Genomic DNA, 144,179 nt, shown 5'->3' on the forward strand with positions numbered 1-144,179 from the left:
ATCTGGAAATTGATCTACCATTTAACTCAGCTATTCCACTCCTAGGGATATACCCTACGAATACAAGAATACAATACAAAAACCCCTTCCTCTTACCTATATTTATTGCAGCACTATTCACAATAGCCAGGCTCTGGAAACAACCAAGATGCCCTTCAACAGACGAATGGCTAAAGAAACTGGTATATATACACAATGGTATATGCAGCCGTCAGGAGAGATAAAGTCATGAAATTTTCTTATATATGGATGTACATGGAGTCTATCATGCTGAGTGAAATAAGTCAGAGGTAGAGAGAGAGAGACGCAAAATAGTCTCACTCATCTATGGGTTTTAAGAAAAATAAAAGTCATTTTTGCAACAATCCTTAGAGACAATGAGAGGAGGGCTGGAACTTTCAGCTCACTTCATGAAGCTCACCACAAAGAGTGGTGTGTGCAATTAGAGAAATAACTACACTGAGAACTACCATAATTGTGTGAATAAATTAGGGAACTGGAAAGCCTGTCTAGAGTACAGGTGGGGTGGGGTGGGATGGAGGGAGATTTGGGACACTGGTAGTGGGAATGTTGCACTGGTGAAGGGGGGTGTTCTTTACATGACTGAAACCTAATCACAATTATATTTGTAATCAAGATATATAAATAATAAAAAAGATAAAAAAGAAAAAAATATTATAACTCAGATTTCTCTATACTCAGATTCTGTATACTTATATCATCAATAATTGTCATGTAAAAATCCATTTAATTCATTGTACATGTTTATCTATTAATTTTGTTTTATTTCTTTTTACATTTTTATTGAACTCATTGTGATTTACAAAGTTCTTAACAATTAGGTTTTAGACATACAATATTTCAGGACTAATCTCAATATAAGTGACACTATTCTGAATTTATTCTTTTTACCAAGAGTGAGTCTTAAGGACAGAAATAGGAATAAGTTCTACGCACTGCTGGGGTAGCACAGCTCCCCACACCCCACAAAAATTCAGAGAGAGAAATAGAGATAAAACTTCAGAATTCTGAAAGGAATCTATTTCCTATCTTGACTGAAAGTATTTTGAGAAAAGTAAAGGTAAAAATATTTAAGAATTTATCAAACATATATACAATATCAATAAAAACCAAAACCACTAATTACAGAAGATGGATTAAACAACAGTGATAGAACAGAACTCCTAGAACCACAATGAAAAACTCTCTCCTAGCCTTCACCCTATAACCTACACAAATAACAATATCTCCAGCTACAGAGGTGGGATGTCACCACCCACAACTGAGTGGAAATTTTCCTGGCACCATAAGAAGACCTTGGGGTGTGCAAATGAGTGAGCATGGAACCTGTAGTTGTTCCCATGACAGTATGTTTCAAGGGCAGAGAAACCCTGTATGATTTAGGCCAAGGAAATTCCTGCTGTAATTTCCCCAATATTTACTGTGCCTATGCAATAAAAGAAGAAGAAGAAATACAACCCCCCCCTTTTTTTTAAGAAGATGCTGATCTGGCTTTTTTTTCCCCTTTTTTCATAGCTGATGGTTTTGTTTTTTGGTTTATTCTGCGTTAATTCTTTTTGTAATCTTGTTAATACTCCCTTATTGTTTTTTGTTTCTGTTTTGTTTTGCCTTACTGCCTTTTTTTCATTTTTCCCCTTCCTTTTTCTAAATGGATATTTAAAACAACTAGACGAACTCCTCCTAGTTTCTCTCTTTTTTGTTTGCCTTTTTTTTCTTCTTGCCCCTTTGGTACCCAGGCTAAACAGTCAAACATTCATTTGGTGGAAATAAAAACTGATCAGACATGAATATCAATTCCAAAGTCAATGACAACAGAATTGATACCCAATCTACCACAAGCTGTACAAGGGTGGAACAGTTGCACTAGCATTATGGGGGTAAAGGAGAAAGACTTGGGATGCATGCTGGGAACAGGGTGGAGGAAGGACAAAACTGGTGGTGGGAATGCCCCTCACTCATTGTCACTATGTGCCTCAAATATTACTGTAAGAGAATTTAATTCACTTTGACCACAATAAAAATTAAAAAAATGCTTCTCTTAACTCACCTTTAACACATACAAGATACACATATACAGGCACTTTCACAATAAAAATAGCTATTAACCATTCTGTTAGAATTCCCAGTTTCATTCTGCAGGACTTTAATTGTCTCAAATAATTTGCTGTGACCACGGGTTTAGTTTTTGCATACCCTAGAATTTAGTTTGATTTGAACTTTAAAATTTTAACTTAAAATGACTCAGTATGTACTTATCTTATTACATAGGGGTTTTTACATTACATTTTCAGACTGAAGATTTATCATTATATAAAGAGATAAAAATTTCTTTTTTAAAAGTTTATCTTTATTTAAGCACCAGATAAAAATGTCTTAAAGTAACAAATACATTTTTCCTATTCATTCCATCATTTCTCATTCTGTTATCACTGTCTGAGCTCAGACCTTCATCAGCTCTTCATTGGCTCTTAAAAATTATTTTCTGAAAATACAGGTTTTTCCCTCCAAATAACTATCTGAATTTGTTATCCTGTTCCAAACTGCTTTGTGTTTTCTTTACTTTCATGTACTTCTTTCTTCCTCTTTTTATTTTTTGATTTGGGGGTCCCATCCAGGGTTGAATCAGGAACTAGTCTTGGCACTGCAGAGATCAAATACCATATGAAGTGGTTTCTGGGATCAAACCAGTTCGACTACATGCAAGGCAAACACCCTACCCCCTGAACTATCCCTGTATTCCCATTTCTATGTATTTCTTATCATTTTTTAATTGTTCTGAGGCTTGGCAACCTCTTTCCCACTCACATATTATTAATTATATATCAGTACTTAAAGTACTAAATCACTCTCATGATCCTATTTAAATTCTAATTCTATAAATCAGACACAATTTTTACCACTTAATATTAATCTCACTTCAGCTTCTGAAATATTTTGAGCCTCTATTATTGTTCATATCTCAATCTTGCAAAGTACATATCGTCGATATCCAAAACATCCAGTATAATTCTTCCTTAGTTCATAACAGAGGCACAATAACTGTTGAATTAAATTTTAGCTCAACCCACAGAACTGTCATAAGTACCTGCGAATGCCAAGAGACCTATACAAGAGCTAATTGTATTAATTCATTGTAACACATCAACATTTTCTCATTTTTAAATTCAGTTATGTCATATCACTTGACAATTGCTTAAACTCTCACATGCTAAGTACTACTTAGTGTAGCAGGGTTGTTAATTGCCACCCACATTTATCTCAATCTTTGGCTCATTTTTTGCTTCATATGGGAAAAGAATTTTTCTGATATCCAGATGAAAGAAAATTAGTGTGTCCACTGAGGTGAGTAATGATTTAAGATAAAGGACAAGTCAATTCCTGGGGAGCTGTAAAATTCCATTGCTACAGTCCATTTCCAAATAAAACATTTTAGAAATATAAATGGAAATTAGCTCAATAGGCTCCAAAATGTTATCACAATTTTTGCATTTAGATAAAACATGTAAACAGGAGAGCAAATTTACACGTTAAATTTCACTTTTTTTTCAAAATTAACCATAATTGAAGTTTAGAACAAAAAATGCATCTTTTAATTCCATAATCCAACTCTTTTGTTATAGTTTGGGTTTATTTGGGGGGTCACACTGGGGCTACTCCTGGGCTCAGAAATCACTCCTGATAGGCTCAGACACTGTATGGAATGGCCTGGATCAAACCCGAACCCAGTCAGCCTAATGCAAGGCAGTCACCCTACCTGCTGTGTTATCACTCCAGCCCCAATTCAACTTTTAAGTTAAGTCTTTTTTTTTTTTACTTTATAAATCAAAGATGCAATATTTAAATGTCCTAAACAAATTCTGTTAAAATTTGCCCATTCAATTGGGTTTTGGTTTTGTTCTTGTTTTTTTGTTTGTTTGTTTGTTTTATTTTGTTTTTTTTGAGTCACACCCAGCTGTGGCACTCAGTATTTACTCCTGGTTCTACGCTCAGAAGTCGTTCCTGGCAGGCTCAAGGGTCCATATGGAATGCTGGGATTTGAGCCATCATCTATCCTGGATCAGCTGCTTGCAAGGCAAACACACCCTACCATGGTGCTATCTCTCCGGCCCCATGCCCATTTAATTTTTTAAAAATAGCATGTGTCATGTGTCATATGGATACAACCAGTCCCCAGGAGATTGGACAGTGTTAGTTCAACCCGAAACCCCAGATCCCCAACATAGAAATGATACAGCTCCGGGCAATACCACCAGGAACTAAGCTCCATTGGGAGATTTATAACACTACTCTGGCACCAACTTGTGCCAGTTTTGATATGACAATGAGGAAAGGAAAACTTGACCTAAGACCAGGATGTCCTATCACATCACCTAACACTAAATGGAAATCAGAAGAGATATCGTCCTTTGAACTGTGAAAAATAAGAGCACCAACAATAGTAAACTGACTTTGACAATCGTGACTGAACAGAGCCTACCTTGGGACTAATAAGGAAAACCTTACTTTAGGCTTTAGTCAAGGACACATAAACAACAACAACAAGATGTCTTATTGCAGAGGTCCAATTTGGACAACAGAGACTGAGCAGAACCTTTGGATCCATAATATCCTAGGCTTCGGCTTAGGGACTGAACGAAAACAGGGAACAAGTGTTACAGAAGACTGAACACCACAACAATGAATAGGAACCTCTAGAACCTAGAGACTCTATCCTAGACCCTGACCTATAACCTGCGCAAATACCAAGATCGCTAGCTACAGTGGCTTGATTTTCTCTTACACAACTGAGAGGAAACTTTCCTGGCATCACAAAAGAAGCCTTTGGGATGGGGTAATTAGTATATATGGAGCCAGGGGTTGATCCCATGATGGTATGCTTCAAGGATGGAGAAACCCTGAATCTCTTAGGCCACTGGAATTCCCTTTCTTCCCCAATGCTTACTGTGCCTATGCAAAAAAAAAAAAAAAAAGTGGGGGGGGAACGCCAAACCCTACACTCCAGCACACATACTTTTTCTTGTTTTGTTTTTGACTTTATTTTCCATCTCTTTTTTCTTCCACTTTTCTCTTTCTTTTTCACTCTTGTGGTTATTATTTAGAGATTTATTTTTATTTTTATTTGCAGGGTCTATTTTTTTCTTTTTTTCCATTTTTCTTTTCTTTTTTTCTCTCTCTCTTCTTTCTTTTTTTGGTAGTTGTCACCAAATTTTTTTCTCCTACTTTTCCTATCCTTTTTATCTCCAATGACGGTGGAATGGATGCTCAATCTACAACAAGCTGTAAAGTGGAGACCAGTTGCACTAGCATTCTGGGGGGTAGAGGAGGGAGCTATGGGATGCATACTGGGAACAGGGGCGGAGGGAGGACAGCACTGGTGGTGGGAATGCCCCTCATTCATTGTCACTATGTACCATAAATGATGCAGTGAAAGATTTTTAATGCACTTTGGTCACAATAAAAATTAAAAAATATATATTACCAATTTACTTTAAAAAGCTTAAATTTATACAGCTAAATTGATTAACTTGTATTTTTAATTTATTTAAATAAGAACGTATGTATTTATAATATTTTATCAAATAAATAAGAATAATATAAGTTAAGGACATTTTTCATTAACTAATACATTTATATTAAGAACAAAACCTAGTCTATAAAGAGAGAAAAGGAGAGAAAGAGAGAAGTAGATTATTTTAAGAAATTATCACATATGGCTGTGGGACTGGCAAGTTTAAACTCTGTTAGGAATGGTTGGCCAGCTGGAGACTCAGACATGAGCTTCAAGTGTTGAGTCTAAAAATTTAGGATAGGCAGGCAGATTGGGAATTTAACTGAAGCAGGGTTTCTAAATTTTAGTCCTAACATAGATTTCTTCTTCCCAAAATCTCTTATTTTGCTTTTAAGACCTTAAGTTAATGGGATAAGGCCCAATAACATTACCAAGGCTAATACTTTACTCACAATCACTTGATAACAGAAAACAATAACATTTTTAAATATGTTCACAGCAACATCTACATTAGTGTTTAACCACTGACAACCATACCATTAAGCTAATAAGCTACTATTAACACACATATTAAACTCTACACAGTCAATTGATATTTATTGATCACTTTATAAGGGCCCAGTATTATTCCAGATACAGATTCTTACCTTCAAGGCTATCCAATATTATGTGGAATGGAAGACAGAAGAGTAAATCAACAATTACAGAATTGTGTAAGATCATTATGCAAAGGTGTTAATATGGTTAATATGGCTAAGTTATTCAATTTAGTTACAGGAATTTTTTAGAAGGTAATTAAACTAAGGAAGATTAAATATCATTGGATGAATTGTTACCTTTCTTTTAATGAGGTAGACAGGAGACAAAATGTGCAAAAGTAATTTGTGTGTGTGGAAATGGTGGCAGATATGAAAGTACATTTGATTTGCCTGAAGAAAAGAATGCAGGTGCTACCAAAGCAGAAAATTAAATTGGTCAGATGTAAAATATAGAGAATTTTATGTTCCATGACATTTGAATAATATTCTTAAAGGCATGAGAATTTATCTTATAATAGCTGATAAAGAAATCAGCACACCATAAAAATAACTTCTGGACAATGATAGAGAGGAATATAGTAATGGTAATGTGGAATTGGTATAGCAATATTGTGGACAGGTTAAAAGCAAATAAACTAATTAAATAAAACAGTGAGAGATAGCTGAAAACTTATGATTGTAGAAGTGGGGTGAAAAGAAGCAGCGAGATTATTTTAGAAAATAGGAAAAAATAGGATTTAGTGACTAATTGATGGAGAATCAAGATGGAAGCACACCTAATTTCAGGCTTAGAGTTTACATGAATATGAACAAAATGAGACAGAACTATATAAGCTAAAGATGTAAAACATGATAAAAAGTTAAAGTGATTTTTAAAAACAAATATTCTGGCTGCAGCTGTTATATCATTCTATATGAAGAGAAAAATAAGAAAGTAAAACTTTAAGGCACTGAACAATTGTTACTTAAAATTGGAACTTAAATATTTTACTAACAAACAACTTTCATAATCTGATAAAAGTATTTTACCTTTTCATAAAATTTGTTTAAAGGCTACAAAATACTGAATAAATTAGTGAGAAATAGGGTAAGTGTTAGCTCACCTCCTAGACTTGGAAACAAAATTTTCAAGTAAATTTAAAATTGCTGATTAAGCAGTAAAAACAGACCTGGGTTTGATCCCGACATTTCATATGGTCCCCAAGCCAGAAGTGAAATGATTTCTGAGAGCATTGCCAGGAGTAACCCCTGAACATCACTGGGTGTGGCCCAAAAACCAAATAAATAATAAAAATTATTATTTATTTTATTATTTATAATAATAAATAAATGAAAAAGAATACCCAGTAAAGATGAATAGCTGGTCTTTCTGATATATATATATATGTGTGTGTGTGTATGTACAGCTGATATTTATACATACTCCTGAAGTATATAAATAAAACTATTAAAATTAAAAATTCTAATTAATCTCCAAAATATACAAGGCACTGACAGAACTTTACAAGAAAAAAACATCTAATCCCATCAAAAAATGGGGAGAAGAAATGGACAGACACTTTGACAAAGAAAAAATACATATGGCCAAAAGACACATGAAAAAATGCTCCACATCACTAATCATCAGGGAGATGCAAATCAAAACAACTATGAGGTACCACCTCACACCCCAGAGATTGGCACACATCACAAAGAATGAGAACAAGCAGTGTTGGCTGGGATGTGGACAGAAAGGAACTCTTATCCACTGCTGGTGGGAATGCCATCTAGTTCAACCTTTATGGAAAGCAATATGGAGATTCCTCCAAAAATTGGAAATCGTGCTCAAATACGACCCTGTTTTACCACTCCAAGAAATATACCCTAGGAACACAAAAATACAATACAAAAATCCCTTCCTTACACCTATATTCATTGCAGCACTATTTACCATAGCAAGACTCTGGAAACAGCCAAGATGCCCTTCAACAGACAAATGGCTAAAGAAACTGTGGTACATATACACAATGGAATATTATGCAGCTGTCAGGAGAAATGAAGTCATGAAATTTTCCTATACATGGATGTACATGGAATCTATTATGCTGAGTGAAATAAATCAGAGAGAGAGAGAGAGAGAGAGAGAGAGAGAGAGAGAGAGAGAGAGACGCAGAATGGTCTCACTCATCTATTGGTTTTAAGAAAAATGAAAGACATTCTTGCAATAATAATTTTCAGGCACAAAAGAGAAAAGAGCTGGAACTTTCAGCTCACCTCATGAAGCTCACCGCAAACAGGGATGTTTAGTTAGAGAAATAACTACGTTTTGAACTCTCCTAATAATGAGAATGTATGAGGAAAATAGAAAGCCTGTTTAGAGTACAGGCGGGGGTTGGGTGGGAAGGAGGGAGAATTGGGAAATTGGTGATGGGAATGTTGCACTGGTGATGGGTGGTGTTCTTTACATGACTGAAACCTAAATACAATCATGTATGTAATAAAGTTGGTTAAATAAAAAATGAATAATAAAAAATTCTAATTAAGACTTTTTGATTATATATACTTCGCTGTACAATTTGGCTTCTGAAGTAGAAACCTATTTTTAGTCTGTTCCATAACCATCTTTTTTTTTTTTTTGACTAAACTGCTTCAGGAAACTATCACTTCTCTTTTTCTAGTAATGCAACATAGTACCTGTAATGTTCTTTAAAACTCATCCTTTAGTAGGATAGGAGAGATAGTACAAGGAATAAGGCACTTGTTCTGCATGACACAGATCTAAGTTTGGTTCTCAGCATTTTCTGAGCTCTACCAGTATAATCGAACAACAACAATCTCTAGCCTCAGTAGAAAACAACACAAGATAAAATCAATGAATGGAACAAATATCCTGATGATATTCTATGAGACTTTGAGTGAATTGAGCCTGTGAATCAAATTATACTCAAAAGTCAGTGTATCTGGGGCCAGCGAGGTTGTGCTAGAGGTAAGGTGTCTGCCTTGCAAGTGTTAGCCGAGGAAGGACCACGGTTAGATCCCCCAGTGTCCCATATGGTCCCCCCAAGCCAGGGGCAATTTCTGAGTGCTTAGCCAGGAGTAACCCCTGAGCATCAAATGGGTGTGGCCCAAAAAAATAAACAAACAAAAAAAGTCAGTGTATCATATTGTTTTTAGTTATAAAAGTATTAAATGCTAGCTGTTTCTTATTTCATTAAACTTTAACTCTTTATTACAGATGTTAATCATGAGATATGTAGGAAATATACCCCGAGTCCTAAATTGTTCATTATATCAAAATTTTGTACATGGACTTCTGATGTTAAAAATTAAAATTAACTGATGGACTGGAGAGAATGTGCAGTGGTAGGGCATTTGCATTGCAAGCAACTGACCCAGGAAAGACCTCTCTTTGATTCTTGGCATCCCATATGGTCCCCAGAACCAGGAGTGATTTCTGAGTGCATAGCCAAGAGTAACCCCTGAGTGTCAATGGGTGTGGCCCAAAAACAAACAAAAATAAATAAAATTAACTAAGATACCAAATTGTATAAAAACATCAGACTCCAATTAAATGATAAAAGCTGGTGTTCAAGTTCATCAAAAGCAATAAATAATGCTCATAATATGTGCCATCCTATCTCCAAACACTTGGAATGGAACCCTCCAGAGTCTGCCTTCTGTTTGCTCCATATTCCCTGCCAACAGATAAATCACTCCTGGCAAACAACCCAAGTCTTAGCTGGCAATATACTCTAGTAGCTGCCTACCTCTAGAATTGCACTCATGCAAGCCAGTTCTATCATCTCACCTTGCTCACTCCCACTAAGTAGGAAGAGCCTGGTGCTCCTGCTGTAGGCCCAGTCTTTCTGCTGACTCCCAAGTCATTAGATTGAAACTTGGATCTGTTCCTACTGGTCCATTCAAGAAGGCAGCAAAGGCACATAGATATCAGAAGGGACATAAATAATAGCCATATATTGTGATTGAAAAACTGGATAACTGTTCCTACCATCTAGAAATCAAAATTACATCCCAAGCAAACAAGGAACATAAAGAATTATGGAAAAATGAAGGAATAAAAGTTTCTTCAACAACAGAAGACAAAAATCCAGATAAGTCATTAGGTTTATCAAAACTCTTAATCCTGCCTGAGGATCACCTCAAAACAACATTCTTCTTGATGTTTACTAAAATTAAAAAGTAATGGAGGGACCGGAGCGATAGTACAGTGGTAGAGCATTTGCATTGCACACAGTGACACAGGATGGACCTCAGTCGATTCCCAGTGTACCATATGGTCCCCAAGCCAAGAGCAATTTCTGAGCACACAGCCAGGAGTAACCCCTGAGCATCACCAGGTGTGGCCCAAAAACAAACAAAATGAATCAGAGATTCATTGAACTATAAGATCTATTCATGAAAAATGTTAAAAATCATTGAATTGAAGCTAAAGAACAAAGTAGTCAGTCTCAAAAAAGGAAGAAGTTGAAAACCAAATCAATGATCTTGAAAAAAAAGCACAAGACAGAAAAAGAAAGAAAAGAATACATAAAATAAAACTTTTTAATAATAAAAATTTAAAGTATTTCATAGACAACTCAAGAGGAGCAACCCAAAATCTTAGGAACAACCTTGAAGAATAAAGAGAAATCGAAGAAAAACTGATTAAGAAGATAATTTACTGAGAAATATCCCCAGTGTGAGGAGAAACAGCTGCATAGATACAGGTGGTAGAGAGAGTGCCTAAGACCTCCCCAGCAATCCTCTCAATTTAAAGAAAAATCAGTATTTCTCAAATTTTCTTTAAACTTAAATGTAACAGCATCAAGGCATGTTAATTAAAATAGCAAGAACAAAAGAAAGACTACTTAAAGCAGCAAGAAACTGATGCAAAACTTCAAATATAATAGAAATAACAAAAGTCATATCAGCTCTTTCAAATAAAACTCCATTAGCAAGAAAAGAATGGAATGATATATTGAAAATGCTTAATGAAAAGAACCTTCAACCAAGAGTCCTCTATCTTTGTAAGACTGTCACTCAGATTTGAGCAAGGAATAACAACATTCTCAAACAGCAGCTGAAGGCATTTTTTTCCATTTAAGCTGACTTGACAAGGAATACTGAAAAGTCTCTTATCTAAAAACAAAGGGTAAATCATAAAAATTACATAGATCTTTCTATAAGTATCTGATTTATTCATTCACAACAATAATCTCTCTGTGTCTATTGACTGATCTCCCCTATCAAAAGACACAGAGTGGTTGGATGGAACAGAACATAAAATCTAATATCCTACAAGAAACAAAAAACGATAGTACATGTAAAGCAAATGCTCAAAGTAAAAGAATGAGATAAAAAATCATATAATCTAATTGTAGACTAAAAAATATTAGGAACAGCCATACTTGTATCAGATAGAATAGCATTTTAGCTATGTCCAAAAATGAACATTGGAACAGGTTAGGCAATTAATAGATGTTGTTACTCTATAAACATATATACACCAAATGAAGGGATAGCAAAGTTTATTAAGCAATTAACAGACTAAAAGATTATACTTATGGCAACACAACTGTAGAAGGTGATTTTAACATACCACTTTAGTAATTGAATAAATTAACAAGATAAAAAATCAGTAAGAAAATTCTAAGTGAGGAACTGGAAAAAAGTAAGATTCAGTGACACAGATAGAACCCTACACCCTCAAAATAAATACAAATTCTTCTCCAGTGCCCATAAAACATTCTCCAAGATATACCATATTCTGAGGAACGTCAAATATCATCTCAGTTGTCATCAAAGTGTTTAAATATATATTAAAATATATTATCTCAGACCATAATGTCATGAATTTATAGAAATTAACTATTAAGAGAGCATAGAGAAAAATACAATATTTAGACAGTAAATAACATACAATTAAATAAGTACTATATCGGAACAAAAAAAAAGAAGAAATTACCTATATACTCAAGTATAAGCCGAATTTTCGGAATAAAATTTGTGCCAAAAAAAACAAACTCAGCTTATATTCGGGTTATACAGCATATTTGATACAGTGCGTGTGCACCAATCAAATGCACGTAGTCTCCAATCATCTTCTGCCATCTACTGGAGAGGGTGGTGCTTCAACTCAATCCACAAGTCGCTCCTGTCCTGAAGAGGTAGGCGATTGAACTGAACTTTATGCCACTGAACTATTTAAACCACAATATTCCATGCTTTGTATGAGACCGACAGCAGTGAAGATGATATTTGCAAACTCAGTGATGACAATTTCTATGCTGATACCCTCACATCAGATACAGTTGTAGCTCTGTTTGGACATACAGATGATGTGGAAGAGGAATCCAGTTTTGAAGGATTTTAACCTTTGTGATTTAGCTTGATTACCTGTTCAGCTATGGTTTTCTGAACTTTATTTATTTAAAGTTTTAAAGTTATTGTTACTAGTTTACAGTTTTTCTTTAACAATAAATATTGAAAAACATTTAACCTTCTGATTCCTTAATTATTGATTTTGTTTTGGGTATATATTTTTATTTTTGAAATTTGCCAGAAATTTCCACCTTGGTTTATATACTCAGTCAATAAGTTTTTCCAATTTTTAGGGTAAAATTAGGGAGGTAGGCTTATACTTGGGTCTGTTTATATTCGAGTATATATGGTAAAATATTTCTCAAAACTAGTGAGAATGAAGACAAAAAGTCTCAAAAGCTATTAAGAAACAAATAAAAGCAACACAAAGGGTCAATAGAATCAGGAGATAATTTTAAAAAAAATAAACAAAAACAAATATTAGTTAGACTTATGAAGAAAAAGAGAGATAATGTCCAAACAAATTGAACTAGAGATAAATTTGGAGAAATTACAACGTGCACCTCAGAAATACAAATGATAATAAAATGTTATTGCTAGCATCTCTGATCTTAGCTGGGGAACCCAGATGAAGCATATGTACTCGTAGACATAAAACCTCCCACGACTGAATCATGAAGAAACAGAAAATTGAAGACTAATCATGAGTAAGAAAACTGAAATATTAAAATAAGTCCCCCAAGAAAAAAAGCCTGATCCAAATAACTTCACTAGTCAGTTTTACCAAATCTTCAAAAAAAAAAAAACTTTATAGTCAATCTCTTCAAGACATTCAAGAAGCAGAAATTTCTCCTACCAGCTTTTATGAAACCAATATCATTTTGATTCTAAAAGTAGAAAAACTACTTAAAAAAGGAAAATTATATATATGATCAAGCCTTAGTGATTCCAGGTATAAATTTATGGCTCAATATTCATAAATTAGTCAATATAATGCACATAAAATAAAGATAAAAACCACATGATCATATTGCTTTTCTTCTAAGCTTGTGTTCCTTTGAACACTTATCTCCTGCTTTTTTGTTCATGGAAAAGCCCATGTCCCTTTTTAACACATTCTCTTTCTCTCTCCCTCTCTCTTTCTCTAATTATCTCCCTACACTGTACCCCCTTTAACTTTATCCATTCACAGATTTTTAAATTCCTTTAAATAAAAATTATTTTTCTTCACTAAAAATTAGTACCATGTTACTATACATAGAGAATATTTCTGATGAAAGTCAACATCTATAAATGATAAAATTCCTCAACAAAATTGGGATAGAAAAAAAATGGAATAGAAATTTCCTTAATATAGTAAAAATTATATAAACAAATGCACAGTCAATATTATACAGAATAATAAAAAAAACTGATAGCCTGAGATCAAAAACAAGGCAAGGCTGTCTTCTGTAATTATTATTCTTCAATATAGTCTTGGGAGTACCTACAGTAGGCAATAAAGTAGGCAACAAAAGAAATCAAAGGGATCCAAATGTAAAATAAGTCAACTATATAATTTTCAGATGCCAAAATATTAGAAAGAGTTTTCTCTTTAAAAATATTTAAAAATGGGGCCAGAGAGAAAGCATGGAGGTAAGATGTTTGCCTTTCATGCAGAAGGCCCTTGGTTCAAATCCCGGCATCCCATATGGCCCCTTGAGCCTGCCAGGAGTGATTTCTGAGTGTAGAACAGGAGTAATCCCTGAGCACTGCCAGGTGTGACCCCCCAAAAAAAATTTTAAAAATAAACCAGGAAAACAAAGACAGACTACAAAATCAATATACAATAATCTACTGAATTTTTATATGCAAAAAAGGGAAATAATAGACTAAAAGGGAAAATATATAAATGACTACTCCTTTTCAAAGAATGCCTCAAATATTAGATACCTGTAAATCAACAAAGGATGTAAAAGTTTATACCATGAAAACAGTTATTTATTTAAAAAATAAATGTAAGAGTACACCAGAAGATGAAAAAATATTTCACATTCATAAATTAAATAATTAACACTACCCAAATGGCTATTTTGATACACAAAGTATATACATATTTAATGTAATTCCCATCAAAATTTCAATGACATTTTCCAAAAAGAAGAAAAATACTATTAAAAATTTTGGATTTTGGTCCATACCCAGTGATGCTCAGGAGTTATTCCTGGCTATGCACTCAGAAATCACCCCTGGTTTGGGGGACCATATGGGATGCCAGGGATTGAACCGTAGTCCGTCCTAGGTTAACACGTGCAAGGCAGATACCCTACCGCTTGTGCCACTACTCCAGCAACAAATACTATTAAAATTTATATGAAATTGCAAAAGCCCACATATAACCAAAGCCATTCTGGGGAAAATATGTTTAGATATACGGTATTCCTTGACTTAATTTAAACTGTAAAGCTATAGTAATGAGGAATTGAAGAGAGAGAATAACAGGTAAGGTGTTCCCCTGCCTGCACATCGGTAACCCAAGTTAAATTCCCAGGATCCCATAAAATTCTTTGACTTACCAGGACCTGAATGCAGAGCCTGATGTAAGCCCTGATGAGTACTGCTGACTATAGCTTCAACATGGAAAAAACCCAACAACTATAGCAATCAAAATAGAATGATATTAGAATATTACAGGTTCTTGGATCAATAGTTTAGATCTGAAAAGTCAATTATAAACTCAATTATATGGATAGTTAATCTATGACAAAAGAGGAAGGTATGGGGCCAGAGAGATGGCATAGAGGTAAGGCATTTGCCTTGCATGCCGAAGGATGGTGGTTGGAATCCCAGCATCCCATATGGTCCCCCAAGTCTGCCAAGAGTGATTTCTGAGTGGAGATCCAGGAGTACCCCCCCCAAAAAAAGAAAAAAGAGGAAAGTACATGAAGTGAAGCAAGGAAAGCCTTTTCAACAAATGATGCTGAAAAACTCCAATATCTGGACTTCACAAATGTTTTATATTATTTATTCCTCTTATAAAAATAACAAAACAAAATTTAAAAAGTAGGAGTAGATGAAGTTAAAAAGAATTTTCCATAGCAAAGAAACAAGCCGAAATAAGAGATTATATCAATGAGAGAAGAAAATTGCACAAAATAATCAAATAAATGATTATTATTCAAATTACATAAAGCACTCACAGAGCCCTGCTACAATAAAGTAAGACAATAAAAATAAAAAACATGGTTAGATGAACAGACATTTCTTCAAAGAAGACATAATGATGACCTTGAGCATATAAAACATTTTATCACATATTTCAAATAATGCAAATCAAAACAACAATGAAATTCATCTCACACAAATGAGAACGGCATACATTAAAAATACTGAAAACAATGAGGTTTGGCAAGAATATAATGAAAATGGAACATTTGTTTGTTATTGGTTAGGAATGTTGTCTGCTGCAGCCTCTGTGAAAAACTGTAGAAAGACTTCTCAAAAATAATATGGGGTCGGCGAGGTGGCTCTAGAGGTAAGGTGTCTGCCTTGCAAGCACTAGCAAAGGAAGGACCGCGGTTCGATCCTCCGGTGTCCCATATGGTCCTCCCAAGCCAGGGGCAATTTCTGAGCGCTTAGAGTAACCCCTGAGCATCAAACGGGTGTGGCCCCAAAAAAAACAAACAAAAAATAATAATAATAAAACTCAGATACACCCCAGCAATTCCATTTCTGGCTCTATACCCCAAACACAAAACTATTAATTGAAATAAGGATATTTTTACCTTTTTTCATTTCAGCACTTAGTACAGTAGTACAGATACAAAACTAAACAAAACATCAAATAACATTTATACAGTAGTTGTAATATATACACATGCACCCACCCATACACACACAGAATACTATTGAGCCACATTAAAAAATAAAATCATAAAGTGCAATAACTTGAACATAATTAGAGGGATTATATTGAGTGAAATAAGCCAGAGGAGGAAGGGCAAATACTAGATGAACTCATTCATCTGTGATAATAATACAAGGAAACAAATCAAAGGTATAGACAATAGTAGTTGTTGATACTTAAGTATAAATTAATAATAAATACTAGGCAATGAATTACAGACTAAATAATACCAGTTTGAGGGAAAAGGATGTGATGAATGATAAGTTATACTGGAAATAACATAAGGACATTTATTAATAGAGGGTCCTGAGCACACTACACATTGGTGGTAATAAAGTGAGTTGACTGTACCAACAACATAATTTCCAATCAACACAGTGGTGGATAGTTGGGGGAGGATGAGATTCTAGTGAGAAGTTGACAAAAGGATAGTCACTTTGGTCATGGTGATGAGCAGTACCTTTATATATAAGTACTATAAACTTAAAAGCAATTGTAATCATATTGCCTAAAGCATATCATAAAATTAAAATATTATGTATAGAGCATATATTTAAAGTATAATAAAATAAATAACCTTACGAAGCTATACCCAGGAAACTAAAAATTTTTGTTTTTTTATTGTAAAGTAAAAGACCTACAGAACTTTTTATCAATTTTAGTTTTTAAATTGGAAAAATAGGAGTAAGTAAATTTTGGGGGTGTAAATATATATTGAAATTTAATTTCATAAAATAATATTCATAAACTTGACTAACAGGCTGTCAAACTGTAAATCACAATGACTGAAAAAATCTTAAAATGTAAACATGCTCAATGCCAAGAAGATTATAAGTAAAATACTCAAATACTTCTCAAGCAATTAGAATGTAAACATTTCTAAAAGTCAAGAGTACTACAGATCTCTCCCCTAAAAGATTGCTCCAATGGCTAATTCATGAGTTACTAAAGTAAAAACAAATGCAAGTCAGAGACAGGATAGATAATGTCCAAAAGTATATTAAATTGTGTCTATGAATGCGTAGCTCAAAAATAAAATAGACTGTAAGTACAACTTAGTTTTAGTATTATTATTTCATATATTATTGCTTATATAAAAATTCAAAATGGGAACTAGAGCAATAGCACAAAAAGCCTTGCAGGTGGCTGACTTGTGTTCAATCCCTGGCATCTCATATGATCCCCCACTCCTGTGAAAAGAAATTTCTGGGTGCAAAGCCAAAAATAACCCCTTGTGCCGCTGGGAGTGCCCCCCACAAAATTAAAAATCCATAATGTCTCTGAGTTCATATTATGGAGTTATGAATAAACAGTCATAGAACAAAGTCTAATTTTTAACAATAATTGTGTTTTAGTATTTATTGTGAATGTTATAAAAAAATTATTTAGGCAGAAGAAATAACACAATGGCCTAAGTTTATGGAGAGGGCCCAGGTTTCATCCCAGGAACCATATGGTCTCTCGGATCTCTAGGATTGACAATCAGCATTACAGGGTACATATAGCTCATAACTAATAAACAAAATGTAAAACAAAAACATGGAGTATCACTGAGTGTGGCCTAAAAAAAAACAAACAAAAAACTTTTTTACCACCTAAACTATAATATCTAATTTTCAAAGTTTTAATAAAATGAAATAAATACATTCCCAAGTTAATTTTCAATAAGCAATTTTCCATTTAATGTTTTAAACTATATACTTAGAGAAGGCTAATATTTAATTCACTAGTTTTTATTTAATTAAAAAATGTAATAGTTTAGTAAACTCCTAAGATGTTAATCATTTCTTTAGGTTTGCATTCTAAACCATTTTTAACTATTTCACAAGAATTTCTCTCATTCTGATTTCATTAGACTAAGGAATAAGCATTACTTGTATGTTTGTAGAAGTTCCATTAAAATAAGTTTCTTGTGGGGAAATGACACAATCTTCAAAATATCTAGACTATAATAATATGGAAGGGACAAAGGATGGCTCAGGCAAATGGTATGAATTTCAAATATACCTTGTCAATGAAATAGTAAGACTCAATAGGGAGCCTAGCAACTTTGGGGAGGGAAGTGGACACTGGCAATGATTTTGTGTAGAAACAGTGTATACCTAAAACTCAACTATAAATAATCTTATAAATTATTTTATTAAGATGACTTAAAAATAAATTAAAATATATGTTAAGGGCTGGAGCACATACATGTACAGCGGGCATGGCACTTGTGTACATAGTCGACCCCCAGCTTAAATATTCATTAACACACATAGTTTTCTGGTCCTGCCAGGAGTGAACACTGAACACAGAGCTTAGAGTAAACCCTGAATACATGGTGTGACTTTCCCTAACAAAAAATAATATTAAGAAATTAATTAGTAAGGAGGGCTAGAGAGATAGTAAGCAAGTAAGACACATTATTTTTTTATTTTAATAACTTTTTGACCAAAGTGGATTACAAATCTTTCACAGTAATATTTTAGGTACATAATGACTTTGAATCAGGGGTATTCCCACCACCAATGTTGTTCTCCCTCCACCCCTGATCCTAATATGCATCTCATATCCCCCTCCTTTGTCCCCAGTACTGCTAGTATAAGTGGTCCCCTCTGTGTTTATCTTGTTGTAAATTAAGTATCGATTCTGGCTTTGGATTTGATGTTTAAGTCTGATCATTTTTTATTTCTACTCAATGTTCATATGACTGTTTGTTCTTGGTACCCTCCATTATATCCCTCTCAAATTACGAGACAGAACAAGATAGTTCAAGTTATGTGGTTCTGTTTGAAAGAAAGAGAAATAAAAGGGAGGGCAAAAATCAAACAAGCATAAAACAGGAGGAGTCCTTCTGGAGGCTATAAATATCAATTTAGGAGAAGGAATAAAGACATAACAACAATACAAAAAAAAAAAAAACCCGAAAAGCACCACAGCAATAAGGATAACAACCAAACAATAACCATGATCCTAAAATAAAAACAAAATAAAGCAAAAAAAAAAACCCAAACAACAATAAAAAAATTTTAATTGTGCTTTTTTTTTCTTTTGCATAGGCACAGTAAATATTGGAGAGATTAGAATGGGAATTCCTTTGGCCTAAGAGATACAGGGTTTCTCCCTCTTGAAGTATACTGTCATGGGAATAACTACAGGCTCCGTACATGCTATTATGTACATGCTATATGGTACTTTCTTTGCACATAGCTGGGTTTAATCTCTGGCACCATCTATGATCCCCAGGGTACTTCAAGGAGTGAGCACTGAGCACAAAGTTGGAAGTAAGTCCAGGAGTGAGCACTATTTTGTTTTTATTTTGGTTTGAGGTTAGCAGTTCCAACCTGACAGTGGCAGGGATTTTAAACTTCCTGATCTCATAGATATTTCTTTAGTTCTCAGGATCCCTATGATCTCTTATCACACTCATTTCCTTCAACTGATACGGCTATGGAGCCATCTTTATTCCTCACAAATATTAAAATGTCTGCAAAAACCTGAACCTCGTTATCAGGAATGAAGTTGAACATTAAGAAGAGAATAAAATTGGAAATAAGAGTGTAACTGAAAGTGTTTCAGCACCCTGACATGCTCAGTCCTGATCTTGCTATACCTACATTTTTAAACTAATTAAGTGTACATTTTGAGATACTACTTTATATTAAAATTGTTCTGGTCAGCATTTTGTATATAAATATTACCTAAAATATTAGGAATGCTTTTCTTAAAATCTGGGACTACTATCAATTTTATTTGGCAAACTTACAAGTATAGACTATGAACCCAATAAAGATGGACTTTAAAGTTAGCAAAGACTAATAAATCTATATTCAAATTAATACAACAAATAAAAGAATCACTGTCTCAGAAGTATACATTTAAAAATAATGAATCTTGGATTATATAAACAAGACTTTCATTTAGAAAAAGGAATTTATCAAGATTAAGTGACTTCTAAAGTAATTAAGTTGGAGCTAAAACATAACCTTTCTGATGCTCAGTTTACTTCTCTCTCTTTTAGATTAATTGAATTACCAAGATGTCTATGGCTTAAAAGTTTGCTGCAATGAGCAATTCATTCAGTGAGCAGACATTTATTTGACCTAACTTATACAGGTGATTTTCAAGAATAGGTGACCTATCAAGTGTTAAAATATTAATTCATATATTCCAAACCTGATTTGGAATTCATATAAAATTTATATGAAATTATATAGATACTTAAATCTCAGCATCTTCATAAAGATGGATTACTTTTAATCATCAGTAAGTGCCCACAATTCTATAAAGTAAAAATTATAAATTTATATACAGAAAAAACAAATTAAAAAGATAATAATTGTCCTTTAAAAGTATATAATTAGCTAGTTCATTTGTTACTTATATCTATTGACAAAAAAGCAAAATTTAAAGATTAAATAAAATCAAACAAAAATCTCTAATAGCAAAGAAAACTATCGTTTAAAAAAAGAAAAGAATGAGAAAATATGAAAATCATATACCTGACAAGGGACCAAAATCCAAAATATATAAAGAACTCATAAATCCTAACAATAACAACAAAAAGACCTCATCAAAAACTATGGAGAAGAGTTAAACAAATATTTACCATAAAATATATTCAGATGGACAAAAGCAATAAAATTAATAAATTAATAAATTTTATTAATAAATTAATAAAAATTAATCACCACTACTTAATATGAATGCAAGTAAAAATGAGAAAAAAATGCTCACATTAGTGAGAACGATTTATATTAAGGATGAAAGAAACAATGAAGGATGTAAGTAGGAACTCTTGGTGAAAATGAAATTAGTTCAGTCTATAGAAAATAATATAGAAATTTTTCAAAAATAATAAAATATGAAACTATATGATCAAGCAACTCCCCTCATTGGTATCTGTCCATAGAACACAAAAACACCAATTCAAAAAGATTAACACCAAATGCAGTGCTATTTACAAAAGCCAAAACTTATAAGCAAATCAACTTCACAGTAACAGTTGAGCAGATGAAAAGGTGCTTGATACACAACAGAATACTATTAAAGCTATTAGTAAAGATGAAAATTTGCCTTTTAATTCAACATGCAAGAAAGATTTCATGATAAGTAAAATAACTTAGAATAAAGACGCATTTTCTGAATCATGAGTAATATATATAATAAACAAAGAAAAAAGCAGAGCGAAGAAAGATGGAGTGTTCAATAAGATGAGCTGCATAACACATCCATACTACATCAGTGTCTGGAAAAAATCCTCAAAGAAAGTGCACAGGTTACAATAGAACACTGGTATAAACTCAATAGAAACAATATAAGAAACGTTGGTGTCCCAGAGACCCAGGAATATAACCACAATGAAGAATCAAAGACAACAACATCAGTACTGAGAAATTCTCAGAATTAAAGCGTGCATGCATATTCTAGATATGTAAAGAGTACCAGCTAAAAGAGATCCAAAGAAAATCACACCCAAGCACATAATAGTCACAAGGAAGAAAACCCAGATAGAGAATACTGAAAGCAGCACAATCAAAAAGGAAAATTATATGCAAAAATGTATCCTTGAGATTTACAGATTATATGTCAAAAACAACCCTCAAGGCCCAAAGGCAGTGATAGGACATAGTGAAAAAAAAAACCCACAATGAAATGAATGTTTCACCATGTATACTTTACTAAATCAGACTTTCATTTGGATTTGAAGGAAGGATAAACACTTTCATAGATAAACAACTCAGAAAATTTACAGACTAAAAACCAACCAAAAGAAGAGCTGAAAGGTCTACTCTAAGCCAAAGAAGACCCAACAAACACACCAAAATCCTAAAATAAGATGACAATGAATCCCATGACAACCATCTCTCTCAGTGTCAGTGGACTAAAAGCACTATTTAAGAGACATAGAGTGGCAAAATAGATCAAAATGTTCAATTCAACATTTTTCTACCTGCAAGAAATACATTTGAATAGTCAGAGCAAACACAGACTCAAAGTCAAAGGTTGGAATACAATTCTTCAAGCAAACAACTCCCTTAAAAAGGCTGCAGTGGTCATGATAATATCAGGAAATGCAGTCTCCATCCTACAGGCATGATGGCTGGATTCTATCAGGACTACTGTGGTAAAGGGTCAGCCTCCCCCTAAAAGGGGGCTTACAGTCCTGGTAGACACTGCTGAAAAAAGACCAGTTGTGCCTAAGGTTAGCACTCGGCAGGATAACAATCATGAACTTACTAAACATTTATATATTATGAGTATTAACAATGCCGAGTACATGATAAAAACAAACTGTGTTCCTTTGTCCCTTGCATTAAAACAGGAATTACTGAAACATAACTTACTTACTCTAATCTGATAGAATAATCTACAATAATATTTTCCCAAAGCTGGTAGAATCAGTAATAACATCTTTAGTCAGTTATTTATTATTTTGTAGGCTGTGGGTGTGTTTAGTCTTTTAATTACATTTGTCTTTTCTTCACAATAGCTCTTTGGTATAATATTGAATCGACAATGGGGTTGTAATTTGTCTATTAATAGTTGACTAGCAAGAATGCTAGTGTTAGAGAAAATGAAGTAATGAATTTTGTGTATACATGGTTGAACATGGAGAGTATTATGAGTCAGAGGGAGAGTTATAAACAAAGAATAATCTCATGATTGCTTGTATATAAGGATCATAAAAGACAGCTATCCAGATATATTAGAGATTAGTATTAGACAGACAATTCCATGGTAGGAACTTGCCACAAATATTGGAAAGTGCAGTTAAATTAGAAAAAAGTCTAATAAGAAAGGGACATTCATGACACCCCTTCATTTGCAGTAGTTCAAAACACAATGTCCAAAATAAAAGAGAGGAGAAAGGGAGAGAATGGAAGAATGGAGAGAGAGAAAAAGGAAAAATATCTGCCCCAGGGGTAGGCAGGAGAGTGTAGGTGGGAAAGAATAGGTCATCAGAGAGTATGAGAGGAAAACTTAACATTGTTGGCAGGAAATACTCACTGGTAATGGTTTATATATATATAAACTATTCAAATATATATATATATTGTATGACTGTAACTCAATCATGAACAACTTTTTAGTGAAAAACTGTTTTTGAACAACCTTGTATCATAGTGTTTAAATTTAAAAATATATTTTAAATACCTAAGAAAGTTAATATTTCCAAGGAAAGGAACAGAGATTTGAAAGGGTCCAATGAACTATGGCATAAAGATATTGGCATTTTGGTGGTTCTTAACCACACAGTAATATTGCACCTATAAAACATAACATTTATACTTTTGAAAAGCAATGTTAACTAACTAAATAATAAATTTTAAAATGTCAGCAATTGGTGGTCTGTTCTTGTAAAATCAGAAAAATCCTTGGAGAAACAATGACCATTTTTAAAAAGCATTATTTCTGTATTTTACTCTGTAGAAGAATCACTCACACTGACCAAGAGCTTTTTATTTAGTCAGCAACTATAAATCAAAATGATATAATTGATATTGAACACTTTTTCTTTGAAATAAACTATAAAAGTATTTGATACAATTTAGGTTTCTTTTAGAAATACTTGTTTTCAATTGTTTTAGAGTTCTCAAAATAAAATGAAACATTGGCAACATCTGTTACAAAATTAATAATTAAGATCTACACAATTACTTCATCCCTGAATCATTACTTAATTTTTTAACATCCATAAACACTGAAGAGCCCATCATCCTTTGTCAGCAATTAGGAGATGGAAGTTTTGTTTTGTTTTGTTTTGTTTTGTTTTTGGGTCTCACTCGGCAGTGCTCAGGGGTTACTCCTGGCTCTACGCTAAGAAATCGCTCCTGGCAGGCTCAGGGGACCATATGGGAAACCAGGATTCCAATCACTGACCTTCTGCATGAGAGGCAAACGCCTTACCTCCATGCTATCTCTCTGGCCCCAGGAGATGGAAGTTTTGGATGGGAGATTTATATTGTTTCTGTAATCTAATACTTGAGAGTAGAAAAGCCCAGTGAGAGGAAAGGGAGAGGGCTACAATCTGTCAATTTAAAACTTAAATCATAGATTAAATTTTGATCTCAAATAAATACTTGTTATAGCCTTTGGCTTACTAGATCTTCTAAAAAAAAAAAAGCCCCTTATTGATACAAATATTATGTCGCAAACAAAGCATTGGACTCCCACAAATTGGGACGGTTAACAGAAGATATTCGGTCTTCTGTTAAATTTGTTTGCCAAAATTACCCCTGAATCTCCACAAAGATGATCCTTAAAGACTCTTGTGTTGGGCCTGAGTGGTAGCACAGCGGTAGTGTTTGCCATGCATGCGGTTGATCCAGGACGGATGTGGATTCAATCCTTCAATCCTCAGCATCCCATATGGCACCCCGAGCCAGGAGCGATTTCTGAGCAGAGTAAGGAGTAACCTCAGAGCGCCACCGAGTGGCCAAAAAAACAAACAAGCAAACAAACAAAAAAGATAATTGTATTAATGTTGGAGTTAGGTCTAGTAGCTTTGTAAAAAGTAAAAAAAAAAAAAAAAAAGTACTTTTAATTATGAAATGTGAAATTCTGTCTAAAAGACTAAGTGGTATCACTATTGTAGGAAATCTTGAAGATTTCACAGTAAAGGTGGGTGAAAAGGGGAGTAATAATAAGCATAATAAAGGAGGTGATATTAAGCATATATGTAATTACTTCCTCGGGAAGACTCAGAAGACTCTACTTTTGAAATCAGTATCATATCATATCATATCATATCAATAAAGCAATCTGAGTTATTGGAAGGAAAAGGCAAACCTGCTATATTAAATCAGTATAGATCGTTTAAATAGTTTCAATTTTGTCATTTGTACTCATCTTTCAGGGTTTTTGCTGTGTTTCCTTTTTCAAAGTTTTGGGCATATAAATAATTTATATCTAGCTTTATGTTTGCACAGACTTTATGAGCATATTTTAATCTTCTCTCTCCTCAAAAACAAATATATTCATTCTTTGATAGAACATAGATGATAGTATTTAGGTAGGAAGAACTGGCTGGTCTTTCTCCTTCTTGACACTCTTGTCAGAGTATTTTGGTAACGGGTTAGAAGGATCATTACAAAATATAAAAATAGTATTTAGTCTTAAACATTAATTTCTGAACCTAATATAAATGGTACTATCCTGAGGTAAAAATCTTCCTTAGATGGCTTAGGTTGAACTAAGTGAAATTTCAGTCTCACAGGTCAAAACAGTCAAATAGCAGTATATTTTTTATTATGTAGTCTACTACATAATCAAGCTTCCATCTCTTCAAGGCCAGTCTGTCCTAAAACCTGTGTGAATGCATCAAAAGAGAACTACATAGTTCTCTTGGCTGGCAACTAACTTGCCCTTCTACTATCCTGATTTTTATCAAAGCTATTCAGTCAAATTAGAACATGAAAGCAGAGTTTTATAAAAAATAAAGTGAATATATTTGTAAAAGAAACTATTGAACATATGCTGGCTAAATATAAATAGAGACACTCAGAGAAATAAAAAATTGGGTTATTGATTGGGGCACTGTATTGGGGAGCTATTTATCCAGTGACTGAAAACTCTCTTCTTAAGTGACTAGAAATGAATTGATCAGTTTTTATATAGAAAGCTATGTAGGAAATATTCAGAATTTCTTGGAATAAACATCAGTCAAAGCCACACTTCAATTAAATTTTTTGTTTTTGTTTGTTTGTTTTTTGGTCCAAACCTGGTGATGCTCACAGGTTACTCTTGGCTCTGTGCTCTGAAACTGCTCCTGGCTGGGGAGACCATATGGGACGCAGAGAGATTGAACCGAGATCCATCCTAGGTCAGCCACGTGCAAGGCAAACACCCTACTGCTGCACCACAGCTCTGCCTCCAATGAATTTTTGTTTGTTTTTTGGGCCACACTCAATGATGCTCAGGGATTACTCCTGGCTATGCGCTCAGAAATCACTCCTGGCTTGGGGACCATATGGGACTCTGGGAGATCGAACCACATTCCGTCCTAGATTAGCACATATAAGGCAGATGCCCTACCGCTTACACCACCACTCTGGCCCCCAATAAAATAATTTTTAATTTTCTATTCATAAAAGTTTTAAGATGTAATCAAATGTTAATTTCACAATTTTATCAATCACTTCTCATAAGTGTCTTTTCATTTATTGTTCCAAATTTTCTACAAACAGCAACTCCCATACATAACTAATTATAGCAAAACAGAAGCAAGAAGAATTCAATGTATCTGACCCTATTTCATACCAATAATGTTTGTTAGTTACAGTATCCAAGCTATATTTTGGATATCATATGATATTTTGAAATGTTCATTCCATTTCCTCCAGAAGAAATACTTCAAAATGGGAAACCAGTGCAGAGAGAGCAAGAGAAAGGTGCCTGCCTTCACATTTGGTCAGCCCCAAGCACTGCTAGGAGTAAGTGAACACAGTAGTGTATACCCAAGTCCAAAAACCAAAAACAAAAAAAAATATGTACAACAAAATCCTTGTAAGATAGGCCAAGATATTAAAAATGTCAGGTTCTTGTTGCTTTTTATGCATATACTTATAATTTATCTTTTGAGAAGAAAATATTCCATATTAATTATATCCAACAACAAAAGCTGTCATATCCTTTAACAAGTGGCCAATAAAGCCTAACCTCAGAAATATTCCATATTTCCATATGGGTTACCAAAATGTTGAGGTTAAGAAAGATAGTAAATATTGAGGCCAGAGAGATAGCATGGAGGTAAGATGTTTGCCTTTTATGCAGAAGGTTATTGGTTTGAATTCTGGCATCCCATATGGTCCCTCGAGCCTGCCAGGAGTGATTTCTGAGTGTGGAGTCAGAAGTAACCCCTGAGCGCTGCCAGGTGTGACCCAAAACCAAAAAAAAAAAAAAAAAAAAAAAAAGAAGATAGTAAATACTAACATGAGAAATAAATGTAATGCGTTGAATCAATAAAACATAGTAAGTAAAATTATAATCAATGATAAAATATTGCTTTTAGAAATTTTTGTAAATGCATGTCTCGCACTAGTGAATAACTGAATTTAATTCCTAGCACAGAAATAAATATATAAATAAATATATAAATGTTCTGTATAGAATAATATTATAGTTGTTCTTTGTTCACTCACTGTAAACAAATATGTACAATAATAACAATCTTTTGTTTTTTGGGCCACACCCAGTTATGCTCATGGGTTACTCCTGGCTATGCACTCAGAAATCACTCCTGGCTTGGAGGACCATATGGGATGCCAGGGGACTGAACTGAGGTTCGTCCTAAGCTAGTGTGGGCAAGGCAGATGCCTTAACACTTGCGCCACTGCTCCTACCCCAACAATAATAATTCATATGTGATTATTTTATTAACATAAATTTATATTTAGTAAGTACTTATTCTATACCAAACACTACACTAAATATTTTATAAAGCTGACCCCAAATTACTATGAATTATTGTTACTCCAATTTTACAGAAGATAAGAGGTTATATAACTTGCCCAAGTTTATAAACAGCAGTGCTACAATTTAAATTTACCATATTTTCCAGGTATAAGACAACTGGGTTATAAGATGACCCCCTACTTTTCCTGTTAAAATATAGGGTTTGGGCTATATTCACTGAATAAGACTACCTCTCTATTATTGCACACCAAATGAAAATTTAAAAATGTAAGAAAGAAAGAGTAGAACCCCCAAAGGTTAACAGCATATGTTTACTAAGCTAGACTTTGGAGTGCCAACAATCATTTTACATTTGTCATTTGTAGTGAGTGACTATGATTTTTTAATTGTGATCTACATTAAAAGCAGTAAGAGGGAGGCTCCTCCAAGCAGCTAGCTGGGATGCAATGATTAATAGGACAGCTAGAGGGAGACACAGCGCCTGCTCTGTGTCCCATAAAAGCTGAACAAAGGACTGAGCACAGGAAAGCCACATACCAGCTATGACTCACACTCAGCAGCTGGATGGGATGCAGAGCTCAGTAACTCAGCTCCTTTGTGAGCCCTGAAAGATTAAACAGGACTAGCAGAGGACTGAGCAATGATTCCTGGCAGCTGGATGGAATGCAGCGGTAAGAGGGGGGATGGATCACTAGTCCCTGAAGCTGGAGTAAGTTTCAGCATGCCGTATGCCGGTATATAAGACGACCTCCAAGTTTTAAGAATTTTTTCATAGGTTAAAAAGTCATTTTATATGCTGGAAAAATATGTTCTATCAAATTCTCTTTTCTTTCTAAAGCATAAAAAACTCCTTTAAATTTTTTGAAAATTTAAGATATAAATATTTAATATGTCTAACAATGCTCAAATTAACACCCTGTTAATACACATTTTAAAAAAATATTTTCATTCTTTTATTAGTTTTTTGGCCACAGCCTGTGTTGCTCAGGTGTTATTCCTGGCTCTATACTCAGGAATCTCTCCTGGTAGTGCTCTGGAACCATATGGAATGCTGGAGACAGAAACTGGGTTAGTCACGTGCAAGGCAAATGTCCTACCTCTGTACTACTACTTTGGTCTCCAATATATACCATTTTTAATTTAGCTCCCTAAATTTCACTTGAGTTCAAAGACATAAATATTAAAACACTATTTTAGTTGACAGCAACATTTCCATGTTTCATATATAGCAGTTGCCAATAACCAACATAATGATACATTTTACAGGATAAGTAAAAATCTATCAGTGTGGAAATTTCCTGCTAGGACTTCTGTGGCATTAGAATTTGACATTAAAATTACCTTTCAAATCAAAAAACCTAGATTTTAGATACACAAGACTAAGTTCTTTCCTACGTTCTCTCAAATAATAATACTCATTTTACAGCTACTCAGTTGTATTTTTATACTCTTGTTAGTGGATTAAATCACATTCATTTCATTAAAATATTTAATTATTCAGTTGCTCATACAATAAAGTCTCATGTTTATTAATGTAAAATATAAAATGACTTTCAAAATACCTTTAGATAATAAAAACACAACCAATAATTGTCTATATATCACAAAAAATTAAGCACTTTAGAACCATTTTATTAACTATTTTTTATTTTCTCTTAAAAATATATGAGTCTGTAATAATTACTATTTCTCTCTATATCTCAGACCTTACTCATGTGAGTATATATACTCTTTTCATCCCTTTTTCTATCATCTCCCAGCTTTTTACCATTATTTTTTCTTTTTTTGTTTGTTTGTTTTAGTTTTTGAGCTATATCCAGCATCACTCAGGAGTTACTCCTGGCTCTGCACTCAGAAATCACAGCTGAAAGACTCAGGGCACCAAGTAAGATCCTGGGGTTCAAACTTGGGTTGGCACATGCAAGCCAAAGGCCCTACCCACTGTGCTATCACTCTGGGCTCAGCAGCTTTTTATCATTTTTATCTTTAACGATTTACATGGTTTTTATATTGGTGTTAAAATAAGTTTGTTCAATAAATAAACTTTATAGCCTATACTACACTTTCACAGAATCCTTTTAGAGATTGTGACAATATGCTAAGTCCACTGTCTTACAAGTTACTTATTTTACATATTATTTTACTGAGATAACATAGTTAGAATTTGTTTATATACTTTAGAGGTATATTGTTATCACACCATATCCAATACTAAAGTGCAAATATCTTTCCATTACAGTCAAATGGAACATTCTAACTAAACAAACCATAGTAACTGAGGGTTTTCTGTTAAGTCAGAGGAGCTGAACAATGGCTATGATACCATGGAACATAATCACTGAATTGTAGTTCCTTAAAATAACAGTGGTTTTTAATTTATTATTTAGTGATTTTGGCTTATTTCTTTAAATAACTTCATTTTTTTTTCTTTCCCGCCCCCCCAAATAACTTCATTTTTTAAAAAAGCCATATAATTCAGGCCTTCCACTAAAAATACTTAGAATTTGTCCAACGCCAGACTTAGAAATACTTACAATTTGTCCAACACCAAAAAAGTCTAGAGACAGAAAACTCTGGAACCTTGAGGTCAGATGGGCTCAGGTGTCTCCGCAAGAATATAGTCCAAGAGCTGAACAGATGACAAATAGTGGGAGATAGATGTGACTCTAGGAATTGAAATGAAATGTAATAGGTAAGCTCGAGTGAAGAGAGGTGGTACAGATGGTGATATCCAGTGATAATCTGTTTGCCCTCCCATCTTATATAATTGTGCTTAGAGGCAGCATTTGGATAAAGAATATTCAGATTCTAGAGACAGTAACTATAAACTGTGAGCAAGGTCAGGGCAGGACACGGCAAAGCTGAAATAATGTTTATTCTGACAGTCACAAAATTTCCCAGAAATCTCCTAAAATCACCTTGCTGTTTACTCCTTGTACCAGTCTCCATACTCTGGGAATTTATTAGCTAAAAATATCCATTTATTTTGGTTCTAATTTTAGCTCTTTCCCTCAATTCATAAGCCTCTGAGTATTTTTCAAATTATTTTATGGATAACTATTTTGAATAGAACTTAATTATTTTTAAATAAATTTTTGTGACCAAAGTGAATTACAAATATTTCACAGTAATAATTAAGGTACATAGTGATAATAAATTAGGGCCATTCCAATGACCAGTGTTGTCCTCACTCCCCTTGTTCCCAGCATGCACCCCATATCTCGCTCATTTGCTCCCCAGACTACTAGTAAATGCTCTCCTCTGTGTATAGCTTGTTGTAGATTGGGTATTGATTCTGTTGTCATTGACTTTCAGTTTGGTGTTTGAGTCTTATCATTTTTTATTTTCACTCAATGTTCATATAACTGTTTGGTACTGGTACTCTCCTTTAACCCCCCCCCCTCAATTCATGTGGCAGAAGAAGATGATTCAAGTTATGTGGTTCTGTTGGGGGGAGAAAACTGTGAGGATTCTGTCTAGAGGTTATAAATATCAATTTAAAAGAAGAAAGATAAAAAGGAAGAAAAAAAAAACCCAGCAACTACAAAAAAAGCACCCAGCTACTAAAACCACCACCATCATATAATAAGCAAGAGAATGAAAGAAATTTAAAAAATAAAAATAATTTGAAAAGATAAGAAAGAAAGAAAGAAAGAAAGAAAGAAAGAAAGAAAGAAAGAAAGAAAGAAGGAAGGAAGGAAGGAAGGAAGGAAGGAAGGAAGGAAGGAAGGAAGGAAGGAAGGAAGGAAGGAAGGAAGGAAGGAAGGAAGGAAGGAAGGAAGAAGAAGAAGAAAGAAGAAAAGAAAGAAAGAAAGAAAGAAAGAAAGAAAGAAAGAAAGAAAGAAAGAAAGAAAGAAAGAAAGAAAGAAAGAAAGAAAGAAAGAAAGAAAGAAAGAAAGAAAGAAAGAAAGAGAAATAGAAAAAAGAAGAAAAATAAGAAGAAAAACAAAAAATCGAAGGAAGGAGGGCTGATGTGGCAAGGATTTGTGCCTCGTTTTCTTTTCTTCTCTTTCTCTTTCTTTCTTTCTCTCTCTCTTTTTTTTTGCATATGCACAGTAAATATTGGGGAAATTAGAAATTGAATTTCCTTGGCCTAAGAGATACAAGGTTTCTCTGCCCTGGAAGCAGACTGCCATGAGAACAATTATAGATACACACTTGGTGGGAATGCGGAGAGAAAAGATCTCTCTCATTCACTGCTGGTGGGAATGCTGTCTAGTCCACCCTTTATGGAAAACAATATGAAGATTCCTCAAAAAACTGGAAATTGAATTTCCATATGATCCAGCTATTCCACTCCTAGAGATATACCCTAAGAACACAAAAATACAATTTAAAAATCCCTTGCTCATACCTATATTTATTGCAGCACTATTTACAATAGTCAGACTCTGGAAACAACCAAAATGCCCTTCAACAGATGAATGGCTAAAGAAAATGTGGTACATATATACAATGGAATATTATGCAGCCATCAGGAAAGATGAAGTCAAGAAATTTTCCTATACATAGATGTACATGGAATCTTTTATGCTGAGTGAAATAAGTCAGGGGTAGAAATATAGATACAAATAGTCTCACTCATCTATGGGTTTTGAGAAAGATTAAAGATATTACAGCAATATTGCCAGAGACAATCAAATTAAGGGCTAAGAGGACTGGATGGACTGGCTCACAATTTGAAGCTCACCACAAAGAATGGTGAACGCTGTTAGGGAAATAACTACACTAACAGCTAGCATGACAATGTTAAAGAATGAGAGAAGTAGAATACCTGTTGTGAATACAGGCAGGGGTGGAGGAAAAGGAGGCATTGGTGGTGGGAATGTTGCATTGGTAAAGGAGGGTATTATGTTTATGACTGAAACTTAATTATGAACTTGCCTGTGATCATAGTGTTTAAATAAAGATTTATATATTTAAAAAATTAAAATAAAATGATAATCAAAAATCTTCCCCAAAACAAAAGCCCAGCCCAGGTGCCTTCACTAAATAATTCTTTCAAGCCTTTCAAGATGATCTACACCAGTACTTTTCAGGCTCTTCCAGGAAATTAAAGAATAATAAATACCCCCAAATTTTTTTACAAGCCTAACATCACCCTGATACCAAAAGAAGACAGGGACACTGCAAAAAAGAAAAGTACAAACCAAAATCCCTGTTTAAGTCAGATGCAAATATCCTCAACAAAATAGAATCCAATGCTTTATCAATAAGTTCACACACTATGACCCAGTAAGTTTTCTTCCACAGGTGCAAGAATGAATTAACATACACAAATCAATCAATGTAAAACACCATGTCAACAAAAGAAATTATAAAAATCATATAATTATATCCATAATTGTAGAGAAAGCATTCAATAAGGTCCAACACCCACTCATGATAAACACTCTCAATAAATGGGAATGGAAGGAACTTTTCTCCATATAGTCAAGGCCATCTACCACAAGCCCTGGCAAATATTATACTCAATGCAGATTAACTAAATGTCATTCCTCTAAAATATATTACAAGACCAGGCTGCTTCCTCTCACCACTTCTATTAAGCATAGTACTCAAAATACTTGCTATAGCAATTAGGCAAGAAAAAGATATCAAGGACATCCAGATAGGAAAGGAAGAAGTTAAGCTCTCACTGTTTGCAGATGACATAATACTATACCCTATGACCTTAAAGCTTCTAGAAACAATAAAGAGATGAACTCTTTAAATAAGTATGTGAGAAAAAAACCTCAAGTTTTTTTTAAGTATAAAGAAAATATAACAATCAAAGCAGGTCTTCCATTTGAAACCTAAACACAAGCAAAAGTGAAGAAATAATAAAACCAGATCAAAAATCAACAAAATAGAAACAAAGAAAACAATACTAAGAATTAATGATACCAGAAATTTATTTTTTCAAAAATAAACAAGATAGACAAACCATTGGCAAGATTCACAAGGAAAAAAAAAAGAAAAAATAAATCAGATTAGAAATGAAAGGGTGTTATGTTACTGATCCTACCCTAATCAATTATTGTACCCCATCCTAGGGTGTGACCTGTACAGAATCAGTGAGCTGGAAGATGAGATACAGAACTCCAAATAGCAGAAGATATTGGGAAAAACCTCAAAGCAAATGGTCAGACATGGAAAAAATACTCAAGGAATGTGAGCAGATGAAAATTGAAGTTTTTGATAAATTCAACAGAAATAACATAAGAATCATTGGAGTCCCAGTGACCCAGGAAGAAAATCCCCAGGAAGAATCAACAGTTAAGGACATCATTACTGAGAAACCCCCAGAGCTAAAGACAGCATACAATCAAATCCTGCATGCCCAAAGAGTACCAGCTAAAAGAGACCTGAAGAAATGCACCCCAAGTCACATCCTAGTCATGATGATGAATCCCACAGATAGGGATAGAATACTGAAAGCAGCAAGGTCAAAAAGGGAAATTACATTCAAAGGAGCATCCTTAAGATTTACAGCAGACCTGTCACAAGAAACCCTCGAGGCCAGAAGGCAGTGGTGAGATATAGTGACAAAACTCAATGAAATGAATACTTCACCTAGAATACTACACCCAGCCAGACTCATTTTCAGGTTTGAAGGAATTATACATGACTTCACGGATAAACAACAGCTCAGAAACTTTACAGACTCAAAACCAGCCCCAAAAGAAAAGCTGAAAAATCTACTTTAAGGAAAGAAACACAATAGATACATGAAACTTCTACACAAAGATGAAACTAAATCCCATGACAATTATCTCTCAACATCACTGGACTAAATGCAGCTGTTAAGAGTCACAGAGTGCCTCTTTAATCAAAAAGATAAATCCAAAGGTCTGCTGCCTACAAGAAACACATCTGAATAATCAGAACAAGCATTGACTCAAAATCAAAGGCTGGAGGAAAATCATCCAAGCAAACAACACCCTTAAAAAAGCTGAAGTTGCCATATTAGTATCAGATGAAATAAACTTTAGACTCAGAAAAGTTATAAGGGACAAAGATGGTCATTTTGAACTAATCAGAGAATATGTATAACAAGAAGAAATCACATTCCTAAATATATATGCACTCAATGATGGACCTGAAAATTATTTATACAACTCTTGACAAACCTTAAAGAAAATATCAATACCAGCACAATAATAGTGGGATCTTAACACTGTCCTGACACCTCTTAATAGATCAACCAGGTTGTAACCCAACAAGAATGTATTAACTCTGAAAAGAGAAATGAAAGAAAGTGGACTAGTAGATATATACAGGAAACTGTATCCCATCCCCAGAAAACTGGATACACATTCTTCTCCAATGCACATGAATCATTCTCCAGGACAGACCAAATGCTGTCCCATGAAACTTACCTAAGAAGATATAAATTATAGAAACTACCTTAACAGACCATAAGGCACACAAATTAGATTCACAAGTTCACAAATTAGATGTGAACTACACACACACACACACACACACACACACACACACACACACACACATACACACACACACACCACAGAAGAAAAACTTTAACACCTGGAAACTAAATAGTTCACCACTGAACAACCAGTGGGTCAGAGATTAAATCAAAAAAGGAAATAAAATAGTTTCTGGAACAAATGGCAATGAAGATACAAATTGTCAGAATTTATGGAACACAACAAAAGCAGTACTAAGAGGAAAATGTATAACCTTACAAGCACACATCAGAAAGGAAGAAGGGGCCTATACAAAAAGTTAATGACACAGCTTTCAGAAATAGAAAATGGCCAACAAAAGAAACCAAAAATAGGTAGGCAGAAGGAAATAACAAAGCTTAGACAGAAATCAATGGAATGGAAATCCAAAAAACAATCTGAAAGATCTACGAAAGCAAAAGTTGGTTCTTTGAAAAAATAAACAAGATCTATAAACCACTAGCAAAACACAAAGAAATGGAGAAAGAAATCTAATACACCAGATTAGGAATGAAAAGGAGGAGATCACCACAAATATTACAGGGATTCAAAGGGTATTCAGAGACTACTTAAGAGAAACTCTATGCCACGAAACATGAAAACTTGGAGGAAATAGATAAATTCTTGGACTCTTATAATCTTCCATGATTAAACCAGGATGATACTGCATATCTAAACAGACACATCACTACTGAGGAATTTAAAACGGTCATCAAGAGTCTTCCCAAACACAAAAGGCCAGGCCCAGATGGATTCACTAACAAATTCTTTCAAACCTTTCAAGAGGAACTACTAGCAATCCTTGGCAGACTCTTTCATGAAATTAAAGAATCAGGAACACTTCCAAACGGTTTTTACGAAACTCACATCACCTTGATACCAAAACCAGACAAAGATGCTGTAAAAAAAGAAAACTACAGACCAATAGCCCTGATGAACACAGATTCAAAGATCTTCAATAACATTCTGACAAATAGGCACCAACGCCTCATCAAAGTCATTCACCACGACCAATTAGGTTTCATCCCAGAAATGCAAGGATGGTTTAACATCCATAAATCAATCAACATAATACACCATATCAACAAAAATAAAAATAAAAACCATATGATCATATAAATAGATGCAGAGAAAGCATTTGATGAGGTCCAAAACCCATTTTTGATAAAAAAAAAAAACATAAAAATTAAAAAAAAAAAACTTTCAGCAAGATGAGAAAAAAAGGAACCTTTCTCAATATAGTTAAAGCCACCTACCACAAGCCAATGGCAAATATTGTCAATGGAGATCAATTAAAAGCCTTTCTTCTAAAATCCTGTACAAGACAAGTCTGCCCTCTCTCACCGCTCCTATTCAACATAGTGCTGGAAGTTCATAACATAGCAATTAGGCAAGAAAAAGATATAAAGGGCATCCAGATAGGAAAGGAAGAAGTCAAGCTCTCACTGTTTTCAGATGACATGATACTATATTTAGAAAATCCTAAAGACTCTACCCAAAAATTTCTAGAAACAATAGACTCAAGTAGCAAAGTGGCAGGATACAAAATTAACACAAAAAATCAATGACTTTCTTATACACCAATAATAATAGTGAAGAATGGATATCAAAAAAATCTCACTTACATTAGTGCCACACAAACTCAAATATTTTGGAGTCAAGTTAACTAAAGATGTGAAGAACTTATACAAATAAAACTACACAACCCTACTTCAAGAAATAAAAGAAGACACGTGGAAATGGAGACATATACCCTGCTCATGGATTGGGAGGATTAAGATTAATAAAATGGCAATATCCCCCAAGGCATTTACAGATTTAATGCAATCCTCCTAAGGATACCCATGACATTCTTCAAAGACGTGGATCAAACACTCCTGAAATTCATCTGGACCAATAAACACCCAAGATTAGCTAGAGCAATCCTTAGGAAAAGGAATAGAGGAGGTATGATAATGACTATTAATAACTAAAGACAACTAATATTTAAGTAGATTTATTGGCAGGGATATTAATGTTATTCATAAGAGAGATACTAGTAGATTCACATTAAAGTATAAACAAAAGTATAAAATTGTAGCAAAACTCGTCCAGGGAAGCATAATAGCTCAGTCACCAATTACTTTGGTCAATTCACTTAATTGCTGGAGTCCTTAATTTTACTTAATTTCTAGAGTCCTCAGAGGAAAAAGGGAAAATGGATGTAAGGAAAGATGTAAGGCAGGAGGAGAGGGAGGGAGAGAAAAATGAAGGGGAAATTAAATTACCTAAAAGAATCTCAGATTTAAACTGTAAATGAAGCTTTCAGAGTTCCTATTTTACACAAATTTTGGCAACAGCATGTTCTATACCACAGATAAGTGAAATTTACTGATAGTTGTCCTTCTCCTCCTCCCTTCACTTAACGTGATATCCTCCAGTTCCATCCAGGTTGAAGTAAACTATGTGATTTCATTATCTTTGTCGAGGCACATCCAGCAGTACTCAGGGGTTATTCCTGGTTCTGCACTCAGGAGTCACTGCTGGTGGGCTTGGGGACCATAGGGCATGCTGGGGATCAAATTTTAATTGGCCACATAGAATGCAAGCATCCTCCTTGCTGTATATTTCTACCGTCCATTTTTCTTCTTGTGGCTACATAATATATGTCTTAGTGTAGGCACTCAATCAGTTAAAAACTAGTTCATTTCCTAGAAAACCTACATAATGTATGCCAAATAGTATCCTTTATAGTGGCATAAGCTTTAACTGAGAAAGGGAAAAAAGGAAAGGAAAGAGAAAGCAAAGAACATATTAGTACCCATAAAATATTTTTAATTATAATCTCATCCTTTAGTGAGAGACTACTTATCTATTAGAAATAATTCAAATGTAATTTAGAGGTCAAGTTCCTCCCTCTCAACACTAATTCCCCATCCTCTCCTTCACCATAATTATATGTGCACTCATATATATGAATGAGTACTTGTTTGATACTTCTCATATAAGATCTTGTCTTTTGACTCCCTGGTTTCTTTCTAGCAATTGAAAATATCACTTTGGGCTAGAGCAATAGCACAGCAGTAGGACATTTGCCTTGCACGTGGCTGACCCAGGTTGAACCTGGGTTCAATCCCCAGTGTCCCTTATCGTCCCCCGAGCCAGGAGCGATTTCTGAGCACAGAGCCAGGAGTAAGTAATGCTTGAGAGTCACTGGGTGTGACCCAAAAACAACAACAACAACAACAACAACAACAAAATACACCCAAAACCTTAATGAAAATTAAATAAAATTAAATATTTTTTAAATGAAGGGGTCAGTTCAATTTTTCTTTTCTTTTCTTTTCTTTTTTTTTGTTTTCTTGTGGGCATTGAACCCATACCTGATAATATTCTGTGGAATAGAACTACCAGTTCTATTATTAGGTTGATGGTCCAGTGTTTCTCAAGAGACCACATTATATCAGTAATCAAACCCAGTCTTTCTGCATATACTTATCCCACTGATCTATTCCTCTGGACTAAGTTAACTTTTTAAATATTATAAGTATATAATGCAGAAGGAAATAACAATCATAGTTAATTCAAAACATTGGAGAAAATCAAGTGGGTAAAACTAAAGAAAGAAAATTGCTTTAAAATCTATCATTTCTTGAATTATTACTATAAGATTTCCACTGTTCATTTCAAATATAAACTTATATAATTTTCCTATACCCTAACTTCATACTTTTTCATTCTTCGTGTTTTATAAGTAAGCATATTTCATTGTTCACATTTTGTAATTAAGCAAAAGAAGGATTAAAAAAAGAAAAGTAAATTGTCAACATTCCAGAGCTAGTAATGTGTAGACCAGATATTTAAAACCAAACATCAGAGGCTGAGCTCTTAATCTCTACACATTTTCTTCCCTTTATTCCTTATTACATATGCTCCCTTCCTTTGGGGTAGTTGAACAAGATAACAGATACTTTTTGCTTCTATACAATATTGGATCAAGTATGCAGAAGAACCAAAGTAATGCTTTGTAAGAGAAAAATAACTTGACAAAAATGCTGCAGACATGTTTTAGTATCTATTCCTGAGCAGATGGTGTGCTTCTGAGAAACATCAGGATATATGAAAGAAAACATTTAGGCAACCAATATTTATGTGGGTGCAGATTTCTGGCAACAGCAGATGCCTGTTGCTTCCTGACATCTGCCATATTCCATTCTAAGTACCAGACAAAAAGCAACAACAACAACAACAAAATATACAGCTGACAAAGTTGCTTAGATATATTTGCATATAGAACTGACAGATCCTGTAAATCATCGTGTAACTCAGATACTGAAGTTAACGTCTCAGATTCTATGGAAGTTTTTGAAAAACCTGAAACCAACAGGACTGTTAGTAATTCTATGTTTGACACCTGAATGCTAGTTATCCATGCATAAATATCTCTTCTTTATCATAAAATCAGAACTTAAGCTTCTTTAATATACAACTTATTCAGTAATAACCTTCTGATTGATGTGCAATTTAAATAGGAATGAAATGCTTGACAAAGAACAGACACTTTATAAAAGCTAGTTAAATAATTAAGCCAAACCAAATATTGGTATAGTTAATGTCAAGATTAACTTAATGAGTTAATTTGAAAAATGTTTGGCAGTAAGATTAGCATTTAAATCAGTCAATATTTAATAACATATTATTAGATGGGTGAGCCTCATCCAATCAGCTGCAGTCCTGAATAGATGAAAAAAAGTAATCTCCCTGAACAAGAAGAAGAATTCTCTAGCAGACAATCTTCAGATTTCGTCTGTACTGTTGTCTATGTAGATCACTAGTTTTCTGGCCTATTCACATAATCTCTATAACACATAACCTCCATAATTACATAAATTATATACATCCCAACTACATGTGTGTATGTGTGTGCATGTATATACACATATACATAACTACTGTTTATCTAGAGATTGATGACTAATATATTTAATGTTACTTAATTGTCTTAGGTAACAGAAAAAAATTGATTTTGGATTTAGGGAGCTGACCTTGCCCGCTAACCTATGATGGAAGCTGCCACCACCGCTGCTGCTGATTTGCTCTCGGTGGCCCCTTTCCTCCCACTTTCCTTTCTGTGGACTGTTGCTCACACTGATTTGGCTTTTCAGTTCCCAATTCTTATCCAGAATAATCATTTTCAACTGTTATTGTCAAAATAGTCCTTCTCTACCTTAACTATGCTTCTCTCCCTCGTCATTTATATTGTCTTTGGGTATTATTCTCATGCTATGGATCCTTTTTATATATTCTGAAGATGATTGCAAAGACTCATTTTACTCAGCATAATACTTTCCACGGATATCCACATATAAGCAAATTTAATGACTTTATTTTTTAGCTACATAGTATTCCATATATAGATGTACCATAGTTTATTTATACAACCTGTCTTTACGTCACAAAAGAAGATATAGAAGCCAGAGCAATAAAGCAAGAAACAAGACATTTGACTTTATGCAGCAGACTGGGGGTTGATCTCCAGCAACATATATGGCCCCCCAAGCTCTTCAGGAGTGATCCCTGTGTGCAGTAAAAAGTAAGCCCTTAGAACTTCCAGTTATGGCTTCAAACCCAATAAAATAAAATTGTTTAAATAGGTATAGATAAGACAAATAAAATATCATGATTATGCCCCAATTACCCTTACATATAGACATTGAAATTTGAATTTATATAATTTTCACATCACTAAATATTTATTTTATATTTTAACCACTTAAACATGTAAAAATCATCCTCAGTTCAGGAGCCATCAAAAGCAGCCTGGAGGCTATAGTTTGCTAATCTTGGTTTAGACTGATAATTCTTAACTATTGTTTTCTGCAACTAGGAACTACAAACTTTCTCTTGATAGATCTGACTTGAAATTGAAAGTTACCACTTGAAATGTATATGTTATAATATAATGATGATTCAATCTTTTAAAATGAAAGAAAAAGTTAGGCATTATTTTGACTGTTATGAACTAGACAATAGCATGGTATACTATATATGTTGTTACATATATATGCACTTGCTTACTAGTAGCCTATTAAAAATTACTATGAGTTAACTTCAGTTAGTTATGAAAAAATAAAACAGATCTTATATGAGAATTTTTATCCATTTTTAGACTTTTCAGATTTACCAAAATTTTATGTTAAATCCTGCAAATAATCTCACAGACATCATGTACCATCAAACTTCAAATATACCGTGATTTTATTCCATCTGATTTGCTATAATTTTAGTTAACTAATATATTTAACATAAGTCACTCACACTGGATTTTAAAATTATTGTCCATGTTTTTTTTACCAGACTATGAGTATTTTAGGTATTAAAAATGAATGAATGGCTTGCTACTGGTAATTAATTGCTTCTATCCTTCCTTTTAATAAAGAAGATTTTATTTGTCTTTAATATTATTACTATCATTTGCTGATGATTGTTTAATTGCCCTTTTTATAATAATCTTATATTTATACCAGAAGTATTTTATGTCTATACTCTTTTACTGAGGTAATTTAAGATAAATATGAAATATGATCCTGATATGAGTCATTCACACATCAATTTTTCAAACAATTATGTAAATTTTACTTTTGGAGAGAGGGTGAGAAGAGGAGGAGGGAAAGGTTGGCAGGGAAGCTTTATTTTTATCTCTAGATCATTATTCTACAAGTAAATGATCAAAAGGTATATGAGTCATTGTATAGTCATATATGCATACATAGTAGTCACGTATACATGTGAGATATGTACTTTACTGATAACAAATATATATCTGTTTAAATTAACACCTTTTGGTTCAGAACCCATAGACATTAATGTCTAGAAGTTCTTGTTTCTTTTCCACCAAAAGCTAGAGTTTTTTGTTGTTGTTGTTGTTGTTGTTTTGTTTTGTTTTGTTTTTTTTGGAGGTATGTTTGTTTTCTTTTGGGGTCACACCCGTTTGATGCTCAGGGGTTACTCCTGGCTAAGCGCTCAGAAATTGCCCCTGGCTTGGGGGGACCATATGGGACGTCGGGGGATCGAACCGCAGTCCTTTTTGGCTAGCGCTTGCAAGGCAGACACTTTACCTCTAAAAGCTAGAGTTTTTTAATTATTTTTGTTAAGACTTACTCAGCTCTACTTTAAAGTATACCTATTTTAACTTACACAAATTAAGACACATCATGTCTAAGACAAGATGTGAGAAAGAAGGCATCTTGCCAACTTAAGATAACTCTTCTAAGTATTCGTTCTTTATGTGTTTAGTTTGTACAAACATGCAAGTATAAAATGGAGCTCGGGGATGGTGATTGAGACCTTCATGTCTTAAAATCCAGATCTCAGTGATATATAAAAAAAATTTCCCTGGAAAAATATTAGGACCATGATCTGTACTTGATAGTTTCAGAGATTCTGTTGTTCTAATTAACCTCACCAGCACTTAATCAAGAAAAATCTGATTCCAATGACTATTTTAGTAAGGGCAGCATTAGGTAATTTAGGTAAGAACAAAATTTAAACAAGAGAAAAAGGAATGTTAATTACTTTAGAGAAATGTCTAAGTTCCCTCTTCGTTGAATGTTCAATGGTTATTTGTTCTAATTACTCTTTAGTGAGTATTTATTGTGCACATTTGCAAGCTGCTCATTAGAATTGCTGAATCATGGATAGGACTGAAAACTATAAATAAATTTACCAGATATATAAAATCCTGAAGATTTGTTCTTTCTCAATTACTGCTTAAGGTTGTCAATGAATCTAAAGATGCAATTCAGCCAAACCTCAACCTATTGATATCTACTCAGAATTTAACCCGAAAGTTTTACACAGATTGACCCAGTTTACAAAGCTGATGGTAGCAGAATTTCTTCTGACACTATAGCAGGTCTTGAGAAAATCATGTCAAGCTGTGATGTCTAGTTATCTTTTTAGAAAATCTTTTTATGTAAGAAAAAGAAGCTGTTTTAATAACTGCTGAAATGTTTGAAAAGAGAACCTCTTGGGTTTAAACCGTGTTTTGTTTCATTTTGGAGTTTTTATTTTTGAGTTTGTTCATTGGTTTTGTTTTGTTTGAGAAAGTAACATTCTGTTACTCCCTTCCCCCCCCCCAAAAAAAAACACAATGTTTACCCAAATTTTCTCTTTCATCTCTGGTCTAGCTTATATAAATCAACATAATTCAGTCCCCTCTCTTACAACCTATACAGATCTTTTCAGCAAATTATAGCTGAATTTCTTCCCCTTCCGTGTTCTTTCTGAATCAGCTTCTATATTCAACAGTCCACACCAACGCCCTTCTTTTCCAAAGCATTATTGTATCTACCAATCATATCTCGTTTTATGCTAGTTTTGCTTTTGTTCAACTATTCTTTTTTCCATAATTATCAGTAAAATTCTAGAATATCTTAGAATATACATTATTCCTCGCAAACAACAAAAAGTCCATTCAGATGCTTGCTACTTTTAAGGCATAACAACAGTACAGCAAAGACAGAGCATTCAGGATTCCTAGAAGAAAAAATCAATCAATAGTCTTTCACTTTTAGACTTATCTTTAACATAATGAAACAGTTAAGACCTTAGTTCTCTGTCTCTATCTTCTGTTTTAAAGTTCATTAACCTTATATCCTTTTATTTTGGTCTTTCATCACATAATTTTCTTCAATTCTTTCTTTTCTTTTTCTTTTGACTTTTGTAAAGGTACTTCTCTGGACATGGGTATACAAATAACTGTTGAATGAGAAAACTTTTTTCCTAACTAGAAAAACAAATTTAGAAGTTTTTGTGCTTTTCAGATACGTAACATTTTGCCATCCTTAGCCATCTACTCATGCAGTGAGTATAAATTCTACCAGACTTGCAGAACAAAGAATCCCTAGGTGGAAGGTTAGCACATTGTTATTTATTTTTCTCTGTTCTACTCCAAGGTAAGTTACTTGCTCATCAGACAGTAAAGTCTTTAAGTGAAAGATCAGTACAGGGTTGGAGTACAGTTTTGCCAAATAGTAACCTCGACACAATCCATATGCAGTAATGCTGCAACATAATAATAATAATAATAATAATAATAATAATAATAATAATAATAATAAAATACTTGGATTACTCATTAAACCTGTAGCAGACTTATCCTTAGCTTAGCTACTAAATTCTTACAAAAAGAATTTAAGAGAGATAACACAGTGGGTAGGGAGCTACCTTGCACGTGGCAAAATGAATTGTTTAATTAATTAATTTCTAAAAATTAAAAAGAAAAAAGAAAAAACTTTTTCTCAAAAATAACAAAAATACAAACAAAGACTAAAAATAGGGTCCTACTATTTTCTTCACTGGCTAACTAGAATTCCAGCTGATCTACTAGTGAGTTAAACAAATACAATTAAATCATAATTATTTTCAGTGTAAGGTATTTTTAAATAAGCTATTTAAAATAAATTGGGTTTTTTGTTGTTTCTTTTTTGTCCCCCCATTCACAATACAGACCAGGCAAAGGGCCTGGGTTGAGGTGTATATAGGGTGCATTTATTGTATCTCCTCTTTCTATAGTCAGTGTAAAGAACACAGCCTGTGGTAAGCATTGGGAGGCCTTGTCTTTTCTTTCTTTTATATATATATATATATATATATATATATATATATATATATATAAACCTTCATCAGTACACCATTCCTATCACCAATATCCCAAGTGTCCTTCCTCCCCACCCCACACTGGCCTGTACTCTAGACAGGCTTTCTGGGTGTTTTTTGTTTTTTGTTTGTTTTTTTGTTTTGTTTTTTTGTTTTTGTTTTTGCTTTTTGCTTTTTGGGCCATACCCTGTGACACTCAGGGATTACTCCTGGTTATGAGCTCAGAAATTGCTCCTGACTCAGGGGACTATATGAGATGCTGGGCCATCTGTCCTAGGTTAGTGCATGCAAGGCAAATGCCCTACTGCTTGCACCATTACTTCGGCCTCAAATAAATTTATATTTTAATTATTATAAAACTTTTCTATAAACATATCAGTGCACAACCATATACGCCCATTTTCGGCGTATTAGACTCTTATCCCAGTTTATTACTTTTCTCTTCTTCAAACAAAACCACATAACTTGAACTATCTAGTCCAGCCTCCCCTTTAGAGGGGGAAATAATGGAGGCACCAAGACCAAACAGGTGCAAGACTACTAAGTAATAAACTAGGTACAGAGGGGACCACATTTTCTAGCAGCCCCGCGGGTGAGGGAGGAGGATATTGGAGGTAGGACGAAAAGGAAGGTGTAGGGAGGACAAATTGGTGTTGGGAATCCCCTGATTTTATGTAAATATGTACCTAAAATATTATTGTCAACAATATGTAAGCCACTATGTTCAAAATAAAAATTATATTTAAAAAAACTCCCTTTTGGCCTGAGTTCAGCAAGAGTGATTGTAAGCAGAGGCCAGAGTTTGAACTTAAACAGTGCCAATTTAAATAAAGCTGAGGTACATGAACCCACCTGCAGCAGCATTTTGGCTATGGGCACAATTTGAGGGGAAAACGACCTCATTTGAATTGAGTTGAGGTGTGTCAGAACAGCCCCTGCCGATATTTCTTATGGTCAAGGAGCTGCACCACAACACATAATAACAGTAACACACAGCAAAGGTAAAAATGAGAAAGCTACACAGAACACCACCATATCTTGTGACAGAAGCTGCTAGTTCTGTAGACCCAACCAACACCAGCCAGCTACATAACCTCTGATCAGGACTTTAGAGAGGAAATGTTAAAGATGTTCAAAGAAATTAAAGAAGCCATAGATAAGACTCAAGAGGATATAACAGTAGAAATAAGAAAAAATTACACAAAAATATCAGTACTGAAAAATTTGGTGGGTGAAATGAAAACCTCACTGGAAAGACCCACCAGCATAGTAACAGTCACTGAGTACAGAATCAGTGAACTAGAAAATGAGCTGCATAGCACCACAACACCATACCACAGAAGAAGCTAGAAAAATCCTCAAAGAAAGAAAATAGATGACAATAGAACTCTGAGATAAACTCAGGAGGAACAACATAAAAATCACTGGAGTCAAAGAGATCCAGGAAGAAAATCTCCATTAAGAATAAACAGTCAAGGAATTCCCAGAACTAAAGACTGCATATAAGCACATCAGATGCCCACTAAAAGAGACCCAAAGAAAAGCATCCCAAGGCACAACTAGTCACAATGATGAAAACCACAGATAGGGATAGAATACTAAAACAGCAATATCTAAAATGGAAATTGCATACAAAAAATCATCTTTAATATTTACAGCAGATTTATCATAAGCAACTCTCAAGGTCCAAAGAAAGTATTGACATATAGTGACAAACTTAATTAAATAAATGCTTCACCCAGGATAATTCACCCAGACAGACTTTCATTCAGATTTGAAGTAAGAATACACAACTTCATAATCAACAGCTTAGATACTTTACAGATTCAAATCAACCTTTAAAAAAATGAGCTGAAGATCTACTTTAAGGCAAGACAGAACCAACTTGACAAAACTAAGCTCCTGCAAAAAAAAAAAAAAAAAAAAAAAAAGACACTAAATCCCATGTCAATAATCTCTCTAAACATCAGTGGACTAAATGTGCCAAGTAAGTGATACAGAGTGGAAAATGGATCAAAATATTGTATCTAACATTTTTCTCCTGCAAGAAACACATCTGAATAGTCAGATCAAACACAGAATCAAAGTCAAAGTTTGCAATACAATTCTTCAAGTAAATAACTTCCTTAAAATGAGTGAAGTGGCCATACTATATCAGACAACGTAGACTTTAAGCTTTAAAAGGTTATAAGAGGCAGATATAGATATTTCTTAATAATCAAGGAATATATACAACAGTAATAAGTCACACTCTTAAAATATATGTATCCAATGAGGGGCCAGCAAAATAGTTAAAACAATTGCTGATAGATTTAAAGAAAGACATCAATAACAACACAATAATAATGGGAGACATCAGCACTTCCCTGTCACTCTCCGATAGGTCAAGAAGGCTAAAATTAACAAGTATATAATGACTCTGGAGGGAAATAATGAATGAGAGTGGCTTTATAGACACACACACACACACACACACACACACACACACATATATATGGCTATCCATTCGCAGATGGCTCACTTATGTGGGATATCAATATCTAACACAAATAGATTGTCAAAACAACAACAAAAATAATTCCTAGATTCAGTAAAAGCTACCATGATAATAAGAGAGAAGGGAGGAAGGAGCAATAAGTAAGGGAGTCTTTGGGGGGATGGATGGCACCGGACCTTGGTTGTGTGTGTGGTGAATCTTATCCCAAAGTGTATGTTTAAAGCTTTACTTTTGAAATTCTATGATTTTATTAACCATGCGGTGTAAATTAAAAACTACATATATTGGGGCTGGAGCAATAGCACAGCAGTAGGGCATTTGCTTTGCACAAGGCTGACCCAGGATGGACCTGGGTTCAATCCCCGGCGTCCCATATGGCCCCCTGAGCCAAGTGCTATTTATGAGCGCATAGCCAGGAGTAACCCCTGAGTGTCACAGGGTGTGTTCCTCCCCAAAATAAACTGCATATATGTTTGTAATTCAAACATCATTATGTTAATATATTATTCTTGATAAATGTGAAAACATAGTTATATGATTGCTAATATAGAGAGATAAAGGAGAGACACGGGAAGGAGAGAGAAAAGAACAGGGAAATGGGGAACTTCAGACAGATGATTAGGTAAGACAGCATTTGATCACTTAGGCAGAAATACTTATAATGGTAAATAAATGCCTAAATACTAAATAGTTGATGCAATTAGTCATTAACACTCAACAAACTATTTTGCTTTGCTTCCAGGTTTACAAAATTCTGACTAAATTTCATTTCATGGAGGATCTATCAATACTCAATATGAGTTTCTAGTTTAGTAGTACTTTTATTTTTTCACTAATATCTCTAATATTTTCCCACTAATATCCATTTCTAAACTCTAGCAAGTCTGATTAGAGTTATCAGTCTGCCAAGCCTATCTTGAATTTCTACTCTTGAACTAAGAATCCCAACTGCAATGACTACATTATGTAACTGCCACGTTGCGGATTTCTGAGAACTAAGCAATTTTCTCTCTGTGACTTCTGTGACACATCTCATTCCTAAACACTACCAACTTGAACTGAAACTAGAGAGTTTTATTTAAAGAATCTGTAATATTAATCTATACTTACCAGCAATGTTGTAAGATAGGAAAGAAATGCCATTTAATGATTTAATTTTAAAAAGCACATGGACTTAGAGATACTTGTAGCACTTGAACTGATTCATTGTAGAAGAGAACAGAGAATGGTATGTGTTACTTGTGTTAAATATAAAAGTTTATTCTTCCCAATCTATTTTTAATGTTATTTATTAAATATATAATTTTTGAACCACATTCAGCAGTTCTCAGAATTTACTCCTGGCTAAATACTCAGGGATCTCTCCTGGATAGTCTCTGGGAACTATGCAATGGGCAAGCCCTCTCCACTGTGCTATACCTCTGGCCACCATAACCAACTCCTATTTATAAACAAAGTATGACATGGAAAACTATACTAGATGAGAAGAGCACTATAGAAAACCACTGACAATGGGCAACAATGTATGTCTCTAGAAATGCCATGAAAGAAATATATGGATTGGGTATAAATATGCCAGCATTATCTTCTCTTCCCTATATCTGTGCCATGTTTACTCTGAGATCTCCTCATAACTAACTGGTCTAGATTGTACTGAACTAAGTAAACTCTGTTGGAAAAAGCAACTTAGTATGACTGAGCTAGTTAATCAAAAACAATGAGAAGTTAACTGATTTACATATAAATATCTAAAATTATTCGTTTAAAAATATTTCATTTAAAAAAGGAAAAAAGCAATAAAGACACAAATATTTTAAACTGTGTCTGTGCTAGATCACAGTTCCCCATCCCCAAATCCTTTCTTAGTTAGCAGGAGGTTTTTTTTTTTTTTTTTTTAGCAAAGAGTAGTGATCAGATAACTACAATGATCTTATAGCACCCTCAGGTGGTTATATATTATACTGACAACATTTATATTCTTTTTTTATTAATATCTTTATTTAAACACCTTGATTACAAATATGATTGTAGATGGGTTTCAGTCATGTAAAGAACACCCCCTTCACCACTGCAACATTCTCATCACCAATGTCCCAAGTCTTCCTCCTCCCCACCCCATCCCCGCCTGTATATGAGACAGACTTTTTACATCTCTCATTCATTTACAGTGTTATAATAGTTCTCAATGTAGTTATTTCTCTAACTGCACTCATCACTCTTTGTGTTGAGCTTCATGTTGTGAGCTGGACCTTCCAGCTCTCCTCTCTTTTTGTCTCTGAGAATTACTGCAAAAATGACTATTCTGTGTCTATCACTCTCCCTCTGACTTATTTCACTCAGCATAATAGATTCCATGTACATCCATGTATATGAAAATTTCATTACTTCATCTCCTGACAGCTACATAATATTTCATTGTGTATATGTACCAAAGTTTCTTTAGCCATTCATCTTGGTTGTTTCAAGAGTCTGAAGCATTGATCTATGATAGGAAAAATAAAAGAATGAAATGGAATAATTTCAAACCAGGGTTGGTTGTAAAACTAAGACATAGCAACCCTTAATAAAAAGTTTCAATCAGATTGATTTAGTTCTTCAATAATCAAGCTGTATTTTTGGCTGATGACGCCATGTTTCTTATTTTGTATTCCTCGTTCTCTCTTGAATCAACTCAGGGTGACTTTGAAGAGAACTCTAATTAGAACAAAGCTAACTACCTTAGATAGTAGCAAGGATGTAATCTAAACAAACATCTTGCACCATTTACTTATGAATAATATCAAGAAAACCCATCCTAGAAATAGTTCCAAGTTATATGACTTTATTACCATAATAATATTTCTAAAATAAAATAAGTAACGTTTGTTTACAAACTATATATATAAGGAGTAGTAGAAATAATATTACATAAATAGTGTGGAATAGTAAAAATTATATTGATAAATAGTATGAAACCATAGATTATTTTATTTTATTTTGCCCATTATTGGAGTATTGGGTACCACTCTCAGTTCTGTACTTTGGAATTGCTCCCAGCAGTGTTCAGAATCCAAATCTAGGCCTTCCATATAAAATGTATGTTCTCAGAAATTTGAGCTAATCTCCCTAGCACATATAACATAGGTTATATAGTATCTGAAAAAATTATTCACTTTTTCATATGTGTTTATTTGTTTTTAAAATGGCAAAGTACAAAGAAGCGAAGCTATTAGTTCTTTTTAATATACTAAAAAGTAAAAGTTGTGGCTTCATAAGCAATTAACCAAGATTCTTTTGAGTCAAAACTACAATTTTACTCAAGCCCATTTAAACCACAGAGAATTTTTAGAGGAATAAAGGGTATTAATTATCAGAGTATAAATTTATCTGAAGTATTACTGTTTTACTATTCTTCATGATACTTGTCTCACATCTTGAACCACAGCTGATAATGAAGTTTGTTAAAATTGTTTACATTAGTCAAGTCATAGTTGCCTCCTTAGCGCAGTCTCATACATTAGTCAAGTCAGAAAAGGTTGCCTACAAATAATTCTTATAAAGTCACAGAATGTTTTTCTAATTTTTTTTTCAAATTGTTACTACAAATTTCTGAGTCCGGAGTCTTTATCTTTCATGTGATACCATTAGCAACCTTACCAGTTACTTTGAATTATTTTGAGTCCAATAAAACTAGACCCTGACCTATAACCCACGCAAATATCAAGATCACTAGCTACAGTGATTTTCTCACACACTACCAGGAGGAAACTTTCCTGGCATCACAAAAAAAGCCTTTGGGGATGGGGTAATGAGTATATATGGAGCCAGGGGTTGATCCCATGATGGTATGCTTCAAGGATGGAGAAACCCTGAATCTCTTAGGCCACGAGAATTCCCTCTCTTCCCCAATGCTTACTGTGCCTATGCAAAAAAAAAAAAGTGGGGAGAATGCCAAACCCTGCCACTTCAGCACCCATACTTTTTCTTATGTTGTTTTGATTTATTATTTTTTGACTTTATTTTCCTTCTCTTTTTTCTCCCACTTTTCTCTTTCTTTTTCACTCTTGTGGTTATTATTTAGAGATTTATTTTTATTTTTATTTGCGGGGTTTATTTTTTTCTTTTTTCTTCCATTTTTCTTTTCTTTCTTTTTTTTCTCTCTCTCTTCTTTCTTTTTTTGGTAGTTGTCACTAAATTTTTTTCTCCCTTTTTTCTTATCCTTTTTATCTCCAATGACGGTGGAATGGATGCTCAATCTACAACAAGCTGTAAAGTGGAGACCAGTTCCACTAGCATTCTGGGGGGTAAAGGAGGGAGATATGGGATGCATACTAGAAAAAGGAGCGGAGGGAGGACAGCACTGGTGGTGGGAATGCCCCTCATTCATTGTCACTATGTACCATAAATGATTCAGTGAAAATTTTGTAATGCACTTTGGTCACAATAAAAATTAAAAAAATAAAGAATCCAATAAAACTATGATGAAATGTGTCACTTCTGCCTCTGCTGTATGTAGCTACCTTGTTTCAAGTATGTTTTTGTATTCTTTGCTAAATCCATATGCGTGCACACTCAGCAGAGACATAAGGGGGTCTACTAATCAATCTATAGTTTACCTACAATGACATAGCATCCTTCCTATATTGCTGTTTTTCTGTGTCTCTACTTCCTTAGTATACTATCCTTAGATGAATGCATATGTCTCTTACATCTCTTACTCTCTTCTATTCTCTAATTTCTCTTTACCTGTAATGAACTTCCACTTCTCATTCCCTTCAAGGGGGAAAGGGGACCTAGGAGGAAAAAGTATCCACATATTATCCACATAGAATCTCTCACCATTGTGCTGTAGCTGTCCTTCTAATCTTCCAATGTACAGCCCTCCAGGATTAGCTGTTCTCAGCTTTGTATCTCCAGAATACAGAGTATTTATTAAAAATATGTATACGTGTTTATTAGAAATTTAATTTGAAACAACAGATATATACAATATATAAATGTGCTATCTAGATACCCAAGATCTGTCTTTTATGCCTGTCCTCTTTTGTCACCGCATATTCACTTATTAACCTGGAAAATTGTTTAGAAATACAGTTAACATTAAATATCACACCAGTAAAAAAAATTAAGCAAAAAATTGTGGGGAAAAGTGATTTCTTACTGTATCTACCTTGACAAGCTAATTTTGTCCAATTGGTTTTTCAAAATGGAAAGCAAAATATGATCCCCTTTCTTCCTTCCCCTCTTCCTCTAGTTCTCCATATAAAAGCTAGAGTTATAAACCTCTTAATGTAAAAAGATATTTATCACAGCAGAATATGAATTTAAATACACCTGTGATTATAAAAGGCCCAATAATCTGCTGTGGGAGTGATATTTGAGAAAGGACATCTTGCTCTTTGGCACTTTACTACTGTGACTATCTCCACTTAAAGCAAGAACTAATCAAACAAACCCCAGTCCAATTTTGATTACACATGCTTCAAGTTTATATTTTATGTCACTGCTATATATAATAAATGTTGCTCTTGATGAGCACTTCTTTTTCTTTAAAAGAAGGAACTTTCTCCTAGTTTCATGACCAACCCCTTCAATTTAAGATGTTCAAGATACAAGAAGCTAGAGGTTATTTTGGTGTTAAAATTAAAAATGAAGAAAATGAGATCTGAGAGAGAGACAGTGTAAGACAGGGGGGAGAGGAGAGGAGAGGAGAGGAGAGGAGAGGAGAGGAGAGGAGAGGAGAGGAGAGGAGAGGAGAGGAGAGGAGAGGAGAGGAGAGGAGAACAGCTTGTCTTGTATGTAGCTGAGCAGGTTCTGACAGGAGTCCCCGAGCTCTGCCAGGAGTATTCCCTGAGCAGTGAGCTAAATGTAAGTCATAAATCACAAAACCTAGTGTGGGCCAAAAAACAAAATAATAATAATAATAATTAGAAAAATGAGTATGATACCCTAATGATAAATGATTCACAATGTGAGATTCTTCAACTAATGGCCACTGTCTGACATGGGGCTTCTCAATCCCTCCACAGATGTTAGGATTCTTAACAAGCAAACTTTAATATATCATATTTTATTTACCAGTATATCTTTGTCATTGCTTTTCAGTAGCAACCTTTTTCCTATTAAAAGCCATTCTCTCAGTTAAAGGTTAATACAAATCAGTCACTGATTAGCATTTTTCTAAAGTGTCAGTTTTTCATGGATTTTTCACAAAATTCACAGGCATGCACTTTATTCTAGATGGATCTTTGGTTCACAGTGAAGGGTAAATAGATCTCAAATGAAGTTATTGCTAAGGAATGCAAAAACCTACCAGCAATTAGTTTGAGTTCAAGAAGACTCCAGCAAATGAGCCATATTTAAATAGTAACGAATTGAAAATTGAAATGAAACAAATCCACATTATTGCAAAGTTAGAATCAGACTTTCAGTAAATAATATACTTCAACAATTTTGCCTATACGACGCTATTAAGACTTAAACCAGAAACCATTTCCAGCCCCTTTACCACTATATGAATGGCAACGGATTATTTACCAATGAATTTTCTGGATCTGTTCGCCTCAGTCTCTAAAATGAGGCTACAATCAGGTGCTGCACTTAAGGTCTCAAGTCAGTAAAATGGAAAAGCAAACCGGCTTACAATTAACTTGAAAAGTGATTACCCAAAAGCATATTGTCTTTAGTTTACAAGGCTATACACTCTTATAGGCACTTAATTTTGAAAAACTAGAGAGATCAACTAAAGGAATTAAAAGAGAAAGAAATTAAGTATATATGCCTTTATATGTAAATATATACATACATACATACATACATACATACATACATACATACATGCATACATCAGATGTAGGCAAGAAAGTTATTCGTGTTTCCAAACAACTATATAACGACGAACTAGGACAAGGACGTAAAAGACAAGAAATCTACCAGAGCACCCATTTTACTGTGTCAGTAGTACCTGAGACACAGTTAGTAAAAGTAGCTATGTAATTTTAAGAGGGTGGGTGTTGTGTGCAAGGGTACATCTCACACTGGCAATGACATTTTAGAAAACCTCAGTAAATATGAGAATGAACTATTGATCGTCCATTCATTCATATATTATCCCATATTAGAGATCAGACCATAGAAACTCCATCTATTTTCTTTTTGTTTTAATTTAATGACATCTTTATTTAAACACCGTGAATTATAAACATGACTCTAGTTGGATTTCATTCACAAAAAGAACAGCCCTCCCTTGCACTAATGCAACATTCCCATCACCAATGTCCCCCATCTCCCTCCTCCCATAACCCCTGCCTATATCTGTGCCAAGCATTCTACTTCTCTCACTCATTAACATTATCATGATAATTATATTAGCGTAGTTATTTCCCTAATTGCACCACAACTCCGTTAAATTAGCGTAGTTATTCTCCTAATTGCACCACAACTCTTTGTGGTGAGCTATGAGTGAGAATTTTCTGGTTCCAGTTCCGGAAATCCCGCTCAAACCTCTGGGCTTCCGTCGTCTCGTTTAAAACATCGCGAGAACGTCGCGAGACTCGGACGCGCAACAGCTGCTGCTGCGAGAAGACCCGAGAACACTTCCGGGAGGCAGCTCGGAGAGGAAAGACGTGCCTTGGGCCCTTCCGGTGTCTCCCGGCGGCTCCGCCTTAGCCTCGGGCCCGCGGGGCTGGAGCGCTGAGTCCTGGGAGAGAGGCGCTAGGCTGGCTGGCTGGCTGGCGTCCCAGGCGGGGCCTCTGGGGCCGCTAGGCTCTCGCCATGGACCGAGATCTCCTCCGGCAGTCTCTGAACTACCACGGGCCGTCTTTGCTCGCTCTGCTCCGCAGCGAACAGCAGGACAACCCGCACTTCCGGAGCCTCCTGGGCTCGTTGGAGCCGGCGCGCGGCCCGCCGCTGGAGCAGCAACAGGGCAGGTAACTTGGGCTGCGACCCCCCCGGGCATGAAAAATGGGCGCAGGAGCTATCGGGTGGGTGAGGATCGCAGAGAGGCTGCAGTCCAGATTTTAGTGAGTATGGGGGCTTAAATGCAGTTATCTTTCTTGATAACTTTCTGGAATCATTTTTTTTGAATACAACTTAAATGACTGCGGCTTTCACTTTAGGGGTGATGGGGACACCAGCCATTGCCTAGGGTTTGTCTATTCCTGGTTTTGCACCCAGGATTTACTCCAGGCGGTGCATTGTGTGTGGGGGAGGCATATGGGATGCTGGGGGATCGAACCTGGATGGGTCCACAGCATGCACCAAGAGCCCCACCTGGTTAAAACTCACTTGCAAGGATTTGTAAGGCCCCCATGGAGTGTTGAAAACTGACAGCAAGAATTTTGGCTGTATTCTAAAGACACGAATGAACCAAAAGAAAAAAAAAATTTTTTTATCAATTTTGTTTCTTTTTAAAGAAAGGATAAGAGAGCTGACAACACTGAAATCCAGACATTTATTTCCAAGAAAGCAGACCTGCTCTTTGCTCTTTCCTGGAAATCAGATACGCCTGCAGTTTCTGAAATTAGTGAAGATTGTGAAGGTGAGTTTGGCCTTGAACATTCTTTAGAAGTGGTTTGGCTTAACATTTCTGTCGAAGCAGTAATTTTGTTCATTTTGTTTTTTTCCAGATCATTATGCAGTCATGCCACCTTTAGAGCAGTTCATGGAGATACCGAGTATGGATCGGAGAGAATTGTTTTTTCGAGATATTGAGCGTGGTGATATCGTAATTGGAAGGATCACTTCCATTCGGGAATTTGGGTTTTTCATGGTGTTGATTTGCTTAGGCAGTGGCATTGTGAGAGACATATCCCACTTAGAAATCACAGTAAGTTTTTTAATTGCACTGGTATCTCAATGCAAGAATTTTCTTTGCACCCAGTTGTGGTTAAATATACAATAAGAGGTTAAAAAATGAGATGTAAACGTATGGTTTAAAAGAATTATTAAAGATTAGGGGTTATATAGATTCCTCCTACATTTCTTTTTTTTGGTTTTTGGGCCACACCCGGTGACACTCAGGGGTCACTCCTGACTGTGCTCGAAAAATCGTTCCAGGCTTGGGGAACCATATGGGATGCTGGGGATCAAACCTAGATCCATCCTGGATCAGCTGTGTGAAAGGCAAACGCCCTACCACTGCGCTATCGCTCCTGCACCTCATCCTACTTTTCTAATTTGGTGTGGGGGGTGGGCTTTTTTAAGTGCTCAGAAATCAGCAGATACACTTTAATTGATATTCTAAGCTTTTCTTTAGTCAGTGTGTTCTTGATTATTTAATACTTAGTATTAAAAGACTTGTATCATGCCATTATATTTGGTATTAAGTAATGTGTAGTATGGTCAATATAGAATCTAGTTAGTTCTATTTATGAACATGAAGCATATAATAAAATACTTTGCCCAAGATAGAAAGTTCTGTATGTGAAATACAATGTATCAACAAAAAAAGGTTTGATATTTGTTGCATATCAAGGCAGATAGACTAAAAAGGAGGAAAACTAAAAGATAAATAAATTGGCTAACAAGCATAAGTTTTGGAAAATTCTCCTTTCATATTTATTATTACTCATTCTCTGAACAAAATTTAGTCTTTTTTAACAAGTACGAAATGTTTTGTTTTCTATCCCATAATTTCATTTGGTTCCTAAAATGAATTGCAAATTCTATGAGATTGCAGTTTTTGAACTGAACTAGAAAACTTAATTTATTGAACTTTAGGCCCAGAATTGATCTCTAAAATCCTTTTTTTTTACCTTTAAAGGATAATAGTTGCTTTTTAGGTTTGGTTGGTATTGGGGCCACACCCTTAGGTGCTCTGGGCTTACATTTCACTCTGCTTAAGTCTGGCTCCTAACTACATGTGGGAGTTGAACTGGGGTCTGCCTGCTGCATACAGATCAAACACCATAACTCCTTTACTATCTCTCCAACCCACAAGTTGTGTTTTTAATGTTTATGTTAACTCTTAGGTGCTCACACTGGGCAAATAGGATAAAAGACAGCATTTTTCATCATAAGTTGGAATTTCTTGTGTTCTATTTATTGAATAGCCAGTGCCTGGAATCAAACTGGGGTTTGGCCAAATGCAGGCAAGCCTCATAATCCCTATACTGTCTCCCATGTCCAAACTTCTTTTGTTTTAAAGTGCTTCTCTTTACAGGCTCTCTGTCCATTAAGAGATGTGCCTTCTCACAGTAAACATGGGGATCCTTTATCATATTATCAGACTGGTGACATCATTCGAGGTGATTAACTTTATGTATATTATGTAAAAGTAATGGTTGTCCTTTTTTATTAATTCAAAAACTAAAAATTAATAATATTTAGAAGACTTATTTGCATTTTCTTGTTAATTAGTTTTACTTTTTCTTTCAGCTGGAATCAAGGATATTGACAGATACCATGAAAAGCTTACAGTGTCTCTGTATAATTCATCTCTCCCACCCCACCTATCCTCTACCAAATTAGGTGTTATTAGTTCTGAGGAACTTCCTTTGCACTACAGGTAATGTGTTTACAACCTTTCAATAGTGAGAAAATATGTTGGGCACTATAAAAAAAGATTTTGCCAATATTTGCCGCAGACAAGTTTGACTTTTATGTTATTTTGAAATATATTTTGAAACCTTTAAATTAACCTTCTAGGGCCAGCAAGATAGCATGGAGGTAAAGCATTTGCCTTCCGTGCAGAAGGATGGTGGTTTGAATCCCGGCATCCTATGTGGTCCCCCAAGCCTGCCAGGGGCGATTTCTGAGCGTAGAGCCAAGAGTAACCCCTGAGCACTGCCGGCTGTGACCCAAAAACCAAAAAGAAAAAAAAAATCTTCTAATTAAGGTTTAATTTAATTAACCCTTAATTTCTTGAGATTTGGGAAAGGGAACAGTCATAATGGTGCCACATGTTTGATTGTAAAATATGGTATAAGTATTTAAACCCCAGAATAATAATGTTAATTCAGTATGAGAAATGAAAAACTCTTATCATGGTCATAATTTTTATGTATTGTTTTGTTTTAAGGAGAAGTATGGAGTTAAATAGCAATTCTTTGGAGTCCTATGAAAATATGATGGAGAATTCCTTAGGATTTGTTAACCCAGGAGTAGTTGAATTTCTTCTGGATAAACTAGGAATAGATGAATCTAATCCACCATCTTTAATGAGAGGCCTGCAAAGGTATAGTAAATCAATATTCTCTTAGGTAATTGTGTAAATGGTGCTGGGTTCAAAAGCTACATAAATGGACTTATTTGACCTTACTACATTTGAGACACCTATGTGCCAAAGATTGAATATGAAATAATCTGGAATGTGAAGTTTTTGTTAGTGACTGAAATCGTGTACCATGTGACCAAGTAGAGAAACATGCAAAGAGGCTGGCAGGATAGGACAGGAAGTAGAACTCTTGCCTGTATTCAGTTTCTGGCATCTCAGGAGTCTACCAATCAGGTCCATAATCCCTGTGTGCAGAGCCAAGAATAAGCCCTAAAAGCATGGCTGAGTGTGGCCTAAACACAAAAACCTTAGAAAGATGCAGAAATAAAGAATCTTGTATATATGCTAAAGGAAAATACTGTTTTATATGGTCAACAGACCATAATTGCTTGATTGAGATTCATTCTGTTCTGTTTTTGTCACTGAAAATCATTACATAAAAAGTATTTAATTTTTGAATTTTTCTTAATAGCAAAAATTTCTCCGAAGATGATTTTGCTTCTGCATTAAGGAAGAAGCAGTCTGCATCTTGGGCTTTAAAATGGTATGAAGACTGTTAATCACATTTTTAGTTTATAAGATTTAATAGTATTCTTATGTTATTAAGACCAACTTTGTGTATAAATAAATGCCTTTTTGATCATTAAGTTTTTAGTAGTTGTAAACGGTGTTATTTATAAACTGAGAAAGTTTAAATTTTGGTCTTTTCTTTCTAAAGGAGTAACTGCTATAAGAATTTTATAAAATTCACTATGGAACTATTATAAACTAAATATTTCTCAAATTTATTTAATATGTTAATATTTCATATTGTCCTATAAACACTTAACACTAAAAATGTCTTTTTAGTGTGAAAATTGGAGTTGATTATTTTAAGGTGGGACGCCATGTGGATGCCATGAATGAATACAATAAAGCTCTGGAAATAGATAAACAAAATGTGGAAGCTTTGGTAGCTCGTGGAGCACTGTGAGTGAATCATGTTTTAAGGAATTATTACAAAGTAAATAGTATAAGATTTATGGATAACACAAAATAAATTATTCTATTTTCATATCTCTAGGTATGCGACAAAAGGAAGTCTGAACAAAGCAATAGAAGATTTTGAGCTTGCACTGGAAACTTGTCCAACTCACAGAAATGCAAGAAAATATCTCTGCCAGACACTTGTAGAAAGAGGCGGGCAGTAAGTGTTTGATTTTATTTAATAGTGAAGCTTTTAATACTCAAGCAACTACCGTAAAACTTTTAGTACATGTACTTCATTCTAGACATTCCATTTCAGTTTTGGTTGAAAATAAAGTCCCCTTTAAACTTGAAATAAGGTACCTGCCTTGTTTGTTGCCAACCTTGATTCTCTTTTCATTACTGCTTATACTGTATATTCCCTGCTACCACCAAATGTGATTCCTGAGCACAGATCAAGGAGTGATGTCTTAAGCACCAACAAATGCAATCTAGAACAAACATGAATAATAGGCTTTCTAATCTTTTTTTCTGACTTATTACTAAGATTCTCTTTTATTAGGGATAGTATCATGTTCATTAACTTGTATATCCAGTCTCACCACATAGATATATAAACTTAGTGATACAGGAGAGTAGGTATTTTTTTTTCCTGGACATATACTAGATGTGGATGTTTAAATAGAGAATTTAATTTTCTAATATATTGAGAGATATATTTTGAATAAAATTTTGCCATTCAGTTGATTATATGTCCAGTAAAATCCACAAATTTGGGTTAAATGAAGAAGTAAGTCATTAATAACAAGGTATATACTATACTAACATGCTCAGATAATGCTTAGCATAGTACACATTCCATTAGACATGTCTTTTTATAGATATTATTTTCAAAAAACAATGTTAATGAGGCCAGAGCATAGCACAGTGGTAGGGCTTTTGCCTTCCACAGACTGATCCAGGACAGACTTTGGTTCAATCCCCAGCATCCCATATGTCCCCCAAGCTAGGAGCAATTTCTGACCGATAGCCAGGAGTAACCACTGTCACTGGGTGTAGCCCAAACCCTCCCCCCAAAAAAAAACCCTTAATGTTAATAAAAACAAAAAAGAAATTGGCAATTTTAAAAATTTTATGTAGAGTCATCTCTTCTGCATCATGAATTTGCCTGGTTCCAATTTGTGTGATCATTCCAAGAATTCTGAGTTAATGAGATTTTGCAGTGTTTTCATTTTTGTTTGTTTTATGATGATATCTGGTGGTGCTCAGGGCTTCTCAATTTACTCCTGCTGAGTTTACTCCTGGAATCACTTGGGTCCCATTGTGGTGCTGGGATAAAACCTAGGTTGGCCACAGGCAAGGCAAGCACCCTACTTGCTGAACCCGCAGTGTTTGTTTTAAAGTCAGGCACCTCTACAAGGACCCCATTAATGGTGAAATGTATTACTTTCTCACTATGTGCATACCAAAACCTAGTTAGATGATTGTCCATGAATTGATGTATTTTGTTTTAGGACCACACCTACGTGTACTTGAAGCTCTGCACTCTCTAGTCCCCAACTTCTACCTGACAATCACCAGTCTAGTCTTTGCATCTATGAATGTATTGAGTTTATTTCTTTTTTCAGCTCAATAACACTAACAAGCTTGTGACTTAGGTATTGTTCAATTTGATAAGTAATTTGCTAAGCATGTATTTTTCCTTTAGGTTTTCTCATATAAGCTTTTGACCTGTATTGATATTTGAGGATCTTTTATTTTTCAAAAAAAGCTAAGTCTTCTTTTTAAATTTAAGGCTAGAAGAAGAAGAAAAATTTTTAAATGCTGAAAGTTACTATAAGAAAGCTTTGGCATTGGATGAATCTTTTAAAGATGCAGAGGATGCTTTGCAGAAGCTTCATAAATACATGCAGGTGATTCTTTATTTCCTCTTAGAAAGTTATTGGTTTGAAATGAATGCCAAAACTTATCAAGGGAAAATCATTTGGCATTAAATCATTAAGGCATTGAAAAAATTGTTTTAGATTTTCCTAACTGGTTTTGACATGCCTTTTTAATGTTTCTTATTTTATATGTTAATTATATAAACATATAGTTCTGTGACAAGATTCCTACTGCCTTAATTTGGAATGTGATTTAAAAACTGTATCTGGAGTAAGCTTTCCTGACCATTACCAGATTCCCTGTTGTTACTGTATTTGAGCTAATTGTGAAGTTCTTTTTGAGAAGTATGTTTCACTGTCTTTTCCCGTAATACTGATGATGATGTTTTCTCATGCATTTTCTTCTGAATTGGACCGTTGCTGCTGTGTCTGTGACATCTGGTGCTGCTCTTCCCCATCCACAAACTGGAAAATGATTGCTTATGTAATCATGCATTCAACTGGGCTGTGCTATTTTTTAAAATGGTTTGTATTTGAATATGGTGACATTCCCTCTACCCCCAATTCACCTTCCTGGAATTTCTGTGTTTAAATTTTATAAAATTCCTGTGCTGTTTAAATTTTTCCATTTTTAAAATAATTTTTTATATCTTTTGATTTTCCTTTGCACTCTGGGTCATGGGTACCAACCAATGCAATGATGTCTCCTTTTTTTTAATGGAATACTAACTGCAATATGGTCGTCAATACTGTTCTGGGTATTCCAATGATTAATGCCAAAACACCTGTATGGTTCATTTTTATATGTTAAAAAATACTAATTGATAACTTGGTGATTTGGGTGTGTGACCTTTGCTTTCTGGTTGTGGGGTGGCTTTTGAAAACTGGATTTTACTTGTTATTATTTTTAACGTGTGGTTTTTTCTGATATCTGGGTTCTAAAAGAAATCTTTGGAATTAAGAGAAAAACAAGCTGAAAAGGAAGAGAAACAGAAAACAAAGAAAATAGAAACAAGTGCAGAAAAGTTGCGTAAGCTCTTAAAAGAGGAGAAAAGGTAAACTATAATATTCAGTGTTTTTTAACTTAAAACAACTATGAAGTTGAAGCAAAGGTACCAGATGGAAGTAAGTAAAGGAAAAAAACCTCAAGTATGACTGGTAAAGAATTTTAACATAATAAAGTATATAAGTATAATAATTTCTATGCCAAAAATGATTGCTTGAAATTAAGTAGGTCAACCTTAAGACTAGAAATCTGCAGAAAAGAATTTGCCTTAGAAATAAAAGTCTCAGAACATTAGATCTGCCTGGGAAGGAGAGTTTAATTTGTCACAAATTGTGGCATAGTACTGGCATCCGTGAATAGAATGTAAGAGATGCCAGGCATCTTATGGTGCATAGAATAACCACATTTTCCACTCCTTTATCCCTCAAAATATTGCTCAGTTCATAATGTTAGTAGTGCTGAGATTAAAAATAAAAAAATATAGAGAAAGAAAATGAGAGGAAACTTTGACTCTTTGTGTTCAGAGTATCTTGAGATTTTAAAATAATGTTGGAGAACAATATTTTGGTTAGAACTGATGAATTTGCCTACTGCTAAAATCTTGTAGTAACTAGGATTATTATTGCTTATCTAAGCCCTGACTTTTTAGGATCAGAATAATGTGGAAGTCACCCAAAAAGGGGGGGATAGGGTGGCAATAATAAAATGTCCCTGAATGTAGAGTGACCAAAAAAGAATGAATCCAAGTATTTCTGGCAGCACTCACCCATGTTGTATCTCTTGGAAAGAAAAAAAGGAAGTAACAAATGGAAAGGTTTTTAGAAAGCCTTGACTAGCCATAACCTTTATGAACTCTTTAAATAGAACAAAAAAGGAGTAAAATCTAACATATCTGATGAGTTCACTACAATTTTTAGGCTAAAGAAGAAAAGGAGAAAATCTTCCTCTTCAAGTGCTTCTTCCGGGAATGAATCAATTTCTTCCTCCTCATCTACTTCCTCTTCTGATCACAAAAGGCATAAGAAACATAGGAGCCGTTCAGATTCGACTCGCAGCTCCAAGAAGCGTTCAGCTAAGGCATTCTCAAATCAGATAGATCAGGATAGGAAAGATGATTCCTTCCCTGTTCCAGCCAATACTTCAGCATCTTTCCTTACTCAAAAGCATGAAGTGGAAAAACTACTGGAAAAACAGGATAGGTTGCCATATCAAAAAAAACAGGTAAAAGAGAAAGATAGATGTTCTCTATCTTCATCTTCAGTTGAAATTCCGGATGACACTGGAGGTAGGTCTGAAGATCCAAGAGATTTTTATGATAGTTATAAAAGTCAGGCAGATAATAGCAAAAGTGAAAAGTCACATAAAGCAGAAAGACATTTTTCTTACAGAAGAGATTCCTCAGATTCCTGCTATAGGAATTCAGAGGAAAAGGTGAAAATATATGGTTACAAAAGATTTGAAAAAGATTCAGAAGGAAGAAAAGAGCATTATAAGAGGTGGGAGCCAGGCTCTGTGAGGTATTCTGCTACCCCAGCAAGCTCGGACTACTCATGGAAGTCCGTTGAAAAATATAAAAAATCTAATTACCCTGGATCACGGGATTTCAGTAGACATGAACAGAGATCTCAATTAAGTAAAAATCAAGGAGAGTATGAAAAAGAGGATAATTATGAGGAGGATATTAAAACGGAGTTTTCAGAAGTAAATAGTACAGAACAGTCAGAAAGTGGAATAAAAAAAAATTTACCTCAGAATTTACTCAATATATTTAACCAAATAGCTGCATTTGAGAGAGAAAAAGGAAATAAACCAAAAAATTAATGTCAGAATTAGTATTGTACTAAAGATTGTAATTAAAAGTTTTGAAATCTTTTAGGCTTAACCTAAAGCAAAAATATCTGCTGCTGCTTATAATTAGTTGTAGTTTGCAAATAAGGCTTTGTAACATTCAGTACATTATTGTAGAACCCTTCCACATGATTTTGTTTTCATGTATGTATGTCTAATATTTCTTATGTTGACAAATCAAAATTTTTTCACATGAAGATAGTTCTCAAAACATTTCATTGTACATGAGAATGCCAAATCTATCAGCCATTATTTAATAGAAAATTTAAATTTGTCCTTTGAACACTTGTACTGTTTTTCATAAAAAATCATTTTGTTTTGTTAAATTAAAAGCTCATGGTATTTGAAAGTTTTTTTAAACCTGTGTGCTCCTTGTATACACTGTTAATAATTTGCTTAACTATTTTGGTGGGGGGTTTTGCATAATTTTTATTAAAATGGTAAATTATGTCATGTTTATTTGGCGTCTTTATAAGCCTCTATGTAATTTGTGTAAAGAAACTAAGCTTAACTACATTTAGGATTAAAGCCATGAAGATTTTTATTTCTTTATTTTTTACTTAGTGCTAGTAGCTTAATTAATATATTTTAAATTTATTGACAAGCTTCTTAGAGACAATTTATTTAGGCAATAAAGCAAATAGAATATCATGAGTCCAAACAGCAGTAAAAAGAGACGCATACTATTAAAACTTGGTTTTCTTCAAAGGAAAAAAGTCTTAGATAATTGCCCAGATATTGTCAATCACTAGTTGGGAAGGTACTTTTAAATAAAGTTGTCTAGAGATTTTTAGTTCATATATATGTGTTTTAGAAAGATTTCCTTCCTTTACCCAATTTTGAGGTGACTTTTGACATGTAACACCATGTATCTAAGGTTAAAGTATACAACCTAATAGTTTGACAATATATAATGAAATACTATGAATTTGCTTTATATACATCTCATAGGTGGGGAATAAATAAAACTGGAAAGTGATAAAAAAAACTTTTAGGAATTTTAAGTGTATCAAATAACTATATTATTGTGCATTGTCTCTACTACATAAGTGAAGGGGGCACCTTTTCCAGTGTCTCTCTTTTCACTTATAACCATAAACTGAGTTTATTTTTTAGATTTCACATGCGATATCATTTAGTATTTGTTTTTCTGCTTTGGAACTTAGTTCATTTTGAGTGATATCTGATAATTTATATGTGTATTGTCACAAGTAACAAATTTACCTATTTTATGACTGAATAGACAACCTGTTTTATACGAACATGTCCAAACACAGCACAATTAATGCTGGGGCGCATGGGGCGTCACTAAGCAGAGCGCTTAGTGTAAAGTACCTAGGTATATCACAGAAGAGTTGCTGAAGCAAATGCCAGGATCGGATTGTGACTTTGAAGGTTCTTCCATAACTGTCTGCTGGCAATCTCATTTCATACTCTCACCAACATTTATTGTCTTTTTTATGCCAGCCATTGAACAGCCCCAGGTTAATTAACTCATTGTGGTTTGATTTGCATTTCTCAGATAATTGATAATTGATTACTTTTTCTGTTTGACACTATGACTTTGGAAAAAAGCAGTGCATATCACTTGCCAATTCTTAATTGGATTTTTGCTACTTCCTTACACCTCCTCTCTCCTGATGTTTCTTTTCTCAGTATCTAGCTATGCCAGCAGCCTGGTTTTATTCAATACATTTTAGCAACTAGAACTGAAGAATAGTACTTGGATTATATGTCTCCTCTAATTAAAATAACACATGATATATTTGGGAGATACAGCAATGAGTCATGGATGTGAATTTAAAATAATCTTAGAATTTTTCCACTCTTACATTCTAGACACCATAAATGACAAGCCCCTAAATACAATTACAGTAACACTGGAGTGGGGAGTGGGGTGCACACAGCTGATTATCCCTCTACAATGGTGTCAGAGCAAAGCATGATTATGCTTTATTCCTTGTTTTGTCTTTCAGCACTTGCTAACTATAAAATACCAAAACTTTGGAATTCGGTGATGGGATCCTAATGAAAAAGTCATTTAAAAAAAAAAATTTTTTTTTTGCACCAAGAAATACCTTAGGATGTAGGGAACTTGCTATCATGATACCTCATATTCCAACCCAGTGCTCCTACAAATGTTAAAAAGCCTTGCTTCCTTGACCTTGTTTTAAGGATGGCTGGTAAAATTTTAAAATCCACAATATAATTTTCTAGTCTTTGGCTGAATGTTACAAATAGGTAAAAGGCAGTTAGGATGAAACCTTAAGCAGCAACCAGCCTTACCTTGCAAATTTACTCTTATCAAGAACTATTTGCCTACAATATATCTATCATAGTAAGGATATCTTCAGGGAACCTGCCATTGTTTTTTAGAATCAGGATTTTTTTTTTTTTTTTTTTTTTTTTAGTATATCCACAGCTTAAACCTACTGACTGACTTTGTGTGCCTGGGTTTACATTAGTTAGATGAGTCTGATGCTAAGATGGATGTTAACTATAGATTTAGAGATAAGATATCTCATGTCAATATTTAGCCTAATTTTAACTAAAGGTAGAACTTTAAGAATTAGACTTGGATGCTTACCTGAGAATTAACCATTCCATAAATATTGTTCTAGGTTTTGTAGTGCCTCAAAATCTTACTATGTATGTTGGATAATTTCAAAATTTTGTGATGAGGTTAACTCATACAAAAGCATAAGCAGGTAACTTTGAGGATGAGAAATATATAACTCAAAGGGCTGAATCATACCTTGCATATTCAAGGCCCTAAGTTGGATCCCTGTTACATTCCCCCCTTCCCTAAGCTCTTTGGGATGTGACCTCAGTTCTGCAGGACCTAAGCAGCATTATATTACCAGGCATTGAACCGGTTGTTAGGCCTGTTGGTTAAATACTGCTCAGAGGTGTTACCAAAACCCCTTGAGCACTGTGGAAGGTCCTGCCCTCCCAATAATAATTTGATCAAGGTAGCAGGAGTATTGGTTTATTTTTCAAGGCCATCTTATAATATCATGTGACGTTTCTTACATGCCTCACTGTAAAGCACAAGCTTTTCTGCCATTTTTCACTTTTATAACATTTCTTTGAGTCATTTACAATAAAGCATCAAAATGATTATAATCAATTCTTATTACATTAGAACAGTGTTAGCCAAAAAAAAAAACATTATTTCCAGCTTTTACTCATTTAATGATCTAGACTTGGATTGTCTTTTGCTGTTTACTAAAAAATGGTAAAATATTCAAATGATTTTAGGAGAAAATGTTTAATGCCACCCTTCTACCTTTCAAAGGAAAATGCAAAATGACAGCTGTAAACAAACAGTTGTCAGAAATTTTCCCCAATTACATATACTCGTACATAAATTCTATTACATCTATAATAATTATACTCCACACACAAAATTGAGAGTGTTCCAGGAAGTTATCAAGTATCACCTAAGAAAATACATTCTAAAATTGCTAATATACATCCACTGTAAATATGAAACATTACTAATGTCATACAAATCTTGAGCAGTGTACTTCACCTCTCAAGATATGAGTGGAGCAATTCCTAGAAATCCATTTTTAGGGGCTTCTGAAAGGACATAGTGGGGAAGGGTTTTAAAAAGGCCAAAGATGATACTTCCTCTAGCATGTTACTTCACCAAAATTTGGTCATTATATCTTGAAATAAAGAAGACCTAATAACAGGATTTTGTAGGGTAAATGAGAATTCTAGTGTGGTATTGAAAATTCTTGATAGCACAGGGAATCTTTATATTTTTTTGAAAGATGATTGAAGTAGAAGTGAATATAATTTTTGACTTGGTTGTGACATTTTTCTATCATGTAAAAACGTGTCTGATCATTTGGTGTTTCAATATCCTCTTCAAAAGAAACCCAAAAGTATAAAATGGGATTTCCTATATTAACATTGAGATTTTTGGTTTTGTATTTGCAACTTGTTCAAAAATAAATATAACCTATTATCTTCTTTTCTTTTTAAGAGAACTGGAGCTACTGGTAGCACTCGTTGGCCTAGACCCACTGCTTGATGTGGAATTGGAAGCTGGGAGGTTCAGTTCTAAATTTTTCACTGACACCTGAGAACTAGTGGTGCTTGGGCTCCTAGATGACCTAGAAGAAAAACAGAATTAGTGTACAAATTAATTTAAAATGTATACTGTAGGAAATACCATGCCTGATAAAAGAGACCCATAAATCCACAAGTTAACTTGAGACCCAGACCTATATAACATTACTAATAAAAATATTTTAAAGCATAAATTCATGTTTAAAAAAGAATGGCAAGGTAATGAACAACTTCACTAGGAAAGTTCAACTGTTTTTATGAAATGTTTTTTATTTTAATTTAGAAATGGGTCATTAAGTATTTGTAGAAAATAAAGGTAATTTTGTTAAATGAAGTATGAGAATTTTAATACAGGCAAAAATGATTAAAAATAATTCAACTGGAGAGGGAAGTGAGATGCATATTAATAGGATAAAAATGGAGTCATTTACAAAACAAGCAGCATAAAATACTGAGATATTTTAATTTTTATATAAACAAATAAGTGACTAGGGCATTTGCCTACAGCTGACCCGGTATCAAGATTTAGCATGGGCCCCAAAGCAGATAGTACAGTGAATAGGGTGTTTGCAAATGGCCAACATGTATTTGGTCCCTGGCACCACTTATGGTCTCCATTCCTGAGCACTACCTGATGTCTCTCCCCACCCAAAAATAAGACCAGCACCCCAGTGAACACTACCAGTAGTGACACCTGAGCATAGCTGAGTGTGACCCCCTACACGCACACACACAGTACAATGTGCACCATGTTCACATACAGAAAAAAATTGGGGTTTATTTTTTCCTAGACACTTGTTTTAAGATGGCACCTTTAATATAGTGGCTACTAATGTAGGAAATTAGAAATTTAATTTTTTTTCAGAAAAGTATGAAGACTGTTGGTTAAACATCACTGATAAAATTCTGGATAACAAAACTGAACAAGTACAACTTTCTTTTTTAAAAAATCAACATAAAATTCTGACTAAATTTTTATGACTTTTCATAAAAACAGTCTGGTGTGGGGAGTGGCTAAGAGACAGCACGTTAGTAGAGGGTATGGTGTTGGAACACTTAAGCATGAAACTATTTTAACAGTACTGTAAATTATGGTGCCTAAAATTTTTAAAATCTCAGAATTACTGAGATATTCCATAACCTTATGCATCTAAGTTAACTCTTATGATTTGAAATTTTTCTTTAAAATGAGATAGTATAATGGTTAAGGCAGGGTTAAGGTGCTTGCCTTAGTTCTATACCTAGCAATACCTAGCACCGCATAGTTTCCCAAGCACTGCCAGACATAACACCTGAGCCATCCCTCCACCCTCAAGAATGGCCCCTTTATCAGAACTGGCTATGCTAGATGCTGGTAGGTAGAAAGTGCTCAGTCACAGTCGAACATAGTAATGCTAGACAAGGGAATATAATCAGATTCAATAGTTTGTGATTTGCAAGTTTCACTTAGAGTAGCATTTGTGACACTTAAAGACAGTTTTTCAATCAACTTACCTTCCTAATATTAAGGAAGCCTGTGAAAGTGATGTGGAACTCCGTCGATGACGTGAGCTAGCTACAGGCAGTTCTAACGCATTCTGGAAAAATAATTATTAACAGCATTTTAGGTTAATTTTATTAGTTTTGACTTTATCATTAAAAACAAATTAGGGGCCCGAGCAGTGGCACAAGCAGTAGGGTGTTTGCCTTGCATGCAGCTAACCTAGGAAGGACCGCGATTCGATCCCCCTGCATCCCATGTGGTTCCCCAAGCCAGGAGCGATTTCTGAGCACATATCCAGGAGTAACCCCTGAGCATCAATGGGTGTGGCCCCAAAACCACAAATTAATTTTTATGAAGGTATTAAATATTTAGCAAGGGATAGAGCCCAAGTAGTCTACCCAGATTCAATCCCACCCAGTACATCAAGTCTCCAGTAGCCCAGAAAACAAAAAGTATATTTAACTTATGTAGTGGATGGGTGGCTTGCAGAAGAGTATTTATTTGCCTTGCATGTGTGAAGCTGCAAGTTTTATTCCCAGCACCCAAAAAAAAAATTTTTTTTTTAACAAGAAGGTACTGTTATTGACCTGTTGAAAGAGTGTTTGAAGGACATCACGGAGCTCAGTATTTTCTGTGACATCAATTAACATATCATCAATGTTCTTGTGGAACTCTTTGGATTCACGAAGCTTGATGTCTTGTTCTTCGAGTGTTTCACCTTTTGTATCTTTCATTAGACGGATTTCTTTGACGAGTTTTGCACACTGTTGTGAATAACAAGTGCTATTTAATATATATTATAAATTTATTTAAATGCTATATATAGCATTTAAATAAATATAAATATAAATATATATATATATATTGCCACACCTGGCGGTTCTCAGGGATTATTCCTGGCTCTTTGCTCAGAAATCACTCTTGGTAGAATCAGGTGACCATATATGGGATGCCAGGGATACAACTGGGGTCAGTCCCGGGTTGACCAAGTGCAAGGCAAATGCCCTGCCTGCTGTGCTATCGCTCTGGCCCCTATCTAATATTTTTTAATGGATGAAGGGGAACTTGGGTTTATTATTTGGAACTCAAAAGTATGACAAATCACATTTTAAAGAGATCATTACCTGTTTAATTGCTCTCTCTATCTTTGGCTTCTGATCTTCGGTTTCTCTATTTAGTTGAGATAAAAGATCCTGCTTTTCTGCTAATTTTGCATTAGCTTTCTTTGTTAAATGTTCTAGAACATCTAAAGTGTTTTCCATGCTCTGCAGGAAATAAAGTATTAGCATAGTTATCGGTTAGTGTCAAAACATGCATTTTCTTAAATAACGTAATTGTTAATAGAATTGACTAAAGGTCAAACCTACTCAGCTGAAAATCCATGTTTAACTTACAGTCAGGCCTTTATTTCTCTGAATTCTACAGTGGTAACATCCACAGTAGGTGGTATCTATGTATACTAAGGCCATTGATAGGGGAAAAATCCACAGTCTACATTTAAGTGGACCCATGTGGTTTAAGCCCATGTTGTTCAAGGACCTATTAACATAGAATTCTATTGATAGATATAACTATAGTGGGTTCATGAATTAAGAAATTTTGTTTTTGTAAAGTAAAAAACATGTTTTATTGGAAGGTACTGATAGTAACACGCAGAGGATAAGACAGGGAGAGAGTGAAGAGTAATGTATTCCAGAGAAAGTATGGGCTTTTCCAAAGGTGGGGGAGCCCTGATACATAACCCAAGCATGAAAGTAGGAAAGTCCACAACTTAAGAGGGCAACATGTGCTTTGGCAACATGTACCCAGGCAACACATATGCCAAGTTTCATATATAATTCTATTGGAAAGTATTTTTATAGCAGTTAGGAGGAAAATAAGTGATTTTAAATAGTGACTCTAGAAAACATGCATTTTTTTCAAGATCCATAATGTATCTATCTGATATTTCATCATTAGAGAAAACATTTTATAGAGCCTCCTTACCAAACATTTTCTCCTTCAGTGAGGTGCTTTAATAATGACTTTCTAAATGATCATCTTTCAAATAGTTTTAAACTAATTTTAAATTAATCTTTAATTTTAAATTAATTTCTTGAATTAATTGAAATTGAAACAAAAGTTCATTAAATAGAGATTAGTGAATAGATAGATCATAATCAGCTATGATTCACTAACTGAAATCGAAGTTCATAAAATAAAGGTTACTAGTAGAAAATAATAAATTACTATGATTCATTACTTAACATGAAATTGTTGGAGGTCCATCCTGTACACATCAACAGTGGGATTTTAATCAATTTATTTTCATAAATGAGAAGAGATTCTTTTGCTGTCTGTTTCTCCGAGAAATTGTCTTTATAACAATAAAATGGGAATAATAAAATGATGGATTATTTTATAACTAATGTCTCATTACTTTTTACCTGGATATCTTCCTGTAGTTCTCTGATTTGTCTTTGTTGATATCTGCATTTTTCATCAGCAGCTCTTTTCCGTTCTTCTAGTTGTTTTTTCACTTCATACTCTGCACCTAGAAGTTTAGAGACATTTTTAAATTTTAACATGATCTGTATAAAGCAATCTTAGCCTTACATATATTAAAGTTCAAATATTTTTATTATAAAAGGTTAAATTTCTTTTTTGTTTGTTTTTGTTTTTGGACCACACCCAGTGACTCTAGGGGTTACTCCTGGCTCTGTGCTCAGAAATCGCTCCTGGCCATTTCTTCCCATTTTTTGATGGGATTAAATATTTTTGTTTTTGTTTTTGTTTTTTATAAAGGTCTGTCAGTGCCTTATATATTTTGGATACTAACTCCCTATCTGATGGGTATTGGGTGAATAGTTTCTTCCACTCAGTGGGTGGCTCTTGTATCCTGGGCTCTATTTCCTTTGAGGTGCAGAAGCTTCTCAGCTTAATATAGTCCCATCTGTTTATCTCTGCTTCCACTTGTTTGGAGAGTGCTGTTTCCTCCTTGAAGATGGTTTTAGTCTCAATGTCATGGAGTGTTTTGCCTATGTGTTCTTCTATATACCTTATGGTTTCAGATCTGATATCAAGGTCTTTAATCCATTTGGATTTTATCTTCCTACATGGTGTTAGCTGGGGGTCTGAGTTTGATTTTTTGCAAGTTGCTAACCAGTTGTGCCAACATCACTTATTGAATAGGTTTCCTTGATCCATTTAGGATTTCTTGCTCCTTTATCAAAAAGTAAGTGATCGTATGTCTGGGGATCATTCTCTGATCATTCTCAAGCCTATTCCACTGATGAGGGTTTGTCTTTATTCCAATACCATGTTGTTTTGATAACTATTGCTTTGTAATAGTTTAAAATTGGAGAAAGTAATGCCTCCCATATTTCTTTTCCCAAGGAGTGCTTTAGCTATTTGAGAGTGTTTATTGTTCCAAATGAATTTCAGAAGTGTTTGATCCACTTCTCTCAAGAATGTCATGGGTATCTTTAGGGGGGATTGCATTAAATCTGTACAATGCTTTGGGGAGTATTGCCATTTTAATTATGTTAATCCTGCCAATCCATGAGCAGGGTATGTGTTTCCATTCCTGCGTGTCTTCTTATTTCTTGGAGCAAGGTTTTATAGTTTTCTTTGTATAGATACTTATTCAAAGAAGAAATACAAATGGCCAAAAGGCACATGAAAAATACTCCACATCACTAATCATCAGGGAGATGCAAAACAAAACAACTATAAGGTACCATCTCTTGCCGCAGAGATTGGTACACATCACAAAGAACGAGACCAAACACTGCTGGTGGGAATGTGGAGAGAAAGGAACTCTTACTCACTGCTGGTGGGAATGGCATCTGGTCCAACCTTTATGGAAAGCTATATGGAGATTCCTCCAAAAACTGGAAATTGAGTGCCAATACGATCCATCTATACCACTCCTAGGGATATACCCTAGGAACATAAAAATACAATACAAAAATCCCTTCCTCACACTGATATTCATTGCAGTGCTATTTATATAGCCAGACTCTGGAAACAACCAAGGTTCCCTTCAACAGATGAATGGCTAAAGAAACTGTGGTACATATACACAATGGAATTTTATGCAGCTGTCAGGAGAGATGAAGTCATGAAATTTTCTTATACATAGATGTATATGGAATCTATTATGCTGAGTGGAATAAGTCAGAGGGAGAGAGATAGATGCAGAATAGTCTCATCTACGGGTTTTAAGAAAAAAATAAAAGACATTTTACAATAATTCTCAGAGACAAAAGAGATGAGGCTGAAAGATCCAGCTCACAATATGAAGCTCACCACAAAGAGTGGTGCGTGTGATTAGAAAAATAACTACACTGAGAACTATCATAACAATGTGAATGAATGAGGGAAGTAGAAAGCCTGTCTCAAATACAGGCGGGAGGGGGTGGGGAGGAAGAGATAGGGAGCATTGGTGATGGGAATGTTGCACTGGTGAAGGTGGATGTTCTTTATATGACTGAAATCCAACTATACTCATATCTGTAATCAAGGTGTTTAAATAAAGATATAAAAAAAAAAGAAATTACTCCTGGCTTGGGGTACTCTGAGACGCCGGGGGATCGAACCGTGGTCTGTCCTAAGCTAGCTGCCCAAGGCAGATGCCTTACTGCTTGTGCCACCACTCTGGCCCCTAAAAAGTTAAATTTCTTATCTGAACTTGTTGAAAAATTTTCACATGTAGCAGCCTTTGTTATTCTTTTAACAGAGCAGCCAGTGTGATGCTGTTTCCTTGAAATTTGAAAGCAATTCACTAGAGAAGTGATGGAAATAACAATACAGCCCTTATTGCAAAAGGAGGTAGTGATTAGCTTTTCTGGCCTAATCCAAACATGGTATGTTTTTATTTGCTACACCTCACTATTAAATAGCTATAGCTTTTACTGTGTACCTTCATAAAGACAAACTCAATTTCCTACTCACTTGCTGGAGTCACTTTTTGAAAAGACTTTTTGTATTTATAGTTGCAGCTATTCATCACTTGTAAGGTGTTTTCTAGAGCTTTGATTTCTTTTTCAGCTTTGCTGATCTTCGCATCCAAACTGTCACCTTCCCTTTGAAGCTCTTCTTTTTCTTGAGCAGCCTATGAAATACAGAATAGGACTAATTAAATATAAGTACTGTCTCATGGGGAGAGCATGTTTCCAGGCAAGAAATATTTAACTCACAACAATACCAATTTTCCTTAGAGCCTACACCTAGTACCAACTGTTTATTTTTTTGCAATTAATTAAGAATAAGAACAAAAGCTTAAGGTTTTCATAGCAGGAAGAAAAGTGATGAAAAGATAAGTGAGCAAACCAAATTTTACACAAACTTCTCTAAAAACTGAATCCATTTATGAAATACTGTGAAGAGAAAAGGGTTAACTAAAATTTTGAAGGTTTCTAATCAATGAAATGTAAGGGACATATTTGTCTCTGAACTGGAAAAAACTCAGGAATGTTTTCTTGTTTAAAATTTTAAAGAGGAGTAAAATATACAAGAACCCAGTACAGTAGATGGTTCTCATTTCAAACCCAGCTCTATGTGCTGATATCCCAATATCTTTGACAATTAAGTAATGTTAAAATTAAAGAGCAATAATGCATACTAAAATTGCAACAAATGGAGATTTCCATGGCATCTGCACAAGGACATGAATATTTAAATTTATGAAGTATCCTGTATCTTAAAAAGAAAAAATACTGGAGCCAGAGAGATAGCATGAGGATAAGGCAAATTTGCCTTTCATGCAGAAGGTGATTGTTTCGAATCCTGGCATCCCATATGGTCCCCTGAGCCTGCCAGGAACAATTTCTGAGCATGGAGCCAGAAGTGGCCCTTGAGCGCTACCAGGTGTGACCCAAAAATCAAAAAAAAGAAAAGAAAAGAATAAATGCTTCATGATTCTACTCTGAAGCACCCCATGTAGTCAAATTTACAATGAAAAAGTAAATGATAGTTGTCAAGTGTTGAGGGAAGAGAAAATGTTACTATTTAATGAGCTGATTTAAGTTTAGGAAGAGAAGTTCTGAAAATGGCTGGTATTTTGGTTGCACATGAATGTGACCTGTTTGCAAATAGAATCTTTACAGATGAAACCGAGTACAATAAAGTCATTAGGATGGTTCTTGATCCAGTATACCTGGTGTCCTAGTGAGCATGAGAAAGTGGGTGCTGTCACAGACATCCATAGAAGAAGACATCAGTTTAAGGATTTAGGCATACGTAGTGATACTTCCATAAGGAACACTAAACACTAACACAAAACTCCCAGAAATTAGGAGACACTGACTACACAACATAATCCTCAGAACTAAACAACCCTACCAACCCAGCATCTCAAAATTCTAGTCTCCAGTTCTAAGGAGTAAAAAGTATACTATTTATTCAAGCTAGTTTGTGCACTTTAAGGCAGCCCTAGTAAATTAAGGGTGAGCAACTTTTTATGCAAAGGTAAAAAGAGTAAATACATTGGACTTTATGAACCACCCATTCTCTGTTAAAATAGCTCTGCTATTGTATCATGAAAACAGCCATAGACAATGCATAAGTGAGTGCCTTGTGAGACACATGCTCTATCAAAGAGCCATATTACTTTCCATACCTTGACTATATTACCCATATTACCTTTATTACCAGCATTACCTTTATTACATAATAGGCCTGTGTTTTCTCCTCTTCTCCTTCAGGAGGCAGCATAACAACAATAATAAGTTCATATCTGTTCTTCAGCTTGTCAATTTTACTTAGTCGCTCATGATATTCAGCACTAATATGAAAAGGGAAAAGTAGTAAAATGAGAAACTGCACTTTAAAAATACTACTGGATATACAAAAATAATGATAGAGAAGACATTGACATTAAAAAACAATCCCATTCACAATAGTACCACATAAATTCAAATATCTTAGATTCAACTTAATTAAAGAGGTGAAAAACCTATACAAAGAAAACTACAAAACACTGCTTCAAGAAATAAAAGAGGATGCAAGGAAATGAAGACATACACCCTGTTCATGGATTGCGAGGATTAACATAATCAAAATGGCAATACTCTCCAAAGTGTTACACAGGTTTAATCCCTCTAAGGATACCCATGACATTCTTCAAAGAAGTGGATTAGACCATCCTGAAATTCATTTGGAACAATAAACACCCAGGAATAGCTAATGCCATACTTATTAAAAAAAAAAAAAAAGAAGAAGAAGATGGGAGGCATCACGTTCTCCTACTTTAAATTGTACTACAAAGCAATAATTATTAAAACAGCATGGTACTAGAACAAAGACAGCCCCTCAGAGAAAAGGAATTGACTTGAGTATTCATAGAATAACACCCCAGACATACCATCAATCTTTGATAAAAGGGCAAGAAAAACAAAATGGAGCAAGGAAAGCCTCTTTAACAAGAGGTGTTGGGATAACTGGTCAGCCACATGCAAAAAAGTGAACTCAGACCTCTTTATACACCAGGCATAAATAAAAATGGATTAAAGGTCATAAAATCAGACCTGAAATCATACAGCATATAAAAAAAAATGAAGATAAAAAACACTCCATGATATTCAGACTAAAGGCATCTTCAAGGAGGAAACACTACTGTCCAAACAAGTAGAAGCAGAGATAAACAAATGAGACTACATTAAACTTAGAAGCTTCTGGACTTCAAAGGAAACAGTGACTTGAGTACAAAGGTCACCCACAGAATGGGAGAAACTATTCACCCAATACCCATCAGATAAGGGGCTAATATCTGATATATACAAGATATTGACAAATTTAAAAAGAAAAAAATTTCTAACTCCATTAAAAAGTGTCAGAGAAGAAATGAACAGACATTTCCTCAAAGATGAAATTCAAATGGCCAAAGAGGCACTTGAAAAATGCTCCAAATCACTAAAATCAAGAAGATGCAAATCAAAACAAAGAAATAATAAACTGGTAAAAGACATGAGAGTCTGGGTCAGTAAAGAGGGGGGCTGGAGTGAACATGGCAAGTAAGGCACTTGCTATGAGCATAATTGGCTGGGTTGATATACTTCAGCATCCCATAAGTTAGTTCCCCTGAACACTGCCAGGAGTGATTCCTAAGTGCAGAGTCAGGAGTAACCCAAGGTCATCACTGGGTGTGGCCCAAAAACTAACAACAAAAAAGAATAAAGAACATTCTCATTCATGGTTTACCAAGTGGCAGAGGCTTCTTGTTTGTACTGTTTCCTCTTGCTGTCAATGCCCCACAAAAGTGAGGAGGGGCACAAGAGAATATGGTAAGCATAGCTTGTTTACATCACAGATAAGACACCTCACACTTAACTATCAAAAAGAAGCAAAGATGCCTAACCTCTGTTTTTGTTTGTTTGTTTGTTTGTTTGTTTTGTTTTGTTTTTAGGGCTACACCTGGAAATGTTCAGGACTTATTCCTGGCTCTGCATGCAAGAATTACTTCTGGCGGGAGTGGGGCGGGGTTCTGTATGAGGTACAGTAGGTCCAATTCAGTTTGACGGAATGCAAACACCCTACCTCTCCCACCATTTTTTCAATTTCAAACATTGCTTATTTGTTCATGGAGAACTATCATTTAGTTCAATGTAAGAGAAAATGGCCATTAAATTTCACCTCCCATCAATTAGGATGGTTGCTACTGAAAAAAGTATTGATAAGAATGTGATAAATTTGAAACATTGTGCACTGTTAACAAAACAAAACAAGACAGGCTTTATGAAAAACAGTAGAGCAAGCAGTTCCTAAAAATAGAAGCAAACGCAAAACAAAATCTGAAAACAGAAGTACCATATGATTCCACAATTCCACTTATAATTATATAGCCAAAGGAATATAAAGTAGGTTCTTAAAGAGTTATCTGAATATCAATGTTCCCAGCAGCCTGGCTCAAGATAACCAGAGGCTAGAAGCAACTAATGTTCACTGACAGCAACAGATTTAAAAAGTAGTTATTGTATATATAATAACAATTGGACATTATTCAGTATTTAGTAGAATAAGTTCTCATGTTATATGGATGAAAGCCTTAGGCTAAGTGAGATAAGTTAAGCAAAAAAAAAAAACACCAAAACAAACAAACAAACAAACAAACAAAAAACACCTATAATGTGACCTATAGGATAGATCTTAGTAATCATCAAATACATAGAGACAAAGTAAAATGATAGTGGCCAAGATCTAGAAAAATGAAAATTCTTTTAATGAGTGTGGAGTTTCAGTTTTGCAAAATGAAATTATCCTGAAGTTCTGTTGCACAACAATGTGAATTTCCTTAAAGTAGCTGAACTGTACACTTCAACATGGTCAAGAAGGTAATGTTTTGAGTTTTCTGGGGTTTTTTTTTTTTGCATTTTTGTTTGTTTTTTGGATTTTGGACCACACCCAGTAGTAGTATTCAGGGGTTACTCCTGGCTCTGCACAAAGAAATCACTCCTGGTAGATTCAGTGGACCATGTGAGATACCAAGGATAGAACCAGGTCTGTCCAGGTTTGGCCACATGAAAGGCAAACACCCTACCACTGTACTATCGCTCTGGCCCCAAGAAGGTAATGTATTGAATAGCTGAAAACAGTGTCCACTAATCTTATGAAATATGGCTATCTTACTGATCTTGAGAACAATGCAATTAAAATAAAAGTGATTATTATCCTCTGTCCCAAATTGAAAGAATCTCTCCAGCAGTTTTGTTTTGTTTTGTTTTGTTTCACACCCTTCCATCTTGTCCTCATGGTTTTCTTCAGGTAAGCTGATACTGTCAATGTCCACTGATTTGTCTTTATGTGAAATCTGATTAAGTCAGTCCCTTGAGTTCCTTTTGCTGTTAAAGGAAAAATTTGTACTTTATATAGCTAACTATTATTCCACTGTATAAATGTGCCACTTCATTACTCAGCCATATCAACATTGACTTCAATGAATTGGAGAGATAGTACAGCAGTTAGAATGCTTGCCTTGCCAGCTTCTATTCCTGGTATCCAATGTGGTATCCCAAGTACCACCAGGAGAGATTTCTGAGTGCAAAGCCAAGAGAAAGGTCTGAGCATGACTTAGTGTGCCCCCAAGAAAAAATATATATCCTTCCATATTTTAACTATTGTAAATAAAGCTGCACTAATGTTTTCACATTATTCTGGTACATACCCAAAGTGGTATAACTTTACCTCTTTCATTTTTGGTTCTTTTATCAAGATTTTCACTTTTCAAAGAACCAGCTCTTTGGTTTCATTGATTGAGTATATTATATTTTTAACTTTTATTCTTGATTATATTGGTTCATCCTTTTCTGATTTCTTCAGAGGAAAGGTTAGCTATTTCATTTGAAATTTTTCTTGAATATTTATGTGGGTTATACAATAATGAACTTCTCTTTTAATTATATTTTGCTGAACCCAGACTATAGAATCTAAGGACCATTCTCTTTATTTTTATTTTTCTTTAGGTATTTATATTTTAATTTTGTGATTAATCCAAGAAGTTTTCATAAGTTTGTTTCTATATGTTGAGGTTTTTCTATTTGTCTTTTATTTCTCATTCCTGGCATGTTACCATTCTATTTACAAAAAAATATTGGATAGGATTTCAAACTTCTCATATTTAAGAATACTTTTGTGTCCCAATATTTTCATCCTAAAGAATGGCCCCTGTGCACTCGAGAGGAACATTTATTTATAGGCTGTAATATCTACACCTATAAAGCCCACCTCATTGATTACTTCATTTAATGTCCTTCTGTCCTTGTGCTTTTGTTTTATCCCTTAGTTTTGAATGATCTGCCAAGTACTAGAAGTACTGTGTTGAGTTCCCCAACCATTATTATGACTATTGTCAGTGGATCCCTTAAGGTTTGTTAATAATTTTTTAAACTTAGGTATACTTTTAATGGTGCCCACATATTGATGACATTACATCTTGATGCATTGACCTCTGATGTTCATATAATATCCATCTCTTTCCCTGATTTTGACAGAACAATGTATTTTGTTAAACATGTACTGGACACAACTGATCCCTGTCCATGCTAAAAAGCAAGTATTCTATACTTCACTGCTATCACTGGATCACTGAACTATCAATTACCTAAGAGAGATCAAGAGACATAGTGAGAAATGACTCAACCAGTCCGGCTGCTTCTAACACAAACACCAGGACTGATTTTAGTCCAGTGTTCAGATTCTGCCAGCAAGTTTTTCCCCTCCACCAGGTGATTCACTGACATTAGAGATTAGAATGTCCAGTTTCAGTCTCCCGCTCAGTATAATCAGAGATGCCAAAAGCTTTGGACACTGATGCCATCCTTTGCCACATTAGGAACCCCTTCCTCAATTGAGCCACACTCCTTCAATTTTATACTTCCTAGACACCCCGACCTTCAGACACACAAATACTTGGGTTCCTCAGACAAACTGAGTTGCTGAGAATTTCCTAGTATTTAATTAATTAATTTAAATAATTTAATTTCCTAGTAATTAATTCCTAGTAGTGTTTAATTGTGTTTTAGAAGGTAGTAGAATTTATTCATGAGTTCTATACAACCATAATCCTAAAAGTCCCCCTCATCAACTTTGTTTATTCGTGAAGTGTTCCATATTTAAAAAAAAGAAAAAGAAAAAGAAAAAGCTCAGAACAGAATACATAGAAAACCTTGTTTCAGGTCATCATAAATAAAGAAACCCAAGGAGAATTGGATCCCAAAATTTAAGGTCTTAACTATGCAGAATAACATAAAATAAAATTCTTTAATTCTGGAAAATTTATATTGTATAAGATATTTTGGAATATACTGATGGCAACATAGGCCCTACCACAGCAATGGAGTCCACCAAGCACGGTAAAAAAAATTTCAAATTACCAGTTTTACTACTACTCTAAAGAAATTTGATGATAAAACTGTTCAGTATCAAGTATTATACAGAAATTACTTTTAACTGATCTTTTATCAAAAGATATTTTCTTATCCTTTATGTGACTATAAAAGACAAAACTTATTGGCCTTTCAACTTATGATGAACTGAGCATAAGTATTATATCTTCCTTAGTAAAATAAAAACGATTAGTAATCATTTAACAATCTGAAAGTAAGAAGACTTTTAAAAATGAAAAGAAATGGAATAAAAGTATAACATTTATAGCAGGGTGTGAAGTGGGCAGTGCAAGGATGGAGAAACACACAGAGAACCCAAAAATAAGACTGACAGCAACAAAAATAAGTCATGTTCCATCAAGGAAATCTGTAGAAAATCCCACAGTGAAGTGAGCAGTGCTCACTTCGGCAGCACATATACTAAAATTGGAACGATACAGAGAAGATTAGCATGGCCCCTGCGCAAAGATGACACGCAAATTCGTGAACCGTTCCATATTTTAAAAAAAAAAGATCAAGAGCAGTTTCTGAGACTGTTAACAAGATGACAATAGGAATATCTATAGAACATCAGAGATACATGCTTCAACTTTTCAAAGTGTGCAGATATAATGGCAGAAATTATTATGCATTAGTGACAACCTCCAAATGATCATCATTTTTATCACTTATGTTGGGATGAAGTATAAAGTAAAATAGAGCTTATTGTAATTCTAAGTTTCCACAGCAATACAATTTAATGAAAATGGAATTCCATATAGGAATGAAATTTTCATTGCCCACAATAAACTCTTAAAAGTACAAACTCCTTAGGTTCCTACTGGATAGATTAGCTCACAGCTTATACAACTAGCTCTTCCCATTGAGAAAGAGTATGCCTTTTTGAAGCAGGCATACTTGGGCTAATGGATGCTTTGATGTTCAAGCTCTTACATTGCATGTTCTTCCCACTGCACCACCAGGATGACTCCTGAGCACAGTGGGGGAGGCTCCCAAAGTTCCTCACTCAAAATATTAATTTCAAAAGAAAATCAGATCAACTAGTTATATTAATAATTATATATTATTGCTTATTTAGTACAAGTATAACAGATAAATGCTATCAGACATTTATGGAAAACTAGCAACAAGAATGAAAAGAGCAAAACAAGTAACAACAGAATAGACCCTAGCAGAAACTACTAAACATAATCTAATAAAGGCTGGAGAGATAGTTTGGCTAGAAAAGTGCATGCTTAGACTGCAAGTGGCCAGAGTTTGATCCCTGGCACCAACTGGTCTCTCAAGCACAGAGTCCCTGAGAATTCCAGGCAGGACTCAATACAAAGTATTTTAAGTAATAGCCTCTGAAAGATAAGAGTATAGTATATCAGGCTCAAGCAACTGGCATGCAAAACATATACTGTTGGTCTTTGAGTTATCTCCCCAGCTCTATCTTAAAAGTATGAAAGTAGTGCAAAGGGAGTTATAGAATAAAAGTCTAAGTCTTGTTATCCCTCTTAGTAAAGGAGTAGTTATAGGAGCTAATTAATCTGTAATATGAATATAAATGGGAACATCAAAGTTTCTTTGTAATTTAAAAATAACGCAACAAAATAGTTAAAATTAGGTTGTAAATAGCTTCCAAACAGAGAAGGGAAAGAATAACTTTAGTAATTAAAAAAAGTGTTTTTTAATTTAAAACAGGTAGTCATTTGTTCCTACCACATAAGACCACTATTTAACTTCTAGATATATTTTCTTTTTCTTTCTTTCTTTCTTTCTTTCTTTCTTTCTTTCTTTCTTTCTTTCTTTCTTTCTTTCTTTCTTTCTTTCTTTCTTTCTTTCTTTCTTTCTTTCTTTCTTTCTTTCTTTCTTTCTTTCTTTCTTTCTTTCTTTCTCTCTCTCTCTCTCCTTCCTTCCTTCCTTCCTTCCTTCTTCCTTCCTTCCTTCCTTCCTTCCTTCCTTCCTTCCTTCCTTCCTTCCTTCCTTTCTTTCTTTCTCTCTCTCCTTCCTTCCTTCCTTCCTTCCTTCCTTTCCTTCCTTTCCTTCCTTTCCTTCCTTTCCTTCCTTCCTTTCCTTCCTTTCCATCCTTTCCTTCCTTTCCTTCCTTACTTTCCTTCCTTTCCTTCCTTTCCTTCCCTTCCTTCCCTTCCTTCCCTTCCTTCCCTTCCTTCCCTTCCTTTCCTTTCCTTCCTTTCCTTCCTTTCCTTCCTTTCCTTCCTTTCCTTCCTTTCCTTCCTTCCTTCCTTCCTTCCTTCCTTCCTTCCTTCCTTCCTTCCTTCCTTCCTTCCTTCCTTCCTTCCTTCCTTCCTTCCTTCCTTCCTTCCTTCTTTCTTTCTTTCTTTCTTTCTTTCTTTCTTTCTTTCTTTCTTTCTTTCTTTCTTGTTTTTTTTTTTTTTGCTTTTTGGGTCACACTAGGCAGTGCTCAGGGGTTACTCCTGGCTCTACACTCAGAAATTGCTCCTGGCAGGCTTGGGGGACCATATGAGATGCTGGGATCAAACCACCATCTTTCTGCATGCAAGGCAAACGCCTTACCTCCATGCTATCTCTCTGGCCCCTAGATATATTTTATTTTTCAAGAGAAAAGAAGCACAATATCAAGAGCAATGTGTGTTTATAGCAATTTAGCAGAAATAGCCAAAATACTAGAAACATATATTTATCAACAAGTAATATATACAAAAATTAAGATAATTGTATACAATAGAAATTGAGGAACTCTGATATAGAGCCAGCATCAGCAACAGTTAAAAAATGAGAAGTAGTAAATAGATATGGTGCTTCCTAGTATGTGACTGACCCCAGTATAGTTTTCAAAATCTCATATGGTTCCCCTGAACACCACCAGGAGATTCTTAAGTTCAGAGCCTGGAGTAACCCCAAATTTTGCTAGAATTGCCCAAAGACTGAGGGGAAATAAAAGGGATTTGTGTGTTTGTGTGTGTGTGTGTGTGTGTGTGTGTGTGTGTGTGTGTGAGAGAGAGAGAGAGAGAGAGAGAGAGAGAGAGAGAGAGAGAGAGAGTTTTCAGATGAATGGAAAATAGACAACCAAGGTGAAGGGGGAACAGCTTTTCTAATATCAACTTCCCAACTTTTCATAATTTGTTGGCAGTATAGTATGATTACAATTATTACCTTATGCCCTGCCGTTCTTGATCAACTAATCGTATTTGAGATGCAAGCATTGTTTTGTGAACCTTAATTTCTTCTATTCGTTCCTTCATAGCTGTGATTAACTGTTGTTTTCTTTTTTCCAGAGAAAGAACTTCTTCTGCCTTACTGTGAAGTAGTTCTCGGGTACGTTTCACTTCAAGTTTTAAAAGATTATCCTCTATCATCAAATTCTATAAAAATAACATCAACAAATACTGAAATAATTATATCTAAAGCAAAATGAGAAAATCAATTTTGTATTAGTACAAAATTCAGTCTTGGGGCTAGAGAAAGAATACTGCATAAAGCATTTGCTTTACAAATACTCATCTCTCATCACATATGGTACCTCTTCCCTGCACCTTCCCCTTGCCCCTACCCTGCACCCCCAACCCCCTTGGGATTCTTGAATACTAAGCCAGAAGTAACTCCTGAGCATTGCTTGGCATAGCCAGAAATCAGAAATAAAATTCAAATTTCAAAATACAATTTTTTTCTTAACAATTAGCCTATTAGTAGTCATGACACTGGTTTATTTTCTTTCCTTTTAATTTTAAGAAATGTGCATTGGTAAAGGGTGTGGTACATTGTATGAATGAAATGCAATAATAAACAACTTTGTAACTATGTGTCCCAAAATATGATTCAAAGAATTTATTTATTCATAAAAAGTAAAACAAAAGGAAATGTATCTATGGTTATTCCAAGTTGCTTATTGTAATTCAATTTTCTATTAAAATTTTACTCAAATTTTATTTTACAATTTTATTGCAAAATTGAAATTTACTATATCCAAAAAACACATCAAGTCCTATGGATATATTCTGTATTTACAAAAACGTACTTGACACAAAAGTACACAAATAGATGTATGTGCAGTATTATAAAAAGCTCAGAAATAAGTACTTCAAAACACAATGCTTACTATTCCAGAAATAACTTTTAGAGAAAATTATATCTCCTTAAGGAAAAAAAAAAGATTATATACCTGGGGTTCAGAAAAATAGTAGATCAGGTAGAGCATTTGCCTTGCATGTGCCAAACCTGGTTTCAATCCCCAAAACCCAGATTGTCTCCCTGAGTCTGCCAGGAGTGATTCCTGAATACAGAGCCAAGTGTAGTACAAAAACAAATAAAAAGGTTATGTAACTTACCTTATATGTACCAAAATATATGTTCTAGATGAAGTAAATAAACATTATAAGAGATTAAGCCAATAAATCCACTAAAAGTAGTATACATTTGTCTGATTTTCAAAATGACAAAGAAATTTTCACATATAAAATTACATGGGGTACATAACCATGCCTCACAGTCACTGACATTTCCACTCATCAACCATTTCTAGACACTCATTTTATTCTCTAAATAGATCTAATCCAAGCTTCAGAAAATCATGGGTACAGGGGTCTTGCAGCTGAAAAGTGGAGCACTCTCAGGAGAAGGGACAGTCCCCAGGAGACAGGAGGACACAGGACTCCCCAGTCTGCCAAAGTCTTGGCAGTTGCACTCACAACCCATAATTGCCACCACACCAACTTCACTGCCTGACCACTGATCTCTGAGGAGATGTCTAACCTACCAAAACTCTAGGTATGCTTGTATTTGGGCTAAGGTCTTCAGGACTTTGTGAGAGTGAACGCAGATAACTTCACCCTAGTATTTTATGCTTACAGAAAGCCTAGTACCATAACCACACTTTACAGCTGCCATCACCAGCCACAGAACTTGGAATGCAATGTGACACCTCTAAATTTTTCAATGCACTCCCCCTCATAGGAACACACCAAATTAGGTTAAAGTAACATAGAAGTCACCGAAGGTTAAAATAATAACAAAATGATTAAACTAGTAACAAATAGCTTAGTAAACCTTGAGAGAGTGCTGTAATGGCCCCATAGCAATATATAATGATTTTCACAAATTTTCCTTTGCTGTAGTTTTTTTAAATAATTTCATTTAGTTATAAACAAGAAATATAAGGTAATATAAGCAACTTAACTGTAAACAAGCAATATAAGGTAAATTATTTTGTGCCTGTCAAGGGGGCAGACTTAAGAATGGATTGCAAATCCAGATGAAAAAATTTTACATTGGTGATGGGGTTGTGTTTGAACATGAAATGGCAGAAACAAATGTATTATAAACAACTATGGCAAACCATGATATTTAAAGTAAAAAATTAAATATGGGGTAGGATAAATAAAACATGATTTTATACTAAATAAAAACTAAATTACAATTTAAAGACAATTCTTACTATATGACATTTAGTATTTTTACATATGAAGACCTTTTCCTATTTAAAAGCAATTAAAATATATAAACCTAAAGGATAGAGAGATAGTACAATTGGTAGAGCTCTTACTTTATATGTTAACTTAGGTTGACCCCAGTTCAATCCCTGGCACTGCACTTGGTCATTGAAGTTCTGGCAGTACTGACTCTTGAGCCCAGAGCTAGGAGTGAGCCCTTAGCACAGCTGGATGTGGCCCCAAAACAAAATGTATGTATTTTATATACTCTAATATAATATATTTTATATATAAAAATCTTCTACTAGGATGAGTATACACACCACACACATATATATGTATGTGTGGCTTATATATGTATGTATACAGATATACATACATATACATACATACATATAAGCCACACATATATATACATATATACATACATATATATAAGCCATACCCAGTGGTATTCAAGAACTACTTTCAATTAGGTGCTTGCAGGAATATGCAGTACCAGGAATCAAACCCAGCATCTTATACAGCATTTCCTCAGCCTTATAAACATTTTAAGGAATATTTAACTTTTGAAAACATGGTCTATATTAAAAATGTTTTAAAGTTTAAATTAATTTAAGTAATTTTTAGGCCAGACACTATGGTACTCAGGGCTTATTCTTGGTTTTGTGCTTAGGATCATTCCTGCTAATGGTGGGAGAGCTAAGACAACCTTCTGAGGTGTCAGAGACAGAAAACAGGTTGGCTGCATGCAAGAAAAAACACCTAATTCACCGAATTATCACACCAGCTCACTAATATATTTTTAAATACAAATGCCAATTTTCTTTGAAAGAATGAAAGGAAATAATATACACTAATGCATTTTCTTATATTCAGAGATGTCAGTGACTTATTTTCTTATCAAGATTGTCATATATGTATGATTTCATCATACCTGTTTTAAGGTCTTTGTTTTTTTAAGTTCCTTCTCTGATGTGTCATTGAAGAGGTTTAGTTCATTTATTTTAGTCAGGAGGGCCTGTTTTTCATCAAGATTTTTAGCATTTAACTTTTTGATAAAGTAAAGATCATTCTGTAAAAATTTAAAGGCACATAAACATATAAACAATATAAATACATACCACTAAATGTATTTCATATAAACTTAACACTTATTACATATTTATAATCAAATTTTGTAAATCTTATTCTTTATGCTGTAATATTTCTCATATACATGGATACTCATATTAAATTCTATTCATTTTTACTTCCTATTGATATTTTAAAATTCAATCTGAATTCAAGAGGAAAATATTATGCATAATTATAAATAAATCTGAATAAATAGGTGATTATCTTTTAGGGGAGATAGAGAGGAAGAAGGAGCTCAGTTTACTGTTCATCATTCTGGAGATTCATTTTTTTGATTCAACTCAAGTTCCAGAAGGGTAAACACAACAGCAGTCTAAGAGAGTAAAAGATCCTCACTAATAGTACAAACTATGGAACCATTTGGTTGTAATTAGATGTAGCCAATCATAATGTACATCCTACTCATCTATGGTTTTCTTATTTCTAAAATTGAGTATATAAAAGTTCCCACCCTACTTGTTCATAGGGAATGTTAAGAAGTTTCTATCAAATGAGATATAGCAATGTTTTTGCACATAGCAGAGTATTATGTATTATGAATCATTATGTATTATCATTGTTATTATCATTACAGTGCTAGAGAAGAAAATGTTAGAAAATACTTCATTCCACTGAATGCATATGTAGGTCATACTTCAATACCAAAGGGCAGCAAGAGAATAACAAAAAAAACTGTAATTTCTAAAAATAAGAGTTCTGGGCCCAGAGAGATAGCACAGCGGTGTTTGCCTTGCAAGCAGCCGATCCAGAACCAAAGGTGGTTGGTTCGAATCCTGGTGTCCCATATGGTCCCCCGTGCCTGCCAGGAGCTATTTCTGAGCAAACAGCCAGGAGTAACCCCTGAGCACTGCCGGGTGTGACCCCCCCCCCAAAAAAAAATAAGAGTTCTGTTTGTTTGGGGCTACACTCAGTAGTACTCAGGGTTTATTCCTGGCTCTACATTCAGCAATCATTCCTGGCAGTGCTCTGGGAAGCATATGGGGTGCTGGGGTCTGAATTTGGGTCCAATGCATGCAAGGCAAGCACTCTACCCACTATTCTAAAAATGAAATTATTGAACAACAACAACAAAAATTAACCAGAAAAATTTTAACCAGAAGAAATTTGTTTCCTTTAAGGTACTATACTATTTAACCAGAAGAAGTTTGTTTCCATTATGCTAAGTAAGAAATGATGGGCCTTGGAAGAAAGAATATATAATAATTTGGAAATTGAATGCTCTAAGAAGGCTCATTAAAAAGTTAACAAAATAGGGGCCAGAGCGATAGCACAGTGGTAGGACATTTGCCTTGCATGCAGCTGACCCAGGATGTCCCATATGGTCCTCCAAGCCAGAAGCGATTTCTGAGCTATAAACCAGAAGTAATCCCTGAGCTCACTAGGCCTGCCCCCCCCCAAAAGAAAAAGAGAGAGAGAGAAAAAAAAGTCAACGAAATAGGAGCTTTATTTCACATGTAAGCCAATCGGGATCCACAGCATCAAATATTCCCCCAAGCTCCACCAGAAATGATCCAAGCATCGATAGAGCCAAAGTAACATTGAGCACAGTTAGGTGTGACACAATCACCTCTCCCAAAAAGGGTAACAAAATTAATTGTGTTTTTAATATCCTTATATATTTACTTTCTTATATTATATATTACTCTATTAAAACAAAAAGTTCCAAAAAATAATAATAAACAAGAGCACACTCTAGTGTACTTAAAAGGGGGTAGCTGAAACCATCCCCAAACAGCAAAAACAGATACAAATCAACTCAGGATCAAGAGACACATTCAAGAACAAAAATCATACTATTGTCCTGCGGCTTTGTGCCCCACATAATCCAAAACAGTACTGACTATACATACTGTGCTAAGACATAATTCTCCTATATTTCCCTTTATTCCAAAATAATGTTGTTCTTTAATTTATTATATGAGAAAACTAAAATCACAAATGTTAAAATAGTAGTACAGTCGGAGTCAGAGAGATGGCGCTAGAGGTAAGACATCTGACTTGCAAGACCTAGCCTAGGACAGAGCGCGATTAGATTCCCCGGCGCCCCATATGGTCCCCACAAGCTAGGAGCGATTTCTGAGTGCATAGCCAGGGTAACCCCTGAGCGCCAACCCCCCAAAAAAATAAATAAAATAAAATAAAAATTAGTAGTACAGTATTACATTTACATTTAAGACCAGATCTTTTTTATTCACAATATGCTGTTTTCTTTTTTTTTAATTTTTTTTTTAATTTTAATTATGACAACAAAGATGCAAAGAAAGAGGACAGGGTAAAGTTACAGTGGAAGCTCAATCACCCATAAACAGAATTCTCAGTAGTCCCATCGATGATAAACCTAATAAAGGACTTTAAAAAATATATATTCCATAGGAACACAAATTCCTCAAAACTAAAAATTCAGAGCAATACTCTCGAAAACCACTAGAAGATATTGATCACTGGTTTTAAAAATTCCAGTGGCTTCAAAATTGTTTAAACACTTTGGGGCTCCCCTTCAATCCTTTCAAGTTCACCTTAGTCAGAGTTCTTATTTAGACTCATTCTCTTACTCCCTCATTCTTACTTTTCAGTTACTTTTTTTTTTTTTTTTGATTTTTAGGCCACACCGTGGTACTCAGGGATTCAGGGATTACTCCTGGTTTTGTGCTCAGAAGTCATTCCTGGTAGGCTTGGGGGACCATATGAGATGCTGAGGATTGAACCCAGGTCTGTCCCAGGTCGGCGGCATGCAAGGCAAACGTCTTACCACTGTGATATCACTCTGGCCCCCTAAGTTACATTTTAACATAGACTTTGTGATAGACAGTTTCCTCTAGCATAGGTTTTATGTTACCATAGTATAATATAATACTTAATGATAAATAATAACATTTTCCTTTAAAAAATTCAGTTATTTGAAATATTGTCACTAAAGAGTTAAAGTAAAATATGTCGTAAGAGAGTAGCTTCTTCTATACATTTCAGTGATAGAGGCAATCAATGATTGTAGATACATACTAGAAAATTTGATACTATCAATTTTTAAATCGTATACTACATTTAAGAATTTTAAGGTATCATGGGCCAGGGATAATATACTAATTCTCTCTTATCTGTGTTATTGTGTACAAATTACTCTACCTTTACCCCCAAATAATAATAACATCTTCACTATACATTGATGAGGATTAAGCGAAATGAAATACTAAAAGCATATAATATAGTTAGCTTATAAAGTGTCTAATCAATAATGACATTAGATTCTCATAGAATAGAATAGAATAGGTATAGGTATTTTTATATATATGGATTGTCTGAAAATAAGACTCTCCAATGTAAAGTCTTAGGGAAATGGTTAATTTAGAGCAAAACAACCAAATAGAATTTTTGTTACATAAAACATTCTGGAAAATTACATGAAGCTTCTCAATCTGTGCTTCCAAAAGGTCAAATGTCGATTTTTTCTCTTCCAACACTTTTTTGAGTTCAACAAGTTTTGTTTCAAGGGTATGTTTTTCTTCTGAGTTAATTTCTCCCTTTAACCTTGACATTCTACGTTCCAGTTGTTGAATGTAATAATCCTGTAAGAAGTTATTTCTTAATTAGCAGAAAGAAACAAAACTATTTCTGTTAGTACAAAAGTACAATAAAAATTATACTCCAAGTGTCATAATTTACTAAAGTCATTTTAATCCTTCAATAAGTTATAGCATAAATTCTTTTATTCAAAGGGAGAAAGTACAAACTATTTTCAACTATCAGAGGAAATAATAGTGATATTAGCATTATGAAAATATAACAAAGCCACTAGAGAAAAATTTTTACTCTTCTACAATGATGAAACCTCAGTGAATTCATAGATGTTCATGAAAATGCCTTTTTATGTACCTAGCACAGCTTAGGAGCTACTCCTGGCTCTGCTCTCAGGAATTATTCCAGGTAGTGCTCAAGAGACCATAGGGATGCTGAGGATTAAACCTGGGTTGGCCATGTGCAAAAGACAAGTGCCTTATTCACTATATTATCTCTCTAGATCATCATACAAATGAGTTATTAGCATAAACTTTCTAAGAGATGTAAAATTATTAAAGTGTCAAATTTTCAGTCTGGAAAGACTCTATATTCATATTCTTTTTAAAGAATTATTTTAAATTATCTTTTAGCATTTGTAATTCTGAGAAACTGAGACTATTAAATGGGTAAATTGAGATGTAAAGAGAGGAGAGATTAAGAATTTAACATGAGAAAGAATATATAAAACTGAAAAGCTATTCTAACCTACTGGTCTAGGGGCAGGAGTGAGAAAGTCTATGTTTATATAATTAAGAACCTATATATAGTCTCTTAATTTCAGATATCACAACTCCTTGTTTAGTTTTATTTCAAGTCTAACTGCTATAGATAGGTTCCTTTAAAGCATTGTTATCCCTCACCAGAATCCCCATCTTCTTACTTGTTTAAATTTAAATAAACAAAAAAATATTTTTGAGTGGCAGGACAAAATAGAAAAGAAGGACTTCCTGTGATTTGTAGCTGGTCCAAAATGGAACAAAGCTACAGAAGCCGCAGAAAGACTTTTGCTAGAGGCTCTACAGGGCAAATGCACAGTAGGATCTTCCTAAACAGTTTTAGGAGCACAGGCCTGGGGTTAGGGATGCTATCTATGAACTCAGTTTGCTAAGGGAAAAGAGGCTCTGAGGAGATGAGAAGACCTAGAGTTAGGTCTCCTGGTAGTGATGTTGTTAACAATATAACATACCTGATGCATTACTAAAAACAGTATTGTAAATCACAGTGCTAAATGTTCAAAAATTCGTGTTTTAAAGAATCCATCATTCTATTACTAACACCATAGCATGCTTATTAATATATTTCCTTAAGATGCTAAAAACATAGGTATGACAGAGTACCTTAACCATAGCAACAATAATTAATTAATTAATATAAAACTATATAAAGAAAAGCACCTACCTGGTTATACATAATTTCTTGCTGCATCAAGGTTTCGAAATCTAGTTTACGCAACTGGTTATTTAAGTTTTTTAGAGCAGAACGTGTCCCTTTAATTTCTGAGACAATAGCTTTTTCTTTTGATTGCTCAGCCTGTAGTTCCTGAGATTTCTTATATAGCACACTTTTCACTATATTCAATTGGACATGCACTTCCTGATAAGAAAAATAGTCATTAATGGAACTACAATATATTGAGATATTTTATTTAACATAACTTAAAAACTCATTAATAACAATATGTTAACCCCTCATAAGAACATAATGCTCTTACTACAATTTCCCACAATTTCAACAAATCACCAATGCTCGTGATATTCTATTCCTAGTAGAGCAAGTAGTAGTTTTCTATTTTTGCATTATCATCTTGCTCTGTCAATTCAGTAATCTCACCTACATTACTGAAAACTGGTCATGCCACTCATATACTCAGAAAATAATCTATACTAGTGTTACAGAACTTGTAATTCACATTTATTTAAATCTTGAGATTTCCCATCATCCAAATTTCCTATCTCTTTCAGAAACTATCCAACAATGATCAAGTAAATGTTTAACCACCAATTTTCTATTAGATAACAGATTTAGGGAAAGAGACCAGTTCTATGATAAAATTATGGTAGTAACTTAAAATTGACTATATTGAGAGTAACCATTTAAGCAAACTAACATGATTCCAATAAATACAGAGTTGTTAAAAGAACCCCAGGACAGACCAGTATGCAATATTTTCTCTATATATTAATAGTTGTAAGCAATTGTAAGAAAATTTAAAAGTATAAGCTATACCCAAATGTTTAAAAAACCTAAAGTCCTATAAAGGTGGGTACTATGACACTTGCATCTGTGTTTTGTTTGACAGCCAACTTGAAAAATTTAACTATCAGATCTTCTGAGCCAGAAGGTGCTGATCTCAACACAAGATTATCACTTCCCTGTATGTAACTTATTCCTTTTCTTCAGTTGGTCTCCTATAATGCTCAATCCTCTAAAAAATATAAAGGAGGCCCACATGCCCACTGTTATTTGGCCTCACGATCTTAGGTAGACTTTTCAACCTAAGATCTTTGAAAGCTATCACCTGAAAAAAGTTGAATTAATTTCTCTGTATGCTCCTCACTGAGATAAGCACAATTATTTGCCTTTACAACCAATGAATCACAGATGAAACAAGAGACTATATAGCACATTTAAATGTTCACATATCAAAAACTATAATTTTATAAAGGTGGTGACTTTTATATAGTAGACCATTTTTAGTGGATGTCCTCCAAATTTCTGGACAACAATTGAAATGACAAATGTAGGTCACAGAAAGCAGAACTACTTTTTTTTTTCAGTACCAGGGATAAAATCCAGGATCTTACACATGCAAGGCAAGCATTCTAATACTGAGGGCCATCCTTGGCCCTAATAAAAAATTTTAATTGTTGAGCCATATACCAGAGATACTTCCTGCAGTTTTCTGAGGACTGTGTGGTACCAGGGATCAAATCTTAGCTTCCTGCATGCAAGCATATGCTCATCCCTCTGACCAAAAAGCAGGACCTCTTAAAATATCTCCTGGTCCTCATATTTTTAGTTATTTTTGTTGTTGTTGTTTTGTTTTTTATTAGTTTTGGTGCCACAGTGAGTTGTTCTCTGGGCTTATTCCTAGCACTGCACTCAGGAATCACTTCTGGTGATTTCAGGGGATGATATGGGTTGTGAGAGGGACAGAACTCAGGTCAGCTACATGTAGTGTTATCTAATCTCTGGCAGCCTTACTCCACTGAGATTGAATTTAATTCACGATTGCTAACGTTTGTATGATGTCCTAAAAATTAAAACACAAATTTACCTTAACACTCTTTTCATCCTCCTTTAATATATCTTCCAAATTGGTAGTTTTCTCTTCTACAGTCATAGTTCTCTCAGTTATTTCATTTAATTTTCTTTTTATAACTTCATTATAATTTCTAATTTTTTGCAATCTAGAAAGTATTTATCAAGGGGGAAAAATCAAAATCCAGTCCAAAATATATTTTACAATAAAAAAACTTAAAATTTGTTAATAAAACATCAAAGATTCTTATTATCATAACCCATTTTATTACCAATGTATACCACAAGCCATAAATTACTATTCCTATACCTTTTCATGAAAATCTCTAAAATGTTTGATGCATAATTTATAAGGCATAAGTTAGTTACTTGATATTTAATAATTTTACTAAAAGTAATCAAAAACTCTAAAGCGATTTCAATACATTTTTCTTACTTTGCTGTTTCTTCTTCAGCAACACACTTTATTCTGGAAATATTTTTTCTCAGAGCTTCTAAATCACCAGAACTTTTATTCACAGAGGTTTTTAAAGAATCCAGCTAAGTAAGCAAACAGAAATGAAATATTTACTTTGCATCTTATAATTTAATTTCTGTGAAGTTCTATTCTAAACATTTCCAAAATAAATCACTCTCATAAATACACTAACAATGTTGCTATAATATGTACTAACAGTCTTACTTTTTATCCCATATTAAACATTTAGGCGTTAAAGTAAATAGAGCAAAAGCTTTTCATTATATATTTTTCTTTTTGGATTTTGGGTCACACCTGATGATGCTCAGGAATCACTCCTGGTGGCCTTAGTAGACCATATAGGTAGCCAGGGATCAAACTCAGATCATGTGTAATGTGCCATGTGTAAAGCAAGCACACTACCCACTGAACTATCCATCTGTTCCTGTATTTCTGGATTTCACAACAATGATATTTTGATTAATATATTAGACAGAAATAAGAAAAAATACAAGTTGAAATTCATCAGAATTTAAATCTTTTGTACTTCAAAGATATCACAGAAGGAAGAAATTATTTGTGAATTCCTGGTAGTGATAACATCCAGAATATATAAGGTTTTAAAAACCCTTTTTTAGTGAAGAAAGACAGTTTATATTGATGGAGGGTCCATAGCAATAGTACAATTGGTAGGGTGCTTGTTTTACCTGCAATCAACCCAGGTTTGTTCCTCAAAAACCCCATATGGGCTCCAAGCACCACCGGGAATCAGCCTTGAACACAGAACTAGGAGTCAGGTCTGACAACTACCACATATGTCCCCATCCCCCAATAAAAAAAAAAAAACTAATAAAAGAAAAGAAGCTTATGAGAGGAGAGATAGAGATGAAGTGTGTGTTCAAGAAAAAAGTACGAGCTTCTGTAAAGAGGAAAAAGCAAAGAGTGTATTCAAATATGTGCAGGAAGAACATGGGCTTCAAGAGCAAGCCAACTGAGCAAACCAATTTTAAAAAATCTTAAATCTCAGCAACAAAACGTGACTCAAACAGAAGGGGGGACTTGAAAAGATTTTTGTTTGTTTGTTTGTTTGTTTTTCGGGCCACACTCCTGGCTAAGCGCTCAGAAATTGCCCCTGACTTGGCGGGACCATATAGGACGCCAGTCGAACCTCGGTCGCGATCTTTCCTTGGCTAGTGCTTTCAAGGCAGACACCTAAACTCTAGCGCCACCTCGCCGGCCCCTTCAAAAGATATTTTTCCAAAGAAAATACACAGAGTTGATAAATAGCCCCAGGTAGAACATATAACTTGCATATGTGAGGCTCCGGGTTCAATTCCTGGAACTTCCAGTAAGCCAAATATAGATATATTACTAGTTAAGAATCACATGAAAAGATGTTCAGTAATGTTCCCTGCTGATTACTAATCAACGGGAAATCAAAACTTAAAGAAATACCTATTAAAATGACTACTACGGGGAGGGGGTGATAAAAAAAAAACAAAATGATTACTATCAAAACAAAACAGGAAAGAGACAAGTGTTAGTGAGAGTGAGAGACAATGGAACCCTTGTACACAGGAGGAGGGAATGCAGCATGATATGGTTTATATAGAAAAAAAGCATGGCATTTCCTCAAAAAATTAATTGAGATTGCCACAATCTGGCAAGTATGCAATAAATAGTATTAAGCCTTAATACATAAGAACACTGATGTTGTAACAATGGTTCCCATTATGCTTTGTTAAATAAGCCAGTCAAGAAAAAATAAAGTAATACTCACATGAGATACTCAGCATAGTCAAAATCAAAGAGACAAAGTAGAATCAAAGAGATAGAGAAGAAAAATAGTAACCAGAGTCTGGGAAGAAGAGAGTTACCATTTAATTGAAAACTTGCAGAGTGTTTTTTTGTTTTTGTTTTTGTTTTTTTTCCTTAGGGGGCATCACACCAAGCAGCGCTCAGGGGATTACTTCTGGTTCTGCACTCAGAAATCACTCCTGGCAGGCTCGGGGGACTATATGGGATGCCAGGAATTGAACCAGAGTCTATCTGGGGTTGTAAGACAAAAGTTAAGAAGGTTTGTAGTATCAGTTGCACAATATTTTTAATACCACTCAATTATAAACTTTAAAATTGCTAAAATGGTATATATGTTATTCACTAAAATTTTTAATCTTGAGAGAAAAAATATTGATGTTACAATATGAATAAGCCTTGAAAGCACTGTAAATGCAATAATTTGCATCCAAAAATCCTGTATTATATTATTTTATTTATATAAAATATCCAAATCAGGCAAATCTATAGGTATAAAATTATATTAGTAAACTGATAGAAAAGGAGAATGGAGTATATGATTTCTATTTGGAGTGACAAGATATTCTAAGATCAAGTTGTGATAATGCAGGCTAAAACTAACATTAACAGCTGCACAATTCTGTGAATATACTAAAATATACTTTAAAAGATTGAATTGTATCTCAAGACGCAAAAAGAAACAAAAAATTATTTAAACTTGTTTTGGGCCATACCTGGCAGTGTTTATGGCTTATTCCTGGCTCTGCCTTCAGGGATCACTCCTGAGTGGGATTGAATACATTATGGAAAGCCAGGGACCAACACAGTTTGGCAAAGGAAGTGCCTAAGATGCAATACTCTCTAGACCAAATTTACACTTCTTTTGGTTGGTTTGCAGGAGGAGCACACTGAACAATGCTAATGGTTTACTTCTGGCTCTGGGTTCAAGGACCACTTCTGGTGGGTCCAGGATGCCATATGGAATGCAAGGGATCAAATCTAGGTCAGCCATGTGCAAGGCAAAATGCCCTACCAGCTATACTATCGCTTGGGCTTTAAAACTTTTTTTTTAGTTTATTGTTTTGGGGCCACTCCTGGCAGTGCTCAGGGGTTAGTCCTGACTCTGCAATCAGAAATCACTTCTGGAGGACTCAAGGGACCACCATGAGATATAGAGATTGAATTTAGGTGTCCATGTGTAGAGCAAGCATCCTACCCACTGTTCAGACCCTTAATAATATATTGATGTAGCAATGCCATTTATGGAGGTGGGGGGGGGAATTACATATATATATATATATATATATAATACATATAGGATTTGGGGCTACACCTAGGGAGTGGCAGTCAGGGATTACTCCTGGCTTTGGGCTCAGAATTTATCCTGGTAGTCTCAGGGAACAATATAGGATGCCAGAATGGAACCCTGGTGGGCCGCTTACAAGGCAAATGACCTACCAGCTGTGCATCACTCCAGCCTTGGAGACCACTAATTTTAACTACTGGAATCACTCATTTTAACTATTGTAAAGCACAATGACTCAATAGCAGCAGCAACAGTAACAACAACAACAACAACAAAAACAACAACAACAAAAACCACTGAATTTACTTTTTCAGGGTCTATGTAATTTTTTGAAACCAAAATCTTGTTCCATCTTTATAGAATTAAATTGTATGGCAATTTGGAGCCAGAACTATATACAGTGGATAAAGTGCAGTATAGATTTTACATTATCACTAACATCATCTTCATATTTTCCTGCCTTCTAGTTATCTTGTAATTTTGATTCCCAGTCTTATTTCTCCAGTAGTGACTTTGAGTCACTTAAAGGACACATTGTGTAATCGGCAGGTTGAGCACTGCACACTTTCAGGAGGAAACCTTCACATAATATGAGATGTGTAAGGGAGCCTCCTACTGCCTTCACCAATCATGGGCTCAACTGGAAGGTCCTGAAGTTCCACAAAAAGGAGTCATGTAGCAACAGGAACTAGCAAGCAGTTCTTTAATGAAAGGAAAATCTTTGTGTTTATTTTTATAGTAATCTTGCAAAAACAAAAACTCGTCGTTATAATTGACATACCTCATCCTTCAACTGAACTCTACTATTTTCTTGACTCTGATATTCCACTCTACATTTTAAAACTTTTCGATCAGCAGCAGAAATTTTTTTCTCAAATTCTGTGTTATTCCCAATCTCACTTTCCAGGAACTTGTTCTTTTCCTTCACCAAAATTTCTTTTTCTCTTAATTCCTGCTTTATCTTTGCCAGTTCCTGGGATTAAAAAAAATGATTAAATATGGTTAGATGACAAATACAAACTCAACCTAAAACTAAAAGATAGTTTTTAGTAATATATTCAGAATTTATCTCACAAATAAGAATATATTTTTTTCAACTCTGGGGCTCCTTCGAGAGAGGGTAGACCACATCTCCACCCTGCCAAAGATAGAGCAGCTGAGTCCACACCCTACAATCACCACAATATCTGTTTGGGCACGGAAAACTACTCTGAGGTCGCCTCAGAATGAAGATTGCAACCTTCCCTGCAACTCAGTACTTGCGGAAATCCCAGCAGCCACACCCACATCCCACAACCACCACCAAGGCAGATCATCAGTCTAGCTTAACATATCTTGTAATTCCTGCAGCACGTAGTTGTGAATTTTTTAACTCCAATTTTTTCAAAACTTACACCTCAGTAAGTACACACCAAATTAGATCTGAAAGTAGCATAGAAGCCACCTAAGCTCAAGAAACAACCCCAGTAACACAGAACACTCCACAAACTAATAGCTTAGTAAACCATCAGGCAATGACTTAATGACCCTATAGTGAGATGTAACAATTTTCACAGTGGGTTTTTTTTCTTAAATAATTTCATTACCATTTAGTTGTAACAAGCAATATAAAGTAAATTATTTTGTGTCTGCCACGGGGGTAGGATAGCGGGGGTTGGGCAATGGTGGAAAGAATGATACACAAGTGGTGGGATTGGTGTTGGAACACTGAATGCCCAAAACAACTGTATTAGTAACAATTTTGTAAACCATGATATTTAAATAAAATAAAAGTAAAAAAGTAAAATACCAAAAGTTAAAACACCAGGATTAAAATTCAATTTTTCTTGTCTTTTTTTTGTGTGTTTTTAATTTTATTTAGGTACTATAACTTAAAAAGCTTTCAATAACAGAGATTTAGGGAGCCAATATTCCAACTCCAAATCCACTAGAAATATCAATGTCCCTTCAACAATGACTCAATTTTTTAAGAGCCTAATTTAAAGAGAAACTATTTGTCTAAATAAAAAAATAGTATAGTATATATCAACATCTATAAGTTTATATTTTTAAAAATAACTTTTTATCTCTCTGTACATTGCTAGTGATAAAAATGTCCATTTTATAAACAAAAGGTGATAGCTAAAAAATGTGTCAAATATTTATCATGTGTCATGTTGGATTTTGATATTTTCCAAATATCTCAAGGCAGTTATTACACCTTTTGAAAATAACATTTTAGTTACTGTTTCAATAGGAATGCTTGGCTTTGGCCATATATATTTTATGTAAATAGAACAAAATATTAATATGGATAAAGTACTAAGGAAACAAAGAGATTGCCTTTCATGTTGAAGGACAGTGGTTCGAATCCCAGCATCCCATATGATCCCCCGTGCCTGCCAGGAATGATTTCTGAGTGCAGAGCCAGGAGTAACTCCTGCGCGCTGCCAGGTGTGACCCAAAAAACAAAAATAAATAAAATAAATGGAGCTACAAAATACTTAGTGTTAAAGTGCCAGAAACTAAACTAGAGTCTGATACATGCAAGGCAAGCCTCTTAACAACCTAACAACCCTGCCTCCGTCCCTACAATTTAATATTTTTCAAGTTTTCAAAAACAGAGTTTCACTAACACTAATTCCAGAAGGTAAAGGGAAGAAGAATACAATATCAGCAACATTTAAAATGCTTCATATAAAGTATGTATATTAGTATATCAAATGTTCTAAGTTTAGATGCTTTAAGTCTTTTAAAACTTAAATTTTTCACCTAGTATTCCAATGTTACTATAAAAATTAACATTTTATAATTGTTGTATTCATTATAATTATTATATTTTCTCAATCAAAAATATGTCAAATTTTTCTAGGTGGATATTTCAAATGGTCACTCTAGAACTTTTCTGTTTTAAAATAGGTGTTATACCCTGAATCAAATATTTAAGTATCTAATATCTATTTCAACATGTATACTTCTTAAATGTTATCTATTCACATTTAAGTTTTTTATTTTTTTAATTTAGTCACAGTGACATCACAAATTATTCATGATTGGAATTCAAGTATACAATGTTTTAACACTGATCTCTTCACCAGTGTCCACTTCCATCCCCAAAGGTCGCTCACCCTCCTCAATCTACCTCCCATGCACCAGTCCGCTTTTAGGAGTCATTTTCTTGGGGCTGGAGCTATAGCTCAGCAGTAGAGCATTTGCCTTGCATGCAGAAGGACAGTGGTTCAAATCCCGGCATCCCATATGGGTCCCCGAGCCTTCCGGAGGCGATTTCTGAGCATAGAGCCAGGAGTAGCCCCTGAGTGTTGCCAGATGTGACCCAAAAACCAAAAACCAAAAAAAAAAAAAGTTTCTACACAATATGGATATTCCTCAAAAAACTAGGCATTGATTCCAAATGGACTAAAGACCTAGATATCAGACCTGAAACCATAAAGTATATAGAACAACATGTAGGTCAAACACCCCATGACATTGAGACTAAAGGTATCTTTAAAGAGGAAACCATACTCTCCAAACAAGTGAAAGCAGAAATAAATAAATGGGACTATATTAAGCTGAGAAGCTTCTGCACCTCAAAGGAAATAGTGCCCAGAATACAAGAGCCACTCACTGAGTGGGAGAAACTATTCACCCAATACCCATCAGATAAGGGGTTAATATCCAAAACATACAAGGCACTGACAGAACTTTACAAGAAAAAAACATCTAACCCCATCAAAAAATTGGGGGCCGGCGAGGTGGCGCTAGAGGTAAGGTGTCTCTGCCTTGCAAGCGCTAGCCAAGGAAGGACCAAGGTTCGACCCCCCGACATCCCATATGGTCCCCCCAAGCCAGGGGCAATTTCTAAGCACTTAGCCAGGAGTAACCCCTGAGCATCAAATGGGTGTGGCCCAAAAAACAAAAACAAAATTAAAAAAAATGGGAGAAGAAATGAACAGACACTTTGACAAAAAATAAATAAATAAATAAATATAAATGGCTAAAAGGCACATGAAAAAAATGCTCCACATCACTAATCATCAGGGAGATGCAAATCAAAACAACTATGAGGTACCATCTCACACCACAGAGATTGGCACACATCAGTAAAAATGAGAACAAGCAGTGCTGGCGGGGATGTAGAGAGAAAGGAACTCTTATTCACTGCTGGTCCAACCTTTGTGGAAAGCGATATGGAGATTTCTCCAAAAGCTGGAAGTTGAGCTCCCATACGATCCAGCTACATCACTCCTAGGTATATATCCTAGGAACACAAAAATACAATACAAAAATCTCTTTCTCACACCTATATTCATAGCAGTCTTATTTACAATAGCCAGACTCTGGAAACAGCCTAGATTCCCCTCAATAGATGAATGGTTAAAGAAATTTTGGTACATATATACAATGGAATATTACGCAGCTATCAGAAGAGATGAAGTCATGATGTTTTCCTATACATGGATGTATATGGAATCTATTATGCTGAATGAAATAAGTCAGAGGGAGAGAGATAAGCACAGAATGGTCTCCCTAATCTATGGGTTTTGAGAAAAATAAAAAACATTTGTGTAATGATTCTCAGAGATAAAATAGAGGAGGACTGGAGGGTCCAGCTCCTGACATGAAGCTCACTACAGGGATTGTTTAGTGCAGTCACAGAAATAATTACACTGAGAACTATCATAACATAATGTGACTGAATGAGGGAAATAGAAAGCCTATCTAGAGTGCAGGCCAGTGTGGGGTGGGGAAGGACGACACTTGGGATATTGGTCATGGGAATGTTGCACTGGTGAAGAATATATATATATATTTTAAAAAAATCAAAAAATAAAATAATAGACCTCCCAATTCTTACCACAGGCTGTGTTCTTTACACTGACTGTATAGAAAGAGGAGGTACAGTAAATGCACCCCATATACCTCAACACAGGCCTTTGCCTGGTCTGTATTGTGAATTGGGGGACAAAAAAAAAACTAGGCATTGAGCTTCCATATAATCTAGCAATCCACTCGAAAGGATATACCCTAGGGATCCAAAACAATCATGCAGAAAAGCCCTCTGCATTCCTATGTTTGTCGCAGCACTATTAACAATAGCCAGAGTATGAAAACAAGACAAGTTCCCAAAAACAGATAAAGAAACTATGGTACATCTACAAAATGAAATATTATGCAGCTGTTAGGAAAAAGGAAGTCATAGAATTTGCTTATATATAAATGGATATGGAGATTACTATGCTGAAATGAGTCAGAGAGAGACAGATTTATAATAATCTCACTCATTTGTGGGATATAAGAAAAATAAAAGATAGTATAGTAATAAGATCCAGAGATAATAAAATGAGGGTAAGGAAGACCAGTCCATGGTAGGAAACTTGCCATGAAGAGCAGAGGAGTGTAATTAGGGTAATGAAGAATTAGTTCACTATGACGATAGTTGGAACTTATCCTTCTGGACAAGAACTCGGTGCTAAAAGAGGATACAGTGACATGTATGGCACCCCCTCATTAACAATAGTGCAAATCACAGTGTCAAAAAAGCAGAGAGAGAGAGAAAGAGAGAGAGAGAGACAGAGAGAGAGACAGAGAGAGAGCAAAATGCCTGCTGCCAGAGGCAGTGGGAGGGGGGAGGAGGCTGAGAACATTGGTGTAGGGAAATGCAAAGGTGAAGGATGGTGTACATTCTATGACAGAAACTCTAAAAATTAAAGAAAGGTTTCTGCACTGTGATTTACAATGCTGCCGCTGTGAGGGTTCCATACATCACACTATCACTTTTTTTTTTTTTTTTTTGGTTTTTGGTTTTTGGGCCACACCCGGTGGTGCTCAGGGGTTACTCCTGGCTGTCTGCTCAGAAATAGCTCCTGGCAGGCACGGGGGACCATATGGGACACCGGGATTCGAACCAACCACCTTTGGTCCTGGATCGGCTGCTTGCAAGGCAAACGCCACTGCGCTATCTCTCTGGGCCCACACTATCACATTTCAGCACCACCTCCTCCCTCCTTCCAGTTGAACTCTTCCCTCTTTTCTCCCGTGGAAGAAACTTGCTTCCATTTTCTTTGAGCATTCCTTAGTTCAACATTAAGTTTCTTTATATCCTACATATGATAGAGTTCATTCTTGTATTGGTTTCTCTCTTCTCTTCTTTCTCTCTCACTTCACTCAGCATAAACTCTCCAGATCCCTTCATGTAGCAAAAAAAATTGCATGGATTTATCTTTTATTATGTCTGAGTTATATTCTATTGTGTACATGTACCATGATTTCTTTATCCAGTCATCTATTGTTGGGCACTTGAGTTGTTTCCATATTTGGGCTATGAAAGTGTGGCAAGGAACCATACCACTAATCATCAGGGAGATGTAACTCAAAACAACAATGAGATATCTCACATTAGAGAAATTAGCATACATCAAAAAGAACAGAACAAGTACTGGTGTTGATGCAGGAAGAAAGGGACTCTCATTCCCTGCTGGGGGAATATCAAGTGGTTAAGCCTTCCTGGAAAACAATATAAACTATCCTTAAAAATCTAGGAATTCGGCTTTACATTTAAACTTTTATATAGAATAGATGAGGCTGATAAGTAAAATTCAAAAAATCTTTTGTGGGAATAAAAGCATAATTAAGAGTTATTTTTATCTAAATATTTTATAAACTTCATTTTAGACACTATTTTGGACTGTATGACCACATTCCTGCCAAAACAAAGAGAACAAAATCTATTCTGAGAAAACTAGGACATCAAAGTGACAATTTTTGCTCAAATTTTTAGTGGTATCTACTGGGAACTTATGGTCACTAAACTTTTATACATCTCAACTCTGAGTTCAGTGTATCATGGATTTTTATTTTGTATGGTTTGTTTGCATTTGCAGGGGGGACACCTTGTGATGTTCAAAGGTTACTCTTGGCTCTGTACTCAGGAATTATTACTGCCAGTAATTAAGGGACCATATTGGATGCCAGGGATCAGACTTGGGTTGGCCAAATGAAATACAAATGCACTGCAAACTATACTCCTTCTCTGACCCCTCACTGAATTGTCTGAGTAGTTTCACATAGAAATCAGAAATGCTATAAATCTAAGAGGTCAGGGGAAGAGAGTATAATGGGTCAGTTTTGTTTGTTGTTGTTGTTCTCAGAAAACTGCTTTTAAACACTTTACAGGCATTCATTACCCCATGAACTACTTCTTAGCACCCTCACTAGTCTCTACATTACAAACTTTAGCTGGAGATATCAGAGTGGAAATGCAGGACAATTGTGAATATAATGAAACTGCTACTAGTTGTATTTTCTGGCAAATAAGCAGGCTAGATACATTTAGCTATGGGGCTGGATGAAAATGTAATTATGGATTTGCAACCCTGGATCTAACACATTTGATTTACACAAATGAGGTAATCAGGACTTGATGTATAAAAAAAATAATAGATAGAAACCAACAACATTAAGAATTAAGATATTATCTACTTACAGATTATTAAATTAAAAGAATCATAAGTAAGCCACATCTAAATGCCAAAATTGCTAATCAGCAGGGATCTGAGATGCTTGCCAAATTTCTTTCTTTACTTTTCTCTTTTGGGGAGAGGATAAGTAGAAGTTTGGATGGAGATTGGGGATCAGACCACACATAGTGCTCAGGGTTTACTTCTGGCTCTGTGCTCAGGAATTACTCATTGCTCAGGAGATCCATATGTGGTCCCAGAAATTAAACCTGGGTTGACCAAATGCAAAGCAAGCATTATACCTCTGTATTATCTCTCCAGTCCATACAGATGGGATTTTGATGACAAGAAGTTCACCATCTTTTCTGATTGGTTAGCACCTAAATAAAACGTAAGGTTTTCTGCATCAACCCTTGTTTTTTGAGTAATAGGTTTTCAAGTGGCAAGCACCCAAACTTTTGGTTGGTAATAATAACATTATTTTACTTTCTTTTGTGTCCTACATTTTCAGCAATAATAGAATTCAGACTTTGACATTAAAATATTGTTAGTGTCTGCATAAAATCACATTTCTAAATAGAGAGAGATGCCTCTTTGACAAACACTTCCAAGCATATTGAATCCTGCTACCAAGTGATTTTTCAAATAACAGTGTGATTAACACTTGGAAATAAATGAGTTAAATATAGAAGAGGTAAATCAAGCTGAAAACTGCAAGAACAACTTTACCAAGGCACAGTTATCTATGTCCCGATCTCTCCTCTGCATCTGTTCTATTGTGTTCTCCCACTGTTTAATGAGTTCTTGTCTTTCATTGTGAATCTTACGAAAATCTTGTGCCGCTTTATCCAATTCTAACTGTCAAATAAAGAGAAAATAACATCTCTGTAAAATTAAATGCTTTTGCAAACATCATCTGATAATGTAAAACTGAAAATCGCTAAACCAACCTGTGCGCTTATAGTCTCTGTAAGTTCATTATCCAGTAATTTTCTTTTCTGACTACATTCTGAATTCAGTCTTTCTAACTGCAGTGTCAGTGCCTGTTATATAATCATACACAAAAATATTCATAATTATCATTTTATTAACTTAATACATTGTATAATAATATAGTATCTTAGTGTTATTATATTCTAAGTATATATATTTGACATGCAACCAACCAATTTTCATTATCTTTAAGCCCCAAAGTGTTAGCCTAATGAGCCTATATATAAAACCACAATAAAAATTCACATTTAAAAAATTTAGTGTTGGAAAGGAGGTCGAGAAGTAATTTTTTTTAAATTTTTTAAATTAATGCACATTATATTACATATACTAGAAAATAGCATGTTGACAATATGTGTCCATGTTATTTATTTACTGGTAGATTTTTAAACAATGGTTTTTAGAATGTTATATTCAGTAATCTTTACAATGCAGTCTCAAATCAGGAAAAACTATACATAACATTCGAAGTATTATTGAGATAAAAATATTTAAAATATTTATACACAGTTCTAGAATAAAGCTTTCTTTTTGAGAGAAAAGATCAGTTAGGCTTTCAAGAACATTCTGTTAGCATATGAATATAGTAATTTTTCTAGTGAGGATATTTTTTGGGTTCTAAAAGAAGTCCCTGACTTAGAATAGTTTATAAACTACCACTTTGAAATCTAAATTTAATTTTAGCAAAAAGTTTGATATACTACAGTCATAAAAATTTTGTTATAATTTCTCACCCTAATTTTATTGTCATCTTGTTTTGCATACTTTTGAATAGTAAAGGCATCACTATCTTTATGAGCTGATTCTTCTAACCAAGCATCCAATGCTTGCTGGTCCCAGTTCATTTGACACTTCAAGTTATCCAACTTTTGAGTAGCTTTAAATATTGCATTCTAATTTTCAAAGAAATAGAAGGAAAGGGGAGATTACAAAACAGCATTTACTATGAACTATAATAAAACATGATATACAACACACTATATAAAAGAATCAATACAAGCTTCTATTCTTGTACCTATACTCCAGTTATACAACAACTCCAGTTATACAACATATTCACTTGCATAATTATCATACTTAAAGCTAAAGAATAAAATTTAATAAAATGGATGTACTCATATGTATGTGTTATATGTATGGAAGTAGATTTACATAGAATAAATGCATAATTAAATGTATATATCTTGTATATATTTCCCATGTACATGAATAGAGAAAGAATTAGAATTTGAGAAGAATTTCAAATACATAACAAAAATTAAGGCAGATTAATAATAAGGTATAATAATAGTAATCTAAAGATTCACATGTGAATAAATTAATATGTAAGATATATAAATTATTTTCAATATTGAAATGATTTAAATATTATTTTAACACTTTGCACTTATGAATAAATTATGCTAAGTATTTATTAACAAACAGCTGAGTGAGTCTTTGGAAACATTCAATCTTTGTTTTACAAATCATAGTCTCATGTGCTTTTTATTATCCGAAAAACAATGTAAGCAAATATTAGGAAGTGAATACATACCTTTTCTATATAGAAAATAAAAATGCATATTTGGTTAAAGAAGAAGCCTAATAGTACACTTTAGGTAACATTCCAACACATACCTCCTTATCAACTTTCTTTTCCCTTATTGAAGCAGTCTCATTTTCTAGACGTCGGATTTCCTCCTTCACTCGTCCCAGTTCTCTCTCAGCAATGGCTTTAAAATGTTCTTCACTTTTAATCTCATTCTCCCTGGCTTTACAAAGAGACTACAGAATAACATGCAAAATAGAAAGACTTAAATTTTTACTTATTAAAAAATACTTTTAAGAATTCATTAAACAATGTTCCCAAAATGCTTAGATTAAAAGCCAATTACTCTACTACTCTGAGACTCACACATTAGACTGAGATGCACAGTATTCAGTGTTGCTGAGAGTTGTAAGAAAGTCAGTTCATGGCTTTGCCAAACAGCAATATTGTTAACTGATAAAGGAATAAATCTCTAAGAATAGCTAAAACAATCTTGGAGAAAAAATAAGAGGCATCACTTTCCCCAACTTTAAACTGTAGTATTATAAGCCAGTAGTAATTAAAAAGGCATGGTGGTACTGGAATAAAAACAGAACCTCAGATCAATGAAAAAAACTTGAATATCATGAGACAGACCTTTATGTACTTGATCAATTAACCTTTGATAAAGGAGAAAGAAATATAAAATGAAGCAATAAAAGGCCTCTTCATACAAGTGGTATTGGGAAAACTGGCCAGCTATAAGCAAAAGAAAATGAACTTAGATCTCTTTATAATGCCAGGCACAAAAGTAAAATCTAAGACCTTGGTATTAGACCTGAAACTGTAAGCTACATGGAGGAAAACACAGGCAGAAGTCTTCATGACATTAAAGCTAAAAGGCATCTTCAAGAATGAAACACCACTGATTGAGCAAATGGGAACAAAGATAAACAAATGGGACTACATTAAACTAAGAAGCTTCTGCACCTCAGTGGAAATGATGTCCAAGGATACAGATTACCTACTTGTCAGTAGAAATTATTCACTCACTCAATAACCTTCTGATAAGGGGTCAATATATAAGGTTTATGAGGTACTGGTAAAGCTTAACCTTACGAAAAAATGGGGAGAAGAGATGAACAGAAACTTCCTCAAAGAAAAAATAAAGACGACCAAAAATGCACAATAAAATATTAATCATTAATCATCAAGGAGATGCAAGTCAAAACAACACTGTGGTATCATCTCACACTACAGAGAGTGGTACACATCATAAAGAACAAGAACAACTGTAATGGTAGGGATGCAGTAAGAAAGGGACTCTCATTCACTACTAGTTGGAATATAGATTGGTCCAGCCTTTTTGAAAAACAATATGGACTGTCCTCAAATAAATAGATTGAGCACCCATATGACCCAGCAATATTAGTCCTGAGAAAATATGGAAGCAAAAACACAATGCAGAAAAAATACCTGCACTTTTACATTCATTGCTGCACTACTTATATCAAGATTCTGGAAACCAACACAAGTGCGCCAAAACATGAGTGTATAAAGAAATTGGTACAACTACATGGATGAAATATTACTATGTAGCTAGTGACTATAAAGTCATTAGGTTTGTCCAAAATAAAAGGAATAGTTTTTATTTATGCAGTATATCAATAGACATATCTTCAAAGAAAAAATAAAAATGATATATTCACACTGGATAAATGTTCAACATCACTTATTAGAAAAATGTAAATCAAAACTACAATGAAGGGGCAAGATAGAGTATACAGCAGATAGCAAGCTTATCTTGTATTCAGCCTACCCTTTATTTATTTTTTATTTGCATCTCCTTGATGATTAATGATTTGAAGCATTTTTTTCATATGCTTTTGAGTCATAGTATGAATAATACCCAAAGACAATAGAAATGATGGTGGTCAAGATTCAGTTAGGAAAGAAGGGATCACTATGACAATGGCAGTTGGAAATGATCACTGTGGGCAAGAACTAGGTGCTGTAAAAAAGTGTTCTACTTAAATTATAGTGATATCCATTAGTAACAGTATTGCAAACCATGACGCCTAAAAGGAAAAATAGAGCAGAGAGAGAGACAGAGACAGAGAGAGAGACAGATACAGAGAGAGAGAGGAGAAAGAGAGAGAGATAGATAGATAGATAGAGAGAGAGAGAGAGAGAGAGAGAGAGAGAGAGAGAGAGAGAGGAAAGTCTCTGCCATAGAGACAGGCTAGGGTAGGATAAGGAAGAGTGGGAATGTAACAGGAAAACTTGGTGGTAGGAAACACTGGAGTAGGACAGGTGTTGGAACACTGTATGACTAAAACTTAATTATCAACAACTTTTTAACTCTGTATCTATTTTAATAACTGTAATTTTTATTTTTATTACTGTGTTAATATTCTAAAATACACTAGATGCTCCTAGATGTCTTTAAGACTCCTGAATATAATTGATCAGAATTAATAATATATATTGCAATTTTTTTGTTTTATTTTCGGTTCATTCCCAACAATGCTCAATGCTTATTCCTTGCCCTATGCTCAGGGATCACTACTAGTAGGGCTAAGGGGACCATGTGGTGCTAGGGATTTAAGCTAGGTTGGCCGTATAAATAAAACAAATAATTCTCTTCTTAAACTATAATAAAATATCATGATGTTCCAATGAGCTAACAGAGTATATGGTAAATTTGCCTCTTTCAAAATTGCCTCAGTGAGTTGTATTGAAAAAAAGTAGACAAAAATTCTAACATCTATTATAGTATATAGTTTTCTACTTAAAGCCACTATTTCATACATCCACCACTCTTATTTTTTTCATAGTATCTGATTACTTAATGTTATACTAAAAATGATATTTTTTTCAAAAGAATTATTTTTGAACTTTCAGGCAGTAGTTCCTCAGAGTCTTTCATTCTATTTTATGGTTCAAGATTATATTCACAATAATTCATTTTCTTGAATACTAAATTTTCCCATATCTAGAATAAAATCATAGAAAAAATAATGTAAAAATGTTCCATGGCCATATGAGATATAATAAACGTGAAATCTGACATTATAATACCTGGGTAAATGTGAATTCTTGCCTGACATTTTTGAAGTGAGAAGTCATTGCCTTAATTCGATCTTCATAGTCTCGTAATTGATTTTGAAAGGTTGACTTTTCATGCTGTAACTTGAATAGCTGTAAATAATAAATACTACAGTTAAAGTTGTGCTTAGTTTTGCCATGTTAATGAATCATAAATCAATACAAACTTAACTTATTCTACTTTTCTTTATTCATTTGAACCTCTAAAACAACTGATTTTTTAACATTTATTTATTCATATATTTAGGTTTTTGGGCTCAGGAGTTACTCCTGGCTCTGTGCTCAGAAATTGTTCCTGGCAGGCTTGGGGGACCATGTGGGGTGTTGAGAAATGAAACCAAGTCTGTCCTAAGTCGGCCATGTTCAAGGCAAACGCTCTACCGCTATGCTATCATCCCTGCCCTAAAACAACTGAGGGTTTGTTTTTTTGTTTTGTTTTTCTTTCTTTTTTTTTTTTCTTTTTGTGGATTTTGGGTCACACCCAGCAGTGCTCAGGGGTTTTTCCTCGCTCTGTGCTCAGAAATTGCTCCTGGCAGGCACTGGGGACCATATGGGACGCCAGGATTTGAACCGATGACCTTCTGCATGAGGTAAGGTGTTTACCTCCATGCTATCTCTCCGGCCCCAAAACAACTGAGTTTTAAAGTATTATTAAATAGTGTTACAATTAAAGATTACTTTAAGTGGCCAAAACATAGTGGAAGGGTGTTTGCCTTGCAGATGATTTGGGTTTGATCCCTGGAATCCATAAGGTTCCCCTAGTAACTCCTGTACCCCCTGAGTACCACCAGGTGTGGCTCAAAAACAAAATGAAAACAGATTACAATAAGAAAAGTAGCAACATAAGGTTGAGAAAAAGCTCAGCAGATCAAGCACACATTTTGCATGAAGAGCTGATTTTGATTCCTGATACTAAATGGACCTCCAAGAAGAACCTTTACAAATCCTCAAGCACTGAGCCAGTAGTACTGAGCACTGCCAGTTATGGCTTCCAAAAACCAATATATGAACTAGCATTATATTATAGAATAAAATAATCTGTCAAATTTGCAGCATTACCCGATTACACTAAATATATTTTTCATACAGTAGAACTGTTATGAAGGAAAAATGAAAGCTTATTGCAATATTATATCAGAAAATCTCTAAAGCAAAGAAAATATACAAAAATATTTAACTAAAACATAAATCCTGTGCATTAGACTTATAGCTGAACTTGAAGATACACCTTAGGAACACAAAAAACACAATACAAACTGCCTTCAGCACAACTGTATTCATTGCAGCACTATTTACAATAGCCAAACTCTGGAAACAACCATGATGCCCTTCAACAAATGATGGCTAAAGAAACTGTGGTACATATACACAATGGAATATTATGCAGCCGTCATTAGAGATGAAGTCATGAAATTTTCCTATACATGGATGAACATGGAAACTATTATGCTGAGTGAAATAATTCAGAGGCAGAGAGATAGACACGAATAGTCTCACTCATCTATGGGTTTTAAGAAAAATAAGACATTATTGTAATAATGTCCTGAGACAATAGAGATAGGGGTTGGAAGGACTGACTCATGATATGAAGCTCACCACAAGAGTGGTGAATGCAGTTAGAGAAATAATTGCACTGACAACTATCATAGCAATATGATTAAATTGGGAAGTAGAAAGCCTGTCTTGAATACAGGCAAGGGGGGGAGGAAGGAGATGGGGGGCATTGGTGGTGGGAATGTTGCACTGGTGTTCTTTTTTTTTTTAATATTATTTTTATTTTGATCATAGTGGCTTACATATTGTTGACAATAATATTTTAGATAAATATTTACATAAAATCAGGGGGGATTCCCATCACCAAATTGTCCTCCCTACACCTCCATTTTTGTCCTATCTCCCACATCCTCTTCCCTCACCCCCAGGGCTGCTAGAATATGTGGTCCCCTATGTACCTATCCTACTACATAGTAGTCTTGCACCTGTTTGGTCTAGGTGCCTCCCTTATTTCCCCCTCTAATTGGGAGGCAGGACTAGCTAGTTTCATTTGCTTGGTTTTGTTTGAAGAAGAGAAAAGTAATAAACTGGGGTAAAAGTCTAATACTCCGAAAGTGGGCGGAATCTTTCTAGAGGCTCTCATCATCGATTTGAGAGGTGAAGGAGAAAAAGAAGATGAAACACTCCATCAGTACAAAAAAAAAGTGTCCAATATCCATTGAGGACTCCAACAATAACGATAAGCACCACACACACAAAAACAAAAAACAAACAAAGGAAAACAAAACAAAACAATAAACAAAAAAAAACGCCATGGTCTTGAGATAAGAAACATGACATAGCACATAAAGAAAGAAAAGAAGAGAAAAAAATAGGTATAACTGGGGACAGCAGCTTCAATAACCACACCCAAACAGAGAAATCGACCAAAAATAGATAGGTAAGTAAGAATAATAATAATAATAATAATAATAATAAATGAAGGTAAAAAATAATATATAAAAAATAAACAATGTTTTGTGCTTTTTGTTTTTGTTTTGTTTTTGTTTTGTTTTGTTTTTATTTTTCCCTCCTGCCCTGGCACAGTAAATATTGGGGTCATTCGAAAAGGAATTCACTTGGTCTAAGAGTTATGGGATTTCTTCGTCCTTGGAGTATATTGTCATGGGATCAACTATAGACTCTGTTCAGGATCATTTACTCTCCCGGTGGTGCTTTTGTCATGTTTGGAAGACTTCTGTTCTGTCCTGGGTGGTACAGTCAGTCCTCTGTGAGGACTAAAATCCAATGACCAACATGTTTGTAAACATGGTGCTTAAATAAAGCATAAAGATATTATTTAAAAATTAAAAAAACAATTTTACAACACTTTACATTTCAAAAAATCTTTTTATGTGTTTTATTAAAGGAAAACATTCCCTTTAATCCTGTAGTGTAAAGATAATCTGTTCAAAAGCCTCTTCCATCTAACTAATTACTAAGTGTTTGAAATTTAAACTGATTTGGTAATGTTTTCTCCAAAGTTCGGTGATATGTTTACAATTTAATATTTTAAAAACTGCTCTGTGGAATTTGTTGCAAACTGGCTTCCAGGAATCTTATAATGTCTTAGAATATGAAAGAAATACTTTATTTCTGTGGCAGTCTAATCTTCACTTGGATAAGCTGTAAAGGAACATTTTCAGTTCTTAACAAAACAAGCCAGAAACACTTCAAGTTGCTTTCGAATTTAAACTTCAGGCAGAAACTCACACACACACACACACACACACACACACACACACACACACACACACACACACACACACACACACACACACATCGTGGCCAACAAAATCACTGCAAAGTGAGCTCTGGAATCAGCCTTGTCTCTTGTCTAAAAGACGGGAAATGAGACGGTGGAAAAAAGAGGAATGAGAATCTTCCTAAGGATTCAATTTTTAGGGTCCTGAATGTCAATTTCCCTTTCAAGATATTTTACAAAACTTAACGAGGAGTTAGGTGGTGGTCCTGGGGAAAAAGAACGGAGAGCACTAGGCAGGTAAATAAAGATGGGGTTAAGGAAAGAAATGAGGAGAAATAAAGAACTGGGGTAGCCCTGCAACTAGAAAACCCCCCTTAGAAGACTCCCTCCTATGTTCCTCTTTTGCTTCCCTGGAGTGCTAGTGTAACTGTTCCCCTCTGTGTCTAGCTTGTTACTATAGATAGGGTATCGATTCTGTTGTTGTTGATTTTGGGTTTGGTGTTTAAATCTGATCATTTTTACTAGCACTCCGGGGGGCAAAGGAGGGAGATATGGGATACATGCTGGGAAAGGGGGTGGAGGGAGGACAACCCTGGTGGTGGGAATGGCCCTGACTTATTGTCACTATGTACTTTAAATATTACTGTGAAAGATTTGTTACTCACTTTTGGTCACAAAAAAAATTACTTTAAAAAATTACATATAAAAAATGTTCATACAACCCCCCCAAAATAAAACCTATGATAGTCAATTTTTTTTAGTTAAAAAATAATTAAAAAAAAAAAAAAAGACTCCCTCCTTTCACCTGCTCTTCCAGTATCTTATTTTCCACATTCGCCACTGGGATGGAGAATCCAACTTCCCACTTCAGCTCCTTCAGGATCTCGCTAGTCATGTCGGCAAGGGGCTCAGAAACCTCAGACCAATAGATTAAAAAAAGGGGGAGTGAGGGGATGGGTCTTCGCCTAGCACCCTAAAACAGCAGCAGCAGCAGAGTAGGCCGGTGGGTCAGCCACTCCGCGGGATTCCCGAGGCCCTAGCAACCGCCCGCGTCCTTAGTTACCAACCGGAAAAAGCGGGGTCTGGAACCAAACTAAACTTCCGGTGGCGGACCTTCGGAGATGGGGCGCCGCCTTTGCTCCTCAAGTTGCTGGGAGGCTAACTCGTTTTCTTGATCCGGGGCTCCGTTGGGGTTGCACCCGCACTCCCAGCCTTTCAAGTCTGGCTTCGGGGGTGCATCACCTATCTAGGCGTAGCCTGGAGGCGGTCGCGGCCCCCGAGAGTCCCGGAGTGGCCTCGCGCTCCGTCCACCTCCGATCGCCTCTGCGAAAGATTTGGAGTTAGAAATAAGCGTCTTGTTGTTCAGCGGTGTCTGTGGAGTTGTTTAGACGAACCTCCTAGACTCGTATTTGGAAGCAAAATTCATGCCAGAGAATCATGCAACACAGTGTGGGAATATTGTCTCATTTCTTCTGACTTTTTTTCCCCCCTGTGCACCGTTGAAGCTTTCGTGGTTTTTTGTTTGTTTGGTTGGTTTGGTTTTGGGGTCACACCCGGTGGCGCTCAAGGGTTATTCCTGGCTCTGCGTTCAGAAGTTAGCTCCTGGCAGGCTCGGGGGACCAAATGGGATGCCGGGATTTGAACCTCCGACCTTCTGCATGCAAGCCAAATGCCTTACCTCCGTGCTATTTCCCCAGCCCGACTATAAAACTACTTTCTTATTAAAAAAAAAAAAAAAGCTAGGAAACGCTGAGCCCACATCAAAAGGTATACCTGTGTTGAAGATTCTCCCCCTTTGTATATACTTGTTTTACTTGGAATTTACTTCTGAACTCAGAAATCATTCTTGACTGGTGCGGGGGCCACCCATAGAGTGCTGTAGATCAAACTAAACAAGCACTTGGAAAGCAACCACTGTACTAACTAGCTTTCCAATTTCACCCCTTTAAGAGGACAAACAGTTCATACATATAAATAACCTGCTAGGTAATGGTAGTCGTTTGAGATTATGACCTCTTGTAGAGCATCTCAGAACTGGAAAGGAATAAAGAACTAGTTTAATCTTTTCATTTTCCAAATAAACCTAGATTCATTGGGATCAAAAGATTAAAGTAGGCAAGTTCTAAATAGTACCTTTCTTCCCTGCTCCCTCTTCATATGTATGATTAGACAACATAGAATAAAAATCATCTGCTCATCGATTTGACCAAACGTTTCTTAACTTCATTTATATCTTTTGCTGAAGCATTTTTGTTGTGTGGTTTTTTTTTTCGGGGGGGGGGGACACTCTTAGCAGTGCACAGGAATTGCTCCTAACGCTGAACTCAGGAATCATACCTAGCAGTATTGCGGGTCCATATGGTACTGGAGGTCAGGGGTGCAACTCACTCCCCGGTTCCTGGGCATTTATTTATTTATTTATTTATTTATTTATTTATTTATTTATTTATTTATTTATTTATTTATTTTGGGGGCCACAACCTGCGGTGCTAAAGGGTTATCCTGGATCTTCCCTCAGAAATCGCTCCTGGCAGGCTCAGGGATCTATATGGGATGCTGGGGATGGAAGCTGGCTGGGTCCGTCCCAGGTAAGCTGCAGGCAAGGCAAATGCCCTATCACGGTGCTATCACTCCGGTCCCCCTGAAGCACTTTAAAGAAAATCACTGACATGTTACATTCATTCCTACATACTGGGCACATATTACTAATTTAACACTTAATGTTTTGAAATCTAATATATCACCCCCTTAGAAAATTAACAATAACTCAATAACTAATAGACATTTATTTCACATTCAAGTTCCTCAATGGTTCTGACTTATTATTTAATATGCTTTTGAAATACTCCAAAAGGCATTGCCTCTTTTGTGTTTACCTGGCTTATCTTCTACCTTTAACCTTATGAATTTAGAAAGTTTCAAAGAGTAGAATTAGCTAAGCATTTTATTTTCCCACTACTTCAAGATTTTTTTTAATTTTATTAAGAAACCATGTCTTTTAGTTCTTGATTATTGAGTTTCAGAAATTAATGTTTTAGCATAAATCCTACCATCTGTGCCAGCTTTCCTCCACCAGCGTGTCCAGCCCTCTCTCACTCCACCCCAAAATGACACTTTGACAAACACATTGTTAGATTTGGTTGTGTGGTTTAAATATCATGTTTTCACTTTTTTGTTGTTGAAGGGGGCCACACCTGGCGGTGCTCAGGGGTTACCTGGCTCTGCACCCAAATATTATCCTGACATTGCTCAGGGAACCATATAAGATGCCACAGATTGAACCTGGGTCAACTTTGTGCAAGGCAAATACCTACCTACTATACTATTCACTCCTGCCACAGGATATGATGTTTCAATGTTGCTAACTCTGGTTTGAATATATAGCTATACCATACTCCAACCTACTGATGTTCCAGAGGTCTTGAGTCCTGTTTCCTACATTACTTCCCTTCTTCATCTTATCCCCTTGACCCCCTTTGATTTTTTTCCTTTTCTGTGCCACTTCTGCAGTTTCCCATGATGGTAGAAGAAAAAGATTAAACTAGTAGAAGGAATTTTACCTGGATGGGACAATGTGGAATTTTAAAGCTCAAGATCCTTGTGGAAAATTATTTTTTACCTCATCCTTTTTATCCTTTCTACTATAGACATGTTAGTATCGACTTATTTTAAGATGGCAAATACTTATTTGTAATACACAATTTATGTGTTGTCAAAAATGCTGCTTTTCAAGAGTATTAGTGTTGTTACTATATATGTACCTGAAATGTTACTTTTTTATTTTCCACACCCCACCCTACCATTTCCTATTGAGTACTGAGGCAGCTGACTCAGCCATTCTGTTGACCCACCCCTCTCTATGTGAGCTGCAGAAGCCAAATGCATTATTGCAACTCCCTTTGCTGAGCTATCCAGCAGCCCCGGGTATGTAAGAAATCTGGAAGTAAGAGCTCCAAGGAGCCCATATCCATAATGCAAGGATTTTGATTACTAAAATTTAGGATGAATATTATATAGATTGTTGGATTTTACACAAAATAGCCATTTTTTCAAGGTCTCCTTTTCTGCCTTAAAATCCTATTTGCACTTTTTCCTCCTTTTTGTACAGTTTCCTCCTTAATTCTTCAGATTTTAGATCATCACTCCATTTGAATAAAAATATTCAAATCTAGATTTTGAAACAAAATCTCAAATTTGAAAAGCCTTGTTACTAACTATGTAATATTCAATTAACCTAAAAGTGATAAGATAGATTAGGGGCCAGAGAGATAGTATGGAGGTAAGTCATTTGCCTTGCATGCAGAAGAATCCCGGCATCCCATATGGTCTCCCGAGCCTGCCAGGAGCGATTTCTGAGCATAGAGCCAGGAGCAACCCCTGAGCCCTGCTGGGTGTGTCCCAAAAACCAAACAAATAAACAAACTAAAAGATATATTACACCTTTTTACCACCTCATTTCTGCTTCAATCAAATCAGGTTTTTCAGGTTAAAAAATAAAGTGGCAATAGTATATAGCTAGCACGTGCAAATCCCTGACTCCAATCTCTGATTATGCATTGCTCTCCCTCTCCTTATCCCATATGCCCATCACCAGCAGTAGCCCTAGTGGCACCCAAGTACCAAATTGTCAGACCCACATGCTCAGGAGTGGTCACTATTAAATAATAATGATTCTAGTAATAACAATATGACCTTTATAAAAATGAAATAAATAGAAAGATACACAAGCAAGAAGATATTTTAGCCTATGCTAGTCTATCTCTCTCTCTCTCTCTCTCTCTCTCTCTCTCTCTCTCTCTCTCTCTCTCTCTCTCTCTCAGCAACATCTGGCAGTGCTCAGAGTTATTCCTGGCCTTATACTCATGGTATTATATTGGCTTCCCAGGATCAAACTTGATTCAACTGTGTACAAGGCAAATGCCCTACCTGCTATGCTATTACTGAAGCCCTGTGCCAATTCCATTTTAAGAGATTGTCATTAAATGATTCATTCTGTGAGATTTTTGTTCTGTTTTGTTTGGGGGCCATGCTACTCAAGCATTACTCCTGGTTCTGCACCCAGTAATCTCCCCTGGCAGAACTAAGGGACCATCTGGGATGCTGGGGATTGAACTCAGTTTGGCTGCATACAATGCAACATCCTTACCTGCTGTGCTATCTTTCTGGCCCCAACAGCCATAATTTTAAATTTGGTTGTTGTCGTTTATATCTAATGATTTTAGTGTTGTTAACTCTGTGATTTGGGTATAGAACTATACCGTTGCTCTACGTTATCATTGGCCACTGCCTCCTATTGCTTACCATGTGTTAACAATTCTTTATATTTAACATTCCCTAATAAATTACTCTTTATTATCTTAATTTGACCCAAAATTATTTAAGTATGTATTTTGTTGTAAATTTTTTCTCTAAGCATTATGATTTTGTTATTCATCCACTTAATGTATCAGTACCATATATTTTAATATTTTTACTGCTTAAGTATTTTATAAATATAAGTAAATACTACATATTTGATCCATTTTCCTAATGATGAACATTGGGATTATCCTACCTTTAAATAACGGTGATTAAAACTGCTATAAATGTTCTTGAATGAGGCTTTTGGTTTGCTGGTTTGGGTTCAGTTGCCACAACTGGCAGGTGCTGAGAACTACTCTGGATTCTCTGAGTCTATCACAAAGTTCTTTGAGACTTGAACTTAGTTCTTCCATTTTCAAAGCCTACGCTCAGCCCAGAGATCACTCTTTGTACATATTCACATTTATTTTGCCTGTGGCAACGACCTACTTGAAAAATATATTACATAATTCAATTTAGTTTTGTGTGTCTGTGTGCGCACGTGTGTTCTTAACTCATTGCTTTATATGGGTAACTTTAAATAGCAACAATTTCTGGGACTATTTTCTACATGAAAAGACAAAGGAAAAAGTCAGTCTTCTTACAACAAAATATTTTTATCCATGAATATAATAGTTCTGATAGTCAAAACAATTGGCTATTTCAATACTATTGAAAGCTTTATTGGTCATATAGTTGCAAAAATACATATTTTATAGATTTTATTAATTTACTTTAATCCAGTAGATGGTGCTACATGTCTGTATATGTAAAATAACACAAATGCCTCCCCCACCCTCTTTTCTTTATCTTTTTTCTTTTTTAGCCAGAACTCTCATCAAGGTCTACTATTATAATGAAACTCATTATTCCAGACATCCGAGCCAAATCTCTGGGTGCAGCATTAAAGATGTACTTAGGAGAAGATCCCTCAGAAAATAAATGTGGACCAAATACCAACCTAACAATCTATTAACAGGTATTCCCCCCCGCTTAGCTCATTTTCACTCTAAAATGACAAAAATCTTCAGTTTCACACAGAAATCTGTGTATCACTCAGATGCAAAATCACAGTGCTTCCAACTCTCGCAAATACTGCTAGTTGCTATTATTGTGAAGCAATCATAATGACATAATAATTAAAAATAAAGCTTAAATTTAGGGTTATGATGTGTAGATAAACATGAAAATCATCATTTATAAAAATAGTTTACACTAAAATTCTTAGATAATGAGATTTTATTGGCAGTTGTTGAATAAATTATTAACCATAAAAATTTTTTTCTTTTGTCTCTATCAGGCAGAAAGCTTTAGAGAATCAAGTCTATATTTAGATATTAGAACTAATAGTAGTTACACTCAGTAGTTACAATTCATTTATGTCTTGTGTTTATTATAAACACACAAAAAATGAACATATAATCTATATCAGAAATTATTAATTTTTGTGTGCCACTTTTTCTTATAAGCTTTCATATATTTGTAGCTCATAAATACAAAATACTTTGGAAGTGTTGTTATACTACAAATCAAGAATAAGGAGACCTCAACAACTAATATATGAATTTGAACATTTTATTACTATCGTAATTTATTGATAATTATATAAATAGTTTGTATCGTGGTTAACTATAATGAAATTGTATAAAATTCTTTTTATTTTTGAGAACTATTTTACTCTTTTCATCATGTCAAAAAAATGAGAACTATAGTCACTAATTTAGATGATTTACTATATACAGTATAAAAATTAATCTTCTAACCATTGGCTTATTAAAATTGTTTTATTCATGAATGTGAATGATATCATTTTAATTGTTAAATTTAATACAAATACAAGGAAGCCAATTTTATCTTTCAGATGACTATTTTGTCACTTATTCTTTCCTTCATTGATCTTCATTCATTTGTGAGCTGTCTTTGAACAGTTAGGGATGCAGAATTGAAATGAGTAGGTTATGTGACATGGAAAAGTAATGGTATTAATTGAAGAATGACATCTTGATGTACAATTACCAAAAAAATATCACATGGTTTGTTATAAAGAAGGCAAGATACAGAACTATAAACTTTCCTTGCTAAGATCAGAGTGGAGTAACATGAGCTAAATCTCGTTTGTGTAACTATTTTACTTGGAATCAGTACCACTGACCCAATGGCTAGATGAGTCACAATAAATTCAACTTTTTTAAAATGTGGCACTTTTCTTTTCCTTTTATTTTAGGTATAAAAATAGCATTCATAAACTTATTTGTCTACAATAAAAATTCCAACTGCATTTGTTCAAACACTGGTTAAAATTGTGAAGCATAAAAATATAGAAATAACTATTTTTAAATGCAGGATTCTTATCCTCAAGCAGATAAATGAACAGCAGAAGCTGTGCTAACTGGTAACTACTTCTGTAATAGATCTTAATACTACTATTAATCCTGCCAAAAATATGAATCCTCATAATTTTAAATATCAACCGGTCATCCCTTACCAAAAAAATTCTTTGTGGCTTTCATGGACTCTCTGAGATGGTTGAGAAGATCTTCTTAAACTTCTTGAGTTTTCCAGTCACCAGGTTTACCTATTACTCCACTTCACTTTACACTGGAAATTCTAGCCCTCTTTTATCTGCCACTTTAATCCCAAATCTGCTTGAGAATATTATTTGTTTGTCTGCCTGTTTGCTTGGGCTTTCCTGGTTTTGTTTGTTGGCCTGGGCTTTCTTTTCATATTTGTCATACTAATCTTAATTCCAACCCCTACCACCGATATGCATGAGTTCCCCTAATGTGTTTTCACTATTATGACACTAACTTCCCTGGAGCTCTCATTATACTGTAACATAGTCAGAAAAGGGTCTAGTAGCCACTAATTTTTTTATTCTCTCATTCTTTGAATAGTATTTTAGCTCCTAATCTGTCATGCTCTGTGGTAGGTAGTAAAGACATACATATATCAGTGAAAAAAACAGACCAAGCAGCCAGAGCAATAGCACAGTGGGCAGGGCATTTGCCTTGCACATGCCTAACCCTGGTTCAATATGCTGCATCTCATATGGTCCCCTGAGCCTATCAGGAGCAATTTCTGAGTACAGAGCCATGAGTAAAACCTGGGTGGCACTGGATGTGGCCCATAAACAAGCAAACAAAAACAGAGTAGGATGCTCCTTTAAAGAATTTAGATTAAATTAACAGTCCAAGCATATGCAATTTGGCAAAACTATCAAACTCATCAAGGAAGGTATGTCAGACTCCAGCGTGGAGATAACAAGGGTCTAGAAGCCACTCAAGGGTTTTATCCGAAAGTAATTTCTAAAGCCAAAGTACAGAATTTCCTGGTGAAAAGCTGAATTTGTACAAGGGGAGAATAGCTAAAAAAAAAAAAAAAAAAGGTAACAACATTAATAAACTTAAAGTCTGAGAGGTGGAAGCCAGTGGAAAAATTTCAAGTAGTTTTCAGCACTGCAAGGAATAAGTTAACTTTTATAGGGCAGCATTTGTTTTGGTACCTGATTGAGCCAGAGAAAGATGAAATACATCAGGGAAAGAGAAAAAAGGCAACAGAGAAGGTTTAATTTAGAACTGAGAACAACCCAAGTATAGTTTCATTCTGTGGGAAATAGTGGGTACCTGGGATCTCGGATAAGAAAAGATAAATGAACAGCAGAAGCATTTATAATCCCCAGATCTCTCAGCAATATTGCGCCATAAGTAAAAATATTTTTAAAATTTAAACTTACCTTGCCAGGATCACAGATGTAGCAGGTTCTTGCCACGCACATGGACAATCTTTCTTCATCACCAATATTACATATGGTCACCTGAGCACGACTGCCAGGTATGATGATCGAGCACAGATTGAGATAAAAACTCTGAGTACCACCAAGTGTGGCCATAAAACAGAGAAAAAAAACTAAATTATTATCTTGTCAAGTTGACACTGTATTTTCATTAATCTTTCAAACCCCTGTGCTTCACCAAAGCAGAGAGTAACAATTGTGGGTACCAGTTTGTTTGCATAGACCATCATAGTGTTCTGATTCTCTAAGGTTTGCAATGGACACAAAAAACAGATAAATAAAATAGGAACCAAGTGTATATTCCTTGCCATATGCTGTCCTAAGCTAGTATAAAAGCATTGAAAATGGATGTGAATAATTCTTTAATATAATGTAGATTTAATTCATTTCTTTCTTTGTGTTTCTTAAACTTATATGCATGTTTACAATGAGTATAATTACTTTTATAGTGACAAGAAAAATGATTTTTTAAATTTTGAGGCCACACCCAGTGTTTCTCAGTTACTTCTTGCTCTGTGCCAAGATATTACTCTTGTTTTTGGTTTTGAAAACTATATAGAATGCCAGAGACCAAGCCAGGGTCAGCTGCATGCAAGGCAAATGCATTACTCACTATGATATTGCTCCAGCCCCTGAAAAATAGAGTTTTTCAGTTACTTCTTGCTCTGTGTCAAGTTATTACTCTTGTTTTAGTTTTGATGACTATACAGAATGCCAGAGACCAAGCCAGGGTCAGCTGCACGCAAGGCAAATGCGTTACTAACTATGCTATTGCTCCAGCCCCTGAAAAATAAGGTTTTCTTTTTAAAAGCAAGAATAATACTCTCATTAATATCCTTTGGGAAAGACACAAAAATGTTGTGTTTAGATAATATTATATAGATTATTATTTTTCAAAGCAATAAACAAACAAATAACTAGACTGATAAGAGGCTATAGCTTCAAACTTTCATGCTGCTACTTGAGAAAAGTATCACTTTGGTAGGTAAAGAAACTTAGTTTTATTGTATTTAAGATTTTAAAAGAAATACTGTAGAAAGGAAGTCTGTTTTTATTAAACACTCCACATAATGTTTGAATGAACATTTTTTTGAGTGAACTTAAAACATTTTTATCAGTTGTCAGTCTGTTTCTTACCTCTATTTGGCTCTATGTCAAAGAGCAAAGGAAAAAGCCAAGATTGTGCTATGTATTTTGTCCAGTATAACTAATTTTTGCTTATTTATGAAAGGGGAAGGAAGAGGATGGAAAGAAAGGGGATTGAATGAAGGGGAGGCGAAGTAAGGAAGGGGAGAGGAAAGAGAAGAGAATGGGAGAGGAGGGAAGGGAAAGGGAGGGGAGGGAGAGAAAGAGGGAAGGGAAAGGAGGAGAGAGAGGGAAGGGAAAGGCAGAGAGAAAGGGAAGGGGATAGAGGAGGGGAGGGAAGGGGAGGAAAGAAAGGGGAAAGATGTGGAGAGAGGAAAAGAAGGGAAAACAAGGGAAAGGGAAGGAAAAGGAGGAAGGGGAGAGAGGGGAAAGAAAAGAAGGGGAAGGGAGGGAAAGCATGTACACATTAACCAATAGTTTTCATTTAGAATTTGTTGGCCATTTTCCTTTTAGCATATGAGGAACCTAAGAATGTCCTTTGTTGTCAAGGCAACAGCTGTTCCTTGGGTAGCTGCAATCGAAGTGATGCTAGAGAAATCTTTATAAGATCAATTATTTTTTATCATCAAATCAGAGAAATAAAACAAATCTAGCCAGCTTATTTTTCTCCATCTAGTTCAGATCATTTTAAACCAACACAAAAAGCACTATTCTAAATAAATCTAAAAATATTACATAGCTTTTATTTTTACCTTTTTTGGTAATTATTTGCAATGTTATTACAGGTAACACTAATAATATTTTTATAATCATTCTAATTTAAAATTTTATTCACTTTTGATAATTCTATTCTCTCTGAAAATAACAACCAACACATTTCTTCTTTTACCTCTACTAGGGTAAAATCATCTGTCTTAAGTTTCTAAAAGTGAATAATGCTGATTCCATTTATTATTTCATCTATTTGTATCATTAGTGAAGATGGTGCTATCTCAAAACTTATATTGAAGGCTGCATGAAAACTGTGAAATACCTATTCTCCTAGTCTTCAGTCTATCTACTTTATTTTTCCTAGGTTAAGTTAATCTGTAGAGTCACACTCATATTGTTAGTTTGATGTTGTTTTGGGTTATGTTTTTAATGGTTTGTTACGTGTGCATGCAATTTGCACATACGTGTGAAAAAATGTGCTGCTCTTTTAAAGCATAATCAATTATTCCTCTCCTTGGGAAACCAATTTTTCTCAAGTAGACAATTACCACTTGTCTTTATAAAATAATAATTCTTTGATTCTTTTTAAATATGAAGTCTAATCACACCAGTACCTACAGTGGCAAGTTTGATGAATATACTTTCTCATTTTCCAGGCACTAATTAATTTATGCTAAACACTAGCATAAATATTAGCACCACAGGAAAGCATTTTAGAAATAATTTTTAATTTTTAAAATAATTTAAAAAATTTAATTTTTAAAATAATTTTAAAAATTTAATTTTTAAAAAACATTCATATTGGTAAACTAGGCACAAATAATATGACTATTGAATGACAGGTTTATATTTTGAAATGTGGTGGTCTGGTTTCCCATACCCTTAATCACAATACCACGGCAACAGAAAATATGGGTATACTGCTTATATATACACTGTTAGAAAGGGTCCAGATTTAGAGAATCTATCCCTGCTGCTATATCAGAATTCGTTTACTCCAAAATTTGTTGATTTCCTTTGAGAAAGGGAACTGCAAGATACTGATGGAGGGAGGTTGATATTGGTAACGATGTTATTATTGGAATATTGGTTTGGGACAACACACAGTATCACTCAGGGGTTACTCCTGGTTCTGCACTCAGAAATCGTCCCTGGCAGGCTCAGGGGACCATATGGGATGTTGGGATCAAACCTGGTTCTTTCCCTGGTCGGTTGCAAGGCAAATGCCCTACCTTGTGCTATCTCTCTGGTCCCTTGTTATTGGGATATTGTATGCCTGAAACTCCACTATGAATAACTTTTTAAATCAAGATGCCTTCATTGAATAATTAAACTAAATAATCAAACTGTGTTTCTCTTCTAAATATCAGTTATTTGATTAAAAATTTATCTAAGAGTTGTAATAAGGTATTTCTGAGTTCTCTTTCAAAGTGGGGTGGTGTTTATGCTATATAAATTTACATGAATAATTATGCATAGAATAAACTTTAAATGTCTGGTCTTTCTGGTTCATCAATATAAATTGTTTTGTTTTCTATAAATGAAGAGTTACTGGAATCATTTTGTCTTTAAAATCTCTAAATTTAATTTTCCTCATCAGTAAAACAGTTCCAATCTATAAGGCTAAGTATTATATTTTTGATAAAATCAACAGAAATAATGTTCATAAAATATCACTATGTTAAATACATAGTAGCACTCAGTAAATGGCACCCACTTTTATTAATAATAAATATTGTTTTAAAAGTCTATATAAGTTTTTAGTAGAAGTTACTGCTCACTTTCTAAGTTATTTTATCTGAAGAATTTAAATTTTCTTTAGAGATAATATTCACTTCTTTTTAACAGTTTCCTCTTAAACAAATTTGGAAAACTCTTGTTTTCTTTTGCCAGTAGAGTTGGTATACCAAAACCTGAAGTAATGGTCAACTGGGTTTGGTTGTGTGTCAAAGCAGTGCTTGTGTCTTTATATATTTCCCTGCCTCTCACCACTCCACACATTAGTTGAGCCTCACTAATCTTCACCATAATCCTTCTAGCCCCACACTACATTGGTTGAGCCTCAATGCTCCAATAAGTAATGCATTTCTGACACAATGAGGGACAGCAGAGACACTGGGCACAATCAGATAATGCAGACACAAGCTTGACAGATTATGAACTAGCCAAGTGAAACATGAAGGTATTATTCTAACTTATCTGGTGGTTTAAAAGGGTGTAGCACCTTTAAGGATAAGGTTTTTGGGTTGTTGCCAAGGGAATTTTTGGTTAAACTGCTTCTTATAGTCCCTTGGAGTGCTGCCTACTCCTTTCCTCATTGTTTAACTCACAGCTGCTCCAGAATGAGAGAAGACTTGACAGACTAGGTGATGTCTCTGTCAAATGGTTATAGGAAGAACAGACCAATTCTCAAGTAAACTTGGAAATTACTGCATCCAACGAGTGAGTATAGTTACAGACATGAAGTTACCTTAAAGATAACCTACTTTTCACATGGGTTCCCATATTCCCTCAGACGAATTTTAGTTTTCTTATAGGGAATCTGTCTTCTTTAGACTGTTATCTTCATTCTCAGAGAAGAAAATGTAATATAGAATATGTAAGCAGGTGCACAAGCATGCGCACACACCACAAAACTCAATACACTCTCTGTCTCTCTCTGTCTCTCTCTCTGTCTCTCTCTGTCTCTCTCTTCAGAGTCGGTGTTTATTTGAGTAAATCTGAATCAAGGCTTTGCTTCTTGTTTTATTTTCAAAAAGTTTCACAGGTGAATCTGATGCTGATGTCATAGCCTACAACCTCATGCCCAAGAACTCTCCATGATATAAATTCTAGAAGCATCTTCAATGACCTGATGCCATGAACCAAGAAAAACAGAAGCAAAAATAAATAAATGTGACTACCTCAAAATAAGAAATTTCTCCACTGCAAAAGAAACAATGACTAAAATAATAAAAGGTATTCTACATTTTGGGAGAAAATATTCTCTCACTGCACATGTGACAATGTGCTAATGCCCGAGATTTATGAAGTAGTTACAAAACTTGCAAAAACAACAAAAGTAGAACCCCAAGAAAAAAGCTGAAAAGAAGAACTAGCAGGCATTTCCTCAAAGAAGATGCAGATGGAATAATAAGCATATGAGAAAAACTCTCTCTGTCATTTACTATTAGGAAAATATAAGTCAAAACACCAATGAAATATCACCTCACACCAGTGGCACTGGCATACATCAAAAAATAATAATAAATATAGAGCCAGAGAGATAGTACAGGAGTGGGATGCTTTGCCTTGCTTGCTGCTCAGGTTCAGACCCCAATACCACATAAGTCCTCTGAGCTCTACCAGGAATGATTCCTGACCATATAGCTAGCAGTAAGCCCTGAGCACAGCCAAGTGTGCCCCTCAAAAACAAAAACAAAAACAAAAGAGTAATAATTACCAATACTAGAGCAAATTCCCTCATTCCATTTGCGAGAATATCATCTGGTTAATCATCTATGAAAAACATACAAAACTTGTCAAAAGTCAGTAATTGAGTTTACCTATGACCCACTTCTTCCATTTCAAAGAGCAAAAACATTAATATTAATGTTTTATTAATTAATTAATATGTATTTTAATTAATTAATTATTATATAGAAGATCTGCACTTCTGTATTTATTCTAGTGTTATTAACTATACTCAAATCTAGAAACAGCCCACTTGCCTAACTTAAAAATTGTGGGTAGAGAAACTGTGTTTTATATACAAAATAGAATATTATTTAGCTAAGAGAAAATATGAAATCTTATAGTTCACTGTTATAAGGAAAGAACTAACTTGAGGGTATCATGCTGAGTAAAAGGAGTCAAGAGAGAAGAACAAATACTGAATCATTTCTCATATGTTAAGTATAAATATATATAGTAAGGGACTAAGAAAATGGCCAATGACACAGAGACTCTGCTAGAAGCAAATTATAAAATTTTACATCGTAATTAATTCTATGAAAGATTAACACACAGACTAGAACCATTTGCTATTTTTGACCTTGAGGAAATTTTTTAGGTATTTGAGTTTAAATTTCTCATGGGCAAAGTATATATTATTTTACTAATATTTTTAAGTATTAATAATAGGTGAATACCTTACCCAATATCCACTTGGAATACAGAAGGAACTCAATTTAAATCAACTCTCTTCTCTTTTTCATTTCTGTACTTGCTTTACAAACAACTGCATTTTGTTTTCCACTGGACCAGATACCTTAATTAATCTACTTATTCATGATGCTAAATAGTGTCTCTATTACTGGACTCAGAAAAGAAATGCTCACCATCATGAAAATTCAAAGGTATTTATAGGTTATTTTTATTAAATCACATAAAAGGCTGACATTGAAGGAGACATAGATTTTCATCTTATTTTATAGCACTTAAATTTTTTGAGGTTGTGTGCTTCTAAGAAAACAACCAATCTGTGACCAAGATGTAATTAAGACCCACAATTTCTAATTCCCAGGCTTTGACTCCAACCTCTAAAAATGCTTCAATTCAATGAAACTAATGGCACTTTGGTCTCTGGAATTAGATCCTGTTATCAATGACTTCCACATGGAAAGATCATTCCAAAATGTGTAATTAACCAAGAAAATGCAAATAAACCAATTTGTACCTGCTATTTAGAGGTAAGATTTTGAAATGGCTTGAGCTCATTATTTGAAAACATAACATTTTTCTGCTTTAAATTTAAGTCAGTATATTCCAGTTGCTCACAATTTTTAAAAAATTACATAGTGAAATATTTAGATTATTTGTGTTTCTATTTTCAGTACAGAACTTGAAATGGATGTATCATGTCATCAGGCACAATGAGAAGAAACCCCTTCTTTCAGTGATCTTTGCTCATTAAAGCCTATAAACATTTTTGGAACACTTATATACCAGCAGTGGATAGGAACCAAGCTCTCCATTTAGCACAGCTGAGCACTGTAGTACCTGGTTGATGTTACTGAATAAATGAATATTCTAAAATCTAGAAATACTTGCATATCTCATCCAAAAACAAACCCAAAACTGTAATCAACATCTTCAATGGCTATCAAGAAAAAAATATTAAAAGTGAGTATTAAAATCTGAGAAGATAGTACAGCAGATAGAGTGCTTGCTCTGCATGTAGTCAACTCAGGTTTGATCTCCATCATTCCATACCATCCCTTGAACACTACCAGGAATAATTCTTGTGTGAAGAGCCAGGAGAAATCCCTAAAAACTACCAGGTGTGGTCCAAAAATAAAAAAGAAAGAAAGAAAGAAAGAAAGAAAGAAAGAAAGAAAGAAAGAAAGAAAGAAAGAAAGAAAGAAAGAAAGAAAGAAAGAAAGAGAAAGAAAGAAAGAGAGAGAGAGAGAGAGAGAGAGAGAGAAAGAAAGAAAGAAAGAAAGAAAGAAAGGAAAGAAAGAAAGAAAGAAAGAAAGAAAGAAAGAAAGAAAGAAAGAAAGAAAGAAAGAAAGAAAGAAAAGGAAAGGAAAGAAATAAAGAAAAAAGAAAGAAAGAAAAAGTAGAAGAAAGAAAGAAAGAAAGAAAGAAAGAAGAGAAAGAAATGAAAGAAGAAAGAAAGAAAGAAAGAAAGAAAGAAAGAAAGAAGAAAGAAAGAAGAAAGAAAGAGAGAGAAAGAAAGAAGAGAAAGAAAGAGAAGAAGAAAGAAAGAAAGAAAGAAAGAAAAAAGAAAGAAAGAAAGAAAGAAAGAAAGAAAGAAAGAAAGAAAGAAAGAAAGAAAGAAAGAAAGAAAGAAAGAAAGAAAGAAAGAAAGAAAGAAAGAAAGAAAGAAAGAAAGAAAGAAAGAAAGAAAGAAAGAAAGAAAGAAAGAAAGAAAGAAAGAAAGAAAGAAAGAAAGAAAGAAAAAGAAAAGAAAATAACTTTTCTTGGTTCAGTTAGTTTGAACCAAATGAGTTTGAACCAAGTGAGATTTTTGTAGTGATAGTTCTTGGTTTGGTTTTATTTACTTTGGAGGCCATATTCAGTATTTTTAGTACCAACTCACAATTCTGTGCCGTGGTGTGTGTGTGTGTGTGTGTGTGTGTGTGTGTGTGTGTGTGTGTGTGTGTGTTGGGGTGATTTGAAAATCATTTGTGTTACTTGTTCATACTTGAATTATTATGACCATAAGTACAATGTTTGAGTAATGTAGCCAAAATCTGGACATAACTGTGGCTGGCATAACACAGTTAAAAGTTATTTAATTATTAAAATTTTCAATTATTATTTTTTCCTTACTTTTGTTTCCTTTCATTTTTTAAAATAATGTTTTTATTCAAGCACCATCGTTTAAACATGGTGTAGCTAAATTAACCTTTATTATTCTTACTTTATTTTACTTTTATGAATCTAGGAGATAGTACAAGTAATGCATCCTACCATAATCCTCATTCACAAAGCCTAGAGTTAGCCTTTCAACACCATTGGATATAGTCTTAACACCCTCCACCAAATTTTTTCAGTTTTGAGATAATAATTGCCATATAATTTATCTAATAAAATTAAACTAAGTTTTAAAAATATAAATAAATAAAATTTATTTATATCTTTAAATTTTTAATTGAAATAGGTCTGGTATAGCCAGTTTCTTTTAACAATCTGTCAAACCTTCTAACCTAAGCCCTTTATTTTATTATTAAAATGAAGCAGAGAGAGCTGTGAGTATTGTCTCTGCTTTAGATGGACATTTTTGAAATTTCCTGTGATAGATAGATAGATGATAGATTGATAGATAGATAGATAGATAGATAGATAGATAGATAGATAGATAGATAGATAGATAGATAGATAGATAGATAGATAGATATTCCTATCATTGTTCATTTATTTAAGTTCATTTTAATTCCATTTACTTAAATAAACAACTGAATAAAGATTTAACTACTATTTACCAAAAAATCATTACGTACCAGGTATGGTGCTAAATATTTTACATGTATTATTTATTAAACCTTTGCAGCCATCCTAGAAAGTGGTCATTATGATCTCCTACTTTATAAATGGAAAATATTGTTAGAAGAGAAAAAAATCCTGCTAAATTTAACGTATTTGTTTAGTATCCAAGTAGCATCATTTAGTGATTTGAGAAACTCTCTGGTAATCAACAGGAATATATATGTAAATATATAGATTTGAGACATACATGTTAATGTATTTAAAATTAATGTACCTACACCAGTATTTACAGCCTCCAGAATGGATGAAATTTTCATACAGGACCAATAAAGTCATAAATAAAAGATGACAAATGAACTTGCTAGATTCTCAAATATTATTCACATTTAAACAGTAGGACTTTATGTTCCAACCCCAACTTCCAGAGTACTCTTTTCCTTTTTCGTACTTGTACATGTATATTTATTCATGCCACAATCAGAATACTCCTACATATTTTATTAGATCTTTCACTTATCATTCTCCAATAAAACTGAATGCTTCAACATTCATGCCAGGCCTTTGGGAATTTATACAAAGATTACCTTATTACAGTTCTTATTAATGATAATAGCACTAGAAACAATAGCAGTCTTCAAATATTACATAACCTAGACTGAATTTCTACTGTACAAGCCTTTTGTGACTTATGGAAAACTCTATATCATTCTTATATCATTCTTTAGAAATCATCATTTTCTTCTTCAAACTTTAGATAACTTGGATTGAATTTCTACTATCTAATCCATAGTTTTGTGACTTAAGGAAAACTATCATTCATTAGGATTCATCTATCCTATATAAAAAAGAGAAGTAAAGTACTTCTCACAGATGATTATTTTTAAATAAAGAAAAATAAAGTTATTAATTATTAATTAGTAAAATAAAGTTATTAGATGTTTAACAACAAGTTGAATATGTTAAACTAATCATTTGTTTCTAAATTTAATTCTAATGTATTATTTGTTTCTAAACCTATTTCTGTTTACCAGATATCTCCTGTATCTTACACTTCTTTGGACCATAATCCAACAAAATATCTGGCACCCATTGTCATTCATGAAGTGTGTGCTATCGAGGTTCATGAGTAGATAAGAAATTACAAACTTAAGAGAACACTCAATAGATATGCTGGAGCTATAGCACAGAGAGAAAGTTGTTTGCCTTGCATGAGGTCTACCCAGGTTCCATCTCCAGCATACCATATGATCCCCTGAACCTGCCGGGAGTGATTTTTGAGCACAGAGCCAGGAACAAACCTTGATCATCCCCAGGTGTTGCCCCAAAACCAAAAGAATGAGAGAGGAAGAGAGAGAATATTCAAAAGAGATGAGGGATATGGAAATAAAAAAGAGGAGGGCATTTCAATAAATATGGAGTAAGTTCCATATTAAAAAGATAGAATTAGATAAACGTGGTCTTCAAACCAGCAAAAGTTTGGACAAATAGGGTTTGGGGGATTTTTTGCAATAGCAATTCTAGTGAAATAGTTCTCAAAGGAAATTTCATTGATTGCTGCTATATATTTATTAATAAATCTGATGGCCAAACAAAGAAGAGAGAGAGAGGGAATTAGGTCTTTGCCTTATATGAGGCTGGTCCCTGTTTGATTCCTGACACTGCACATGGTCCCTGGGAATTGTCAGATGTAATCCCAGAGTGCAATCAACTGCAGCCCCAAACCCAAAAATAAATAAGTACATTATTGTTTTTTAAATAAGATAGTAGGATTGAAGGCAGAAAATCTTGACATACTTGACAAGATATTCACTGGAGAAGGCAATAAAAGAAACACAATGGTAATTTAAAAGTGAATAAGGAAAGGAAATTTATTTTATAGCAAGAAAAAGGGTTGTAATACATGTAGTCAAACAGTATAGTATGATTGTGTAAAGGAAAATATCCAAGATTTGGAAATGAGATCAACCAATGATTCAATGTCCTCTTGGCATGTCCTAGGATTTATTTGATTTTACAGGTTATGTAACTTTGATTTTTGTTGAGGGTGGGTTCGCCTGGTAATGCTGAGGTCATGCAGTACCAAGAATATAAAATCTAGAGCTTCACACATGTGAAGCATGTGTTCTACTACCTGGGCTGCATTCCCTGTATCCTCTGATTGACGTCCTATTGACAAAATTTTGTAGAAGTGAATACTCTGTAGAGGTAAAAGTTTACTTGTAAATAAAACTGGTTAGTAGTGCAAATTATTTTTGATGATAGCAATACAAGGGAATTTTGTCCACTAGAGATATAATTTATTTTAGTCCTATAGAAAATATAGCCCCAAACATACTGTTTTTATTGCTCTGAAGTGTAGTAACCACTTATTTATTAGAGAGAATATTTATTAGAGAGAATGGAGAAGAAAGGGGCAAGATGTCCAATAAACTGATGAAGAAATATAGGTATTTTATTAATTATAGATATGAAGACATTTACTTTGAAAAGGTATAAAACTGTACCCCTAAACATATTTTTGTGAAATAATGGTGCCGCAATTAAAGAAAGAAATATTTAAAAACTTAAAAATAAAGTAAACCGGCTGGAGAGATAGTATGGAGGTGGGGCGTTTGCCTTGCATGCAGAAGACAATGGTTCGGATCCCGGCATTCCATATGGTCCCCCGAGCCTGCCAGGAGCGGTTTCTGAGCATAGAGCCAGTAGTAACTCCTGAGCACAATTGGGTATGACCTCCCCCAAATAAAACAAAATATAAAAAATAAATAATAAGGTTCTCATTGTAAAGCTTATTTCAGCATTCCTGACTATTATACATGTTTCTACTTTCCAAATTTACCTCAATAGTCATAACTATTTCAGTAATTATTGACTTTTCAGATAAAAAGTTGAATAAAATCTTTACCGTGTGTTCATTTCATATCATTAAAGTATTAGAATCATATTTCACTCTGAAAATTAATAAGTTATCAGTAAAAAGTTACTGTTGAAGGAACAGCAGAAAAGACATTGCTATCTGATTAAGATCCAGAAAAGAAATCCAATAGAGAAATAATGGGTCTGAATAAATTGCTTTATCTTTTTTTTTTGTTGTAAAGAGGGAGAAAGATAAAGAACTAGGGAAGAAGTATCTACAGAGTAAGAGAAAAGGAGCCCATACCTAATAGTTACTGGTTGGTTTCATTTTTTTTCTTAATAGAAGTATTTAATTCATCATTTAATCCAGTATTATCATATTTTGTTATCCATTGACTACATAATAACATTATCAATTTATTTCATAGTAGATTTCCACTATCCCATTTTGGGAGAACCGTTATAGCTATAGTAGATTTAATTGTGGGAAAGACACCGATTGCTTGATTATCATAAATAGTATAGCTAAGGCCTCTTTTCAAATGACTAACAAAACAAATAGTCACATTTCCCCATAACTCAAGAATCTGTGATTAAATCTCTGATTTAAGGGATATTTTCTGAAATGATTTTGCCTATTGTGAACATGTAAACAATTCTCTAGAAACATGAGGAACATTTTAAAATATGGATATAAGTGTAAGGTTAATCTAGCATAATTTATTAAGAAGTTTAAGAATATAAATATTTTTTGATTTAGCAACACCACATCTAGAGTTTTTTCCCAGGAGAAAAATTATCAAAGCTTTCAAAGTAGTCAACTGAATAAAAAATTGTTCACTGCTACAATATTCATTATTATAAAAAAGGGGTGGAAACAAATACTTTGATAGAGTAATAGTTTAATAAATTTTATAGTGTGGTTGTTTATTAATTAATGCAATTTAAAAATAATTATAAATTATAACAAAAATTTTAGTATGACATTATAAATGTATGAAACATAATATAAATATGAAAATGATAAAATCAGTGATAGTACAGCTTACCTTGCACGTGGCCAACCCAATTTCTATCTCTGGTATCCCATATAGTCCCCCCTTCCCCACCAGAAATGATCCCTGAGTTTAGAGCCAGAAGTAAGCCCTGAACACTGTTGGGTGTGTGGTCCAAAAACAAATAAACAAAGTTAATATTGTATAATATAAAGCTAATTATTTAAATATATAAGATTTAGGAAAGAAATAAAAATACTCCAGGCTATCAAAATTGAAATTAAACCCTAAATTTAGAGGGGAAAAACCCATTTGTATGGGTAGAAATATATTCGTGTTAAAATATAAGAGCAACAGGGCCAGTGAGGTGGTGCTAGAGGTGAGGTGTCTGCCTTACAAGCGCTAGCCAAGGAAGAACCATGGGTTTGATCCCTTGGCGTCCTCTATGGTCCCCTCAAGCCAGGGGCAATTTCTGAGCGTTTAGCCAGGAGTAACCCCTGAGCATCAAATGGGTGTGGCCCGAAAAAAAAATGTAAGAGCAGCTATATTGTGTGGATGAATATTTTTTATTTATATTCTCATGTTACATTATTTTGTTAACTTTGAATGTTTCTTTCAGAGTCAATAGGGCTCAGGAGTGCTAGATATATAATAAAGGAGTTAAGACATTTGCCTTGAATATGACTGAACCTGGTTTGAACTGCCAGCACAAATAGGGTCCCCCAATCACCTCTAGGGTTAATTCAAGCAAAGAAAGAGGACTAGCCCCTGAGCAGTGTGACCCAAAAACCCCTCCTCCAATGCTTAAAAGACATAGTAATTCTACTTTTATAATACTAAGTTATATAAAAATAATTTAATCTTCACCTTAGGAAGAAATAAACAAGTATTCCTTTTTATTTTGTGACTCGATTATCCATTCAAATCTGTTAGAAAACATTTAAATTTTTTATTGTCAGGTTGTTAGAAAACAGCATAACCTAAATAAAGCAAATGTGAGTAACCTATCAATGTGAATTCTCTAATCTTCCACACAAGTCATCCAACACTAAAAATTGTGTTTTCTTTCCTTGATATTCTTTGATTTGTCAATTTTTCATCACCACCGCTATTTCACTCATTACCACCTTTCTCCTAGATTATGTTACAGTCTTTTTTTTTTTTTTTTTAGTTTTTGGGCCACACCAGGCGTTGCTCAGGGGTTACTCCTGGCTGTCTGCTCAGATATAGCTCCTGGCAGGCACGGGGGACCTTATGGGACACCGGGATTCGAACCAACCACCTTTGGTCCTGGATCGGCTGCTTGCAAGGCAAACGCCGCTGTGCTATCTCTCTGGGCCCTCAGCCTTTTAATGTGTTTATGTGCTTTCACTATAGCTCCCCTTCTCTCTGTCCATATAATGAACAGATTGGTTGAAGTATAAATCTAACTATGTATAGAGGCCTTCATAAGCTTCCTTTTTTTACTTTTCATAGTATATTTAAGCACCATGAGTACAAACATGTTTGTAGTTGGGTTTCAGTTATAGAAAAGAACACCCTTTCTTAATGCAACATTCCCACCACCAATGTCCCCATCTGCCTCCCCACTGACCTGTCTTTGAGACAGGCATTCTATTTCTCTCACTCATTACCATTGCCATAATAATCGTTAGTCTAGTTGTTTTTCTAACTCTTTGTGGTGAGCTTCATATTACAATCCAGTCATTCTCCATTGTCTCTGTATATTATTACAATAATGTCTTTTATATTTCTTAAACCCCATAGATGAGTGGCTTAAACCCCATGAGATAGATGTGGCTATCTCTCTCTGACTTATTTCACTCAGCATAATAGTTTCCATGTCTATCCATGTATAGGAAAATTTCATGACTTCATTTCTCCTGATAGCTGCCTAGTATTCCATTATGTATATGTACCACAGTTTCTTTAGCCATTCATCTGTTGAAGGACATCTGGGTTGTCTCCACATTCTGGCTATTGTAAGTAGTGTTGCAATGAAAGTAGGTGTGAGGAAGGCATTTTTGTATTGTGTTTTTGTGTTTCTAGGGTATATCCCTTAGGAGTGGTATAGCTGGATCATATGGGAGCACAATTTCTAGTTTTTTGAGGAAACTCCATATTGTTTGCCATAAAGGCTGTCCTAGATGCATTTCCACCAGCAGCGAATGAGAGTTCCTTTCTCCCTACATCCTTGCCAGCACTGATTGTTCCTATTCTTTGTGATTTGTGCCAATTTCTGTGGTGTGAGATGGTAATTCATTGTTTTGATTTGCATCTCCCTGATGGTTAGTGATGTGGAGTATTTTTTCATGTGTCTTTTGTCCATTTTTTTGTTCTTTGAGAAAGTGTCTGTTTATTTCTTCTCCCCATTTTTTGATAAGGCTAGTTGGTTTTTTTTCTTGTTAAATTCTGTCAGTACCTTGTATATCATAGATATTAGTCCATTATCTAATTTGGGTATTGGGTGAATAGTTTCTCCCATGCTGTGGGTGGCCTTTATATTCTAGTCACTATTTCTTTTGAGGCTTTATAAGCTTCTTCTGTCTTAGTTCATGAATTCACTAATTTTTAACATGGTTCTTATGGCATCTATTTATACCTCTAGCCTTGACCTCTTAGTCACACTATAAGACCCAGCACATGTAAGCACTACAACCACAACCCATAGAACACAGTATGTTCTTCCTTTTTTTTTTTTGTTTGCTAGTTCTGTTTTGTGTGGGTGAAAGGGGATCAAACCAAGGGTGCTTAGAGGTTACTCCTGGCTCTATGCCTAGGGTCACCTTGTGGGCTCAGAGGATTATTGGTGTGTATGCATTAAATCCAGATAGGCTGCATGTGAGGCAAGCACCTTCCTACTGTTTTATCTCTCCAGTCTCTATGTTCTCACTCTTGATTTTTGTCTGGTCTATCATTACACCTAGAATGTTTCTTCTTTCAGAACTTGAGAGATAGTATAGTAGGTAGGGTTCTTGCCTTGCATATTGTTGACCATGGTTCAATTCCCAACACCCTATGAGATTCCCTCCAAGCCCAGTTAGGGATAGTTCCTGAACACTACAGGTTGTGCCATGGCCTTACCCCAAACCAACATAAAAGCTCCATAATGAAGATATTTTTTCTTTCTCCCTTTTCCATGGTACCTAATACTATGCCTCTCCTGTGTATTAAATTGCACATCTTTCCATAAGAGGCATTCCTTGACTACCTGGTTTATATGTTAATTTTGCCACTTGCTCCTATGTTATCAAAAGTATTTATTTATATTATGGTATTATAATATATGGTACTAAAATATGGTAATGTGTAGAATATATTTTACAACTGTTTTTTAAATATGATTGCATGCTTGTTTATGTTTGTTATTTTGGTTCTTCCAAACTAGACTGAACTTTCTAATGTAGTTTATTTTAATAGTCTTATTACCTAACATAGTACCTGACATATGGTAGGGGCTCAGTGATATAGTGAGATGATTAACTGGACAAAGCCAATTCTAAAACATATAAAAATGGTTTGAGGTTTATCCTGAGACCCTAGTTAGTGCAAGTGGAGAGCCCCACTATTCCAATACTAGTCTAGATGGGGACCCTGTATGGATGGATATTTATTGTGATAAGCACATTTTACATACAATACAACAAATATTATCAAATACATATTTTGTCTTTTTAATTCTGAATAAGTAAATGATAATGCCTGGCTATTGAAAAAAAAATTACACACTGGTTCTAATTCAACTGAATACCTTTATCTCTAGCAGAATTTAAAATCCCCCTCAATGATTTATTTAAGTTTTTTCATTGTCATTATAGAGAAGATGTTGTTCTCCATTGCTGTTATACCAAACAGGACATTCTACAAAACAAGTGCCATTGCTTTTAATATAAGAACAAAGCAGGATCAGTAGGGCTGAAATGAGAAAGGCCCTAAAGAAAAAAAATTACTGGTATGTAAAGATGTCATGTGTAAAACACGAGGACTTGCTCAATAAACTAGACAACCATCTCAATATCTTGCTCCTAATTCACCAGCTGGCCTGCTTTAAATCCAATTAAAAGTGTTCTTTGATCCCCTTTAGATAAAGATATCAAAGAAGAAGAGTTTTCACCTTTCTCTAGAATCCTATATTAGATAACCTTCTCATACTAAGGGAATCTTTTTTGCCTTCTTTTTCTACTCTTAATAAAATCTCTTCTGAATTTGACCATTTTGTCTTTATCCTTTCTTACAGTTCTAGCTGCTGGACTTGGAGCAATAGTACAGCAGGTAAAATGTTTGTCTTGCACATGGGTGACCTCAGTTCGATCCCCAGCATCACATATAATTCCCTGAGCATCACCAGGAGTAATTCCTGATTGCAGTCAGGAGTAAACCCTCATAGCCATGTGCCCTCCCCCCAAAAATTAAAAATTAAAATAACATTTTTGGTTGCATGAAGACAAGAGGCAGAGTTCACAGTAAAATTATAAAAAACTGCAAACAAAAGAAAAGAAGAGCCTGAACTAATAAACTTGAATAAACACTGCTTACTCTTACCTGCTTCTACAGATGACATATACTAATAGATGAGAAAAATTCGGTAGTTTAATTTATTTGAGGCCTGATGATCAAACCTCTTTGAGCTTGAAGTTCATGTAAGACAATTTTGAATATGCTAATGTATGAAAAGAGGATTGGATTCAAATCCAGAAAACCAAGATCCCATTCCCGCTGGACAACAACCTTTAAAACACTGACTTTCCAGGGGCTTTCTTTACTGATTTGTAAAACAAGGAAGTTGAACTAGTGTCAAGAATTCTTTTCAAAAAGCCGGCTCCCTGTGTGTGACACCAGCGGAGAAAATTCGCGAAAGTACACCGGCCCAGTGGGGCCCAACTGTGAAAAACTGAGAGTGTGACCTGTATATGTCTGTCTACTGTCCTCTTGCGTAAAACTTTTGCGAGTGGGGCAAAAAGAGGCTCCAGCGGAGCACGGCCGCTCCACTTCGCTACACGGCTGTGCACTCTTTCTAAGGAAAGAACTCCATTGCAACAAGAAGGAAAAATCACACTAAGAACGGCGCTATATCACAGAAGCAAACATTTATCTCCGGACTGTCTTCTCTGTTGCATGCTCGGGCCTAAGATTTGACCCAGTGTGAGGCTTCATCCACGGAGGACTCCCCTCCTTAGAGGCAAGTCAGCCCATCCAGAAAGGGAGGAGCCAGAGGAGTGTGATGCCTGCACCATATAGACAATGAATACCACCACAACACGTAGAAAAACCCACAATACAAGTGTGACAATGGGGAAACAACGCAGGCCAGTATCAGACATAGAGAATGAGATGACAATTCTGAGGACCAGATAATGACCAACCAACTAATCAACCTCTCAGATAAGGACTTTAGACTAGCAATATGGAAGATGCTCAACAGACTCCAAGAAACCATGGATCGAGTTGAACAGAACACTAATAAGAACCAGGAAAATATGAAGACAGAAATTACAAAACTCCAAACTGAAATAACATGTCAACTAACAGGACTGAAAAAGTCAGTAAACGAAGTGAATGACAAAATGGATAAGCTCTGGGACAGGGTATCAGAAGCTGAGACTAGACTTGGTGCTATGGAAGATGAGATACATAACAATTCCATACAGCAGGAGAGATTGGACAAAAAATTTAAAGCAAATGAGCAGACAATGGAAAAATTAGTCAAAGAATGGGAACAGATGAAAATCGAAGTCTATGATAAGATCAAATGAAACAACTTAAGAATCATTGGAGTCCCAGAGATCCAGGAAGAAAATTTCCAGGAAGAATCAACGGTCAAGAACATCATTAAAGAGAAACTTCCAGAGCTAAAGAATATATGTGATCAAATCCTGCATGCCCGAAGAGTACCAACCAAAAGAGACCCCAGAAAAACCACCCCAAGACACATCCTAGTCACAATGACAAATCCCACAGATAGAGACAGAACTCTGAAAACAGCAAGATCAAAAGGGGAAATCACGTTCAAGCAAGCTTCCCTGAGATTTACAGCAGACCTGTCACCAGAAACACTCAATGCCAGAAAGCAGTGGTGGGATATTGTGACAAGACTGAATGAAATTAATGCTTCACCCAGAATACTATACCCAGCAAAACTCACTTTCCGGTTTGACGGAAGAATACATGGTTTCACAGACAAAAAACACAGCTCAGAAACTTCACAGACACAAAACCAGTCTTAAGAGAAAAACTGAAAGACCTAATCTAAGACAAGACTACCCAAAAGACACACCAAATTTTGAAATAAAGATGGCGTTAAATTCCAGGACAATTCTTTCTCTCAACGTCAATGGACTAAATGCACCAGTTAAGAGACACAGAGTGGCTAAATGGATCAAAAAACTCAATCCAACCTTCTGCTGCCTACAAGAAACGCACCTGAATAGTCAGAAAAAACATAGACTCAAAATAAAAGGCTGGAGAAAAATTATCCAAGCAAACAACACCCATAAAAAAGCTGGAGTGGCCATACTAATATCAGATAATGCAAACTTTATACTCAGGAAGGTTGTAAGGGACAAAGACGGACATTTTATATTAATCAAGGGGTACATAGAGCAGGAAGAATTCACTCTCCTAAACATATATGCAGGGAATGAGGGCCCAGCAAAATATTTAATACAACTGTTTACAAACCTGAAAAATAATATCAACAACAACACAATAATTGTGGGGGACCTTAACACGGCTTTGTCAACACTGGATAGGTCAACCAGACTGAAACCCAACAAGAATATACTAGACCTGAGGAGAGAAATGGAAGAAAGAGGCCTAGTGGATATATATAGGACACTCCATCCCCAGAAACATGGATACACATTCTTCTCCAATGTACATGGGACATTCTCCAGGATAGACTACATGCTGGCACATAAAACATACCTCCATAAGATCAAGAGGATAGAAATTTTGCAGACTACCTTCGCTGACCACAAGGCTCTGAAATTATTTGTGAACTCCAAAGGGACTCAGAAGAAACACTTTAACACCTGGAAGTTAAACAGCCTCATGCTCAATAACCAGTGGGTCCGAGATGAAATCAAGGAGGAAATCAAAAGGTTCCTGGAAACAAATGACAATAAAGACACAAACTATCAGAACTTATGGGACACAGCAAAAGCAGTACTGAGAGGAAAATTTATAGCTTTGCAAGCACACATCAGGAAGGAAGAAGGAGCTTACCTGAGTAGCTTAATGACACAGCTAATAGAACTAGAAAATGCTCAACAAAAGGACCCAAGAATAGGAAGACAGAAGGAAATAACAAAGCTGAGAGCAGAAATCAATAAAGTGGAAACTCAAAAAACAATCCGAAAGATCAACGAAAGCAGAAGTTGGTTCTTTGAAAAAATAAACAAGATTGATAGACCACTGGCAAACCTAACAAAGAAAGAGAGAGAGAGAAACTTGATAACTCGTATCAGGAATGAAAAAGGAGAGCTCACTACTGATATGACAGAGATTCAAAGGGTAATCAGAAACTACTTTGAAAAACTCTACGCCACTAAAAATGAGAACCTGGAAGAAATGGATAAATTCTTGGACTCTTATAATCTTCCACGGTTGAAGGAAGAGGATGTAGCATATCTAAACACCCCCATCACCATTGATGAAATTAAAACAGTAATCAAATGTCTGCCGAAAAACAAAAGCCCAGGTCCAGATGGATTCACTAATGAATTCTATC

The 144,179-nt window shown here is 34.7% G+C and overlaps 2 protein-coding genes and 3 non-coding genes across 5 annotated transcripts; 3 read left to right on the forward strand and 2 right to left on the reverse strand.

Moving 5' to 3' along the window:
• Positions 1-44,571: 44,571 nt before the first annotated feature.
• Positions 44,572-44,702, reverse strand: LOC126012553 (small nucleolar RNA SNORA51). The gene has a single exon (XR_007497009.1). It is a non-coding gene; the product is annotated as a small nucleolar RNA SNORA51 (small nucleolar RNA).
• A 10,249-nt stretch (positions 44,703-54,951) lies between these two features.
• TTC14 (tetratricopeptide repeat domain 14) lies at positions 54,952-64,499 on the forward strand. Its single transcript, XM_049775832.1, has 12 exons — positions 54,952-55,149; positions 55,636-55,760; positions 55,849-56,048; positions 57,384-57,468; positions 57,599-57,728; positions 58,242-58,397; positions 58,909-58,980; positions 59,286-59,405; positions 59,500-59,622; positions 61,198-61,315; positions 62,231-62,340; positions 63,209-64,499. The coding sequence occupies exons 1-12, from the start codon at positions 54,995-54,997 to the stop codon at positions 64,110-64,112; spliced, it is 2,298 nt and encodes a 765-aa protein (XP_049631789.1). The 5' UTR covers positions 54,952-54,994; the 3' UTR covers positions 64,113-64,499.
• Positions 64,500-67,746: 3,247 nt separating this feature from the next.
• CCDC39 (coiled-coil domain containing 39) lies at positions 67,747-115,652 on the reverse strand. Its single transcript, XM_049775910.1, has 20 exons — positions 115,563-115,652; positions 111,493-111,612; positions 108,522-108,668; positions 107,639-107,797; positions 106,862-106,954; positions 106,641-106,769; positions 99,254-99,445; positions 95,349-95,452; positions 94,929-95,061; positions 93,050-93,244; positions 91,495-91,659; positions 87,897-88,034; positions 84,687-84,895; positions 76,348-76,471; positions 74,641-74,800; positions 72,132-72,238; positions 70,830-70,970; positions 70,293-70,469; positions 69,717-69,799; positions 67,747-68,266 (listed from the first exon to the last, which is right to left on the reverse strand). Exons 1-20 carry the CDS (start codon positions 115,650-115,652, stop codon positions 68,116-68,118), a joined length of 2,817 nt encoding a protein of 938 aa, XP_049631867.1. The 3' UTR covers positions 67,747-68,115.
• On the forward strand, positions 81,963-82,069 carry LOC126012934 (U6 spliceosomal RNA). The gene has a single exon (XR_007497276.1). It is a non-coding gene; the product is annotated as a U6 spliceosomal RNA (small nuclear RNA).
• On the forward strand, positions 103,293-103,422 carry LOC126012584 (small nucleolar RNA SNORA51). The gene has a single exon (XR_007497038.1). It is a non-coding gene; the product is annotated as a small nucleolar RNA SNORA51 (small nucleolar RNA).
• Positions 115,653-144,179: the final 28,527 nt, after the last annotated feature.

Source organism: Suncus etruscus, chromosome 6 (assembly GCF_024139225.1).
Source record: "Suncus etruscus isolate mSunEtr1 chromosome 6, mSunEtr1.pri.cur, whole genome shotgun sequence".
Lineage (NCBI taxonomy): Eukaryota > Metazoa > Chordata > Mammalia > Eulipotyphla > Soricidae > Suncus > Suncus etruscus.

What these genes read in the sequence shown, in the direction of transcription:
- TTC14 (XM_049775832.1), top strand. Translation starts at nt 54,995, where the DNA reads ATGGACCGAGATCTCCTCCGGCAGTCTCTGAACTACCACGGGCCGTCT. An exon ending in GCATCTTGGGCTTTAAAATG is followed by an intron (nt 58,981 to 59,285) that starts GTATGAAGACTG and finishes ATGTCTTTTTAG; the next exon opens with TGTGAAAATTGGAGTTGATT. An exon ending in CTTGTAGAAAGAGGCGGGCA is followed by an intron (nt 59,623 to 61,197) that starts GTAAGTGTTTGA and finishes TTTAAATTTAAG; the next exon opens with GCTAGAAGAAGAAGAAAAAT.
- CCDC39 (XM_049775910.1), bottom strand. Translation starts at nt 115,652, where the DNA reads ATGACTAGCGAGATCCTGAAGGAGCTGAAGTGGGAAGTTGGATTCTCC. An exon ending in TCAAAAAGTGACTCCAGCAA is followed by an intron (nt 72,239 to 74,640) that starts GTGAGTAGGAAA and finishes CTAAACTTCTAG; the next exon opens with GTGCAGAGTATGAAGTGAAA. An exon ending in GCTTCCTTAATATTAGGAAG is followed by an intron (nt 68,267 to 69,716) that starts GTAAGTTGATTG and finishes TTTTTCTTCTAG; the next exon opens with GTCATCTAGGAGCCCAAGCA.